This window comes from Phacochoerus africanus, chromosome 1, assembly GCF_016906955.1.
Source record: "Phacochoerus africanus isolate WHEZ1 chromosome 1, ROS_Pafr_v1, whole genome shotgun sequence".
Taxonomy (NCBI): Eukaryota; Metazoa; Chordata; class Mammalia; order Artiodactyla; family Suidae; genus Phacochoerus; species Phacochoerus africanus.
The window spans coordinates 205,314,731-205,458,909 of record NC_062544.1 but is presented as its reverse complement, the minus strand read 5'-3'; the positions used below and the strand labels follow the sequence as shown (position 1 = coordinate 205,458,909).

Sequence of the window (144,179 nt, the reverse complement as noted above, 5' to 3'; positions counted from 1 at the left end):
AGAATCTCTTCTCTATAAGGATCTCTTCTCTACAAGTTTTTTGAGGTGTTCCAGGGGCCCTCTAAAAACTCATAAAGGTAGTGTGAGGTCAAAAAGAATTCATTTAGAATTTAATTTGGAGATATTTGTCAAAATATCAAAAGCTTTAAACACTTGACTAAATAGGATCACAGATCATTATGAAATAATACTTAATTATGTATTTGACAAAGTGACAAAGTATTTCAAAGGGAAAGGTTATATAGTTGTTAACAAAACTTCACTATTTTAATATTGAGAAGATTCAGTTACCAAAGCCCTGATTAAAATGACATGATGCATGGGAAGTTATTTTGATAAGGTACAGAACTTCTGTTTTTCAGGCATATTACTTAATAGGTAAAGAACAACTTTTCACAATATTTTATCAGAAGCAGACCAATAATCCAGTATCTTTGTCTTTTCAGTAGATAGAAAAAAAATGAAGTTTTAGTTTTATGTGAGTACACCATTAATATTAAATCTTATTTTAAAAAGGCTTTTAATAACAGTTCAATTTTAGCCAATTGATTAGACAAGGTAAAATTTCCCACTCTCTTTTTTTTTCCTCTCTCTCTCTCTGTAGTATGACCTCTACTTCTCTGTTTATCTCTTTTCCATTCTGAAATAATCAGTTTTACTTTAGGACAAAATTGCTTTCTTTTCTGCTAACAAAAATGCATCTCCACATCTCATACCTTGTTTTAGTCAAAAACACAACCCACTTTCCTTGCACCCTTATTATTCTTGTAATTTACATATACAGTTGACTCATTATTTTTCAGTAAATATGTACCACAGTGCTACATGATCTGAGTTGGTTATTCCATTGAACCTCCTTCCTCTGTTTCAGTATATGTTTTTTTTTTTTCCCCTCTCTCCTGAGCTGACCAGCTTTCCCAATGAGAAACAGTCCATTCTCTGTGTATATTTTGTTTGTTTCTGGCTGTACCTGTGGCATGTGGAAGTTCCTGGGCAAGGGATTGAACCTGAGCCACTGTGGTGACAATGATGGTTCCTTTATTTCCCACTCCACAAGGGAACTCTCATTCTCTGTATATTTTAGGGAAGGGTGGATAGGATATAATTCTGAGTTTTAGGTTTGGTAGTGAGCTAAGGGAATGCATCTAGTCAGTATGTAGAGTTTCACTGTCTTTGCTAGGTGGTAGTCCCTCTTTTAGCTATGCCCAAGTGTCTGAGGCCAGAGTCCCTCTGGGTCAATGTCTTCGGAGAATAAACCCATTCTTCATCCTGGAGTGAGCTAAGAGTAGTTACCAGGATGCATAGGAGTGGGTAAAAAGAACTTGTTATAATGGCTTTAAACCAATCCTCCCACTTCAGGCTTCTTAAGACCCACCTTCCGAGAGCTACTTCTTGCCTATAACTTTTAAGCTTTTCTGAAATTGTGCTACATGAATTGCTTTGCACCTCGATTTTCCCTTGCCTAACTTGAATTCCAAATTTCTCTACTCTGCTAAGTCAGTTACCTATCATTGGATAATCAGTTTTCTAGTCCTTGTGTGTTGATGCCTTTTTTTCCTCTTTTACTATCACATAGTAGGATTTAAGAGAGATCAGAAGGAAATGCAGAGATCAGAAGGAAATGCATGTGTTCAATCCTCCAACATCCTGCATGTTTAAGTAGAAGTTACTAACCTACTTTAAGGATGGAGAAACTGAGGCTCAGAGAAGGATATTGACTTGCCCAGGGTCATATCATACAATCAGGCTAGAAATAAAGTCTCTAGTCCCCAAATGTTATTCTTTGTGAAGAAACCAAAAAGATATAAAGACAGGAGTAATGCAAATATTTAGTAGGGTGGTTTGGGGTGGGGGCATATATAAAAGGAGAGTGCTAATATGAGTGGTTTGAGAGGAAATTAAAAGAGGTGGTCAGGAAAAAAAGGAAAAGTATTCATTCCTGGATTTTCCTGCATCTTGCATTTCACTGTCTTCAAATTCCTTCAAGATATTCATTATCTCTAAGTATCCTTCCCTGTGTTTACCACTTTCCTATCTCAAACCAGACTCCTTACTGTTTCTGTCCTATACTCTATTCTTTCCCCAGATATACATTATTTTCAAAATGTGATTCTACCAAATTACCCATAATTTCAGATGCTTGCAATGACTTCCTTTTGCCCATGAGATAAAATCCAAATCCCCTCATTATTTCAGTAATCCAAGTTCCTACCATAGTGAAACATGGTAGGAAGAGATGGGAGCAACTTGGCAAAAGAAGGGACAATAAGAATTGGTGACAGGGAGGAAAAGTTTAAGACGACTCTAAAAGTGATAAGCTTAGGTGATGGGGCAAATTAGAACAAGTCAGAGATGCTGCTGAGCTTAATTTTGAATGTGGGAATGTTGAAATGGCAGTGTGAGAGCACATAGAATTGCGTAATAGACAGATGGAAATAGAGTGTGAAAGATGTAGCCATGCACCACAAGATCTCAGGACTGACAAGTTCTTGCATACTTCTCAGTACAATCCTGGAAAGAATGAGAGAATATGCTAGCTCCAGGGGTCACCAAACTACTTAAGCCCACCCAAATACCTCCACCCTAAACAGATTCCCTTTGATTTTATGATTCTTTAGAAAATCTTTATAAGATGGGGCTATTTGGTGGGTTTAAATAGGAGAGAAAAAAGAATAAGAGCAGATGGGTATATTGATATTTCTAATCTATAAAATGCTGTTTTGTTTTGGAACTGAAGCATATCTAAAACATAATTGCCTAATCCCTGCAGTGATACTGGTAACTCTAACTAGTTTCCTGTTAGTGCTACAAAGTATTACCATGAATTTAGTTCCTTAAAAAAAAACAAAAACAAATCTACTATCTTATAGTTCTGGAGGTTAGAAGTCTAAAATCATCCTCACTTGACTAAAGTCATGTGTCAGTAGAGCTGGTTCTTTCTGGAGGCTGTAGGGGAGAATACGTTCCTTTGCCTTTAGGAGCTTCTAAAAGTTGCCTGCATGCCTTGGCTCACGACACCTTCCTCCATCTTCCTTCACTTCAACTTATGGTTCTAACATTAAATTCCCTTTTTCTCACTTTGACCATCTTGCCTCCCTCCTATAAGGACCCATGTGATTACATTTGGCTTATCTGGATAATATAGGACAATCTTCTTATCTCAGTACTCTTGAATTTATCACATCTGAAAAGTTACTTCAGCCATGTAAAGTAACATATGATAGGTTCTGGAAATTAGCACATGGGCATTTTTGAGAAGTCATTTTCAGCTTATTATAATAACTTTCTGGTAACACTCAGGACCCTCAGTTCTTGTCAAGATATGGTCTATATGTATTGGTATCAATAAATGAATGAATGAATGAGTAAAAATCTGTTAATGATTTAACAAATACTTATTATTGGAACCATTATTTGCTAGGTCATGTTTTAAGCCATCTGCAAAGGAACCAATGCTTATTCTATAAACCTGACCCTGCATTCGTCCCAAAGCAAATTCTGTCATATTAAAATGGTAGCCAGGGAGTTCCCATCGTGGTGCAGTGGTTAACGAATCCGACTGGGAACCATGAGGTTGCGGGTTCGGTCCTTGCCCTTGCTCAGTGGGTTAACGATCCGGCGTTGCCGTGAGCTGTGGTGTAGGTTGCAGACACAACTCGGGATCCTGCGTTGCTGTGGCTCTGGCGTGGGCTGGCAGCTACAGCTCTGATTGGACCCCTAGCCTGGGAACCTCCATATGCCGCGGGAGTGGCCCAAAGAAATAGCAAAAAAGACAAAAAAAAAAATGGTAGCCAGTTCACTGATTATTTTGAAATTAAGACAAGAGAAAAGTCTTTTACATTGTTCTACTTATAAGTATTTAGATACAAGAAAGGTAAACAGAGCAACAACACAGGCACAGACAGTGCCCCACCTGAGCTGCTCCTGGCCAAAGGGATCATTTGGTGGCACTGAGGGAGATAATCTGAAAAAGCTGTCTGGAGCAGACCCTCTGGGTGAGCGCCTCTCCTGCTTGCCCCAGGCAGCTTGACTTCCACTGAAGGTCTCAGACTCATGTGTAGCTATGGGGCCCGTCCCCTGTGTGGGCCGTGAGTTTGATTTTAGTGGTGGGGCACTTGCCTTCCTTGTAGCCTGAGTGTCTGATCCTGATGTGACCTTGGGGATTGCCCCCATTGTGGGCTGTGAGCTTGACTCCAGTGGTGGAGCACTTGCCTTCCTTGTAGCCTGAGTGTCTGGTCCTGATGTGACCTTGGGGATTGCCCCCATTGTGGGCTGTGAGCTTGACTCCAGTGGTGGAGCACTTGCCTTCCTTGTAGCCTGAGTGTCTGGTCCTGATGTGACCTTGGGGATTTCCCCCATTGTGGGCCGTGAGCTTGACCCCAGTGGTGGGGCACTTGCCCTTCCTGTAGCCTGAGTGTCTGACCCTGATGTGGCCCTTGGGATTGTCCCCCTTGCAGGCTGTGGGTCTGTCACCTTTGTGGCCTGAAGACCTGCCCCTTTTGTGGCTTGTGCCTCCTGTGTTGACTGTTGGCTTGCCATTCTTATAGCCTGAGAATATGTCTTCCGGGGGGCCTGTGGTCCTGTTCCCAGAGTGGATTGTGAATGAGCCCACCCTGTAGGTAGTGGACCTACTACTTGTATGGGCCGTGGGTCTGTCCACCCTGGGGGAAGTGATCCTGCTACTCGGATGAGCTGTGGGGTTGTTTTGTGTGTGGCCTGCTGGTCTGCCCCTCGAATGAGCAGTTGGCCCATCTCCTGTTTGGGCTGAAGTCCTGCTCTAGGCCCTTGGATCCCAGTGGTGGCATGGCAGGGCCCTGAGCTCTTATGGACATGAGAACGTCCACTCCTTGGAGACTCCTTTTCCTCAGTTGACTGGTTTCTGGCTCGGTTTTGGCCACAAAGGTCACCAATGCAAGGAGAAGAACTCCCAATTTCCAAGAAGAGAGGAGGTTTGGCTGACTCTGTCACACTGTTTTGTAAGTTCTGTACACAGTGGCCCAAAACGCATGCCTCACAGTTGACCTTGTCGTGGGATCCAACCAAAGGCAACTCCAGGATCACTGGTATCTCTGAGACCTTCCTGATGCCGTTTCTGTAGAATCGCTCTAGAATACGCTGTACCAGGTTTGTCAGGATCCTCTCCGTACTCTGCGTGGAGAACTCAGGCTTCTCAAATTGAGACCGGGAACACCTCCGGCACCTCTGACCAAAGAGCCGCATACGCACCTGGCCCTGGGACTTCTGGTGCTCCAGATTCATGTGACATAGGACCTGTACTTGGGCAGAAGCCCAGCTTCGATGGCATGAGGAACAGTGAAACCTGCAGACACAAAGAAGATCATTGTGCCCTCAGCTGATTGCTGACCTGAGAGAAATGGGTCTGGCCTCGGGCTCTAAGAACCCTTTCAACTTGAAAAAGTACTTGTGATATTGACAATTTGACAAGAATGAGAGGGACTGCATTTCTAATAAGGCTTTTTCCTGTGACCCATTGAAATCCCCCTCATACATGGGTCCCAAGTCTGCTTCTTTGCCAGTAAAACATCTCTGGATGTCTCAGAGGGGAAAAAAAATTCTAATGCCATTTGCCAGTGGAATTTGGTCCTCACAAAGTCATAGGAGACTCATCAAGTACCTATTTTAAGGATATTTTATCATGTTATCCCATTTCATCTTTAAAGCACCCTTCTGAGGTAGGCATTATTAAGCCCAATATGCAGATAAGGAAACTGAGTCATAAAACAGTATACAACTTGCTTAAGAACACACAAAGTAAGTAGTAGAGCCATGTTTCCAAATCCAAGATATTATCTACCTACTATAGCACATCACATCTATTGAGTGACATGACTAGTTTTGTACCCAACTTAGAACCTGGAACCATAATACTTGGGTTGGAGACTCAAGTCCATAGTTCACATCAGGGAAACTTTGGAAAAAGCACTTCTCTTAAGCCTCAATTTTTATATCTACAAAAGGAAACATATCCAATGGTTATAGTGTCAACATTAAATGAGATAATATATGTGAAAACATTTTGTAAACTACAGAGTGCTTTTCAAAAGTTGGTTGATAGTTTTATAAAACTATGCTGCTAGATTGCTTTTTCCATCCCAGAATGACTATCAGGTCAATACATCTGAACAAGAGAAGCACCTGCCCATTTGGGAGAGTGCCAAACAGATAAAAAGACATCATGAGTCCCTCAAATAGCTGTGGCTAGTACAGAAAGAGACTTTTACATAGTTCACTGGGTTCCAAGCAGAACAGAATGACTGGTACATGTGCTCTGACCAATGGCTTGAAAGCTGTGTTCCATACAACCCCAGGAGCCTTGTTATAAACAATGGGTTCTGCAGCTAAAAATAATTATATGTAAATATATATGTTCTATAGTATGTAACATATTAACATTTATAAATGTGCTATATATATAGTACTATATGATGTAATATAATGTGCTACATTATATATATAACATTTTATATAATGAATATATAATGAATCTTCTCTCATAGAGAATATGTAATTCTATAGTATATATATAGTGCTATATAGTGTAATACAATGTGCTGTAATATTATATATTATATATAATATAACACATTATATATATATAAATATATATATAATATAACACATTATATATATATATATAAATATATATATAATGAATGCTTCCTCTTTCTCTCATAGAGCGAGAGAGAGCATTTATTGCCTTATGGGAATGGAGAAGAAGGAACACTTATTCTGCCTAGGAAGACCAGGGCACTTGAGTTGGTCCTTGAGGGATGAGTGGGGGGGCAGGCAGGGAGGAAAGGGCCTGCTGAACAGACAGAACATCATGGTCAAGGGTGTAAAGTCTGGAAATGTATGGCATGGCTAGTAACCCATAAGGAATGGAGCGGAGGACACCTGAGGCAGGATAGAGGCAAGCAGGGAAACAGGATAACAAGTGAGATGAAAAGTGAAGTGAAAGTCCCTGCTTGACATATAAAAAGAGAAGACTTGATTGTCTGGATCAGCAGTTACCACTCTTCTGACTTGGGCAAGGAAGCTAGTTCCTGCAACTTGGAGGCTCATTAGAAATGAAAGAAAGAGCCAGTCATTAAGGTAGGGGCATTACTTAAGAGATGCCAAAAACTAGGTTTTAATTTCTTTCTTGTAGCATCATTCCCTCCTATTATCCTCAGCAAAGTAATGTTCAAAGCCATTGCTTGGATTTAGTCCATCCTTGGGGCTTTAAAGGAAGGCACCACTCCCAGGCTGGTATGGAATAGGACTAGGCTCAGAGGGCTGCTGCAGCCTGGGGAAGCCAGTCAGGGCTTGCGGAGGAGATAGCAGAAGGCCCTAGAGAGGCGGTCTGAAACAAATGAGGTAGTGAGAGAATAGGAGGGCAGATTTATGGCATTTCCTGGAGACTTCCAAAAATACATAGGAAGGAGACCTAGTAAAAGAGGAAACTTCCAGCCGTTGAGCAAAATAGAGGTTTAGAATCCTAGCATTTCCATCCTAAAGAACACTGTGATTACAAAAGGGTGAAAAGCCTGGTAATGTGTATTCTTTTAACAAGCTCTCAAAAGAATCAGTCAATGCTTAGCTGATCCTCTTGGCTCAGAAAGGCCCGTGGCTTGATAGACTCTCACTCACCTGCCAAAAGCTCTCTGCTGGTATTGCTTCCACCCTAGAGCCATGGAGTTTGGCTGAAGGTTCCCATCCAATTTGAGGGTCCATCTGGCCCGGGGTTTCTCCTGCCAGATCAGTTCTTGAAATGTCTTCTCCCATGTCTCAACATCCGTGATCATTCTCTTGCTCTGAGCTTTGGAATCCATGTTGACTGAGTTAACTTTCGCTTTCCAGCAAGAAGAAGAACAGTTTCAGTTTCTCATCTGGACACACTCCAGTAACTTTTTTTCTTCACTTTAGTTTCAGACTGTTTTGAGTACACAGAGCAAGTTTTTGTTCTGAGGACAGGGGGCAGCAGGGATTTGCTAGTTTGTGAACAGATCTTGCCAAGGGATGTTTGAGTACAAAGCTGGTCTAACTGTAAGGTATTTTTATATTTTCTTTCTTTCTCTCTCCCTTTTTTCTTTTTTCTTTTTTTTTTTTCCCCACTAGGCAAAGCTCTATGCTCGGCACTGGGATAAGTTACATTGACTCAGAAGCAGTTCCTACCCCCTCCATGGATGCTCATGCCCTCGTGCAAACACTGGGAGTCAGTGCAGGGGAGGATGTGTCCAACGCTTCTCTTGTGCCCCTGATGAGTCCTCACCATGGCCCCTTGAAGAAGGGATTATTCCTGGTATTATTCAGGTGAGTGGCACAGAGAGCCAGGGTACATTGTTCAAAGTCATCCAGCTGGTAAGCAGTGGAAGCGAGGCTTAAACTCAGTCATGTGTGACTCCAGAACCTGCAACTTCTCCAGCCCTCTCCCTACCTGAGGAGAGCTCAGGTGTTTTAGGTTCAAGGTTGGCACTCTGGTGGCAGTGGGAGGAATCATCTTGAAATCATGACCTAGTTCAGTGAGATCATGTCCTAGTGAAGCAAGACACTAGACCGAAAGAAAGGATTATTTAACAGCACCTTTTGCTGTGTAAATTATCATCTAAAGGAGTCTATGAGCAGGTGTGGGAGCCTTTGGATGGCAAAATAGAGACAGTCCCCTTTCCTGAGATGAGGGATTGTGACCAGGTGACCTTTAAAGTAACTTCTAACTCAAAAGAGTCTGAGATTCCAAAAAAAAAAAAAAAAAGTATCATGAGTCCCTCAAATAGCTCTGGCTGATACGGAAAGAGACTCTTACGTAGTTCACTGGGTTCTAAGCTGAACAGAATGACTGCAACATGGGCTTTGGCCAGTGGCTTGAAAACTGTTCCATAGAACCTCAAGAGCTCTGTCACTCTGGAGATGAAATCCAAATGGGGGCGATAAGACAAGCAGGATGCTTATATCATTGGTGGCCTCACTATAGTTATCATGTCCTAGACAGGATGAGCCTAAGTCTTCTCGGGCTTCTTAGATTTTTAACATTCTCTGTCTGGAAGGTAGAAACCCCCTACCCACCCTACCCTCCTAGGATATTCTGTTCTGTTCAGATTTTCTTTGCTTTCATAATGTTACACATTGAGGGCGCTTATGTCTATGGATACAATATAGGAAATTCTTGTCTGCACAGGTAGTTATAGGAACTTGGAATGGGACTCATGGTTACTAGAACTGGAAATCCTTTAGGAATCAACTTGTTCTCTTTTCCTTCTGATTAGTATACATAAAAAAAATAGGAACACAGTGGAAAGAAGTCTCCTGCCCAAGGTCAAACACAAAATCATTGCCAATAGAGAGCCAGAACTGAGAGGTTCCACGTCCTATCTCTGAGCTCTGCTCAGCTGTCCCTACCACGCCAGGCCTTTTGCCCACTGGTGCTTTCCTACTTTCTTCTGGGTTTAAGAACTCAAGCCCATTCTTTTTATCCTGTATCTTTAGAGCATGCCCATGTTCCATGTCCCCTGACTTCTCAAATGGTCTTTTTTCCCCCCAAAACATAGCCTTGACTCATCCATTGCATTCCCTATTGTTTCCCTCTGCCTCTGCTTCATATATTTCCTTTGACACATACAGCTTCTCCAGGCCAGCCTGGTCCAATGGACAGAGGTTGGGGAGGCTCAGTGTATGAATTAAATTTTGAGGGTTAGAGGAAACCCACTACTTCCCTTTACCATCATGAAAAAAAAAAAAGAAAGAAAGAGAGAGAAGGAAATTACATCCCTTTTAAAATCCCAAGGACACTGTAAGCCACTTGTTTCTTTGTTCAAGGCAATGTGACTTCAGGATAATCAAGTCCTATAACTCAGTAGTTGGAAGAAACCTCAGATATCATCTTGTGATCTCCCCTTCCCTTGTCACTGATAATCAAGTTGTTGAAGTAACTTACCAAAGTCACACAGAGTGATGGTGGTGACCTTTAGGCTTTCATCAATGGTTGGTGCCTTATGATAGATTGCTTAAACAGTTTCTGAGGGATAATCAGAAAAGGAAAGGCTCCCCAAAGGAAACAAAGCACAGGTCATTTCTGAAAAAGGAAAATTTAGATTCTCAGCAGTCTCAAGCTGAACTGAATCTACAAGATCGTCTAATCAATCCTTGGCTGGCACATGATGTCACTTCCCTCTTCTTGTTCAACACAGACATTGCTAATCAATGATTGCACCTTTCTCTCTGGGTCTGAGCATAACTTCAGAATCTCTTTCATCAGTGATCTAGGCAGCCACTGCCAACTGATTGATAGATGACTTTTTTTTTTTTTTTTTGCCATTGCTGCAATAGTCCAACAAGTTGCAGAAAATAAAACCAAGATAAATATTTCATTTAACTAGCACTAAAGTCCAGTTTTTGTAATCTTAGGTATTTTCAGAATATCACATTATACATCACAAATAAGTCTAGCACAAAGTTTAACACAAAGAAATGTGTTATTCTTGGGGACATTTTAGGCTGGGGAAGAAAGGGGAGACATTAGTGATAGGGATTGAGGGGTGGGACTGAAAGAGTTGGTGGAGGCCCTGTGGTCTTAATCCATTTGATACTTTGTTTTAATAATTACTCTAGTTTGGGAGTGGATAGGGAGGGAGGGATTTCCTTGGTTAAAGGAGAGAAATAAGAAACAGGAAATGTAGTTAATGCTTAATGCAGCAATAATTTTGCTAACATTTAAATGTCTCTTTTTTGGAGAAGACTCTAATTTGAAAAGATACATGTACCCTAATGTTCATGGTAGCTCTATATGCAATAGCCAAGACATGGAAGCAACTTAAATGTTTATTGGCAGATAAATGGACAAAGATGTGGTGTGTATACACACACACAATGGAGTATTACTCAGTCATAAAAATGAATGAAATAATACCATTTGGAGCAACATGGATAGACCTAGAGATTATTGTGTTAAGTCAAAGACAAATATGATATCGCTTACATGTGGAATCTTAAAAAAAAAAAAAGATAACAAATTAACTTATTTACAAACCAGAAACAGAGGGAAAGAGGGGACAGAAATAAATTAGGAGTTTGGGATTAACAGATACACACCACTATAAATAAAATAGATAAACAACAAGGACATACTGTATAGCACAGGGAACTATGTTTTGTAATAACCTATAATGGGAAAGAATGAAAAATAATATATATATATGTCTGAATCACTTTGCTGTACACCTGAAACTAATACAATACTGTAAATCAACTATAGTTCTATACTCCAATTAAGTTTTTTGGATTTTAAAAAGGTACAAACTTCCAGTTATAAGAAATGAATTCTGGAGATCCCATTGTGGCTCAGTGTGTTAAGAATCTGACCTAGTGTCCATGAGTATGTAGGTTCAATCCCTGACCTTGCTCAGTGGGTTAGGTATCTAGTGTTGCTGCAAGCTGTGGTAGGGGTCCCAGGTGTGGCTTGGATACAGTGTTGCTGTGGCTGTGGTGTAGGTTGGCAGCTGCAGCCCCAGTTCAACCCATAGCCCAGAAACTGCCATATGCTGTAGGTGCAGCCCTAAAAAGAAAGAAAGAAAGAAGCTCCAAGATGTAATATATAGCATGGTGACAGTATCAACATATGCTAACGATATGGTTAACATTATAGTTAGGTAATGTTAACATAGTTAATGATATTGTATCATATATTGAAAGTTGCTAGAGTAGATCTTAAAAGTTATCACAGCAAGAAAAATAATTGTAAGTATAGTAGATATTGACTAAACTTATTGGGATACTCATTTTGCAATGTATATATATATCAAATCATTATGTTGTATATATAAAATTAATACAATGTTATATGTGACTTATATCTTACTAAAACTAGAAAAAAACCAGATAAACCACAAAGACCTACTGCATAACACAGGGAACTATATTCAGTATTTTGTAATAATGTAAAAAAAATCTCTTTGACTAGTTAGCATAAATACTGTAGGTATAGAGAGAAGATACAGAAAAAAAAAATTAAGGTGAGCAAAATGGGGGATAATGAGGCTGGATGAACCCTAACTTAAGGCCATTTCTCCTGCCTTAGTGCTTCAGAATAAGGAGAAGTGAATTCTGGACTAGAGGTCCCTCCTGTGTTGGTAATGCCAGACAAATATCTTTATCTCTTGGACCATAGGATGACCTCTTCAGTAAGTAGCAGAGCCAGGTTTCAAATTTATCTGATACCGCACTAAGTTCCATGAAATAATGGTCATGCCTAAAGGAAGAATGAGTTGCTAACAATAGACGAACAGGCAGAAGGCATGAGGAGCTATTTGGGGGAATCTGAGTGGTCTCCATGCTCTTCCTGTAAGGGTGGAGCTCTCTGAGCTGGAGCCTCTGGGTATGTCCTAGGAAGGACTGCTGCTCCTGTTAGGATGACTTCTCAGCACAAGGTCAGCCTGGAGGGAAAGAGAGGCCTTGAACTCACATCATCTTAGAATGTAATGGAAGGAGCTGGTTCTGCTTTTCATTATTGCCCCACCGCTGCACATGTGGACAGTCAGAAACACAACAGGGAACCAGCAAAGGTAAGGGAATGCTGAATCAGGCAGGTTCTGTAAAAAGATCAAATAACACCTTTATCAAATACATATAGCCTGCTAGTCCTTATTCTCAGTCAGGGCACCACCCAGCAAGGAAACAAATATGTAAAAGGGTACCTAGCTTTACTTTGTCCTGCCTCGTGCTTTTCTTAGCTTATCCTTTTAGTTAAGAGTATAGATTTGGAGCCAGCCTGCCCAGGATGAGTCCTAGTTTCACCATTTACACCTTGGTGGCCTCGGGCAAGTCACTTTAACTTCTCTGTGCTTCAGTTTCTCCATCAAAAAATAGAGATAGGAGTTCTCATCGTGGCTCAGCGGTTAACGAATCTGACTAGCATCCATGAGGATGCAGGTTCGATCCCTGGCCTCACTCAGTGTGTTAAGGATCCGGCATTGCCATGAGCTGTGGTAGGTGGCAGATGTGGCTCAGATCCTGCATTGCTGTGGCTGTGGCATAGGCTGGCAGCTGTAGCTCCCATTCGACCCCTAGCCTGGGAACCTCCATATGTTGTGGGTATGGCCCTAAAAAGACAAAAAAAAAAATTAGGGATAATAACACCACCTACCTTACAGGGCTGTTGTGAGGAATGAATGAGTTTAAAAACAGCTATTGCCACTTAGTAAGCAAATAGAGGTGTTTGCTACTTTTCTATTGTTGCTGTGTTGCATGTTTGTTTGTAAATTATCATAAAGTCTTTCTTAGACGTATTGAGGCTACAACAAAATTATATTTAAATAATTATGCATAGATAATAACTTATAAATAACTACATCTAAATAATTGTAATTTTATCTATCTGCAGTAGTACAGGATAAAAAAAATACCACAAATATGCTTCTAAACAAGGACTCTGAGAGCACAATCGTCACTTAAGAATCTAGACTGGGCAAAGATATATATTCCTATCATACCTTATTATCTATCCCCAACCCTACTCTGTTCTCTGTACCTCTCTGGACGTGACCAATGCTCCCCTAGGAATCATGCCCAGGCCCTGTCTGGAGAGTCGCCTCCCCTGTAAAAGGTGAAATAAGAGTTGAAAGAAGCAGAAAGTCCAGAGCCCACTGCTGCTCAGGCCCAGGGCCTGGTCTCCTGGGAACACCATTCCAGACAGCAAATATCACAGTCAAAGGATAGCAAAGTAAACCTTTTAGAAAGAACCAGAAACAATGTGTAAAATCAAAGAAACTGAAACAAAACCTGGTAAGTTTTCAAAGGGGCAGTTTGTATCAAGTTTCCTCTGAAAACCTGTTTGATGTCAGGCCTCCCATCAACCATCTGGGAAGCTGGGCTTTGCCTTGATAGACAAACATTTGCATCTCTTGGGATAGAAGGACCCTCTGTAAGCTTGAAGAAAGCTGAACGCCAGAGAGGAGGGTGACCAACCCCAGGCTGCCCAGCCTACACATAGAGCCTCAGCCCCCACTCCCCTCTTGCAACACCTTTTTTTCAACACAGCTGGTTTCAAAATCAGAGTCAGAACTATTTGGGCTCTGTTCCAGAGCTGTGGTGCAGATGCAATAAAGCAAGGGCTGCAGGTCCCCCCTCCACCCCCACTGCAGGCCAAGCAGGGAAACTAGGAGCAACAGCTACAACTACTCGCTGGCTTCTCTTTTATCCCTGACTTACTTTACCCACTTTCTCATTCCTGCTCCCAGGGACCACCCCACACATTAACTACCTGCACCAGGTTCTTGTCTCAGGCTGTGCTTTTGGAAGAATCCCAATCAAGACAAAGAGCAACTTAAGTTTTCCTCACTTCCTGTCTTGTGTAAAAAGACATTTTCCAGTTTGAAATGGAAGGAACTTAGAAGCCATCACTCCTCTTCTCGCAAGAAGAAAAATGCTGAACAAACGAAGAAGCAGTAATTCTTAGATTCATGAGTGAATTGAGGTCACAGGGCAAACCACTGCCCTGAAAACTGGAGGGACCGATGGATGGATACAGAGAATCACAGTTTGCTGCAGTCAAATGTTCGGAGGTAGAAGCCGTCGGGGGTACCAGTACCAGCAGGAACATTTTATGCTGTCACTGGCCAGCTTCTGGAAGCTCAGTGGACAAGCTTGAGAATTAAAAAACAAAACAAAAAAAACATGGGACTCAGTCTTAGTTGGGGGGTTTCCATTCTTTTGTGAGTTTTGCCTCCTGAAAAAAACTCACTTTGAAGACAGAGAAAAATCTTCCTGTGTTTCTGGCAGGGGGAGGAGAAAAATAACCATTTTTTAAAACATCCAGAACACTCCGTTCTTAAAATCTGCCTTTGAGAAAAATTATTTCACCGGAGCATAAGACATTTGGGTTTTACAAAAGCCTAATTGACCTGGGGGGTTGAAAATACCCAAGGCCAGCCCCTCTCCAGCCTTCACTGTGGGGACTGGGAACCACCACACCTTTTCCCACCTGTAACTTCTTTTCTGTCCAGTAATGAGGACAAAGCCCACCAAACTTGCAGTGCAAGAAAGCAGAGCTAGGGATATGCTTTGGGGGCAGGGCTACCCTTGTACTGCTTTCTGGGAGAGGAGCCAGGTCCCACACAGATCAAACTCATTCTCTACTCATCTCATAATATCTGGGGGAAGAATAAAGAATTCGGCTATCAAGATTTATAAATACACAGCTAAAACCATCAAGCCACCAAGCTGTGGAAAAGATTGTAAAGGTCCCCTAAGTCCCAATCTTTATATGCTTGGTTTGTAATGGTTAACATTTGAATAACAGGTAAAAATCCATTTACCATTTCTAGAATGACTCAGTGAGAAAAGCACTGGACCTAAAATCAGAAGGCAAGGGTATACATTCCACCTCCAATACTTAGAGAATTAGTTAAAGGTCTTTGAACCTTAATGTCTTCATTTATCAAAATAAAACAGTAATACCCATCCCATTAGACTTAATGCACTGATATGTGAGATAGATATGAACCATAACTACAAAATATCAGAGTATTATTTCAAAATATCAGAGAGAAATATTTGAAAAAAGAAAGAGTGTATACCAGAGGTTTGAAATAGTAGCACTTGGATGGAATAGAGCATTTGAATTAGATACTTAACAAGAAAGGAAGAGCTAAGGATCCACATATAGAAAGGAGAGAGCTATTTAAGACTAAGAACCTGGAAAGTGTCTGTGTCCGTATATTGTGGAGAAGAAAAGCAGAAGATAAAATGAATACATTTTATTTAAAATTTTTTTTAAGTTTTTCAGTACCTTTAATGAAATTTATTTAAGTATAGTTGATTTACAGTGTCATGCTAATTTCTGCTGTATAGCAAAGTGGCCCAGTAATACATATATACATTCTTTTATGTATATATATTTTCTTCCATCAAGTCCTATCCCAAGAGATTGGGGTATAGTTTCCTGTGCTGTATAGTAGGACCTCTAAAATGAATAAATTTTAGAGCACATTATCTCTTAGATACATTTATCCTCATATCTATGTTGTACCTACAATAGTTCAATGGCGTATGATTCTTAATAAGGAATGTTTCAGAACAGAGGAGCTTTGAAAAATACAGATGTCCAGGAACACCTCTGGAAATGCTGATTCCACATGTCTGGGGGTGGGGAGGGCCACATACTTTAATTTTTTTTTAATTAACTTTTTTTTTTTTTTTTAAGGGCCAGTCTATGGGTCAAATTGGAGCTGCAGCTGCCAGCCTACACCACAGCCACAGCAATGCCAGATCCAAGCCATGTCTGTGACATACACTGAAGCTCACAGCAACACCAGATCCTTAACCCACTGAGTGAGGCCAGGGATCAAACCCAAGTCTTCATGGATACTAGTCAGGTTTGTTACCTCTGACCCACAACAGGAACTCCAGGGAGACAATGTACTTTCAAAAATCTCCAAGAATATTACCAAAATACATTCCTGTATAAAAACCAGTACATTTAAAAATCTGAGGCTCAGGAAGCTTGAGCAAATTGTTAAGCTCTAACACATGAGTGATAGAGACAGGGGGTGGATCCAGGTGCTTTAAATCCCACTTGTGTGCTTTTTACCATCATATAGTTCTGGAAGGCAAGGCCAGCCTTCATTAGTCTAGTCATTATGGCTGAGTTGACCTGACACCAGAAAGCAGCTTGCTCTCTGGTGGATGGTAGGCCAAGGGACAGACCCAACTTGCTCTCTGGTGGATTGAGGCCAAGGGACAGACCCAGTCCTAATGTATGAATTTAATTAACAGCAGTGCATGTTGAAATCCAGGGAGGAGAGCTTCGAGAAGTGGAGGCAGATCATCCAGGGCCACGACAATGTGATGCTGGGAGATGCTGCACAGCTTGCTGATGTTCATGCCAATAAGCCAGAGTTGGCTCTTTACCTCTGCAGCTTCAGGCTGGCCATGAGACTGCAGCTGGGGCCTCAGTGAGATTCCCGTGGCCCCTCCTGACATCAGTGAGAATTTGAAACCTGTGCAAAATGCAGCCAAACCCCCAGGCCAGTAGTAGGAAACAAGCAGGCTCAAGTCACAGGCTCACCCAGGGGTGGTGGTAAGTGCATTAAAAGACTCTTGATCTTGACGTCAATGTGGTATTTTTGCAAAGATTCAAAATTGTGCCCCTAAAGGATAGTTCATGAGATTCATGCCAGAGCAGTTTTGCAATCTGACCTAGAGTCTTCCACTGAAGTTACTGATTTCTCCTGAGTTCATTCTGACAGGTCTTGTGACAGCCTGTTTTGTTTATCTCTCCATGGTGCACTCTTCATTCTCAGCCATAAGATTGAAGATTAGGTTTTTCCATTGTTGTTGGAGAAAAAGAGGTCAATTCTATCTCTCTCCCTGCCAACTCTTCAAAGATTTTTTCCCCCCTATTTCATTTTTTAAATTCCAGATACATTATAACCCTGCTTCAACAAGGAGGAGCCTGTCTAGCTTTGTGATCACCTTGAATTACTGGGTAGCAGTTGCATGTGTCAGGTCTGGAGAGAGAGATCAGTGAGGGCTACTGCTTCAGAACAGAAGCTGCTTTGTGCCCTACTTGCTCGGATGATAGAGAGCCTGGGAGATTATAGGTGATGAATGTTGCTTCAGGCATCAGCACTATTACACTATTTTCTCTCCCTGTTCTTCCTTTATAGCCTCACGATTTATAATGCTTTGTCATGTCCAATTTTGGTCGCAGCTTGATGGATGTCATAATGCCGTAAATACTCAGGTTTTACTTTGTGTGTGCGTTTTCTCCACTTTGTATTTATTATAATCCATGTCACCCAATAGCAGATTAATTTTTGATCTATTTTTTTTTTTGTTCTTGTTAAGCTCCTGAGGTTTGGGAAATGAATATTTAGAGTGCTGATATGTGGAACTGAGCTGAAAAATTATTCTGGCATAGATACTTAGGGAGCAAAAAATGAGATACTGTTCCAGGGAATTTGATAAACCTAAAGAGGATCAGATTAGGAGTGAGAGGGTCTGAATTTGAATTTAGGCTGTGCCAATAGCTGGTTGCCATGATCTGGACACACTGCTTCATCTTCCTGCCTCAGCTTCCCTTTCTGCATTATAAAGCACTGGACTACACCGTCTCTGAGTTCAGTGCCAGTGCTGGTGTTCTGTGGATGGATCAGGACTCTGAATCTACATAAAGGGATGTAAAAGAGTCCTCTCGTGTCCCATGCTGTTAAATTGTCCCAACGTCCCAATTGTGCAGTAGAGTAGTAAACTTGAATGCTGTCCTCCAGAAAGTCATACCTCCTGGTAGGCTTTTCCATCAGAGAAAACTGGGGAGTATGTAAGCTAAGGAGGAGCTCAAGAACAAATCTGCTGGAAGAGGTAAAAGATAGTACGTATGCATAAGTCAGTGTCTGACAAGAGAAAAGCGAGCTAAAGGGGGCTACTTACCTTAAGGAAAGAAAGATGCACTAGACAGATGGCTGCTTGGAATGACCAAGGATTTTTCATGTGTAAGAGTAAGCAATCCTCAAGCCAGTGAAACACATCATGGTCTGTATTCATTGGTCGCCTTCTGAAATGTTTCTGTTCTTCTCTGCATAATTTCCTTAAGTGCAAGTATAAGAGTAGTTTGAAGTATAATAAATCAAATCTGGGGATAAAACCCAGTAGGGGACACCCTGAGAGGCAAGATATATTCTCCTAGGACAAGTCAGCTTTGATGAAGAAATCCCATCTTAAATTTCAGACCCCTGCAACTTAAATTCACTTTCAACTCCATTTAAGTCACCTGATTCCAGGGCTATGTACTTGAACTTGTCATGTTCTCAATTATCCATCTTTTTCCTTCTCTTCCACTCTACATAGGTATTAAACTATGTCCACTGTCCACAAAATTCTAACCCTGACATATCACCAGCTTACCGTCAGGAGATGGCCTTACTTGACTCACAGGAAAAGTTGAAATTTTCGGATGAAAATATCCTCAATTTTCTGGCGCAGAAATTATAAACTCTCTTTTGTGTGCACCCATTCTTTTGTCCTTCACTGCTTCTTTGATAGCAGAGATGTCCTTCAACCTAAGTTAAGCAATGACTTCAGTCCTTCCCCCAAGTTGTGACATTTTAATCTTCCAATTCGGTATCTCTAATCTTCTTTTTGTCTACCAGTCCTTTCCACTCAGCATTTAAAGTGTTGAAGTCTTCTTTGTTTCAAAAACCCCCAATCTGGACCCCACATTCCCTGCCAGCCACCCCTGATCTCTTCCTTCCCCGTTGTAGCCACATTTCTCGGGTCGCTTACACTCACAGCCTCCACTTCCTTAGCTCCTACTTATTCCTCACCCCAATACATCTGACTTCTGTCCCTGACAACCCACTGAAAATGATCTCACGATGGTCTCCCTCAAACTCCTTGTTGCTAAATCCACTGGGTAATTCTCAGTTTTCACGTTACTTGATCTCTGTGCAGAAATTGGTACACTCTTGGTCTCTTTGAAACAATCTTCCTTTGACTTCTAAGACACCAAACAGTTCTGTTTGGTGGTGTTTGGTTTTTTCCCTCAACTTTTTGGCTACTTTATCAGTCTCCTTTGCAAATTCTTTTTTCTATGCCTATTAGTGTCCCTCAGATTTCTGCCTTCTTATCTCAAGCCACACTCTCCTCAGATTATCTCAGAAATTCCCATATGCAATTGCCTTTTATACTCTGATGCCCATCTACAATTCTAATCTCTCCCAAGTTTTATAACTTTGTATTTAGTTATCCCCTTAACTTTGATTTCCATAGCACTTTCAATGCATCTAGAATATAATTTATTATTTTATTTTCCAAACCTACTCCTTTGCCTTTGTGTTCTTATTCAGTCATCTTGCTGCTAGCACCAGCTGGAAGTCTAGATGCCAACCTGCCCCTCCCCCCCCCCGCCTGTCTTTTCCTGAACCCTGAACCAAACAAATCACCATACCTAGCCAACTCTTTTTCCTAAGTTAATATCTCTCGAATCCTCCATATCTTCTCCTACCATCCTAGTTAAGTCATCATTATCTCATTCCTTCTGGCCTCTTCAGTGCATTTTCTAAGCTACATCGAAAGTGATCTAAAACTCAGATCTCCCTATGCCAGTCTCTTGCAAATATCATTTCCTTACAGCTCTTAAGAAGAAGGCCAAACTCCTTGACTTGACCCCATAACTCTTTATAACCTGAACTCTGCTTGCCTTTTTAGGCCAGGGTTTCTTAGCCTCAGCACTGTTGACATTTTGGTTTACATAATTCTTTGTTGTGGGAGGCTATCCTATGCATTCTAGGATATTTAGCAGCATCCCTGGCCTCCATCCACTAGATGCTAGTCATACCACCTCCCCAGTTGTGATAACCAGGAATGTGTCCAGACATTGCCCAAGATCGCCTAGAGGGCAAAATCTATCCTGGTGGAGAACCATTGCTAGAAACTAATCTCTCACTACACCCTGAACCCTATAGGTTTGAACTTCTGGGCGTAATAGCTTTTTTTTTTTTTTTTTTCTTTCATTCCTCTAATGAACCATTTTTTTAAATGATTTTTAATTTTTCCATTATAGTTGGCCTATAGTATTCTGCCAATTTTCTACTATACAGCAGAGTGACCCAGTCACACATAAATATATACATTCTTTTCCTCACATTATCCTCCATCATGTTCCATCAGAAGTCACTAGATATAGTTCCCTTTGCTATACAGTAGGACTTCATTGCTTATCCATTCTAATGCAATAGTTTGCATCTATTAACCCCAGATTCCCAGTCCATACCACTCCCTCCCCCTCCCCCTTGGCAACCACAAATCTGTTCTCTAAGTCCATGAGTTTCTTTTCTGTGGAAAGATTCATTTGTGCCATGTATTAGATTCCAGATAAGTGATAACAGATGGTATTTGTCTTTCTTTTTCTGACTTACTTCACTTAGTATGAGAGTCTCTAGGTCCATCCATGTTGCCCATTTTTTAAATTTTTCTTATATTTGTAATAGCTTCATTGAGACATAATTCACATAACATACATTTTCCACAAAGCATACCATTTCAAAGGTTTTGAGTATATTCACAGAGCTCTATAAGCTTTGTCACAATCAATTTTAGAAAGGAAGCCTCATCCCATAGGCAGTCACTCCCCATTCCCCAAACCCTGGGCAGTCACCAGTCTATGTCTTTATGTAGTTGCCTTTTCTGTATATTTCATATAAATGGAATCCTGCAATTTATGGTCTTTTATGACTTAGCAAAATGTTTTTACTTATCATGATATTTTCAAGTTTCATCTATGTTGTCACATGTATCAGAATCTCATTCCATTTTATTGAACATTATTCTGCATGATGATATTGTTGAGATTTGCTCATATTTTGTAGATACTCTGCATTTTTTGCTCTTTTATTCAGACATTGTCCTGACCTTCATTGTATGATTCTTTCCTTACACAGTGCAACCCACACTCTCTACTCTAAGTTCTTGAAACAGTCAGGTTATGATGTGGCTTAGGCAGGCCATTCTGGAAACCATCTTGCTCTGACCTTTTATTATTAATTGGTTTTCTTCTCAGTGAAGACTTCCTCTATCCTCTTTCTCCATTCTGCCCCCTTTCCTTACCTCCTTTCTCATCCTTACAGCTCTGCTTGGTAAATTCAGAACTTTGGGATTGTTACATGGTGCTCTGTACATAATTTTATCAAAGCACTGCATTATTTACTGTCTGTTCTCTCATTTGTTGCACTAATTTAAGCCTTTTGAAGGCAAAGACAATGGTTTATTTTTAATACTTCCAGCACCTGGCATGTTGTCTGACACATGTTAAGCATTTTAATAAATTTTGGGGTGGAATGAATGAGAGAAAGAATGAATCACTGCTTTGATAACCTGCCTGGCATTGTGGTTTCCCTGGCTCTGGGCCTGGCTTAGTCCTGGTCAGGCTTCTCAGAGACGGAGTCCTGCATCTGCATGGGGTCTGGAAGTGTTGACAAGGATCTGCTGTTAGGCTTTCTGACAACCTGCCTGCATGGCTGACAGCTGCTTCGCCCCTGCTTTCACCTTCTATACACACAGCTATTTCTCCTGGATTCTTCATTAACCCATGTCATACTGACTTGCTGACCTCACTGCCATCTGCCTCTCCCACTCTTACTGTTCTCTTGTGATCTTTCACATTAGCCTGTCTCTTGAGTGGGCCAGGGGTTTAGCCCAGAGAAGGATTGAATGGACTATCTTGTTCAGGCAGTCGTACCCACTACTATGGAGGTTAGGGAATAACCATGGCTCTCTTGAACAGAAGACACCAAAACGTAACTTTTTTCTTACTGGTTGACTGATGTAGTGTGGAAAGGTGTGTTTTATGGTTTATGTTAGATTTATGTTGTTTCTTATATAACAAACGAAGCACTGTTCTAAGTGCTTTAGAAACATTAAAAAAAGAAATATTGATTTGTTCAGTCTTTGTAATGTTTATGAGGTAGCTCCCATTCTTATCTGTTTCACAGATGGAAATACAAAGAACTTAAATAATCTGTTCACTATCACACACTGATAAATGGCAGAGCCAGGGTTCAAAACCAGGTGCTCTGCTACTATATGATCTAGCAATCCCACTCTTGGGCATATATCTGGAGAATTCAAAAAGATACCTGCACCCCAACATTCATTAAAGCACTATTTACAGTAGCGAAGACATGGAAACAACCTAAATGTCCATTGACAAAGGAATGGCTAAAGAAGAGGTGATATATATGTATATAATACAATGGAATAGTGTTTAGCCATAAAAAGAACAAAATAATGCTATTTGCAACAACATGAATGGTCCTAGAGATTACCATACTAAATTAAGTAAATCGAACAGAGACAAATACCACATAATATCAGTTATATGTGGAATCTGAAAAAATGATACAAATTAACTTATTTACAAAACAGATATAGACTCACAGACTTCAAAAACAAACTTATGGTTACCAAAGGAGAAAAGTGGGGGGAGGGATAAATTAGGAGTTGGGGATGAAAAAATGCACCCACTATATATAAATACACAACACTATATAAAAAATAGTTTACTAACAAGAACCTGCTGTATAGCACAGGGAACTCTAGTCAATATTCCATAGTAATCTATAAGGGAAAAGTATCTGAAAAAGAATGGATGTATGTGTATGTATAACTGAATCACTTTGCTGTACATCTGAAACGAACACAACATTGTAATTCAGTTGTACTTCAATATAAAAAAAATAAAAATTAAATTAAAAAAAGAACAAAGCAAGACAAAACCAGGTCCTCTAGCACTGGAATTGCTCTGCTTCCTCTTTCACTCCTGGGCCTTTCTATGGCTGTCCCTCTGGCTAGAAGACTCCTTCATTCCTCTTCACCTGGCCAACTCCTACTGATTGCTTAAGATTTAGCTCAGATGTCTTTTTTTCTCTAGTAAGTAGTTTGACTGCTTCCTCAAGCCTGGGTTTGGCACCCACCCTGTGTGCTCCCTTAGCAGCTGATATTTCTCCTTTTACTTCACACAAATCTTTTTGCTTTGCTGTGATCTTTTCCATGAGCTCTTTGAGAGCAGGAACATTTTCTAGCTGGTATACCGCTATACATCCACATTCAGGAATGAAATACCTGGCAAATGGTAGGTGCTCAAAAATATTTCTTGTATCAATAAATGAATCCAGATGTCTATATTTAATGTCAAAATTTAGCATTATTTTATGAGGCCCTGCTAATAATGGTTCCTTGCTCCCCTCTCATTGATTCTGGATTGACAGTGTATGAAAGTAAAATAAAATGAAAATAATATCTAATGGACTTTCCCAAACTCTCTCTCTTCAAAATTTTATTAGATGCTTTTAATAAACTGAGTAATTAGTATATTAGACTTACATAACTAAATAAATCTTCATTGTTTAGACCATCTCTGGAACTTATCTCCAATGCTGAGATCATGCTAAAGGGAACATTAAAAATCTGAACATACTATGGGAGGCTCCTTACCACCCATTTCACCCTGTCGCCTGGGTAGCAGCTGTGTAGTGGGTCTAAGTCAATGAGTGAAACTGAATTGCCCTTCGGCAGTCACAGGAAGTTCCTGTGCCTGTTCTGAGTCAGTCAGCTTCCTCTCCTGCTGGCCATGTGGTCTGGAACTGCTGTGGCTACCCTGTCTCCCTGAGAAAGTTCAGTCAGCTCAGGAGTGGAGCTGACACTTCAGAGCAGAGGACAAAGATCAAAAGAAACTTGGTCCTTGACAACTCACTGGGCTGTGGCAACACACACACACACACACACACACACACACACACACACAACCCTTGTGGAGTTCACCTTATCTCAGTTAACTGAGCACACTGTTCCCCTTTATTGCCTGAAAATATTTGTCTTTATTTTTTTTTATCTTTATTTTTTTTTGTCTTTTTTTTTGTTGTTGTTGTTGTTGTCGTTGCTATTTCTTGGGCCGCTCCCACGGCATATGGAGGTTCCCAGGCTAGGGGTCTAATCGGAGCTGCAGCCACCGGCCTACGTCAGAGCCACAGCAACGCGAGATCCGAGCCACATTTGCAACCTACACCACAGCTCACGGCAACGCCGGATCGTTAACCCACTGAGCAAGGGCAGGGACCGAACCCGCAACCTCATGGTTCCTAGTCGGATTCGTCAACCACTGCGCCATGACGGGAACTCCCCGATTGCCTGAAAATATTTGAATCAGGTTTCCTGGTCCTTGTAACATAAAGGTATGCTGCTACCTGGAGCATGTCCAACCAAAGACCCATGAGCCAAGTGCCATGGAAACCTGAAGGTGGGGAGATGAGGCCAATGCTAACTCCCAGATCACACAAAAAACAAGGAAGGAAAGGAGCCCTGCAAAGAATGCCAAGAGCCAGATCATCACTGCCCCTGGACCTCTGTTTCCCCTTCCTAGGCTTTAGGAATGTAGAACTGGAAAGGAAAACTGTTTGTAAATCAAACCTTCTCCAGTCTCTCCTTGCATAGACTTAAATGTCTAAAAGGTCAATAAATAATTGTTGACAGATTCAGGCTCAACATCTGATATTGAGAAAGCATGGATTCTTGGAATCATGGCATCATCTTTCTACTAAATAAAATTGCTAGGGAAAGAAAGAAAGGATGTTTAATTTGTATTCTGAGAATGTTTAACCAAATAGATATTTCTTCTAATAACATAATATAGATTTATAAGGGAAGGCTTGTTTGACACAAAGAGTAATACCAATAAAATACAAACAACAGAAGCCTAGATACTAAGGGAAACCAAAGCAGGAGAGAGAAAGTTTTCAAAAATGTCTCCACTAATCCAGGGAAAAGAGGGAAGGGGGTGATCAATTAAAGAAAAATAAAGACATAGGCAACCACGTTAGAAGATCCTCTTTAGGTATTAAATAAAACCTGGAGGAAAAAGTGAAAATTGAGGAGAAACAATAAAAGGAAGAAAAGGAGAAACACGTCCTGAGTCAAAGACTAAGTTTCAGTTTGAAAGGATTTCATAAAGAGCAATCAAATTAATTAAGAGTCCTGTAATACTCTTAATTGATTGAGAGTAGGAGGAAATGGCTTACCTACAAAGAAACAAAAATTAGGTTGGCTTCAGATAATTTCTCATTAATATTAAATGCCAGAAGGAAAAGAAGCAATATTTTCAGTTTAAAGGGAAAATAGTCAAGGCTGAAAAAATCTATCTAGTCAAGTGTTTTTTTTCCACTTACAGGGGCAGGGAAAGATATTCTTAACAAGTAGGAGCTCAGATAGTATATACATCCGTTCTTTTTAAAATTGTGCCCTGAAAGATAAATAAAATAAAGATCTTAGGATGGGAATGTCTTTAATGCTTCAATATTAAATATAAATTTTGCTATTAGCATGTGACACTTTTTACTATATTTAGGATGATTCGTATTGTGACTATTTTGCATAGAGTTTTCATCACTAAAATGTGACTTCCACAAGGCAGAAAGTTGTGTGCTTATTTTGTTCATTCCTACATCCAATGACTAGAAAACTGTTTAGTGCATAGTTGGTGCTCAAGAAATGCTTGTTGGGAGTTCCCATTGTGGCTCAGTGGATTAAGGACCCAGTGTAGTCTCTGTGAGGATGCAGGTTTGATCCCTGGCCTCACTCAGTGGCTTGGGGGTCTGGTGTTGCCACAAGTTGTGGTATAGGTGGCAGATGTGGCTTAGATCTGGTGTTGCTCCGGCTGTGGCATAGGCCTGCAGCTGCAGCTCTGATTTGACCTCTGGCCTGGGAACCTCTGTATGCCTTGGGCGCAGCAGTAAAAGGGAAAAGAAAAAGAAAAAAGCTTGCTGGAGGAATGACTCAATTAACCAGATGTAGATGCTGAATCAAGTCAAATTCTTTTCTCCCACATGAATTTTCTTTTTTTTTTTTTAAATAATTAAATGTTCTGATTTGCATTCATGGACTTCAAAAGACTAAGCCATCCTTGCATTCCTGGAATAAACTCTTCTTATTGACCATATACTATTACCTAAATATAGAGCTGCATTTGATTTGCTAAGATGGATTTTTATAAATAAACTTACGTTAGCTGCTGTCATTGGTGTTCCCATTATGGCTCAGCAGTTAATGAATCTGACTAGGATCCGTTAAGATGTGGGTTCGGTCCTTGGCAGGCATTGCTATGAGCTGTGGTCTAGGTTGCACATGTGGCTCAGATCCAGTGTTGCTTTGGCTCTAGTGTAAGTCGGCAGCTGCAGCTCTAATTGGACCCCTAGCCTGGGAACTTCCATATGCTGTGGGTGTGGCCCTTAAAAAAAAACAACAAGATGTCGTTATTGTTTTATATATGTTTGTTGTAGGTCTTTTTGTTTTGTTTTGTTTTGTTTGTTTTTTGGCCTACCCTGAACCTATTCTCCTTGCTCTTAGAAAGAAAGAGGTTCAGACCATGAGGATCAGGTCAGGCTGACTCTACCTCTGCTTTAAGAGTGGACATATAATCCACTCTTAGCCAGCTGGAATATCAGATCTCCTGGCCACAATGAACAGTTCAGTGTTAGGCACTGGAGCCAAGCCAGACCAGTGAGACCCCTTCTCAAGACTTGTGCTGGAATTGTCAACAGAGAAATGCTCTTATTCTGCTGGAGTTCCAAGCTGATAGAATGTTAGCTTGACTGCTGGTAAACACCTTGCCACAGCCAGGTGGAAGTGTGCTTGGGAATGAAACCAGCAAAAAAGGGAAGCTGTTAAGTACTTGTTCTGGCATTCCAAAAGGCAGACTGCCATATTTTTTGCTAACATGAACATGAACAGAAGCTCCCCTTTTCCCTTAAATTGGTTAATACAGTTAATAACATTCATAAAATGGAATTGTCTGTATTTTAATTTTTTGTGCTCTTTTGATTAAGCTTTGGTGTCAGATCTATGTTGGCCTCATAACGAAATTTAGGAAATTTTTCATTCCATTTACACTCTAATGTTGGAAAGCTAATTACTCACACCTTGAAAATTAGACACTGGACCTAGGGAGGAATGAAAACGCAGTGTACCCTTGGAGTTCCCATCGTGGCACAGAGGAAACAAATCCGAATAGGAACCATGAAGTTTCAGGTTTGATCCCTGGCCTCAGTCAGTGGGTTAAGGATCCAGCATTGCCAAGAGCTGTGGTGTAACAGGTCGCAGACGTGGTTTGGATCTGGCGTTGCTGTGACTGTGGCATAGGCTGGCAGCTGTAGCTCTGATTCTACCCCTAGCCTGGGAACCTTTGTATGCCATGGATGAGGCCCTAAAAAGCAACAAAAGCAAAAAAAAGAAAAATACAGTGTACCCTTTATTACATGCCAAGCTGGGCTGAAGAACATAATGAGCTCTGTAGCCCAAATGGGGTCTCCCTGAACTGAACTTCCCAGTTTCTGAAAGGTACTAAGGAGCAAAGGCCTCTTCTACTGATACTCCTGTGCCCACATATATAAGATGAGAGGGCCAGAAAGCCCTATTGTAAGTCAGTTTTGGTTATTTGAACTTTCCTGAAGAATTATATATTTCACTTAGATTCTTCATGTAGTTATACATTTCTCATTCCTAGTACTTTATATTTTTATTTTCCCTCTTTCTTAGAAGCTCAAATTCCTAGGGACTTGATTATCTTCCTACGGAAGGAAGAATCACTTTCTTCATTTGTTGATTCTGTGTTTTATTATTAGCATTCTGTTATTCATATCTGCTTTTATTAATTATGCATAATTTATATATTTGACCTATTTTTTAAATTTTCTTTTGTACTGAGTTGAAAGTTGTGTTGTTATTTTTGGCCTTTTTTTTTTCTTTTTTTTAAGGGCCACACCCATGGCATATGGAGGTTCCTTGGCTAGGGGTTAAATCAGAGCTATAGCCACTGGCCTGTGCACAGCTACAGCAATGCCAGATCTGAGCCGTGTCTGTGACCCTACACCACAGCTCATGGCAATGCCAGATCCTTAACCCACTGAACAAGGCCACGGATCGAACCTTCATCCTCATGGATACAGGTCAGATTCGTTTCCATTGAGCCATGACTGGAACTCCCTATTTTTGGCCTTTTTAAATTAATAGTAAAAGCCATTTAAATCTATGATTAGTCCTTTAAGTACTTGTTAGCACCAACCTGTAGTTTTGCTAGGCACTGTTCTTATTTTTATTGATTTTCAGATGATCTCAGTGTATAGTTTTGACTTCATAAAAATTGTGGGATTTTTTTCTTGGTTTGGTTTGGTTTTTGTTTTGTTTTGTTTTTAATCTAACATTCATGTGGATCTAGTTTGATGGTGTAAGAGTCCCAGAATGTGGTTGGTAAGATTTTTACATTTTGAGAAATGTGTATTCATGATTCCCTTTATTACTAAATACATCACAATTTTCTTCTACTTCTATGGGCATATGAGAATATATTTTCTTTTTAAGGTAAAAATCATTAGGTTATCTAGTTACTAGTCTATCCTATTAATTATGTGATCAAACTCATTTATATCCTTTTTATGTTTTTCATCTATTTGGTCGATCAAATTCTGAGAAGAATGTTAAAAACCTTTAATTCTGTTTTTATCAAATTTTGTTTTTATTTCTAAGAGTTGTGCTCTATATCTCATTGTGTATTGTTTGGAGTACATGAAAGTGTATGATAAATATATAGTCTCAGTGTTTTTAATCAAATGGAAAATATTCTCTTTTTCCATTTTTACTCTTGGTGTCAAATTTTACTTTATCTGATATTAACATTGCCACTTTGGGGTGGGTTTTTTTTTGCATTTTCAGGACATATATTAAAATTTTTATTATGAAATATACAGAAAAAGATGCATAGAATATAGCTGTATGATGTAAAGAATTACTCATCTAACCACTACCCAGTTCAAGTAACTGAATGTAGAATATTGACAGGACTCTAAAAGCCAGCAGTTCTTCTTAGCCTTAACCTTGAAACATCACCATTATCCTGATTTGTGCAGGAATTGCCTCCTTTCTCTTCATATTTTAACCACCAAAGTGTATACTCTGTATTTTTACATTTAAATTTGTCTGTTTCTGTAATATACATAAATATTATTCAGTATAAATTTTTTTATATCTTCTTTTGCTCAATATTATGTTTTAAAGATTCATACATCTTGTTATGTGCAGCTATAGCTTTTCATTTTTATTGGTGATGCTGTATAGTATTCCATTGTATAAATACACAACAATTTACTTTTTCAGCATTATCTGACATTTAGTTTATTTCCAGTTTGGGCTATTTTATAATCCTGATGTGGACATTCTTGAAGAAGTTTCTTGTGCATGCATTTCCATTGGCTAGGTAACAATAAGTAGAATTGTTGGATCATGGTGAGTTTCTTCAAATTTAGTAGAGATTGCCTAAATTATACAAAGGGATTGTGCCTGTTTATAACTCCCATGCCTGTGAGTTTCTATTGTGTCACATTCTCACTGATAGGAGATACGGTTAGTCTTTTTAAGTATAATCATTCTGGTGAATGTGTAGTGATATCTTCCAATGATTTTAATTCTATTATCTCTGGGATTACTACTGAAAGTAGGTGCTTTTTCATACATTAATTTCCTATAAGATTTCATCTTTTGTGAATTGTTCGTTCAAAACTCTTCCTAAGCCTTAGATTGTCTATAATTTTCTTATTGATTGTTTTTTTAATTATATTTTTGTATATGAACCCCTTGAAAAAATTCTCTACTCTGTGGCTTGAGTTTTCACTTCTGAATGATATCTTTTGATAAATGTAATTTCTTCATTTTAATAGTCTCAAATTTTTCATTCTTTTATTTTATGATTAGTGCTTTTATGTCCTTTTAAAGAAAAAATATACCTTCCCTGAAGTATAAATAAATTTGGCTATTTTATCTAAGAAAATGTTTATTTGCCTTTCACACTTAGACCTAAAATCCTCTTGGTATTAATTTTTGCATATGTTGTAAGGTAGGGGATCAAGCTAATACCATCTGCAGAAAAAGCTGTCTCTCTGTAGCTCTGCACTGTCACCTATATCACCTATCAGACAGCCATATATACTGGAGGCTGCCTCTAGTATGTTCTAACATATGGGCTCTATATTCTATTCCATTGGTTTATGTTCCTTTGCTAATGTTATACTATTTTAATAACTGTAACCTTATAGGAAGTCTTCATATTTTACAGTATGTCTTCCTACCTTGGTTTCTTTTTTTGGCTATGCTTGGCTTTTCATATTTCTGTATAAATTTTATGATCAGCTTATCAAGCTCCAAACACACAATCCTTTGAGATTTTGATTGGAATTGTATTGCATATTTATATCAATTTGGAAGAAATGTATTTACAACATGTCTTCAGTCCATGAATATATAATATATCTCTCCTTTTAGTTTGGTCTTCCTTCATGTCTCGGCAGTTTTACACTGAACTGCAGCAAGGCCTTGAACATCTTTTGTTCACTTTGATCCTAGGTATTTCATATTGCAATGCTCCTATACGTGATATACTTTTAGAATTTTATTTTTTAACTGCTTATTGCAGGTATGTACAAATACATTTGATTTTTGTACATTGTGTATGACTATAGTCCCCCAAGAAGAGACTCAGAATGCTTTCTCTCAACTCTGTCCTCTTTCTGCCTGTTAAGATGATTGGAATTTTTACTCTGAGTTGTTAAAATATTTCAGTACTCTATTTAATAAACTTGATTTAAACTTAAAAATTAGATTTGTTGGGTTCATTGAAAATCAGTATTTTTCTTGTATATTTTATCCTCCTCAATCTGATGTTTTTTTTCTAATTACATTTTACTGTAGGAGGCATCTTTCCTCAAGTCCTTTTTAAACAGGTCCATGATTGCATACATTTTGGGTCCTTGCATTTCTTGATAGGAAAACCAAGGAATCACAGTCCAGTTCTCTGCCCTTTTAAGTAGCTTGTTCTCTTTTTTTAAAAAATTGAAATATGTGCTTATTCCTGGAAATTAACATTTTTATCAGAAAGTGCTCATTTGTATTATTTTTATTAATCATGTATATAATTCTGTGACTTTCAATACAAAAATGTTGGTCTTTTTTCACCTTCAGGAAACGTTTTTAATTTTTATTTTTTATTACTGTTTCTCCATCCTTTCTTTTTTTCTCCTCTGGAATTGCTTGTCTTTATATTGTGTGTCTCCTCCATTTCTCTCTAATTTTCACTAATAATTTTCATTGCTTTGTATTCTGGGTCATATTTTTAAGTCTATTTTTCAGATCAATAATTCAGTTTTCAGTACCTTCATACATTTTCACTCCTCCTATAGACTGTTTTAATTAAAGAAATCATTTTTTAAATTATTTTTCCTAATTTTTGAGAGTTTTCTTATTACCAGCTTTCTGTTTTATAATATCTTTTTGAATCTCATTGAAAATTTGTTTTGGAGAGTTCTCTTTCTTGCCTCTATTCTATTTAAACAGGCTCTACTTTATTTTTATTTCCCAATGTTATAGTTCTCCCTTTAGGTTTCTCATTCTCTCCAATTTCCAGTATTTCTTTCTCCTTCTCCTTCTTTCCCCCCACCCCACCCCGTTCCTCTTCTTCTTCTTCCCCTCCTCCTTCTACTTCTTCTTCCTCTTCCCTCCCCCCTCCTCTTCCTTCCTTCTTCCTCTTTTGCGTGTGTTTAGCTTTATTTCTTCTGAAGACAAGCCTACACCTGTCAGCACCATTAGCTAGTGTAGGCCACTTTGACTATTAAGATCAGGCTGTTGGGGTCTTGAAGGCATGAGATCCTTTCCAAGTAGATCAATAGCAAAGGATAGATAGACTAGGATTCTTGAATTTAGAAAGGGGAAAGGCCATTGGGTTCATGAACTTGTCCAGGTTCACAAGAGGAAAAAGGGGGCACTGAAAAGGAGCAGCGCCCATCAGCAGGGCTGGCATACCCAGGATAGCTGGTGCCAGCAGGGTCAGCTCCTTCTGGGGCTGTCGATAGCACAGTTACTGGAAGGCTGGCTCTTCCTGGGTTTTTACTCCTTACCCTCTGAGATGCCAGCCATTGCTCATTCCAAGTCAATCCCAGGTGGTTGCCAGAATCATCACCATGGAAACTGAGGCTTCATTCAGGCCAGTGAGACCTCTTCTAGGTTCCTAGTTTCCCTGGACCTTAGCCACAGGGTTTAGCATCTCAAAGCAGTACTGAGACAGGGAGCAAGTTAGAAACATACAGAGTATTTCATTTTTCCTCTGTATTTTCAGAAAACATACTCCATTATTTAAAAATTGAAGGTAAAAATAACTGTTTCTTTTTTAAAAGGGAACCCACGGCATGGTGTAATCATGGTGTGTGGGGCGTCAGAGACAAGATCCATAGCTTGAAGCCAGCCAGGCCTATGTTATTCCTCAGTGAAGCTGAGGTGATGGACCCAATGGGCCCAGGCCTCTTCCCAACAACGTTGTGAAAATCAAACACCATAAATATGTTAGATAAAAATCACCATGAAAATGCAAGTTAATGTTACTAGTAATATCAATAAGAATTGGAGTTATAATAAAAAAAGGAATGGACTGCCTCATATAGAAGTAAAACTCCCTGTCACTGGAAGCACACATGAGGAAGCCGCACAGCCCTCGCTTAGAGACATTTGGGGAAATGGATGCATCAGACATTAGCATCATTAATCCCTGAGACCCTTTTCAATTTTCTAAAGGTCTGCGATTCACCCAGCACTTGGAATATCGGCCTGGGAACCAAAATTTCCCTGAAGTTAAACTCAACTCCATAAATGTAAAATCAAGTAGAACCAAATATGTATTCCAAATGGGGTGAAGTATGGCCTTGATATGTGGCTAATGCGCACAGACTTCTCTCACTGATAACAGAAAAGAAATTACGGTGGGAATTCTCGAGTCAAATGACTAACTGCAGCCCATTTTCATCATCCTGACAGGCTGAGAGAGAGATGGATCCCAGGCTTAATTAGCAAAACCTGACACATTCTCTCTCGAGCCCTAGGCTCCAAGCCCACCTGCTCCTGCTGCCTACTAGACATAGAATTCTAAGTTTCTGGTCTGTGCCTACATGTGGAATAGATGGATGAGTTCATAGGCTACAAGTTATTAGGAATAACCATCCACCTATACTCAAACAAAACCTGAGCAAGAATCGCATCTCTGTCAGTTATCAGATACAAGATATTCTGAAAACTAATGAGCCTTGTTAAACTTCTACTGGAAAATGGCAGAAAGCCCCATCCTCATGAAACCAAGTACCACAATGCAAAATGAAAGGGAAAATCAAATCTGGCTGTTGAGGCTTTTGTTGATTTACTTGATTTGTTAATTCAACCAACACTTTTCAAGAATCTTTTATGTGCTGAGGCACTTGGCTCAGTATTGCAGAGGAGATCCAGAAATGAACTGGTGACATGTTCTGTCCCTAAGATATTTATAGTAATAGATGACAACAAACTATGACAAAGTAGAAAATAATTGTGATAATTAGAAGTAGAGATAGGTTAAGGGGCGAGTGGGACATGGGAAGTTTCTTTCTTATTGAGAGGTTCAGGGACCTCTTCCTGGCCAGTCAGTAATTGAGCTCAATTCTGAGGAATAGGAAGTAAACAGATGTGCCAGAAAGAAGATCAGCCAAGGCCCAAGTATGAGGAATGTCTATGGACAAGGAGATAATGCACTTATCAAGTGCTTACTGTATGCTAGGCACATGCAAAGCTCTTTAAAAAAATTATTTAACTAGATTGAGATAACTGAGGCACAGAGAAGTTAAGTAGCTTCTTTGAAGTCATACAGCTTGGAAGTAATATAACTGATACTGATGTAACATCTGGTGGTGGTTATGGGAGGGTATGTAAAAGCCACTTGTGATGGATCAAGAGGATACCGGATGCCAAGCTAGGAGGCTCTTGATATATTCTTCCCAGATGCTGTCAATGAAAAGATTCAATGCATCTATTATTGACAAAATTTTATGCTCATCACAGTGGTTTGGGAAGTCTTGAAAACCTAGACCTCTTTGGCACAGTGAAAATGGTCAACTGTTGTTACTTTCTTCACCACGTGTTTCTTAGCTCTGAATACAGCAGAGTCTGAGATGATCTAAAGAAAGTCTTGTAAGTTGGAACCACTTGACCCTGGCAAGCAGTAAGGAGCTTTGGGAAAACCTCTTCATGAGGTAGGCAACTGAGTCCCACCATTCATTCAGACTGAATAAGAAAGTCATACTGTGTAGAGAATAGGTAGACTAGAATAAGAGTCCACAAAGCTGGGGTCAGCAAACCAAATTCAGCTTGCTACCTGCTTTGTAAATAATGTCTTAGTGAGGCAAAGCCGCTCATCTATTCATGTATTGATACTTTCCTGCAATAATGGCAGTGCTGAGTAGCTGCTGCAGAGACTGTAGTATACAGACCCTAAAATTCCTGGCCATTTTACAGAAAAAGTGTGCCAATGTCTTAAACAGAAATATCAGAATTCTAGCATATTCACTTTGGAAGGCAGAATGGAGATCATTTAATCCATTTTCTTCTCCCCCTACCCGGACCACTGCCCTCCCCACCCCATCTCCACGCACAGATAATGAGGCTGAGCCCCACAAAGAGGAAGAGATTTACGTAAAATCTCAGAACTTTGGTAAGGGATTATGATTGGGTATCTAACCATTAGGCTCACATTTCTTCTACCACGCTAATCCTGAAAGACTAAAAGTAACTTCTAAACAATTACTCAGTGACTAGGTGCCCAGAACCATGCTCTCTCAGGGAGCTGAAGGGGATGTGGGCAGGAGAAGGTCTGGGGCCTTCCCACACTGTGGTCCAACCCAGGCGTGGTGATAGACCTTGTGCAGTGGAATTGTACCTCAGTACCCTCTGAAGTCAGCATATGAGGGGAAAATCAAATAGCACCAAATGTCTATTTATTTATTTATCACCACACCTAAAGCATGTGGAAGTTCTGGGCCATGGGATCCAACCCACGCCACACACAGCAGCTTCCTGAGCTGCTGCAGTGACAATGCTGGATCCTTAACCCACCGTGTCACAAGGGAGCTCCCAGATGTCCCTTTAAACTCCTTCTGGAAGGCCCCACAACAGAAACTGACGTAATGTCTCTCATCCAGTCCAACACCACTAGTTGGCCCTTGGTGCTGGAACCAATTTCTGCTTTTTGGTGATGCCTTGGCTGTAGGAGCTGGCTTATGTTCAGCAGCTGTCTAACTCAAGATGCCTCGCAACTCTGAGTGGCACACAGGGAACGAGAACATGATGAGGAAACCGCAGGATCTAACCTCCCTTCACACCTGCATTAGCCTTGGGCCTCTGCTTATGGAGTGGAAGGTCAGGAGGCACTCCTACATTATTCAAATTATTTTCTTGCTCTTCTTCCCCCTCTAGCTTCTGTAGTTGAATAACTAAGATGTGCCTCCACTAGATATTTGAAGGAATGAGAGGCAGTGTGTGATGAAGTTCTGTGTCTAGTAGAGATTGTCCATATCGGGGTGTGTATGTATGTGCCTATAAGGATTTGGATACAAAGGTGCAGACAGGTGAGAAAGTTTCCCAGATAGGAAAGTCTCTGTGGAAACAGCAAGACTTGATGTGGCTTTTGTATCAGAGATTTACAGAATTAGAATTTTGGAATTAGAATGTTGTTGGAGGGCCAAAGACTCCCAGACCATGCCCAGTGCAGTAATTGCAACTGTGGCATCTTGGATAGAGAGCCTCTGCCCAAATCCTCCTGGCGGTACACTTGCTATTTCCTGGGAGAGCCCACTTTGTGCTCAAATAACTTTAATTATGGAGATGCATTTTGAATATTAAGATGAACTTAGTTTCTAGTCCTATCTTCCAAAGCCACATAAGAATGAGCTTCTTCTCCTTTCTTCATGATGGTTCTTAGCGTACTTGTGCAAGTCAGTCAGATCCCTTTCCTGCCCTGTCTTCTGTCCTCCTGGTCATGGAGCAGCATGGATGGATGGAGTGAGAGTGTGTGTGTGTTTGTGTGTGTGTGCACGTGCACGCACATCTACATGCGTATTGGGATTTATACGGGAGAGAGGAGAGGAGAAAATCACAGCAGTTCTGAATTTAAACCCATGTCAAAACCATATGAAAGAGGGGATAGAAAAATAGGCAGGTGGAGTTCCTGTCATGGCTCAGTGGTTCACGAATCCAGCAAGGAACTATGACGTTGCAGGATCGATCCCCGGCCTCGCTCAGTGGGTTGATGATCCAGCATTGCTGTGAGCTGTGGAGTAGGTCGCAGACGCAGCTCAGATCTGGTGTTGCTGTGGCTGTGGTGTAGGCCGGTGGCTATAGCTCTGATTCGACCCCTAGCCTGGGCACCTCCATATGCCACAGGAGCGGCCCTAGAAAAGGCAAAAAGACAAAAAAAAAAAGAAAAAAAAGAAAAAGAAAGAAAGAAAAGAAAAGAAAAATAGGCAGGTCACACTGCCCCTGGCATTATGTGCCAAAATAAAAAGGTTGGGCTTGGAGTTCCTGTTATGGCTCAGTGGAAATGAATCTGACTGGCATCCATGAGGACACAGGTTTGATCCCTGGCCTTGCTCAGTGGGTTAAGGATCCGGCGTTGCCGTGAGCTGTGGTGTAGGTCACGGACGCAGCTCGGATCGTGTGTTGTGGTGGCTGTGGTGTAGGCCGGCGGCTACAGCTCCGATTTGACCCCTAGCCTCGGAACCTCCGTATGCTCCAGGTGCGGCCCTAAAAAGACAGAAAAAAAAATATTTGGGCTTTTAGATAGGAGAGTCACACAGCCTATGTTGCAGGAGAGACATTTGCAGGACCAAGAGAGGAAGGCTCATTAAGAAAATACAGTAGGAGTCCAATTGAAGAATGATGTTATCTGATCAAATCAGAGACATAAAAATGGAAAGACGAAGACACATTCAGGGAATATTCAGGAGAAAATTGAAGGCTTGGTGATGGATGTAGACTTTGTGGTGAGAAGGCCCAGGGATGACGCCAAGGGGTGATGGGACAGGCAGTAGATGGAACATCTCCAAAAGCCTGCCGCTACCAGAAATGTTCGTTCTGGGGCCTCAGAGCTCCCCATCCCCACCCCCACCCCCAGAGGAGTCTGTGCAGAGAGAGAAACGATACATTAACTGCTGGAGTTGGCAAGGAGTGAGGAATAGGAAACACTAATTACAGGCCAAGATAATTAGCCAGCAGGTCTGGGATCAGCTGCATGTAACCTCAGCTCATCTGCTCCTGCAAATGGCCAAGGGAGGATGCAAGGGGGAAAGTGTGGGCAGGACATTTTGCAAATGCTAAGGGAGCAGCTGAGCACAGACCTTGGTGACATGAGTTTGATGTGCTTGGCACTTCGGCTCTGTTTTCTGGAGCCCTTGGGGTGCCAAATGCACTGCAGCCAGCTGGCCAGTTGTCCAAACGTCACTTATGCCTCCAGGACACTAATTACTGGGCTCCCCTTCAGCCTTATAGCTACACTCCATTAGGGACTTGCTGGAGACACACACAGGAAATGGATTAGAGGCCATTAGATTGTCCAGGTTGAGAAAGGTCAGGTCTTGCCTCCTGAGAGAAAAGCCTCACTCCAGCTTTATGATACTGTGCTTGGAGGAGGAGAAAGATCTTAGGACCAGGAAAGAAGAATATGTTCCTGTCCCAGCCTAGCTCTATAGCCTTGAGCAAGCAAATTGTTTCACTTTGCACTGCAACTTGGAGCATATATAATCCCTAATTGAGAAGATAGGTGATATCAAAAACAGGGGTGTGTGTATCTCAAGAGCTAGTGCTACTGCTGTTGATGTTAATTGCTAACCTGAACACATAGGTGGTGGACTGGTAGTGAAGAAACCAAGGTGATAGTCCCCTTTCTGCTAGTATGCGTAGGACCTTGGGCAAGTCACTTCTTCTCTGTAGGCTTCAGTTTCTTCATCTGAAAACTGAACAGATTGGTCTAGCTCATTGATTCTCCACCAGAAATATATACTAGAATTGCCAATGGAGTTACTTGTTTTTATCATGGTTGATTTACAAGGTTGCATTAATTTCTCCTGCATAGCAAAGTGATTCAGTTATACATATACATTCTTTTTTATATTCTTTTCCATTATGGTTTATCACAGGATATCAAATACATGGAGCATCTTAAAAAATGCAGGTGCCCACACCCCACCCCGATATGTTGAAGTAGATTCTCAGGGGATATGAAAATCTCACATTCATTGAAAACTATTGCAGTGGACAGTCAGGCCCCACCTGCCTCCCACCTCTGCCTTCCTGCTCCCCCCACACCTGGAACGACTTCATCCTCATCCTCAGGATGAGCTTCCCCACCGCTTCTAGGCACTGATCCTATCCTTAGGGTGATGCTGAACAGGCTTTAACCTGCTGTGTTAGTCCCACCTGTGAGCTTCAGTCTTCTATAGATATGGCCTCACCTTATTCATGAGGGAGCTGCATTGCTGGGCTTGTCCAGCACTGATTGTCAGGGCATTGTCTTGCTTTGCAGAATCTGGCATCCCATCCCCCAACTCCAGGCTAATGGGAGGAGACCTGATGGCTGAAAGTTTCCTTTGCTCTGGACCACCTGCTGGGATCATTGCAATATTCCTGGCTTTTGGACCCCTCCTGTGGTCATGCCATGCCATGTCTCCCTCTGCCTCACAGAGAACCCCACTCCCATCCATGATACATGTTGGACCCTGTGATGTGGCTTCCATCCCAGGACCACATGTAACCTGTGGCCCAACAAGCAGGTAGCATTTTCTGCCTGTAGCCTGCCTTAGGCCTATGGCTTCATTCCTTCCCTATTTCACCCTGATTTCTGCTCTGTCCAGCTGCAGCCTCGACCATTTTAACAGACCCCATCCCATCATGTGTTTTCTGTGGTTTCTGATATTCCTGCCAGCTGAAAAGTCAGAATCCGGGTGGTTGCTTTGGACTTCATGAAAAGCACTGGTCTCTCTGGGGCTGGGTTTGTTCATCTTCAACACAGGAGTGCCAACATCTGCCTTGTAGAAGCACTATCTCCTCCCCATCTATTAACTGAACTAAGTCCTACTCATCCTCAGGCCTTATACCTTAGATGTTGCTTCATAAAGCTGGTATCCCTTACCACCTTTATGTGCTCTGATTGCACTCTTCATGTGCTCTGATTGCAATCTGCTTTTCCTTCTGAACTCCTTAAAGCCATGTAGTTGTTGATAGTCAGGTTAAAGCCTCTCTGCCCTACTAGATCATAGGTCTGTGAGAACAGACTGCCTTGCACACCAGCATTAACCCCACCCACCACCCCACCATGCCTGGCACATAGGAGACAGGAGAGGATGTATAAGATTGACAGATGAGACACATGTGTCTGTCACAGAGCAGGTGCTCAGTGAACACTGTCCCCTCCTCCCTGCTCCTAGAGAACATCATGGAGCCAATTCCAGGATGTGAGCCCCCATGCAGCACCAGGGAGCATTGGGCCAGGGCTGAGCTTGTCCTTGAGGTGTGTGTTGGCCTTCCTCTGGGTCCTGTGCAATTTGCCACCCTGGCAGGGGCCGCAAGCAACCAGAAGTCTGGTGAGAATGATATCAGTAGTTATCAATTCCACCTGAGGACCTTTTTAAAAACACCCGTGACTACACCCAATCCATAGAGACTTTAATTCATCTGGAATGTGGCCTGGGCTTTGGTATTGTCCAGTAGAGGTGATCCCCATATGCAGCCATGGATGAGAACAGTTGATCAGGTTTCATCACCATTTTTCAGATATGGAGGTGAAGGAAAAGGAATTAGCTCAAGAATGTACAGTAGCTATGGCAGAGCTGGACAGAGCTAGAATTTAGAAGAGCCACCTTTCCCCCAGGGCTCCTCTTACTGCACCAAGTAACAAATTGAAATCCCTTTTATCAACGGCAGAGTCAGCTTTCCCGACATCAGGCAAGGCTGGGGGCAGAGAGCTTGTTTTTTCCACCCTGGAAAAACTGTTATTAAAAGCCTGTTTATGCAAGAAGGATATAATTAAATGTGAATGAGTCTAATTCCTTTATCGCAATGAATATTAATTAAAGGTAAACACAACATCAATATTCATTTAGAGGAAGATGGAGACTGAAAAGCAGACTGCTCATACCAGGGTTGTCAGTCACATCAGAAAGTAGCAGGATGACAGGACCCCCAGTAGCAAAATGCTGCTCTATTTTCCTCATATCTTCTCAGATTTAGAAATTAGCCAAAATGCAAATCTGTTGTCAGGTTGGGCTCCGTGACCAGGCACATCTGCAAGGGGACAGGTCTGCCCCAGGGCACAGCTCTCAGAAAGTTTTAAGCTGTAAAGACTCTTCTTTATGTGGGGTTAGCATGCTGGAAAGGCAACTGGTCTGCTCTGCCCTCTTTGAGGGGGAGGAGCCAAACAGACCAGATGTGTTGTTCTGGACTCTGAGCACTGGGAGAATGGCAAAAGCACATCATTTCCCAAGGGAGAATTCCCAAGGCTGTGGCAGGTCCTCAGGTCTTACGAATTAGACAATTCAGGGCGATTTTGAAAATGCAGATTGCCAGGCCTCTTCCTGGTCTACAGAATCAAAATCCTTTCGAACTGAGGCTTGGGAATAAGCATTTTAACAAACTTTTGTGTTAATTCTTTTTCTTTTTCTTTTTATGGCCACACCCTGGGGCATATGGAGGTTCCCAAGCTAGGGGTCAAATTGGAGCTGTAGCCGCTGGCCTACGCCACAGCCACAGCAACGCCAGATCTGTGCCTTGTCTGTGACTTACACCACAGCTCACAGCAACTCTAGATCCTTAACCCACTGAGCAAGGCTAGGGATCAAATCTGCATCCTCATGGATACTAGTCAGATTTGTTTCCACTGAGCCACAATGGAAACTCCTTTTGTGTTAATTCTGATTATTAGCCAAGCTGAAGATCTTTCTTTTCCCAGGTCAGTTAGTATCTTAAATTATTTCATTCATTCATTCATCTGATAAATACTTATTAATCATTAGGCACTGCGCTAGCTGTGGGTGAAGACAGAGACCCGTACTCTGCTTCCTAGTTCCTTCTGGTCTAGCAAGAAAAATTACACATTAGAAATATAATTATAACACACAGTGACAATGGCTGTCACAAAAGGAGAAATCAATAGTATAGAGGCACAGAGGCAGGGGAACTCAGCTCTGAATGGGGAGCCCAGGAAGGCTTCATGGAGAACATTAACAGAGCACTCATGAGTAACCAGTCCTCAAACAGCCATGGTGTGGAGCCTTGGAGACACAGCTGGAGAAGGAATTTAAGTGGAAGACAGAGAGTGATGTTTGTGGAGGTTGATGAGTACTAGATTGTTAAGAGTGAATGCCACACAAAGGCATTTGGATTTCATCATGTCAAAGGGGAAAAGAGATTCAGGAGAGTGACCTACACATTGGTGGGTTATGGTAGGAAGGTATTCAGTCACTGCAGGCTTAAATGCCTCTTCAGAGCCTTAGGATCAAAAAAGCATTTGGAGCATTTTAAAAAGAAATGCCAAATAGGAGGTTAACTATCTGTTTAGGAGCCAAGACACCAAGTGTTTACTAGGAGTTGAGAGAAAGAAGACATATCTTCTAGAGAAGTTGGGTATGTCCTGAATTGGCAGGGAGGAGAGAGGAGGTATTTCAGGCTGGGCAAGGCTTGGCACTGGGAACAGAAGCAGTGTTCAGCAAGGGCACTAACCACTGTCATCGAGCAAGAAGGATTTTTTTGTTTTTTTTTTTTCTTTCTTTTTAGGGATGCACCCATGGCATATGGAAATTCCCAGGCTAGGGGTCCAATTGGAGTTACAGCTGCCAGCCTATGCCTCAGCCACAGCAACACAGGATCCATAACCCACTGAGCGAGGCCAGGGATTGAACCTGCAACCTCATTGTTCCTAGTCGAATTCATTTCTGCTGAGCCATGATGGGAACTCCCAAGAAGGTCCTGATAGGCTTTTTTATCTATGGCTGTGGGAAAGCTCCTAAAAAGGGGGTCACATTTGGCTACGAAGGTGCAAACAGAGTCGCAGTATGGGTGCTGGCTCTGACGACCAGGTGGGGGTGAGCTTTGTAGTACTCATTACTGGCCCCGTATGGTACATTTAGAAGAGGATAAACACATTCTCTTCTTTCTGAGACTGGTCTGATAGAATCAGAGTTCCTCAGCTCTGGCAAGGCTGATAGAGCTCCTGCATACCAATGCTTACAGCTCCAAGAATATCTGAGGGTGCAAGGAGCTGCCCACAATCACTCTGCCATCTAATCCCACCTGAAGTGTGACCTCTTTCCTAGAAGTGCCCTCCTCTATCCCTTGGTTAGCAAACTCAACTGCCCACTGGAATAACCTGGGGAGTTTCAAAGATTGTCAATGCCTGGATCCCTCCCCCAGCAACCCTGACTTAATGTGGAGTGGGGTCTGGGTGTTAAGTTATGAAAACTACCCGGGTGACTCTAATGTGTAGCAAAGTTTGAGATTCACAACTCCATTCTTACTCTTAGTTAAACCAATAGGCATTATATGGAAGTAAGGAGTTATTTAGTAAGTGAGGTGTTAGCTAAGAATGCTATTCCTATTTTGACAGAGGATCCTTTTTTTTCTTTTATAGATACCTTGCTGATTTTCCCTTCAAACTCCAAAAGTGATCCACATTCATTACTGCAGTCCAAACAACACATTTTTCTACAGTCTCAAACTGTATTATGCCTATATTTCCCCCTGTTTATAACAACAAAAATGGTAACCTCCTCTTCCTCACATCATATGTAGGAATCGTCTTGGACTTGGGCTCTAACATAATACTGATTTATTTTTTATTGTGGTTTAATTGAAAATTTCTCCTGCAACAATTTTCTCTAATACGTATGTTTTTTATTTTGCTGAAATTCCTGTAGTAAGAGTTGTTGAATAGACTGTACATTCTAAAATGCTTTTATTTTGACCTCACATTTTCATGATAATTTGGGTCATTATAGAATTCTAGGCTCAAAATCATGTCCTCTCCTAACATTCAAGATATCAGTCCATTATCTCTTGTAGTTCTTATTGACAACCAGAGCTTGCTCTTTATCTATTCTACCTTCTTTGTAGATAATTTTCACTTTTGTTTTTTTCTGAAGCTTTTAGATTGTTTTTTTCCCTTTATTTTTCCAAATCTTACTAGGGTGTGGCTAAGATTGAATTTTTGTTTGTTTGTTTATTCTGCTCAGAAGCTGGTGTACTTCTTTCAATCTGAAAACATCTTTCTCCAGTACTGGAGTATTTTTTTTTCTATTATAGTTCCAATTTTCTTTCATTTGTTTTGTCTAGGCTCTCCATCTTCAACTCATTGCACAGATATGTGACTTTTGACTCTAGCCTCCATGTATCTTAACTTACTCTATGTTTTGTCTCTTGTTCCTTCTGTTCTAAAAACTGGGAGAATTGCTCAGCTCCATCTTACAACACTCATTTTCTCTTTAGTTATGTCCAATGTGACCACCTGATTTGTTCACTTTTTCTTTTCAGCAAATATTGTTTATCATTTTTGAAATCTCTAAATTGGTGCTTTTTCATAACATCTTGTTCTTGTTGCATAAATGTAAATATTAAATGTGTTTTTCCATTTTTACCTATTCCACTTCTCTTTTCCTAGGGTGTTAATTTTTCTGTTTGTCGAGCTTTGTTCCTTTCTTATGCAATGTCTGCTTTCCTTAAATCTTTGGCAGTTCTTAGTAAAATGCTCAGCTTTTATTAGAGGTTGCCTTTAAAGCCACCTGTGAGTGATTTTTCTTTCTGACCAAAATCTAACTCTGGCCCTTTGGTGGAAGGGTGGGATGTGCTGTTGGCAATGAATTATGCCTGCGGCCAGACTCCTGAATGTGGGAGCTCCCAGTTGCTCCTGGATGTCACAGGCACTGCCCTTCCCTGCAGTCCCAGAACTCAGAGGCCCCATCCTGACTTAATGGCACTCACCTATGCAGCTTGCTGTTGGCTTACTGAAGGGAGGAGGTGAGGGTAGATAGCACTAGCAGTGGGTCTTGAGACTGTCTAGACCTGAAGAAGTAGTCTGCTGATGCTTATATAAAAAGGAAGTGTGTCCCTCTATGAATTTCATTAGAACTGGTCTCACAGACAGATGAAGAATATCTAGAGCCAGCCAAAGCTTAACTCTAAGTCAAAAGAACCATAAACACTTCACTATATTTCTTCTGCTTATTCTAGGAATATAGCTATATCTTTAAATAGATATCTATCTAGAGATATATAGATATATATAGATATCTATCCAGATATCTATATTTAGGTATAGACTATATCTATAGATACATAAATAGTCATAGGATACATATTCGAATATGTACATAAAGTGTTTTACATAAGACTTACAAAATAGTCATAGGATATATATTCAAATATGTACATAAAATCTTTTACATAAGCTCTCATTCAACAAATGAGAGCTACTGTAAAGAAGCATCATCAGCATAATGTATTACTGCCACTAAAAGTCATATACTCTCTGCTTATTTTCTCTGTCTCTATTCTTTCTTTAAAATCAGATTTTTTGAGTTGGAGTTGGTCTCAGAAGCCATTTACTTCCACCCTTTCATTTTCACTTTTTTAAAGGTTAATAGATACATTAACATTTTAATTTTAAGGTTAATTAAAACATATTCATTATAGAAAATATGGAAAGTAGAGAAAAAGTAAAATAATTTAAAGGAAAAAGTTTAGCCGTAAGCCTATCACAATTAATATCAGCTCCATAATTTGTGAGCTGTGGCCCAGGGAGCAGCAATGGTTGGCCAACAATTTACCAGCCAACAAGTCACCAGCTGAGTGTCCCCCATACCAGTCCTTGATCCTTTTCTCCAAGACAGGAAAACTTTGCTTTATTCTGTTGATTAGGGGAAAATATATAACTGACTAGAAGCCAGGGCAGAGTTACTGTCTCGAACAAGAAGCCCGGATGGACCCTCAGTTCTGCATGCCCAGGCCCTCTTTCCTGTCTGTGATCACATTGGTCATGGCAAGGTCTATCTCTTGAATTCCATGGCCTCTTGGAGCTGAAGAAATCATTCTGCTCTTTGCTTGTCTTAAACCATTAGTGTGGCAGGTGTGGAGGTCATGCTGAGACCAGTCTGGTGGAGAGGAATGGAGAGAGCTATGGGGACTGTGTGATTACTGCCCCATAGCACCAGGAAAACTCCTCTAAGAAGCTTCAGTGTCACCTCCAACTTGAAGTCCTCCTTCCTCTGCTCAGCAACTGGTCAGTCCCAGCTCTGTGCCCCTTAGAAGTTAGTACATTTCTCCCTATAGCATTTATAGAGTATTTGTTTATTTATAAGTCTGTGTCACCTGATGGATTATGAATTTCCTTAAGGCAAGGATCCAACACCTAGTGCAATTCCAGGCTCATAGCAAGGGATCAAAATAAAAGTTTGCTGAATGAATGAAAGAATGAATGTTTGAATGAATAAAGTTCACTGAGGAGCTTTACCAAATAGTTCAGCAGCATTTGATTGATGTACAAGGACTGCCTAAAAACAAATAAGACAGCTTCTCCTACCATATTAAATATAATAACAATAGTGACCATATCTAAACCATTTCACTAGCCTTTCTTCCATTAACATAGACATTTATCCCCTGACTTACCCCAGAGTCAAGGGTGGAAAATGTGTGTGGTGTGTACTCTAACACCACAATTATTGCCTGAATGTATTCTGCAGAATCCTAGAAGCGTGCTCATCTAGGTTTCTGAACTTCTCCAGTATCAGGGATATAACTGCCCTCCAGTTCATCCTACCTCAAAATCAGGAAAACAGTATTTTGAAAGGAAGTATCCTAGGAGATAGAATTGAATTTAAAACTAAAGGTTTAGGAGATCCTGTCTTGGCTCAGTGGTTAACGAACCAAACTAGTATCTATGAGAACGAGAGTTCAATCCCTGGCCTTGCTCAGTGGGTTAAAGATCCTGCATTGCCATAAGCTGTTGGATCCTGCATTGCTGTGGCTGTGGTGTAGGCCGGCAGCTGCAGCCTCGATTCGACCCCTCGCCTGGGAATCTCCATATGCTGCAGGTGCAGCCCTAAAAAGAAAACAAACAAACAAACAAACTAAAGGTTTAGATTTGAAGCCCAGGTCTACTGGCCGTGGGGTTCATCTCTTTATAACTCTAAGCCTCATTATCTTGAAAATAAGAAGAATAATAACTGCCAGAGCAGGGTGGCTGGCTGCAGATACAAAATGTGAAAATGAATGTAAAAGTATTTTGTGAACAGTACAGCTGGGTATATATTGAAGGGGGGAAAGGAAGAGAGGATGGGGGTTAGTAGGGACAGGAATATCTGTCTTAAAAAAGAAGATTTTTTTCCAAAGAGGAGGAAATCATTGAGGCCATGGAATGTCATGTTACAGGGGACGGGAATGCCTTGCTTACAGTTACATGCAGAATAGGGAATAGTCTCATAACGACTGATGTCTTGTCCTTCCTGCCTCCTTCCTCCCACCTTGCTGATCTTGTCTGTAAGAACACGGGCTCCGAGCCTCACTGCTTGGATTTGGTTCTAATTCTACCACTGACTGAATTCTGCAAAGTACCTCCCTTCTCTATCCATCACGTTCTGCCTCTTTGAAATCCGAGTAATCATGATATCTCCGTGTAGGGTCCTCTCGTCCCTGTGAACCAATTTTATTTCCACAGTCTGTCATTACAGCTTCCTTGTAATTACTCTCAACTCCCTTGCTGCTCTTTCTCCTCTGCATGCTGTCCTCCCTTTGCAAAATCACACCCCAATGAACCATAACTCTCCTTACATGTTCTGCCTATCCTTCTGCTGCTGAGTGGAGCCTGAGAAAAGTTCAGGACCACACCGGCTGCCTTGCTTGAGATGCAGGACCAAGGACCCCAGGTGTGCCCACAAGACTACCCAGCTACTGTATTGTATTCTCTCTGACCACCCACCCTCCCACCCTATTAGAAACAACTTCCCAATTTTTCTCTCCTCAATCTGCCTTTGCCTGTACCCTCAGGTAATGGCCTTCATTATCACATCACTGAGAAAGTAGAAGCAATCAAAAGAGCACTTCCATGGACTCCCACAAATCTATCCATAAACCTGCCAGCATCTTCAAACAAGTGTTGTACCTTCCATTCTGTTACTAAGATCAATTGTCCACCTCCTATCGAAAGCTATTACAGTTGAATTGTGCCCTCTAAAAATTTATATTGAAATCTTAACCCCCAGTGCCTCAGAATGTGGCCTTATTTGGAAATAGGGTCATGGCAGTTGTAATTAGTTCAAATGAGTTCATACTGGAGTAGGGTGCACCTCTGACTCAATACCACTGGTGTTCTTAACACAAAGGAGAAATTTGTTCACAGATACACACAGCAAGAATGCCAAGTGAACAAGAAGGTAAGACCAGAGTGATGTGGTCTTACAAACCAAGAAATGACGGAGATTTCCAGCAAACCACCAGAAGCTAAGGAAGAGGTCAGGAGCAGATTCTCCCTCATGGATCTCAGAAGGAACCAACCCTGCTGACATCTTAACCTTGGGCTGCTAGTCTCCAGGACTGTGAGAAAATTAATTTCCAGTGTTAAAGCCATACACCTTGTGGTGTGTGTTAGGGAAGCCCTAGAGAATGTGCAACAAAAGTCAACCCTTCAGTCACCCAGTGTGACTAGATTCTACCCCATTTAAACTAACCAGAGACATTGGATCAGCAGTACCCCTCTCTTTCTCCTGTAGTAGTAGCTTTTTCGTCTCTACTGTGTCATTCTCATTGCTCCACACAGGCTATTATGTGCCCATCTCAAAAAAAGTATTGTTTCTAGTTTCCCTTAACCCCGCTTTCCCTGCCTTCCACCCCCTCTCTTTTCTGCAACATTTTGCAGCAAAAATTCTAATGTTGATACTGTCCTAATTCTTCTCCTCCTATTTTTGTCTTAAACATATTCAAACTAGGCTCTCACGCCCTTTGCTCCACATAAAGTGGTCTTGTCAAGGTCAGTGAAGACTTCCACATGGCTACACCCACTGGCCAAGCCTCATCTTACTCCTCTCTGAGTCAGCAGTGACACGGACACATCAGATCATTGCTGCCCCCCACCACCCCACCCCAGGAGACACTTCCCTTGGCTTCTGGAGCTACTGGCTCTTGGCTTAGTCCTTCCTTTCTGCCTGTTCCTGCTCATTCTCCCTTGGTGGTTCCTCATCATCTCAGACTCAGGATGTAAGAGACCCTAGAGGTCTTCCTCTCTGTCTACTTACAATATACATCCCCTCGGTTAGGACAACCAAGCTCAAGGCGTCATTACTGTCTATGTGCCGAAGACTCCTAAATGTATACTTTCAGCTGAGCCACTCCCCTGAACTCCAGACTCACAGAGCCAACTGCCTACTCCAGTAGACACTACAAATGTAACATGTCCCACACTGGACTCCTGATCTTCCTCCAAGAGCCTGCATTGTCATTTTTCTCCATCTCGGCAGAGGGCAACTCATTCTTCCAGGGGCTCAGGCCAAAACCTAGTATGTGTTGTTTTTTTTTTTAATTTATTTCCTTTTAATTTTTATTTAAAATTTGTTTTTTTAATTTCTCCAATACATTTTTTTCCCTACCGTACAGCATGGTGACCCAGTTACACATACATGTATACATTCCTTTTTCTCACATATACATTTTTTTTTTCTTTTTTTGTTGTTGTTGCTATTTCTTGGGCCGCTCCCACGGCATATGGAGGTTCCCAGGCTAGGGGTCGAATCGGAGCTGTAGCCACCGGCCTACGCCAGAGCCACAGCAACGCGGGATCCGAGCCGCGTCTGCAACCTACACCACAGCTCACGGCAACGCCGGATCGTTAACCCACTGAGCAAGGGCAGGGACCCAACCCGCAACCTCATGGTTCCTAGTCGGATTCGTTAACCACTGCGCCACGATGGGAACTCCCACATATACATTTTTAATTCCTCACTTTCTCTAGTGCCACAGATCCAAGAAGTCCTGCTGACTCTACATGTAATACATGTCTGGAATCTAAACCTTTCTCATCCCCTGTGCTGAGCTTTCATCATCTCTTACCAAGATTGTTGCAACAGCCACCTAACTGGTCTCACTACTTCTCCCCTGTACCCTACATTCTATTCGCAATCCATCAGTCTTAGAAAGGTCTTGTAAAAAATGGGTCACTTTAGGTCAAGTCCTCTCATGGCTTCCTACTTGATTAGAGAGAAAGCCAGGCCCTTACAGTGGCTTCCTGCGCTCTTCATGACCTCTCTCCACCCTCTCTGACCTCATCCCTCTTCCTCCACTCCAGCCATGGGGGTCCTTGCTGGTCCCAGAGCATCCAGGTTGCTCTCACTTCAGGGTCTTTGCACTGGAACATTGGTCCCCGAGCTAAGTACATGGATAACTTCATTCCCATCTCCATAGCCATTTAAATGTCACTTTCTCAGTGAATTCTACCTGGACCAACTATAAAATTGTAATCCTTCTTCTCAAATCCCCTTTCCTTCCGCTGCCCCATCACTTCCTAATATGCAGTGTAATTTACTTATTCATTATTGTTATCATGTATTTTCTGTCTCCCTGTACCCAGAATATAAGCTCTAGAGGGCAGGAATTTTTGTTTTGTTTTGTTTCTTTATAGATGTATCTATTAAGTACTCAACTATTTGTTGAATAAGCGAATGAGTGTACATGAAGGAATGAATTTAAAGTGTTTAGAATACTGTCTGGCACAAAATAGTACTTAATAATTATTAGCCATCATAAATGTTACCTCCTAGCATTCAAGTCAGATTTTGCAGCAGGAGAATCTGGAAACTTGCCTGGCAGAGTGCCCCTTGAAGGAAAGACATTGGGTGGGTGGGTGGGTAGGGGGAACTTGCCAGTTAATGAAGCTTATCCAAGGCTCATTTATTTCTAGTTGGCTTTGCATGGGCTGTTTTGTTTTTCCTCTAACTGCTCTCTTGTACCAGCCTTGGATGGATCCCTTGGACCTACCCTGGAAGGGCCCTGCTAGAATCACTGCTCTGAGCTTCTCAGGAGAACCTCATGCCCAATTTAGCTAGCAGGTAACAACAATTAATAACCTCAAAGAAATCTCAGCCTATTTCTGCTGTTCCCTCATTTTTCAGGATTTTTCAGTCTTTAACAGGATATAGGAGAATTATGTCCAAACCCAAGAGCTGGTAATATTATGTGCCCAGGCATGACACATATGATTCTCCTGTCATAGCCTGTCATGACATTTTGGTGACCAGAAGTGAATGCAAATGCTTTGTTGATTTGTTTATTTGTTCTTATGGAAGCTTTGTAAAAGAATTGATTGCACGTGACCTAGGTTTTATAGGCCCACCCTGGCTGTATTTTTTTGTGTGTGTCTTTTTAGGGCTGCACCTTGACAGGAATGGTCCCAGGCTAGGGGTCGAATCAGGCTGTAGCCACCAGCCTATGTCACACCCACAGCAACGTGGGATCTGAGATGCATCTGTGACCTACACCACAGCTCATGGCAATGCCAGATCTTTAGCCCACTAAGTGAGGCCAGTGATTGAACATGCATCCTCATGGATACTGGTCAGATTTGTTTCCACTGAGCCGCAAGAGGAACTCCTATAATTTTTAAAATAGAATGTAAGAAGCAAGGGTAGATGCATGGAGAGCAATTAGGAGGCTATTTTAATAATCCTGGAGAGAGATGCTGAGAGCTCAGATCACACCCATAGCAGTAGAAGTAAGAAATGGTTGGATTCTAGATATGTTGTAAAAGCAGAGTCTACAGGATTTCGAGCCTGACTGGATCTGTGGCATGAAATAAAAAGAGGAGTCAAAAAGATAGCATGGTTTAGGGGCTGAGCCCCTGAAAAGATGGGAGCCTTTATGGTGCTTCCCATGACCCACAAGACATTCTCAGTGTTGAAAAAATGGAATGAGGGTGGGTGGAAGACAGTTGCATCATAAGTAAACTGTTTTGTCTGTTTGGTACACAAGCATTGCACATATGTCTTCTTTAAAGCAGGCAGGCAACTGTTCTTCAGTTTTTCTTAGAAACAAGAGAAGGGTTTGTTCTTAGAATTCTTAATAATCAATCCCTTCTTTCCCTGATTCCACCTCCACCCCCCAGCCCCAGCCAGGAAAGTTTGTTTTCTGAATAATTCAGTCAGAACAGAATAACTCAAGTCTAACATATTTTTTAATTAAAATGCAACTTTCACATCCACACACTAACATCCCTTCCTGAGTCAGCTCAGACCCTCAACATGTAGACCTCGTCTGAAAGCCTCAGTGTTGATTTAAAGCCCACCCAGTAAGAGGGGTGGGTATTCAAATGTCTGAGAGGGCTAATGGGGAGAGAGAGGGCCTATACTTTACATTTCTAAGCACTTGGGATGAAAAGGAGCCCCCTTTTCTGGTCCAGTGTCCTCTGGGCTTTTGGACCTCTGCGCTGCACAGTGCTGCCCTTTCCACTGATAGCATCTCACCCAGACAGAGGCTGACCTGGAGGAAAGGCCTTGTTGAGGACAAAAGAGGAAAAGAATAGAAATGGGAATCAAGAATCTCCCAGCTCCCCATTGCTAACATTAAATTTCTTTGTATATGTAGCCTATGGTTTGGGAATTTAGGACCACATGAAGCTGTAAGATCAAACTGAAACCTTCAACTGGCTGTTTTAGGAATCATTTTGCCTGGGAGGCTCAGGGCACTATTGGTAGGGATGCATATGATACAAAAGCATGGCTGTTGCCAGTGCCCACAACACCCAAAATGGGTTTAATTATGGCCAGGAGGGAGCCTGGGTCTCTACCCTTGGACCCCAAAAGAGGCTGCCTTCAGCTGTGGGCCTCAGGGCCAGTGCTGTGCCTTGCTCAGAAGGAGTTGCTTTCAAGAGTTTTCCAGTGATACACTTGTCTAAATCAAGGTGCAGTCAAGGCTACTTCATCAATAATGTCACCCTCATCCCCATCCATTTGCCTTCTTAAAGTAGCAAAAGAAGTAGTATTACAGCTTCAAGCTGAGAATGTTTATAACCTGGGGAGGTCCACCAGAGCAAATCTAGCAAAAAGAACTCGTAAATTATGTATGTGGAGTCTTTAAAAATGTTAGGGGCAGCTGTCTTAGGATATACAGACCAAGGCCCAGGTGATCTCCAAACAGAGCCAGGAAATGCAGAAGAAGGGTGACCTGAGTGCTGGGGAAAGCTGTCATTTTCTTGGAGTGTCACTGGAACTGGACAGTCACATGCCAGGAGAGACATATTAACTTGTAAAAATGCTCCCCAGTGAAAAGAGAATAGACATTTGCTACCAGGAAATCTAGTGGGAGATGGACACTTGAACACATGAGATGGGAATGAGTTACTCTGATCAGGTAGCAGATTTTCAGTGCAGGGAAAGAGCCTCAGACAGAGTCTAGAGCTTTTGATTCCAGTCTTGGGGCTGACTGGCTGCCACTGAGTCTTTGTGATGTGGACAAGTCACCTTCTGTCTCTAAACCTCATTTTCCTTTTCTGTGAAATGGACAGATAATCCTTATGGCCTCTTCAGGTAATAATTCTGTTCAGTTCAGTAGTAGCCTGAGATCACTCTGACATCAGAGTAGAGGCTGGACTGGAAGAATATTGCCTGGAGGCTGGAAGATGAGTTATCATTTGAATTATCAGTTATCATTTCCTAAGAAAGACATGGTAATGGTGTGAGCAACACGCTTGTATCAGCTAGGTACTGCTGAGTAACAAGTCACCCTAATATTTACCATCTTTTTTTTTTTTTTTTAATCTACATCTCATCTGGAGGTTCTGCTGATCTGGGCTAATTCACATGTCTGTGGCTGGTCAGCTGGCAGGTTGGCTGGAGACTCTCTGGTCAGCTCTTCTACATGCATCTGTTACCTCTCTCCCATAGCCTCGTTCAAACATGCTCTCATGGCAGTGACAGAAGTCCAAGAGATAAATCCAGAACTTTTTAAAGCCTCTGCTTGCTTCAAGTTTGCTACTATTCCCTTTTCCAAAGTAAGTAATTGTACTGGCTGAGCCGAAATGCCATATGAAAAACACAGCCAAAGGGCACAGATACAGGGAGGCATGAAAATTGATCCTATCGATCTTCTACAGAGGTGGGCTAAGGATAGGAAACATAAACAAGAAGCACTGGGGAGAAAGGCAGAGGGTGGCTTTGATCAGCTATGACCTCAACACATCTCAAAAACTTGGACTAGATGAGGGGTTTTGAGTGAAGGAAAGGCTGTGTCAGGTCATTTGGAGTTTGTCCTTGAGTAGGTCAGGTTGTCCCAACCCTGAGTGACCAGGAAACAAGATGGGACCTGAAAACTACCTGGGACAGAGTCAATACAGGGACTCATATGGAAGATGCCAGACCAGCTGGGGCTTCATGGGAGGAGGTGGGTGCAAAGGACACATATTCCCCAGGATGGGAATTCAGAGTTCCCTGCTCCAGATTCTTCTGAGCAAAACCTTATTCTCCAAAAATATGTCTCATTTTGTAATCTTATCCTTGTCTTGTTTATTTCCTTTCATCTTTTAACAAAGTTCTTTCCCGATGCCATGCTGAATTAATTGTGCTTAAAAAATAAAAATAAAAGGTGGGGAAGGGTGTGAAGTCGGGCCTCCAGCACAGATGTGGTGAGGGCAGTGGAGACAGAGAAACCCTGTGGAGACATGAGTCTCGGGATGTCAGGGTGCTGTCCCAGCCAGTATCATCCTGTCTACATTTACCACAAGATCACACTTGTCTGCTCAAGACTTAGTGTTTTGTTTGAATAATGGAGGCCCCAGTTCCATGCCTTTATCTTCTAGGAGAAAGCTTACAAAGAAAGAATGAGAATGGCCATGGCCAGCCCTGTTGCAGTTTCCCACCGGGTAGGACTGAGGTCCGTCAACTCTACTCCGAGGTCACTTCCCCATATATGTGATGTGTGTAACCCTGAGTCTGCATCTCTGGCCACACAGGTCACAAAACTATTCAAACAAACACAGAAGATTGTAGGTCCCCAGAGCACTTTGTAGTTAACAGAAGGCATTCAGATATGTTTTCTGGTTTGATTCTCAATCAAACCAGACTGGACTGTCGGGTTCATCAGGACAGAGAAAGCATGTGTGTCTAATTCATTGTATCCACAGTTTTTGGAACAGGGAATGGCACATAACAGGGTCTCAAAGCATACTTGCCAAATAGATGAATCCCATGAGGCCAAAAAAGGAATCATTATCCCCATTATATATTTGAGTCCCAGAGACTCACTGTTAAGAAATGGCAGCACCAGGACCAGACAGAAACTCCCACCCCAAGGTCATTGCTAGTTATTCTGACCTATGATGCTTCTAGGTCACTAGCCTCAGGAAGCAAAGAACTGTAGCAGCTGTACAGTGCACAGAAAAGCAGATGGCAGTTTTCTAGCACAGAGAAATACATACGGAGAAAACTCAGGACCAAGATGTGGCTGCGTAGCTGGCAGTAAGCTCCATGTCCTCCCTGGGCAGCCCAGGTGCCTTTGCAGCAGGCAGGCACTGGCTGGAAACATAAGCAGCTCTTCAGCCTCCCCTGGTGCAGAGCTTGAGAATGCAGCCTTTCTGCAGGGCTGAAGGACCCACAGGAAACCCAGATCCAAACACATCACAGTTATATCTAACTGATCCTTTATGGTCCACGATTTAGATATTAGACCTGGTAAGATCGGGGACTTGACCACTCCTGCTACTTCATCTCTGGGGGAAATAACCAAGAGTTTAGTCTAACCACAAATTAGAAAGCTGATGTGCCTAGCTGACCACCTAGATTGAATATATGAGGTTTTTCAGGCTGAGAGGAACTCTGAGTGGTCCACAGCCTGGGTTCCTAGACACAAGGTCTGAGAAGCTGCTGAAATAACATGTATCATGAGTGTTCTGAAGGACAGGTCCAAGGCTTCCATCACCGGGAGTCTCTGATTCAATCCAGCCATTGAGGATCTGGAATTACTTCCTCAGCCCCCCAACTGCCCAGTGATGCTGCAAGAGCCAGGGATGGGACATAGGTTCCCTGCAAGGCAGCCCAGCCACTTCCAGTGATCAAGGCCTGCCCCCCAGAGAGTGAGGGGTAGGCAGGTTGTCCCATGAGGACCTGAACAAAACATCTTCCTCCACGTGTCCAGCATATGTGGTCAGAGCCAGAGCTGTAGCATAGCAATGCCCAGACAGCTTCCAAAGTGTATCAGCAGAATCAAAGGAGCTGCCTTTCAAATAGTATATTTAAAGACAGATATGACTAGTTCTCCCAAAGTGAGGTTTTTTTTAAATGAGAATTTCTGATCACATTTCTCAGAAGAGCCCCTTATTCAGAGTCCAGGTCTGGAGCTGGTGGCATCCATCAGCCCCAAATTCTAGTGAAGGCCCAGAGCGAGGTTTCAGTAAGGGAGGGCAAGCCTGCCTTCTGCAAGTCTGTGCAGAAAGAGGTCCTCTCCTGCCATCTGGTGGCTAACACTGTTAATGCATCTTTCACACATGCATTTGTATAAAGTTCATGTCTTTCTGATCTTTTCAAGGATTTCAGAACTGAACTGAGTTCAAACTGTCCACCTTTACTTACATCAAGTTGCGGCCCAGGGATTGTAGAAGCCACACAGCTTATCAGTGACAGAGCCAAGATTGAGGCTTAGGCCTTCACGTTCTCCTTCCAGCATGCTTTCCCACTCTGTTTCAGCTTACTGCTCTACCCTTTTCCTAGGACAGAAACTTTATATCTGGGACCAAAATCTGGGCCAACTGTCCTCGTCCACGCATCCATAGCAACCTGCACTTCCTCTGTAGCAGCATTCTTTACCCAGGTTATCACCACTTTTTTTTTTTTTTCTGCCTTTCACTCAATGGGAGACCTTTGAGAACAGAAACTGCACCTTCTGAACCCATGGCCCAGCCTGGAGCCTAGCGTGCACGAACCGAGGAGAGAAGTTGCCTGTCACCCAGGTGAGCAGCACAGCCTGCATAGGGCCAGGATCATGCTTGTCACGCCTGTAACCATGACCACTGTCTTCCTGTACCGAGCTGTGGAGCTTCCGTGCTCCTGGAGTCCTAGAGAGAGAACAGGTATGGTTTCTCCCATGCAGGGATCTGGTCATGTAGGAGGGCGGCCAGGACAACTGAGTGGGGAGTCTTACACACGGGGGCCCTAAGGGGAAAGAGGGAACATGGTGAATCTGTTAAGGTCAGGGCAGTTTCAGAGAAGAATGTTCAAGGCAGTTTCTGAAACTTGAAGATGAATTTGGAGAACCTTGATGGAGGGCATTCGGGCAACGGGAACAGCCAAAGCCAGAGTAAGAGCAAGCAGGCATGTTACGCATATACTTGGAGTGCAGAGAATATTTGAGAGCTGTCGGGAGAAGAAGCCTAACCCAAGAGCTCCACAAAGACCAGATGACAAAAGCCTTCAGTGCCAGAATGTGGGAGCTTAGCCTCCATTTCCAGGGGCAAAATCCCTGTGTAGAACTTTAAGGAGGAAAACAACAAGACAGGGGCTAGACAGCAGTGGGGTCAATGAATCAGGAAACATTAGATTAGAGAGTGTAGCCTGGAGTTCCCTGTTGGCCTAGTGGCTAAAGATTTGCTGTTGTCATTGCTGTGGCTTGGGTTCCATCCCTGGCCCGGGAATTTCCGCATGCCTCAGGCTCAGCCGAAACAAATAAATTAAAAACAAAGAGTGTGGCCCAGGGAAGTCTGTAGAGCTGTTGTTCTCAAGCTTCAGTGTGCTCGGGAATCCCCCCAGAAGAAATACCTGGAATTCAGATTACCAGGTACCCTCCAAAGAGTCTGATTCTGCAGGTCTGGGCTAAGGGCCAGAAATCTGCACTTTCAGCAAAAAGCAAACCCTTTGAGTGCTACTCATACAATGGCTCAAGGGCATGCTTGAGAAACCCCTGGAGGAGAATTGGAGGAAGAGAAAGCTGAGGAAGGAGGACAACCTCTAGGGAATAGGAAGTGACAGATGAGACTCCTCCTCGCAGGGGTCACAGCAGGGAAAACAGAGGGAAGATGGAAGGGGAAGGGAGAAGGAGTGCCTAAAAAACTGAAGGAAGACTGTTTTACAAAGGAAAGAGTAGTTCCCCCAAACAAACTCATCCAGAAGTTTAAATTTGGTGTGAACAGAGAATGGGTTGATTGGGTTCGGGCAACTACATGGTCTTTAACAACTCTCTCCAGCAGTGGTTTATGGAAGAGTGGGGACAAAAGTCAGAAAACAGAGGGTAGGAAGTCATCAGGGAAGAGAAATACGGACACTCAGGAGATTTTACTCCCTCCAGGAGCTTGACTGGGAAAGAAAATGAGAAAGGGGATGGAGGCTGGATGGGAAGGGGAAGATGGTGCTGAAAGGGTGCTCTGGAGGAGGAGTGGTGGACTTGAGGTTATCCATGTGGGATCCCAGGGGGTTGCAGAATTCCAGCCTACCAGCTCTTCCTCCACCCCTTTCTAAATGTATGAAGGCAAGGAGGAGTGGTTATGGTTGCTGAGACAGCTTAGTCTATATCCTGCTTTGTACATTTTTTTGAAGTCACTCATTTGCAAAGCTTGATGTTTTAACCATAACCGGAAACCAGTATTTTGCGTTCTATTTCAAATCTGATTATAGTGATTTCATCACATCATGTTTACAAATCTTCCTGACACCTGGGAAATATTTTCAAGACTGAAGAATTCTAAAATTCCCCTCCACCAAGACTCCGATTGAGTTGGTTTTGGGGGTGGTGAGGGATGCTGTCCATGAGTTTAGAAGCCACTGAACTGGTTAAGACATCTTTGGAGTGTCTGTTTCCCATCCTGAACTACTGAGGAGACACAAAACATTCTTCCCTATGCTTTATAAGCATTCAGAACCATTAGAGTGTGCCTTTGGGGAGTATGATAAACTACGTGCACAAAACTATGTCCAATTATGGTCTACCAATGGCAGTTGTTGGTGTTGCATAATGTTGGAAGACGTGCTTAGATTTACAAACGCCTGTTCTTAAAAAAGTTGTTTTCAATATAAATCTAATGACTATGTATCTATTCTTTCTAATCTTTTCAAATGACTAGTTTTTATGAGTCATATATCTATGTGCAGTGATGGTATGGATGTTATAAAGAGAGATTAATAAGGGAGGAAGAAGGGGTTAGGAACTAACTCATCATGGCCAAAGAACACAGCACAAATGAACAAATCATTTATCGTCTTTATCCTTTAGGTTTGGTTTTGTCAATGGTCATGTCTCTTTGAGCTATAGTTTATATATTATTAAATTCACCCACTGTAAGTGTATACTTTAATGATTTTTAGCAAATGTATAGGACTGTGCAACCATCAGCACAGTTTTAGAACTCTGCTGTCACCCCACCAAGTTCTCCCACACCTGTTGGAAGCCTTACAGCCCAAGTAAACCTCTGATCTGCTGTATCTAATGTTCTCCCTTTTCTAGAAATTTCGCGTAAATGGAAACACAAAACGTCTTTCACGTTTGTCATCTTTCACTTAAAGTTCACGGGGATCATCTTTGTTGACATGTACACGTAGTTCTTTCTTTTAGTTGTTACATATCAATATAGGATCCTTTTCTTTTTTTTTTTTTTTTTTCCTGGAGCTGTAGCCTCTGGTCTATGCCACAGCCACAGCAATGCAGGATCCACACCGCGTCTGCAAACTACACCATAGCTCATAGCAATGCTGGATCCTTAACCCACTGAGTGAGGCCAGGAATCGAACCTGCGTCCTCATGGATACTACTCAGATTTGTTTCCGATGACCCATGATGGGAACTCCCCTACAATCCATTTTTAATTCATTTTTGTATATCACGTGAAGTAAGGGTGTGAGTGTATGTATGTGTATATTTCTGCTTATGGATATTTACTCACTACCACTATCTAAAAAAAGCTATCTTTTCCCATCAAATTGCCTTGGCACCTCATTTGGAAATCACTTGACCAAAAATGTGTAAGTTTATTTCTGGACTCTCTCTGGGTGGGATTCCATTGATCTACATGTCTATCCTTGTAGGAGGGGTAAGGCATCCATCTGTGAAAACATTGTTTCGGTTGTGTATACTAGGTCACTGTGCAAAATATTTCTTACTGAGGATTGTGGTAAAAATATCTTTTGAAAAATGTTTATCTGGGCATTACCAGATAATATTCACAATAAGACACAAAAGAAGGTCCTAGAATGCTCTCTTAGGACTCATCAGGGTGGTAGGGCAAAGTGCAGCCTCACATTTTACAGAAGGGGAGACTGAGGCCAAGGGGAAGGAGTAACTTAACTCACAGTAATGCCAAAATGCACTCCTACATGGCTTTCCTGGAAGCTGCATCTTCCTGATGCACCTCCCTGTTCTTAAGCAACTCCGTTATCTGTTTCTAACTGCCCCTGCGCCACTGAGGCTGTGCTGGCGGCAGCTGGTAGAGCCCACGTGGGAACACAGCTGGGCAGGAGTCCCAGAGGCAGCAGGAGTCCTATCTCCCTCCTTCCTTGACCTCCCCTTTGAAACTCACTGGAAACAGTCTCCCCAGACTCTGCGATGCTTGTGGGGCGGCCCCAGATGACTGTTCCCTGTGCTTCTGCCCCTCCCTTTTCAGGGATAGTGGAGTTGGCTTTTCTTCAGGAACTCTTCTCTTAATGGAAAAAAGAAAGCCACCCCATCGACGTCAAGTGACTCTTACACAACTGCGGCAACTCCGAGAATCGTGTAAATAACCCCAGAACATATGGATTGAATTTCCTCGACTTATCCAGGAATGTAATAAGTTACGGCCATGGAGGAAGGCTGCCACTCGGCCCTGGCATTCAGAACACTTGAAAGAGTGGTCTCCCCACTCCAGGGACCCCTTAGCCTGGAGCACTCCCGTCCATCTCAAGTTCCAAGGGCTCCTGCCCTCAGCAAGGCACAGCCTGGGCTGGGTCATGGTGGCAGCATCCCAGGCAGCCCCCGGCCCTGCCTTCCTTCAGAGGAAGACTGTGCTTCTAACCACACAAACTGGGCAGAATGTCTGCACATTAGTTCATTCATTCATCCAACATTCCACCAGTATTTATTGAGCATGGGGGTGGGGGTGGGTGGGGAGGAACAGCAAAGTGAACAAAAAGGCATGGTCCTGTTTTCATGTCCAGTGAAAGAACTTTCTAGCACTCCCAAGTTATCGAAGCTTTTGAATAGGGGCGAGTTCCCAGCAGAGGCTGACAGAGACTCAAGCATCAGATGAAGAATGGGTGGCTGACCTCTGCGATTCCTCCCATGCCCAAGGTTTGATGAGGTTCGCAGTCCCTGGGACGCTGCTCCAGCTCCCTTCCCACCTGTGCAGGTGGCTTCGGATGGCACAGCTTTGGGCTGAAGGGCATGGGGAGTCCCTGGAGAAGCAACAGTGCTTCCAGGAAAAGCAGAAACCCATTTCTCCTGATGAAAAAAACCCTTTCCATTCTTATTTTGTTTTATATTCTGTCTTCTCTGTCTCCTCAGAAGAGATCTGAGAACTTTCTTCTGAGTGAGGAGGAACTTGGAAGAGTAAAACACAAACACAAACATAAAAGTTCTGGATGAGGAGTTCCTGTCATGGCTCAGTGGTAACAACCCAACTAGTATCCATCAGGTTGTGGGTTTGATCCCTGGCCTCACTCAGTGGGTTAAGGATCTGGCGTTGCTGTGAGCTGTGGTGTATGTTGCAGATGCAGCTCAGATCTGGTGTGGCTGTGGCTGGCAGCTGTAGCTCCAATTCGACTCCTAGCTGGGAACCTCCATATGCCATAGACGTGGCCCTAAAAAAAAAAAGTTAAATTAAAAATGAAAGGAAATAGTGGATGCCAAGTACCTGCCCAGTCATAAATACTCTGAAAATGCGGGATTCTTGCCCCTTTGCCCCTTCCTTTCCTGCAGATCAGAGCTCAGTCTTAGAGCTCCTCCTCCTTTCCTCCTTCAATCCATGTCCCCAAGCCCCTCCCCATTCATTCCCCGCCCCCCTCCTCATCCCACTCTCCATCTGTCTCCCCATACCCACCGTCTCCTTCACCCCTCCCCCTCCCCATTCCCATCACCTGTTCCTGGAGCAAGGACACAGCCTTTAATAGCAACTTGGGAAGTTCTCCACCTGCTTGATAAGAAGGAGAGCTGAGGAGTTCCCGTCGCGGCTCAGTGGTTAATGAATCTGATTAGGAACGGTGAGGTTGTGGGTTCGATCCTGGCCTCACTCAGTGGGTTAAAGAACCGGTGTTGCGGTGAGCTGTGGTGTAGGTTGCAGACGCAGCTCGGATCCTGTGTTGGTGTGGCTCTGATTAGATCCCTAGCCTGGGAACCTCTGTATGCCACAGGTGCAGCCCTAGAAAAGATGAAAAGACAAAAAAAAAAAGAAGCAGCAGATGTGAATACTCAGATCCTTTTGCATTGATTCCCTAAGACAGTGGTTTTCACACTTTGGGTGCATGGGAATTACCTAAGGAGCTTGTTAAAACACAGATTCCTGGGCCCTGGCACTGGAGCTCTCATTCATTAGTCCTGGTGTAGGACTTCAGAGAATGTGGGCCTCCAGCAAATCCTCAGGTGATGCTTCTGCGAACATGGGTTCTCGGTAACCTGAGGCGAACTACAGGCCCCATGTTCCAGAGGGAAAGCAGTCTTGCCAGGGAGCTTGGCTCTGAGAGCTGGAGCCAAAGAAAAGAAATGTGTGCAGGCCCAGAGGGAGTGTCGCCAATGGGAGGAGGTGGGATGGGAGATCAGAGCAGTGACCACCCCACAAGAGAAGAGACTCTCCAGCGTGTCCTCTTTTTTCTCTCCCCCCCACCCCCCAGAAGACTCCAGAGCCAGGTGAGGACCGGCCCAGGCTGAAGTGCCGACAGCCAGGGCAGAGGGAGGAGAAGAGAGCGCTGGGGAAAATAGCCAAAGCCCAGGACACACAAGCTAGGAGGGGAGCAGTACTAAGTCCATTCCAGGCTGGTTTGTTTCCAGCTTGATCCTCGTGGTTGGGGGACTAGTAAGTGGGAGCTTGCCTGTGGCTGTTTGTCAGCACCCTTGTGCTCTAGTGGAAAGTGAGGTGGGAGAAGAAGAATAGCTAAGTTATATTAAGTATTTAAGGAAGTATATTTTTATCTCCACAAAGTAGGCATTATCCCCCTTCACACGTGTTTACTAGTCCCCAGTAAAGAGGTACCCAGCCTGGGCTCTTTCCACCGCCTCCTGACCTCCCGAGTTCTGCAGCCTCCACAAGTGGTGAGACTTTGACCAAATTGATTTTTCTGAATCCTAGTGTCTCTGCTAGTTTTTTGGGTTTTGTTTTTCTAAAGTCAATATTGGGTGCTCCCAACAGGATTTTGAGGCACAAATAATACACAGAGGCAAAACTATGAGGTGAAATGCAGGTTGCTGTGCTGTGTACATTTCAGCCAACTACCGAAAGGTTAATATTAGTGACTCTGGCCTCCGGCCTCTGTCATTCTCAGGACTAGCCACTTAGAGATCTTACATTTAGTTCTGGGCACCAGTGAGTTAACATTTCATCCTGTTTTAAATAAAACCATTACTCACCAGTGTAACCGATGTTTTATTATTACCAACTCCAAAACCATTTCACCATGGAGCCAGAGTTTCAAAAGAATTTAATTGAAGACCAAAACATGCCCAGTAGCAATGCCTGTTTCATAAATAATTTCTGTTCCAAATTCTAACTTGGTGCAGCTTTTTTGGTATATTTCATGTGTCTGATATACTATGTTTTTGTTGAATCCCTGTGCAGAATCTTAAAACATTCAGAAAAATGACAACAAAAAGAAGGCTCCTTTTTATTTTTATAATACCAAATGATAGGCATACCACTCATGTTGTTTCACCATAGATGAAGATGCTCAGGCTCTTAGAGCTGAGTCCATCCATCCAGGTAGTGTGGGTAGACACTTAATGTTCTAGGTTTTGTCCATGCTCCCACCACAGAAGGTTTAGAAAAAGGGAATGCCACACAACTCAACAGCATCAGCAGTGCTCTGTTTTCATGAGCATATACCCTGTCTCTAAGAAATGCCCCTTTAGAACCAAGACCCATCCCAACCCCCAGCTGCCCATTTTATAAAGCCGTTTCTCAGGCTCTGGGTATGACTTTGGGTGGCCTTGACCAACCAGCTGTGTTGTGGAGTTTTGTTGGTTGTATTCCCTTTAAGCATGTCTCTGGGGAGTTGTGTGGTTTCACAGGGCTCTAAGAGTTTCCTGTTAAGATGGTTGTTCTGGAAAGAGTCTGGGGTGACTCTCAAGTGACTTAATTTTTTTCTCAGCAATATTAGCATGAGGCATTTCCTGGAGTGTATACTCACAGGCCCTCTATCTTCCTGATGGACAGTGGAATGTCGTAATTAAGATTAGAGACCCCAGAGTCATGTGAATGTCACTTTTCCACTTGCTGTGTTGAATAATTTTCTGGGCCTTAGTCTCCAAATCTGTGTAATGCAATAATAGTAATAATGCTTAACTCGGAAGGTTGTTGGAGTATATAGTAAGTGCTTAATATATGGGAACTGTCATTTTAATTATGCCTTTCTTTGCCTAAAATTATATAGACTCTTCCGCTTCCTTGAAAATATATATATATATATTTTTTTTTTTTTAGGGCCACACCTGTGGCGTTTGAAGGTTCCCAGGCTAGGGCCTACACCACAGCCACAGCAACGTAGGATCTGAACTGCATGGGTGACCTACACCACAGCTCACGGCAGTGCCGGATCCTTAACTCCTGGAGCGAGGCCAGGGATCAAACCCGCATCCTCACAAATACTCATCGGGTTCGTTACCTCTGAGCCACCATGGGAACTCTGAAAAATATCTTTTTAAAACAAGGGCAAATTAATGACTTTTGCACACGTATAAAGTTTTCTCAAATTGATCACCAGGAAACCCACATTGAAAGAAATTTTAAAGTAAATCCTTAAGATAGAAGGAAAATAATACCAAATAGAAATATGGATCTACATAAAGAAATGAAGAGCCCCAGACATGGCTCAGATCTGGTGTTGCTGTGGCTGTGGTGTAGGCCGGCGCCTATAGCTCCAAGTCAACCCCTAGCCCTGGAACTTCCATGTGCCACAGGAGCAGTCCTGAAAAACAAAAAAAGAAAAAAGAAAAAGATTAAGACATTTATGTTCATATTCTCCACTTCTCTGAATTATAATACTTCAGTCAATCTTATACTATATATAAAACTCAGCTTCCATATGGATCATAGACTAAATGTAAGTCTAAAACTAAAAACTCTAGAAGGAAAAACAGGAAAAAGTACTGTGACCTTGGTGTTATGGATTAAATGTTCACATCCTCCAAAATTCATATGTTGAAGCCCTATCCCCCAATATGATAATATTTGGAGGCAGAGCTTTTGGGAAATAACTAAGCTTAGATGAGATAATGAGGAAGGGGCCCTATGATGAGATTAGTGTCCTTGTTAAAATAGATACTCTCTCCTTCTCCAGTGTGAGAACACAAGAAAGCAATCTACAATCTACACTTTTCTAAAGGGCTTTCATCTTGAAATCTGCTGGCATCTTGCATTTGGACTTCCCAGTCTTCAAAACCGTGAAAAATAAACATCTGTGTTTAGACTACCCCAGTTTATGATACTTTATTATTATGGATGCTTGGGTTAAGGTAATATTTTTTGACACAACACCAAAATCATGATCTGTACAAGAAAAAATTGATAAACTATATTTTATAAAATTAAAAACTTTTCAAAAGACATTAAGATAATGAAAAGACAAATCATGGACTAGGAGAAAATATTTGCAAATCATTTATCTGATAATGGACTTGTAGGTATATTGGATGCACATATAAATAACTCAATAATTAGAAAAAACAAAATTTTTAAATAGGCAAAAGATTTGAACACTTTACCAAAAATGATACATGGATAACAAACACTTAAAATGCTCAAAATTATTAATCATTAGGAGAATGAAAATTAAAATCCATTGAGATACTTCTATATATATATGAGAAGAGCTGAAATTTTTAAAGATTGACCTTACTAAGTACTGGCACAGATGTGGCACAGCTGGAATGTTCATTCACTGTTGGTGGGAATGTAAAATGTTTGGTAGTGTCTTAAAATTTTAGACACACATCTATCATATGATCCATCCATTCCACACCTAGAGATGAACCCAAGAAAAATGAAAGCATATTTCTGAACAAACTTTTTAAGTCTTGTCCTGAAGGCCACTTTTTGTATATACCTTTCATGACCCTATCATATAAATAATAATTACTATTGGTCAAGTCTCCACAAAGGGCCAGGAACTTTGCAAGTGTTTTATAAACATTACCAAGGATTCAGAGAACTCTATCTTATCACTTGTGGTAGAACATGATGGAGGATAATGTGAAAAAAAGAATGTATATGGATGTATAGCTGGGTCACTTTGCTGTGCAGCAGAAATTGACAGAACATTGTAAATCAACTAAAATACATACATACATACATACATAACCAAGGATTAATCGTTAGTCTTATAGATACCCAGATACATGAAAATTTTACAGTTTTCTCCAGAGAAGGTCAACAACTAGATTCTCAAAGGCGTTACTCATTTAAAAAAATTTAAGATCAACTACGTCCTTGAAACAGTATGTATGGGAAGTGCTATCGTTACTCTCATCTTATGGGGAGTAAACAAAACCAAACAACTCAGGCCCACAGAGTTGTCATGGTTTACCCAAATACCCCACTGTCCTGATGAATATAGCATTGAGCATCATGTTCTAGGGGCTCAGCTATTAGGGTTTGCAGGCATGTCTTCAGAAGAGTCCCTGTTATTCACCGTCAGATATGGGTAAAGACAGGCGGTTCTTAGAGCTGTGTACCCCCTCATCTTCAGCCCTTCACCTGGGAGCTGAAAATATTTTGAGGCCCACTCTTTTAAAACAATTGCCTGAAGGATAGCCAGCTTTCCTGAGATGCTTTTGTGTGTGTGTGTGTGTGTGAAATGTTTTTGGTTTTAATATCCTGCTTTTAAAACGTCTTTATGGTTCAGGTTTACTGTGTTGCAGCAACTGGAGTGTTTAAATTAGCCCTGTGGTTTGGCCAGAGAATGTTGATGGCCCCAAGGCCCATGTGCTTCAAATGCCTCTGGGCTTCAGCCAGTCTGTGCTCTGGGCTGGGTCTGGCCAGGAGGTCTTTTCAGCTCTTTTCTGAACTGCTTTAATTCCATTAAATTTTTCCTAGGCTGAGAATGGCTTGAGAATCAGGAAGCCTGAATACGTTAGGTATCATAATTCCAGGTTATCCTCCAGTCTCTCTTGTTTACAGCTCCCTTACTGCTATCAAATATGACTTTTAAAAAATTCTATTTGGGAGTTTCCATTGTGGCTCAGCAGTCAACCCGACTAGCATCCATGAGGACTTAGGTTCGATCCCTGGCCTTGCTCAATGGGTTAAGAATCCAGTGTTGCTGTGAGCTGTGGTGTAGGTCACAGATGTGGCTCGGATCCTGCGTTGCTGTGGCTGTGGCATGAGCCGGCAGTTACAGCTCTGATTTGACCCCTAGCCTGGGAACCTCCATTTGCCTTGGGTGCGGCCCTAAAAAGACAAAAGACAAAAAAAAAAATTCTATTTGATCATGTCATTCTCTGCTTAAAAATCTTTTCTGTCTCCCTGTGGCCCAAAAAATTCAGTAGTCCTTAAGCCTTTCAATATTCCAGATCTGAGATCGGGTCTGGGAGCTATGGCAGAAATTTGAATTTTTCAAGCTCCCCACATGATTCTGTGGTCCATGCAGAGTTGAGAATCCCTGGCCTCGTGGTAGATTTTGTACATTAGGGTGTAAGGAGCTGGTCAGGCATGCAAGTCTCCTTCCACCCTGAGCCTGCTCACCTTCCACCTTTCTTCCCCATCTCAGTAAATGGCAGCAACACCACCTTGAGTCAAAATTCTGGGAGTTATCTTTGCTGTCTCTCTCTCTCCCTCAATTCCTCACTCCCAATTTATGGCCAGATTCAGGCTTTTCCTCTTACAAAGTACATTTTGTCTTTGTCCTCTTGGCTCCATGCTTACTGCCACCACTCCCTCTGTCCAAGCATTCTCTCTCCTGATCTGGGCTTTAGTTCATTAAATAAATAAATTAGTTAATAAATAAAGTAATTAATAATATGTTATATTTTAATGAGGCATTGCTACAAAGTAAATGGAATCCAGATTGGATTCTTTATTATATCTTCACTACTATTTTGTTTTTTAATTCTGATTTTAAAATAAATTAAAACTAAAACATATTTATGGGTCCCAGGCCCTGTACCCATTTTACCTACTGGTCGGAATTACTGCAGCAACCTTATAGTTGGTCCCAACCTTCCTCTCCTCCAAATCCATTTCCTCAGAGTCATCTTTTATCATTCAAATCCCCTGCCTAAACAGTCCTGACTAGGCACTAAAAGTTTTGCTTGTTTTAAATGTGAATAAAGCCTCTCACCACATTCTTCACACAAGTAACTAGTTGTGTTTGATATATTTCCTTCCATACTGTTTTCAGTGATATATGGAAGATATATGCAAAATATCTATAATATGTATGAAATATGTATTGCTTGTTGAGCTTATTGCTTTTTCATTAAATCAATGGTATTCTCATGTAGGTATCATTCTTCAACCTGCCTTTTTCACTCAACAGCTAAGTCTTGGAGATAAATCCAGATCTTTCTCAGCCCTTCTTTTTTTTGTTTTTTTTTAAGGACTGCTCCCATGGCCTATGGGGGTTCCCAGGCTAGGAGTCCCATCGGAGTTGTAGCTGCAGGCCTACACCACAGCCACAGCAACTCAGGATCTGAGCCACGTCTTCAACCTATACCACAGCTCACAGCAATGCCAGATCCTTAACCCACTGAGCAAAGCCAGGGATCGAACCCACATCCTCATGGATCCTAGTCAAGTTCATTAATGTATCTTTCTCAGCCCTTCTAACTGATGCCCCATGTTTGTAGTATGACTATAGTATATTAAGTCATTACTTTACTGAGGCTTAGTTTTCACCTTGACAAATAATGCTGCAATGAACATGTTTGAACATGGATATTTCTCTAAGACAGATACCTTGAGCTAAGATTGTTGGTTTGTAGGATATACACAGTATTTTGTGAATACCCTCAGATTGTGTTCCAAGTGGCAGGACCACATTGTATTCCCATGTGCGTGGTATGAGTATGCTTATTTCTCCACAGTTTCACCAACACTAACCAGCTCCAACATCCCCCAAGAATTCTTTCTGAAAGGGCCTGGGAATGGTAGGCTTTTTAAGGTCTGAAAATGTCTTTATTTCAGTTTCACTTACATAATCCTTAGCTAGCATAGAATGATAGGTTAAAGGTAGTTTCCTTTTGCACATTTGGAAATCATCTATTTCCTTTGTTTCCGGGTGGCTGGTGAGACTATCTGAATGTTAATCTAATTTCATTCTTTCTCTTTGGTAATTTTTAAGATTGTAATTTTACCTTTAAAATGCTGAAATTTTGCTACGAGGAATCTAGGTCTAATTTTATATGTGGCTCTCACTGGGCCTTGGTAGATCATTTCAATCTGAGAATTCTTTTTTTTTTTTTTTGTCTTTTGGGGCCCCACCCTCAGCATACGGAGGTTCCCAAGCTATGGGGTCAAATCGGGGCTGTAGCCACTGGCCTACGCCAAAGCCACAGCAACGCCAGATCCAAGCGACATCTGCAGCCTATACCACAACTCACAGAAATGTGGAGCCTTAACCCACTGAGTGAGGCCAGGATTTGAACCTGTGTCCTCATGAGTACTAGTCAGATTCGTTTCCGCTGAGCCGCAAAGAGAACTCCAATCTGAGAATTCTTATCTTTATTCAGTTCTGAAAAAACTGAGACCAATATTTCATTAAAAATTGTTTCCCTTTCCTCTTCTTTATTCCATTTTTAATGAAAATTTTATCATATATATGTAGGACCTTTGGAATCTATATTTCCTTTTTTATTCTTTTCTCTTTTAAGTCCACACTAGCGGCATATGGTGGTTCCCCAGGCTAGGAGACCAGTCAGAGCTGTAGCTGCTGCCCTATGCCAAAGCCATAGCAACTTGGGATCTGAGCCATGTCTTTGACCTACACCCCAGCTCACAACAACACCAGATCCTTAACCCACTGAGCAAGGCCGGGGATTGAACCCACGTCCTAATGGATGCTAGTTGGGTTCGCTAACCACTGAGTCATAATAGGAACTCCTGAATCTATATCTCCTTTCGGTTTTTCATACTTCTGATCTCTCTATTTGGGGAAATTTCTCAGCTTGATTTTCTTTTTCTTTTTTGTCTTTTTTAGCTATTTCTTGGGCCGCTCCTGCGGCATATGAAGGTTCCCAGGCTAAGGGTTGAATCAGAGCTGTAGCCACCGGCCTAAGCCAGAGCCACAGCAACGCAGGATCCGAGCCGTGTCTGCAACCTACACTACAGCTCACAGCAACGCCGGATCATTAACCCACTGAGCAAGGGCAGGGACCGAACCCACAACCTCATGGTTCCTAGTCGGATTCGTTAACCACTGTGCCACTACGGGAACTCCATCAGCTTGATTTTCCAAATCATTAATTAGTTTTTCATTTGCAACCATTCAGCTATTTTTACTTACAATTGCATTCTAATTTCAATAATAATATTTATTAAATTATTAACAAATATAAAATTTTCATTTTAATTTCATTAATTATCTAATGGCTTATTTTTGCATTTCAATATGTTCTTGTTTCAAATCATTCTCCTCGTCCTGTTTTATAGGTAATATCCCCTCCTTTCGCTTTCTGGAGACAGCTTGTTTTTAAAATTCTCTATTTCCTTCCTTGAAATTCTTTTCTTATTGAGCTTATTATCCCTTTTTCATATTCAGACTTTGAAAAAACATTTATTCATTCTTGTTTGGCAACTTTTCTGTAGTGACGATTCTCACTCCTTCCCTCGTGACATCACGCTATAGCCTTGTTGGCCCCCAGCTTCCCAGCAGCACTGGGAAGACTTGCCACATGGTCAGGTTGGCTTCCCACTGTGGGAACCTCACTAAATATAGCTTCTCATCTATTGCCCTCCTATTACGGACCTTCCCACTTCCTCATCCACAGATAAGTCTTTTTCTTGATTCTGAGTGCAGCTGTTCACTTATTGATCTCATTTCTTTATCTTTATTACATAAACAGGGTATACAAATGAGGAATTTCCACATGTGTGGAAGTCCAGGTAGTGTAGTCCCTCACTGTGAAATCACCAGCTCTTCACTAGTTAGCTTTACTCATTCTGTTCAGCTTAGATACCACTTCACCATGACTTTGCTGACTACTTTGTACAGATTAAGCCCTTCTATTAGCCTTTCACATAGAACTTTGTTCTTTTCCTACATAGTACTCATCACAGTTTTAAGTTACAGATTCAGTTGTATGTGTACCTGTCCTGATGCTTTTTTAAAAAAAATTATGTAAACATTTGCATATTCAGTAAGTATTGTTTGAGCCAAAAGTACAAAGGATATTGTTCAGGCCCTCAAATTATTGTAATGAAAGAACAAGTAGACAAATATTTGCTCTAGGATTTGACACATGCAATTTAAAGTATAATTTAAGTGTAAGGATCAAAGGTAGTGTTTACTTCCATGTTTAATGTGGAAGGGTTTCCAGAGAAGATGACATTTAAGCATGATTATTGGATAAAAAAGAGAAAGTTCTATAGCAAATGAGGAAGAAAGTAGCATTTAAGACCAAGAGAAACAAGTTTCTAAGTGCATACAGATATAAGAAGCATGATAGAATCTGGAATATGCAACTAGTTTGGTTCTAGACATTAAAGTGTGTATGTGCAAGTGTGCTGGTTGTGGAGGAGAATATGGAGATGAAAGAGCATTCCCATATGAGCATACTGTGTCGGTCAAATAGGCTAAAATATCTGCAGTAACAAGCAATACCCAAAGCTCAGTGGCTTCACACAATAGTTTCTTTCACACTCGTGCAGAGTCTTCTGTGGATCCAAGCCATTCTCTAAGGCAGCTGTCCTCCACATGTTGGCTTGGCTCTGCAGGCTACTTCAATCTCATGGCAACTCATGTCAACATTAGACAGCAGGATTCAAATGCTATTATAGGATATTTTTATTTTATTCTCTAAGCAAAGGAAGGATCTGAAAGGTTTGACAAAGGGAAAGAATTAATGAGACTTGTATTTTTATAAGAGTGGTATTAAGGGCAGAGAAACCAATGAGAAGTTGTTGAAATGATCCAGTTGAGAACTAGTGAACCCTCCACTAATGTAGGGGCGGTGGCGAATGGAGGTTATGCATAATGATGGATTTGAAAGATACTTATATGTAAACAATGGGAGTTACTGATTGATGGCATATGAGGAGAAGTGGAAGAAATAAATCAGGGATAACACTCAAATATCTGGCTTGGATTTCTGAGTTGATGATGGTTCATGGATATAGTTCATGGATATGAGAGAATGAAGTCAAATAATTCTGCCCAGTGGAATCTTTAGATAGAGGTAAAAATAGGCATTTGATTTGTGGGTGAGGAGCTATGGGAAGTCATTTAAACTAAAGAAATAGATTTGCTAGTAATCAGTATGTAATAGTATTTGAAACCGTAGCAGTCGGGTGTGTGAGAAATATTCAGGAGGAATAGTTAAAATTGATCTTCTGAGCTTCATGGCTTCAGGAGAACCGTCAAGCCCCCCAAATCATATACCAAACTGTAAGAATATATGCCTATTTAAATGGCTTTTTTCTTTTTGGAAGAAATTTCATTCCGCAAATGTTTATTGAGGTCCTACTTTGTCTAAGTCAAAGGCATTATTTCTTAGTACTGGGAATAGAGCAGTAAACAAAAAAATACAAAAACCCTTGTCCACTTGGAGATCGTGTTACTCTAATGGGTAACAACAAGCCTGTAAATAATTTAAATAAATACCATCTTAGCTAGGGGTTAGTGCCATGAAGACAAATGAAATGAGATGTGAGGAGAGCAACTAGTGGTTGGAATAGAAGAGTGGAAAAGCCAGAAAGGACCTCACTGAGAAGGCAATATTTTTAGAAAGAATTAAAGGAGTGAGGGAGTGAATTATGTAGCTTTCCTGGGGATATTCCAGACAGAAGGAAGCTAGCTTTCCTTAGATTCTCGGTGATCCACCAGAAAGATGAAGAATCATTCCTCTTAAGTAAGGAGAGAGTCAAGAAACTGGTACGGAAAGAAGAATCCACAAAAGAATGCTGATGACTGGTTGTGGGATTCAGAAAAGATGTAAAGCCAAGAGGATTTGATAGACTGGAAATGGAGTGGTGTCTAAGGACTGGATGTCTTGATGCAGTTGAAGTCTAGGGTTATCGAAGGAGTGAAAGACAGAAAGATAGGAGATGGTTGTCAGAGAATGGGGTGTTACATGTTGAGATTTCAGAGGTGGACATGGCTATTCTTACAGTACATGGGTCATCATTGAGTGGAGGAGATCAAGGAACAAGAGCCTAGGTCACTCATGATATCAGGAGGAATTGATAAGGAGAGGTAAGCAGTGGTGCCACATGCCTAAGTTCTTAATGAAAGGAATCTGAGATGGGACCAAGAGATTGGAAAGGGACAGTAATAGACTAAGATCAGTAGAGTATTCCAGAATGATAGAAAAACAGGGGCATTTGGAAGGAAAGAGGAAAAGTAGCAGTCATCAAACAGCAGTAGGGAGTTAGGAAAGTGATGAACTTTCCTCCATGATCTGAATTCTGCCTCTCACATGGTCTGACCCCCACCATCCATTTGTTTCTTATGGCCTAATTAATCTTATCCTGTGGTTGTATAGTCTTGGTCCATGTGGTCTTAGCATCTGAGGAACTACTGGGGGAGGGGAGATCTAATAGGAGTTAATAGCAGTTATAATTGATATCAAATGGACTTAGGTGAGCAAAGGTAAGGGAGATGTGGATGGTATATTAGCTTTCTAGGGCTGCAATAACAAAATACCACAGGCTAAGTCACTTAAGTGGTAGAAATTTATTTTGTCACAGTTCTGGAGGCTAGAAGTCTAAGATCAAGGTGTTGGAGGTTGGGTTTCCTTTGAAACCCCCTGTATCCTGGGCTTGTAGATGGCCACTTTCTTACCGGGTTCCTACATGGTCTCCCTGCTGTATTGTCTGTGTCCTAATCTTTGCTTTTCATTACTGGATTAGGGCTACTCTAACAGTCCCATTTTAAATTAATCATCTCTTTAAAGCTCTTCAAATACAGTCATATGTTGAGATACTAGAGTTAAGATTTCAACATATAAATTTGGGGTGGGAGAGAATAATTTAGCCCATAACAGATGATCTATGTCTGAAGTACTTAAGAAACCCCAAACTTTTTCCTTACACTTCACCCCTCCTAAGAATGGCAGAACAGAAAAAAAGAAAATGTCCCCAGACCCATCTACTGCCTCATTTCTTGTTGTGTGAAGAAAATAAAATCTTTTAACACTAGTCAAGGTTTCTCTTATTACCTACCAAACAGAACTTTAGCTGACACATTTATTTATTTGTTTGTTTTTGTCTTTTTAGGGCCCCACCCAGGGCATATGGAGGTTCCCAGGATAGGGGCCTACACCACAGCCACAGCAACGCCAGATCTGAGGTGCATCTGCAGCCTGCACCATAGCTTACGGCAACGCTGTATCCTTAACCCACTGAGCGAGGCCAGGGATCAAACCTGCGTCCTCGTGGATACTAGTCAGATTCTTTTCCACTGAGCCACAATGGCAACCCCCTGACCCAGTATTTATTAATTCTGTGTGTTTGGTGCTTAAAATCAGCTTGACAGCACTGATGGTATGCACTCACGTTTGGGAGAACTTCTTTAAGAGAGCCTGCAGTAGTTTACTAGGTCTGCCATAACAAAGTACTACAGACTAGGTAGCTTAAAGAGCAGAAATGTATTTTCACACAGTTTAGGAGATTAGAAGTTCAAGATCAAGGTGCTGGTAGGTGTTTTAAAGAAGTTCATGATTGAGGTTGTTCTTTTGAGGCCTTTCTCCTTGACTCACAGATGGCCACCTTCTTGCTGTGTCCTCACATGGTCCAACCCCTCTATGTTGTCAGAGTCTTAATCTCCTCCTCTTATAAGGTCACCAGTCATATTGGATTAGGTCCCACCCTAATAACCTCCTTTTAACTTACCACATCTTTAAACGTCTTATCTCCGAATGGCCACATTCTGAGCTACTGGGGTTATGGCTTCGTATGAATTTTGGAGGTACACAAATCAGCCCATAATAGAGCTTAATAACTTATTTTTTGCATAAAAATTATTTTTCTCTTCCCTGAAATCATATAGTCACATGACAGCATGGCTCAGAGATGCTCAAAGTCCACAGGCAGGATCAGAGGTCTGCAGATGAGAGGAAAGAGCCGTGCAATTAGGGTCTGGAGTCCTGGGCTCTAGCTGTCAATTATCCTCTTGTGGGAGCACACAGTCTCTCTGAACCTCAGTGTCCTCATCTGCAAACACACGTGTGAGAATGTATATGAAAATACACATAAATATTACATATAATAATTTATATGAAAGTAGATAGCAGATACTAAGAATATTTTACCAAATCTCAGATGCACCATCTTATGTACCCAAAATGGCAAAATTGTGCCATGGGAGCTTTTAAAATTATAGATTCAGGAGCCCTACCCCTTTGAATTTGAATCTTCTGAGATGAAGCTCAGGCACTGATTTTTTTTACTTTCCAACATTATTCTAATGATTTGATAGATTCCAAAGTGTTTCCAGCATGCTGTCAGTCAATGTGTTGAATAACCCAAAATTTAATTCTAAGGTGTGATCTTTGGGGATATTTATCAGTTCCTAGATATTCTATAGGAAGCCTGGATTTCAGGCTTCACCGACAAAAACTCACTACTCAAATATTTTACATTTTCCAATGCATTCATGGAATTCCAGAAAGTCTCAGCTCAGGAGTTGCATATAATAAATATTTCGGTAGAACATGTAAACCAAGCCTGGTCCTAGTCATAGGAATGCCGTAGTATTTATTCTCTTAGTAGTTGCTTTCTGATCCCTTTCTCTGAATATCAATGAGGTGTTGGGCCCACATCTGTCATTTTATACTTCCATGATTCCAACTGACATACTGTTTGTTCCTTATATGCATATATTAACCTTTTCATCATTTAAAAATAACTAGTGGAATCTTCTTTAAAATTATCTTAAAATTCGAATCCTGAGTACTGTACTCTTATGACCACAGATAAAGCAAGTATCAAGATTAGATGCCTCCTTGGCCTCCCTGCCTCTCTTTGTGGTCATTAGCAATTCACCTCACCACCTCCACTGCAATAGCATTCCTTAGTCCTCACGCTCTCCATGATCTCAGTGGGGTCCAATCCCTTGATTTCATGATTTTAAAGTAGAGCAAACTGATGTCCCTCCTTCCCCTCCTCCAGCAGAGAAAGTAGGTGACTCGCCCAAGGTTAGCCTACCCATGTTGAGTTTATTCCTAGACCACTGTCTTTTCCATTCCTCCCACTCCCCATGATCTATTCATGACACCCCAGGACATTTTTGTCAAAAGGTCAGAACAGTATCACCAGTGTGGCCTGACATGATGGGAAACTGCCCTAAATCCCAGCTAGATCTGTCCTGAGCCACATAGTTAACCGTTTTCATGCAGATTCCATCTGAGCCTTGGCTGACTCCCAGGGAAGCACATATCGGATCTGCTGTATATTGGCAGAACTTTGGCTCAGAACATATTTCAAATGCCTCCCATTGAGCACTGGCAGCCTTAAAAAAAACATGGCCAGGAAATTATTCTGGGAGGCTCAGTTGCTCTATGACACTTGACAAAGGGAAGCTGATGGCTTTCCCTCCCGAGCTCTTCCCTCTGTGCCCAGAACAAACAACTGAATTTCACTGAATGTGCCCTAAATTAGGAGAGGGCCAGCTCAGCTGCAGCATTAACAGAGGGAATGTCTTTAGTGGGCAAGGCCCTCTGCATGGCGCAATGTGCATCTTGCCAAGTTCCTTCCCCTTTGGTTTTCAAACCTTTGTATATTCCAAGGGAAATGTAGTCCATGTGTTTCTGATTCATTTACACTTAAGTCATTAAAATGTTGTTGTGTGAGAGTTATTTGATGTCTGAGGAGCCTGTGAGTCTTCTTAATGTGACTTTGAAGAGGATTTTTTCCTTTCTGCTTAAGACAGAAAGCAGTACTTTGCTAAAACAGTACCTGGGTTCAAACATGGTCTCTCACCTCATGTACTTGTACTCACAGTATCAACCACAGCCTCTTAATAATGCCCAGCTTAGCAAAGTTGACCTTTAAGAGTGTTAAAATAGAGAAAATGGAGCAAGGAGAATTTCAAGGCACTGTTACCCAAAACATGCCAAAACAATGTCATCAGAGGGTGGGGAGTGCATGCATTTACCACCTTGGTTAGAATGTGTGGGAGCCCTCGCTTGGGTACACTGAACAGCTAAAACAGCACAAAGATAATCTTCTTTAAGTCTCCTAGCAACCTTCATTTTCTAGATGAGGAACCAGAATCAGCGATGTTAACTGTTGGGCCCAAAGTGCACAGCTAGCTTGTATAGAAAGGAAAGATTATAGCTCAATTCTATCTGTAGTTTAATACTCTTTTAAAAATGCCTCAAATTGAGTTGCTCTGTGAATAGGGTGTGTATTTGAAATGTCATGTGCACTATAACATGTTAGTGAGAATCAGTACAATATAGCAGCTAAGGGCTCAAATTCTTCCCAATCACTGTCCAACTGTACGACCTTAGATAAATTACTTAAATGCTTTGGGATGTTTCTGTAACTGGAAAATGGGGATAATACTACTACCCACCTATACAAAATATAAAGATGATTGAAAACGGGAGTTCCCTTCATGGCTCAGTGGTTAATGAACCCAACTAGGAACCATGAGGATGTGGGTTTGATCCCTGGCCTCGCTCAGTGGGCTAAGGATCTGATGTTGCCATGAGCTGTGGTGTAGGTTGCAGATACGTATGGCTCGGATCTGGCATTGCTGTTGCTGGGGTGTAGGCCAGCAGCTGTAGCTCTGATTTGACCCCTAGCCTGGGACCTTCCATATGCAGTGGATGAAACCCTAAAAAGCAGGAAAAAAAAAATAGATGATTGAAAGGAGCTAATACATTCCTAGACCAGACACAGAGTGCTCAGTAAATGTTAACCATTAACTGTGGTACTAGTAAGGAGTAATAAAGGCTGGATTATCTAGGCAAGTTTTATAACCTCTCTGAGCCTCAGTTTTCTCATTTGTAAGATGCAAATAATAGCATGGGCCTCTCAAAGTCTGTGACAGTAATTGAGATGACACGTGTACCTAGCCCTGTGCCTAACACAGAAAAGGTTCTCAGTAAAATCTATTTTTCACACCCAGACATCTCTCTCCCTATTCAGGACTGGTGGTCATTGTTGTGGAGAAAGGAATTTTCTTCTTATTCGGCTTGGCTTAGATCTGATGCTGCTTTCTCCACAAACCCTGGGTCTAGACATGTATACAGATCTAGGTCTTTCAACAGCCACAGGATGTGGGGCTTTCTGGGTGCAGACTGTATCAGGCCTCTGCACACTCTGAGTTGGTAAACAGCACAAGCTTTGCTTCTAATGGCAAAGAACAACTAGCCAACTACAGGACTGGCTGCTTCCTCACACACAGGGCCAGCAGTGGTTCACAGGAAAGCCTGTAGTTGTTTGCAGACAGACAAGCTTTGGGATTTGGATCTTTTTTCTTTCCTGGTGTAGGTATTAGAATTACTTTCTTGGGAGTGGTTTCTCAGGGGTACCCGAGATGCTGTCTCCTGGGCTTAAGTCCTAATTTCACCCCCAAATAAAACTTAACTCTCAAAAAAAAAATTACCTTCTTAGTTGATTATTCCTGTTTAATTGGTCTCCTTTTGCTGGTGTACTGAAGAAGAGCAGAAAACTATAGGCATTTGGCAGGGGAAACTGGGGAGAGATCAGACTGGTGGTGTTCCTCTCCACCCTCTACACACACACACACACACACACACACACACACGGTGATACCAATACCTATTTGAGTGCTCAGTTATTCTCTCTCAGTGTCTGGAAGCAACCACACAGGATGAAGGAGGGAATTGGAGGAGCAGATCTTTTAAGGAAGAAGACAGATTCTGTTTGTCAGGTTCCTCTGAGTGTGTGTAAGCCAGTCAGAGGAGAGAGAGAGAGAGAGAGAGAGAGGGAAAGGCAGAGAGAGAGAGAGAGGGGGAGAGGGGATCTGTTGCAGGCAGGGGAAGGCGTGACCTGAATGGAGAATGCCAGCCAATTCCAGAGACACACAGGGACCTCAGAACAAAGATAAGGCATCGCTGACACCACACCCGGGACGAGCTTGCAGACAAGTCAGGCCGGGGGGACCAGGCAGCCAGGAGCACCCAAGGCAGGAAAATGAGGTGAGTGGCAGAGCTGGAGGAGGCACTGGGGTCCTTTCCCAGGGACCAGGTGCCAAGTAGCCCTGGAGGGTCTGACCTTGAATCTGGGCAGACTCACCTGCCTGTCCAGCGGGTAGTACAGGGGCTTCTCATTAATCCTTGGGGCTCTGAGAAGGGAGACGGGCTGGGGCCTTCGCTGGGACTCCAGAGACATGCAACTTGAAACGGTAGACCGTGTGCAAATGCCGCCCGACGCCGCTGGAGCTCAGATTTCTCCCTCTGCCAGCATAGGGTGCTGTCTGCTGGCCAATGTGACTTTCCTCCTGTTGTCCACAAGGCTGAGTTTTTGTTTTCCTTCTTTGCAAAGACCATTGGTCTATCTCTTCCAACACTTTGTGAATTAGATATGTGTTTGTGTGTTTATTTGTTCTGACCGGAAAAGAAACCAGCTTCCCACAGCTCGGCTCTGTGGTTTCTTAAACCTTCAGAAGTTTCCTAGTTAAAAACCTCAATTTAGAAAACTAAAAATCTCTCCCCATTTTACAGTCCCCTATAAATTTCTGGATTTCTCAGTGAAATCAGAGGCCCCTGGTGTCATGGATCAGGCTATGAATTGGACCAAATAGCTCTTAAAGGGATATTACAAATTTAAAAAAGAAAAAAGGTCTTTGAAATTCTGAACGTAGGACTTTAAACTCTAATTGTTTCCAAGCTCTTTAACATTTCCTATTCTCAGCCTATATTTAGAGTTACTTCATGCTTGTTACCAGACACTCCTTTCAAGTTTTTCTCTCCAAGTGTCAAAACCCAACCACCTCCGTAATTACTTTTACTACTTGCAAGTGTTAATAGTGTTAAAAGTATAAAAAAGGAAAAAGAAAAACACCCTGCAGATGTGTTAAGTCCCTGAAACACCTCTTTTCCCATTAATTTTCTTCTCAATTGGGAAAGGGTTTCTATTTGTTTCTCTTCCACAAAGTCACCTAGCAACTTTTCAGGGTCTGGGGCCAAAGAGGGGCTTCACGCTGTGTTAACTCTTTGAACTCAGATTACCTGTGTTTCAAAGAGATAATTTGGTCTTGAAGGTTAATCCAATCATTCCCTTCCTTTTAAATCCATTGTAATTTTAAACCTGCCATCTAACTTCCTTTTCCTTTCTCCTAAAAGAGGTGAGATTTATGCCAGTCTGTGTGGAATGACAATTCCATTGATCTGTCCACTATTCAAACCTCACCCTGCCACCCAGGGCCCCAGCCATACCAAACTAGGGGGCAGATGATCAGTTCTGTATCTTTTTGTGCTCTTGGCTTAACCTAGAAGAACCCTGCTTCTTATTTCCCTTATTTCTAGAGGACCTGCTTGTTCCAGCTGGCTCAAACATCACCTCCTCTTCCCTGCCCTGAATCCTCAGAGTCAGCATCTTCTCTTTAGTGCTGTTTCTGTCCTTGGGAGCTACATCACTTAATATCTCCTTGTTGAAATGTCCACCTCCTTTTCCAAGCATGAACGTTCCCTAAGGAATAGGATCTATATCTTGTTCATCTTTGTACGCCTAGCGCCTAGTATAATGTTTGTTTCCTGTTAGGTATTCAATAAATTTCAGCTGAGTTGAACTCAGTTGTTCAATAGCAAAACTACTACTGCAGAATTGTCCCACTAGAAGTCTCTAAAAGGCCTTGCCTCCTGTAGACACAGTACTTCAGAGTTTGCAAAGCACTTCACAGGCACTGTTTCATCTGGTCTTCAGATTTTGGATGAGGTAAGGATTTAGGGAGAAGTGAGGATAAAAGAGTTAAGCAATTTCCCAAAAGCCACAATGATGATTCCAAAAAAGCCCAGACCCAAATTTGGATCTTTGGGCTCCAAGTTCCGGGTATTTTTCTGTCATATTCTGCCAGACTCTTAACAAAGTATTTATCCTATCCTATGCCAGCGGCTCTCAACCCGAGCTACCCATTAGAACCATCTATGGTGCTTTAAAAAATGCCAGTGACCAGGCCTCATTCCAGACTAATTAAACTAAAACCTGTTAGGGAGGGGCTTTGGTGTTAGTTTTTTTTTTTTTTTTAATTTTCACATAAAGCCATGGGTTTCTGAATTATTTTTCACAGGATTAATTGCTTTGGCCAGATGCCTGGGCATGATATGGGCATGGACCCAGCTTCTTCTGTGAGCTTTTGTTATTCCCTTCTTCTGTTGAAGCTCATTCACCATATGGCATTGGACATGACATGTCACCTCTTGGGGTGTCCTTTTCGTCATCTGTCAAAAAAGGGTGTTTCAAAGAGATCGACGCAGTCCTTTACAACTCCTCTACCCACAAACCATCTTGGTATAGCATTGGTTGAAATGAGGACTGAATGGAAAGTGCTACTCATTCCACAGCCATGGATATATGCCGGAATTTTTATGCATTCCTGAGAGCCTGCTCCTACAGTAGAGCTTATGAAATCCTGGCTTTATATATTGCTTTTGACATTTCAAGCAATTGTAACTAAACTTTTTGATTAGTCGAAGAATAGATAGCAGGTGTTGGAATTTGTACAGCCTGTGCCTGGTGGATAAGAAGCCAAAAACCTTCAGAGAGTGTGATGGGAAATGAAAGCCGCCACTTAACATTCTTTAATTTGCAGCCCCGAAAGCAAGTAAGCAAGCATATGCTCAGGCTTATTATGTGAAAAGAGAGTTTTGTTTCATATGTTTGAAACTGTTTTGAGATGCAAACAAAATAGAACAGGGAGCTTCCTCCCACGCAGGGAGCTTCCTCCCACGCTGACCAGTTGCCTACTACACGTGGCCCTAGGCCTCTAAGGATAGATGGGGGCTGTCAGCCTGGGCTAGCCCTTGACAGAACCAGCATGAGTAAGTTCAGAGTCTCCTCCATGAGGTCTGGAAAAGGTAGACATGGAGAAAGTCGACCTTTCAACCTTGCATAATCTGGGTGTTTCTATTTCAGGGAAGTCCAGTTTGGGAGCCAAAGCTCATTTCTAACCCTTGCTTTTTAGAAAGCAGCATGATGGAGTAATCATAGCTAATGTTTGCCTAGGGCTGGACAGTTAACAGAGAACTTATTTTCGATCCTCCTTTACTCTGATAGCTGCCCCAAGAAGATGTCATTATTATCACCACTTAATGAATGAGAAGAAACTGAGAAGGAGACTTTACATGACTTTCCCCAAGCTGGGTCAGATAAGTAAAGTCAAAATCTGCACTTGAATCCAGCTCTTCCAACCCAAGCCCAGTGCTCTCTCCACCCCAAGTGCAAATGAACCAGAATTCCCATCCCCAGTATCATCAACATATTTTCTCACTTGAAAGTGGGGCTGCCTGCGCCCTCAAGCCAGAGTTTCTAGACTCAGTGGTCGCACTAATTCAGGAGAGAGCTTGGACCTAGGCCTTCCCTTTTCTCTTCCGTAGAGGCCCTCCCTCCACAGATTGGCTTATAAAAATATTGACCCTGGCAATTGGATGGAAACACTGTTTCCTTAGTTGCATCTCACACGTTGCAATTGTAGGGCCCTTGGAAAAGTTTAAATACCTTTATTTTTTAAAATGAGAAAAATAACACAAGGTCCTTCTAGGTACATTTAAACATTTTATAGACACAAAAGTAAATTTTAAAAACACTTATCACTTCATAGATAACCAGTGTTAATACTCTGCTGATACCCTTCCAGACCTTTTTGCACTTATATTTATCTTTTATGTAAATATTATATGACAACTAGGTAATCTCATTGTACTTATATCATTGTGTTTACGCATTCAAAAATTCACATGTATGCCTACATATACATAAATGCATCCATTTACTGGGTGGGGTGGGACAGGTTGGGAAGAAACAATTTCTTGATTAGTCAAATTATACCTATTAATCTTAAAATGCAGGTATAATTTTTAGAACTTACCTTTTAGGCTATATAGGACCCTGGCCCCACTTTCATGCTTTCATTCATTCATTCATTCATTCACTTATTATCTGTTATATACCAAGTTCTGTATTAAATCCCTTACATACATCATCTCTAATGTTCATGTGAGCTCTGTAAACTAAAGATTATAATCTATATTTTATATTTGAGAAAACTGGAGCTCAGAAACTAATTACTCAAGATTTCACAGCCAGTAAGCAGAAGAATTGGGATTTGAACCCAATTACACCTATCTTCAAGGCTGTGCCTAAAGCACTGCAGAGTGATACATGCTGTAATTGGAAGCACATGCAGGGAGCTGGAATCTAGAGAGGAGAATACTCTGTGGCATCCTAAGAAACTTTGAGCTGGATGGTGGAAGATAAATAAGACAACCAGGTGAGGAACGAGCAAGGTGTGTGCAATGGGACTGAAGCCCAGATGGTTATGGCATGCTCCCAGAATGATATGCCAGAGCTTGGATGGTACTGAGATTAAGCTGGACAGGCAAATCAGCGCTAGATCAAAAAGGACTCATCAGCCATCCTGGTAGCAGATGCCTTACCCTGCAGGCACAGTGCAACAGCATGGACACATCTGCATTTGAGAAAGTCAAATTTGGTGGATGATTGCCGAATAGTATGAGCTGGGGCCCAGAGAGATCAGTTAGGATGCAATAGCAATAGTCCAGATAAGAATATTTAAAAGAACTGACTAAAGAGAAGCAGAGGGATTTCCAAAATACAGGAAAGAGGGTTTAGGGGAGAAGTTGGTGAGCCAGGTTTGAAATATTTGAGTTCAAGGTCCTTGAGTCTTGCAGGGAGAGCAATCTCTTAGATACCTTGGTGTGGTGTATATTTACCATTAGAATTTTGACAAGCCTTGGACATTCTGACTCATTGCATCAGCCACTTTGGGTGTGTTCTATAAGTTTTATTGATTTTCTCATGCCCCTTAGGCAACAACTCTTTTAACTGTCCATTATCTCTTATTCTGACAGCTGGAAATAAATTGTAGGTTTTGATTATTTTATAAGAATACTAAGAAGAAAATTTGTTTTGCTCTTTCCTACTTAGTTCAAAATGTTACAATTTCTTGTTTGTTTAAGTTACTGCAGGCTCCATTATTGAGTATAAGTTTTGTTTTGTTTTGTTTGCCTTTTTAGGGCTGCACCTGTGGCCTATGGAGGTTCCCAGGCTGCAGATGGAATTGGAGCTGCAGCTGCCAGGCTATGCCACAGCCACAGCAATGACAGATTCGAGCCTCATCTGCAGCCTACACCACAGCTCATGGCTACGCCTGATCCTTAACCCACTGAGTGAGGCCGGGGATCAAACCTGTGTCTTGATGGATGCTAGTCAGATTTGTTTCCGCTGAGCCACCGCAGGAACTCCCGGTATAAGTCTTATCTCAATATTAGCATGTTACTGTTAATTTCTTTTTTAGAAAAGTAAATTAAGAGTTTATGATCCTTTCTTTAAATTTTTATTAATGTTTATTTTACATTGGAGTGTGGTTGATTTACAGTCATGTGTTGGTTTCAGGTGTACAACAAAGTGATTCAGTTATATATATACATAAATCTATTCTTTTTCAGATTCTTTTTTTTTAAAGGCATTTTTTTTTTTCCCACTGTACAGCAAGGGGATCAAGTTATCCTTACATGTATACATTACAATTACATTTTTTTTCCCCACCCTTTGTTCCGTTGCAACATGAGTATCTAGACAAAGTTCTCAATGCTATTCAGCAGGATCTCCTTGTAAATCTATTCTAAGTTGTGTCTGATAAGCCCAAGCTCCCGATCCTTCCCACTCCCTCCCCCTCCCATCAGGCAGCCACAAGTCTCTTCTCCAAGTCCATGATTTTCTTTTCTGAGGAGATGTTCATTTGTGCTGGATATTAGATTCCAGTTATAAGTGAGATCATATGGTATTTGTCTTTGTCTTTCTGGCTCATTTCACTCAGGATGAGATTCTCTAGTTCCATCCATGTTGCTGCAAATGGCATTATGTCATTCTTTTTTATGGCTGAGGAGTATTCCATTGTGTATATATACCCCATCTTGCGAATCCAATCATCTGTTGATGGACATTTAGGTTGATTCCATGTCCTGGCTACTGTGAATAGTGCTGCAATGAACATGCGGGTGCATGTGTCTCTTTTAAGTAGAGTTTTGTCCGGATAGATGCCCAAGAGTGGGATTGCGGGGTCATATGGAAGTTCTATGTATAGATTTCTAAGGTATCTCCAAACTGTTCTCCATAGTGGCTGTACCAGTTTCCATTCCCACCAACAGTGCAGGAGGGTTCCCTTTTCTCCACAGCCCCTCCAGCACTTGTTATTTGTGGATTTCTTAATGATGGCCATTCTGACTGGTGTGAGGTGGTATCTTTTTCAGATTCTTTTCTCATAAGTTATTACAGAATATTGAATAGAATTTCCTGTGCTATGCAAGTAGGTACTTGTTGCTTAGCTATTTTATATGTAGTAGTTATGATTCTTAAATGAAGCTGAGGTGAAGAAATGATATCAACTTTTACCTAGTTATGAAATACACATTTTTTTTTCTTTTTAGGGTGCATCTGCAGCATATGGAGGTTCCAAGGCTACGGGTTGAATTGGAGCTGCAGCTGCTAGCCTACGCCATAGCCACAGCAATGCCAGATCCAAGCCAGGTCTGTAAACTACACCATAGCTTGTGGCAACACTAGATCCTTAACCCACTGAGTGAGGCCAGGGATTGAACCTGCAACCTCATGGTCCCTAGTCAGATTTGTTTCTGCTGCACCACGATGGGAACTCCATGAACTATACATTTTTAACAAAAAAAAAAAAAATGATAATGCATGAGAGACTCAAGTATGGTGTTTTTCTGGAGAAGTTTAATACTATTATCAAATTTTTTTTTTTTGGTCCTTTTAGGGCTGCACTCTCAACATATGGATGTTCCCAGGCTAGAGGTAGAATTAGAACTACAGCTGCTGGCCTACACGACAGCTACATCAATGCGGGATCCAAGCCACATCTACTACCTCCACTACAGCTCAGGACAATGCCGGATCCTTAACCCACTGAGAAAGGTCAGAGATCAAACCCACATCCTCATGAATGCTAGCCAGATTCGTTACCACCGAGCCATGGTGGAAACTCCCTCAAATCTTTGAAAGAGTACAACTAGAAAAAAACCTGAGAAATAAGGTTACCATCTTCCAGTATGATAGACCAAGGAAGCAAGGTCCATAAGGGAAAAGTAATTACAGCAGGTCATGGAAGAGATACACTGGGTACTTGGTCTCCTGTCTGTCAGTTTAGTTAAATGGTAAGGAGAAGTGTCTGTGAATGTAAGTAAATCATTCATGTCTTTCAGGTGGCTCCTTCTCTCTCATGCTCTGTGCTTCTCCTTGTTGAAAGCTTCGGCCCATGTCGTGGAGCTTAACAATATGTTTGGCCAGATCCAATCTCCTGGTTATCCAGACTCCTATCCAAGTGATTCAGAGGTAACATGGAATATTACTGTCCCAGAGGGATTTCGGATCAAGCTCTACTTCATGCACTTCAACTTGGAATCCTCCTACCTTTGTGAATACGACTATGTGAAGGTGAGACCCCTGATGTACCCTCACTGGGCCAGGTTTTCTACTGGAGAATCTTCTGGGACTTAGAGGAGCCTAGATGACATAGATGCTGTACTTACCACCAGGATGGCAGTCCAGTAAGGGAGACATTCAGTGTTATAACCTGCTGAATGAAGGTTGAGGGTAGTATGCTAGGTATAGGCTGAGTAGGCAGACCAGAAAAGACCTTGAGGGAAAAAGAAACTGGCAAAGTGTGATTCAGCCAAAGGCAGTCTTCCCTTTTCTTTTCTGTTCTCAAATTTTTCAGTGTTTTTCTCTTCTACATCACCTTTAATTCAACAACCAGAAAAGAGCAAAGACCCCAGAGTAAGTATTAATTAGAGTAAGCTACTATTATATCCAAGGCTGAAGCATTAGAAAGCACTGCCCAGTTTCCTAGGTAATGACCAAGTGTTTGGGAGGGTAGAGTATGCAGTAGTGGACAGCCGGAGGTGAGGTTGGAAGGTTGAATTGGGGTAAGATTCTCAAGGAACTTGGATGTGATAATAAGAGTTTGGATTTTATCAGCAAAGGGTATGGGCAAGGTAGGAGGTCACTACAGAGGTGGATGTAAAAAACAAATGAAAGAGGAGCAGGAAATGATTACAACATCAAAACAATATTTCCTGGATTTTAGGGAGGAACATACAATGGCATGGATGGGAAGCTGTTCTTTAAAAGTGGGGGTAAGAAAAGTTATAGTACTTTTAAGAGATCAAGCTTGTTAAGATTGTGTCTGGTTCAAAAAGATAGAGAGACCTAAGAACCTACTTTATAACCTCTGTCTGACTTCCTGGAAGAAGTTCTCATCAAACCACTCTAGAGTCAACTTCCTATATTTTTGGTATTAGTATAGCCTCATTTTTTCATAGATGGTATTTCAACAAGAGTTATTTGTGTTAACCAGAATGTTTGATCAACAGCAAAGAAGTGAGTTTACAAGGGATTTTTACACTTATAATCTCATTCAACCGTTAAAACAATCCTATGAGACAGGTACTACTAACTCATTTATGGGCAAAGAAATGAACCCAAGAAGGTGAAGCAACTCATCCAAAGCTACGTAGCTAGTAAGTGATCAAGATACCAAACCCACGTCTGGTGACCTTAAATCCCATGCTCTTTTGGCTGCACCAAACTGCTCAGAGGCTGTGCTCCACTGAGCCCCAGGATACTGCAGGGATTTACAAGACCACTGGGGCAGGTGAGGCCTGGTAATTGGGGCTCTGAGCCCCTAGCCTGATTAAATTTACTTTAAATGTTGGATATTGCTGATTATATATGTTGGGTATGCATCAAGTATCCCATTTAAAGCAAGGTTTCTATGACTAAAAACTTTGTGAAATTGGTGTTTCATGGCAGAGACTCTCAATTTCAGCACTATTGACATTTTGAACCAGATAATTATTTGCTAAGGAAAGTTTTTTGAGAATTATAGGATTTTTAGCAGCATCTCTGGCTTATAGTCATTTGATGCCAATAGCACCCCCCTTCCAGTTGTGACAACCAAAAATGTTTCCAGCAGTTATCAGTATCCCCAGAGGAGCAAAATCTCCCATTTGAGAACTTTTGCCTTAGCGATACTCCCCATCTTTGAATGTCCTGTGCTAGGAACTGTGAGGATTTAAGGACATAAAAGATCTAGTCACTTAAAAAGAGAGATGAGCCTAGAATAATAGCCATTTTAAGGTGGAAAAGAGCAATGACAATAAAAGATTGACAGATAAAAAGAATGAGAAGAGGCGGAACCGGTTACTCTAAGAGGATGATGTGGCTTGGTAGTCTAGATTGACATAGAGCTTTTATAAACTCACTAAAAATGAAGCCAACTTCTCAGACTCATGAGGATCAAGCAGGGAGTATTCACCCAAACCCTAAGTGTTCATCATCCTAAACTGGAATTTCTGACAAACATATCACTTATGTCTCTAGGAAGTAATCTGGCCTCTGACAGAACCAAACTCCAGGATCCAAGATGCATTATATATAGAAGACATTACATTAGCAGAACCCCCAGGCCATTCCCCTAGTTCATGCTGGCCATATAACCATGATACTTGCAAGCATCTGGGTTGGAGAGTGAACTTGGCAGAAGGAAAATGACCAAACATTGGCTTAATACACCAGTAAGTTGCATAGACTTATACAAGACTAGATGTGAACTTCCCAACTGCTTTTTCTCTACTTTCACACACGTCAACTATGTAGAAATTTTGCCAGTGGAAACATTTGCTTTGATTAGTAGCTGAGGCCTCAAGACCACAGAAATTATAGGTTTTTTTCTTCAGCTATGATAATGACTTATTCTCTTTATTCTCTCTCCCTGCAACCGAAGAATTGACTTTTAATTCATATGCAATCATTTCGCACAAGTTTCCCTCTTATTTAGACAAATTTGGCCCTGTTAGGACTCCTTTATCAAGATGATAAACACACAATAGAAAAATTAACTCATTCCTTTGCGAGGGCAGATTAAGGATGTGACAACAGCCACACCTTGCAGTTGGAAAAACAAATTAGTGTTTTTCAAAGGCAACAATAGAATCTGAAGACTTCTTCTGACCCTGAATTAAGGATACTGGAATACATTTCTACCTAAAGCTTGGCCTTTCTGGCTGGAGAATATTTTGGAAACAGATTGATGTTTTCTATCCAAGGTAGTGAGACACCTTCCTGAAAGCCCAAGGATATGGGCAGCATGGCCCTGGGATCTTGCCTGGGATTTAGGAAATGCCTGTTCTAGCCTCAGATTTGCCACTAACTCCCAAATGAACTGAACAAGACAATCTTTCAACACACCCTCTGCTCCAAATTCAGGCTTGTGACTTCTGAGCATAGCAAAGAAGCAGTCTGAATGAGGCAACACAGAGACTGAACTGCCTACCTAAAAAAGTGCTCTGTAGTCCTTGCTTCTCTGATTCAAACACACTTTTCCTGTTCCTTTAGAAGAAGAGGTATTTCTTTGCTTGGGCTTGCACTGCTTACTTCCTTCCAGAATGGCATCCGAGCTCTACCACTGGCCTTCCTGCAGAGGTTCCAACAGCCTTGGGACCTGAACAGACCTTCCTTCACAGGATGCTGCATCCTGGTGAGCTGATGACTAATGCTCATGTGGAGACAGGTCTTGTGCTCTCGCCCACACGTGCAGAGCAGAGTTCCCCTCCTGGACTCAAGAACTCACTTAATGTCAGGCTGCGGGGCCTTCTGGAGACCCACCTCGTCCCATGTTTGTTGTTATTTTTGCTTTTCAAATATTTTCTCCCCAGTGACATTTTCTTCTTACAAGTCCTCTAGTTTTCTGATGTAGAAAACATAATCAGGGCTGCTTGGGTTGAAGATGGCTAAGAAGCTCACTCTTCTAACTCATTCTTTTTGGGGCCCCTGAAAGTCCTACCTTGCAGGAATTAGAGCTTGAATGTTCCTTAAGTTCCCAATATAGGGGCAAGACTAGTACTCTAGCCTGTGGACTCCCAAACTCAGAAGCCTTCCATATACAGTTAAATTCTAATTGCATTCTCCCCCTAACCCTTTACTCCCAGAATACGTGGCTTTCCTGGCACTGGTGGAGAAGAAAGCTCCTCCCTTTTCATCTGAATAAAGCATGAGCGTGCCAGCCATGTCACTCTTGGAAAAGTCAACACCCCTCTCCAAACTTCTGTTTTATCATCTGTTCCATGAGGGGGTAAGATGAGATGATCCCTAATGTCCCTTAAATTCCAGAATTTTAATCCTCATTCTCCCTGCCAGAACTTTCCAGATGACCCCATCAACTCTCATTATTCTAGTTAGGATAATGCTAGAAAATGGTAATAATATGTTACAATGGCCACTTCTCAAAATTCCAGGGCCATAAGACTCCATTAAGAGAATACAGTCTGTCGGGAATGCCTTAGTGATGTGTCATTTAAAGAAAACTTACAAATATATCATGCTAGCGCTTTTTCCAAAGAACTTTGAATATCATTCATTTCCTTTTGATGGGATAATATCCCGTTTTGAGGTTTTTTCCACTCTGTGACTAAATTCCCCTGGCAGGCTTGGGAGTGTGTTTAAAGGACCCACCAGTTCATAAGAATCCTTTCGGCCCAGTCCCAGTCTACATGCTGGCCTTCCCACCCTGGTCCATCAGGGTGATGATGACAGAACTGCTGACACGGCATTATCAGTAGCTTGAGGAAGAGCAGGACCCCAAGTCTGTGGTCCGGATGCTCTCATTTTATGAAAATTCCTCTCCAGCCTGATTTCCCGCAGCCCTTGCTCTTCAAGGCACATGCACATCTGCACGACAGCATTTGCTTCCTTGGAATGTGGCTGCGATGTGTGGATTCCTGCAGTGCATAGACGAGACATACGAATCACAGCTGGTTAATGCTGCAGGCAAGGGCAGAGCACAGATGCTGGCCAGGGAATCAGGAGGCCTAAATTCTTTGTGCCATTCTCTACTAGGCTACTTTTGGAGAGGACTCTGTTTCCTCCTCTCTCAAATACAAGGAATTGAACCAGACAGTCTCTAAGGCCCACCTAACCCTGATATACTATGCAATCAAGACCTCAAGAATCATGGTTCCACTCCATGAACATCATGCTAAAGCCCAGGGAAGGGCAATTCATTGGCCAGGGTCACACTGGGACAAGAATTTATATCTGAAGACTCTCAGTCTTTCCTTCCTTTAAAAATATTAAGTGCCAGTAGAGTCCCATCTTATGGATGCTTAGGTTTTTATGTGTAATGTAATGTAAGTGTAATGTGAGGCCAATATCGTCTACAGTCAAACTTTCTCAGTCTCTTAATATAGTAGAGCCCTATCTTGTAGGATGTCCAGAAGAGGCTTTTTTTCCATAAATGCAACAAATTATAGTTCTTTTGGTTAAGCATCAGATGAGATGGTAGACTTGTGCTGAGTAAGGAGCTCCAGAGCTATGATTACCAAAAAAGGTACTCAGAAACCAGAACCACCAAGGGAAAAGCAGGTTCATACATTCTATTTTCAAGTTTACTTCAAGGCATCTGTTCATTGGAAAAAAAAAAGATAATGAAAACTTGCATTTGGTTTTTATCCTCCCTTTTCTATTTCTCTCATTGAATAGCTCAACTGGCATCTGATAAATGTTCATGTGATATAATGCCACTTTTCTCCTCTTAACCCCATATTTTTGACATATTCAACATTTCTTCCATTCTTTCCAGTTTAGCCCCTTAGTTATAAGTCTTATTTCTGTCACCTGGTTTATTGCAATAGCCTCCTAAATATCTTACCAGCTGTCAGTTTCTCCCGATCCAGCCTACCCTCTACATGTGTCCAGAGAGATCTTCTTAAACATTGTTTTAACTATGCCATGCTCAAAACCTTTCAGTGGCTCTCTGCTATCTATGGAATGAAGTCCAAGAATTCTATTGAAAACCTAACATAAGATGGACACTGCACCAAAGACGGGACCCATGAAGATGAGTAAGACAGCACACACCCTCCTGGAGCTCACAATTTCGTAGTGTGTTATGAGACAAGTATATAATTAATAAGGTAAAGCTGAACAGAGTAACACAGGGCTAGGAGGCAAGTATGTAAGTTGTAGGGTAGTCATCTCTGAGTGTTCAGGAAAGGCTTTAAGGGAAATAGTTGATGTTTGAGATGTCTTGAAGGGTAAATAGAAATTTAACAATGCAGTTCCCTAAGCTTCTCTATCTCACTAAGCACTGATTTTGTCATTGATACCAAAAAAAAAAAAAAAAAGACATTCTATGATACAGTACCTTCCTTGCAGGTTATGTGAAGGTTTAAGTGAAATGATGGCTGTGAGTGGAATCACTACTGCAAAAGGCAAACATTCTCAGTGGTTCGCAGATCAGGCTCTAGAGCCAGTCAGACTCGGAGTTGAATCCTGCTTCCACCTCTTATTGTAAAATAGGGTTAACAATATTGCCTATCCCCTGGGCGCATCGTGAATGCCAAGTGAAGTAAATGCTGTATTGATGTATGTCCAGTATCTATGTAATAGCTCAGTAAGTACTGTCATAATGATAATGATGGCAGGGATGTGAGTACTAAAGCACCTGCCAGTATCACTGGATGCTCAATGAGCATCTGTTTTCTTATCTGCTCTGACTCTGCCACAAACTGGCTTCCTATAACCTTGCTCATGTCACTCATCTTTTCAGACAGGTTATGGTAAAGTACTCTGGAAGGACTAATCAAATGCAGGAGGTTGTTTCTTCTTCTGTGAGTTCACTTTGTCATAATACAAGTTTATAGCACTTTCAGATCCATTGCCTCCTTCGATTCTCATGGATGAGGGAGAGCAGGGATGATGACACCTAACTTACAGGGAAGGATACTGAGCATCAAGGGCTTAGGTGCATTTGTCCAAGTCTTTATTAGCAAAGCCAGATCTCGACCCCGGGTCTTCTTACTCCCAAGCCTTGATTTTTTTTTTCTCTCCATTTGGCCCTTCTCATAAAAGATTTTGCATAACAAATCCTGCAAGGGATTTTGATGTGCTTCTTGGCTATAAAGTAAATTTATTAAAACTTAGTAAAACTGAAGAACCTTGAGGGTCCCTGTGTTGTCTAGATTCTGTTAAAGAACTTTCTCTTTTTTCCTGACTTAGAGAAAAAATATTTTACAAAAATAGTAGGAAATGGAGTCTGAGCTATAACAGATGGGAAAGCACTTGATTTATCTGTTTGTGGTACACAAGTCCTAATGGTGAACTCAAGGGCATTGCACTACATACGCTGTCAGCCTTGTGAGTTCTGGGTCTATGTCTGTGTTTATTTCCAGTGGTGATCACAGTCTTGGGGTAGAACAGGAAAAAGCACATATTTCTTGGTGGTAAGCATAAAGGAAAGGGCTCTGGTCTAGAAATCATCCACTGGCTCCTGCTGAGATATTGGGCAAGTCACCTGTCTGCTCTGGGCCTCAATTTCCCCATCTACCCAATGCAGAAATTGAACTGGCTGGCCTCTCCTAGCCCTTCAGTCCCAATGCTCTCTTCCCCAGGCCTCACTGGGTCAGTCTGCATCCTGCTGTGTAATTGAGAGATAAGTTCTTCCCATGGCCCTGTGCCAAGCCTGACTCTTCTGACCCCCAGCTCCTAATTTCTGTGCAGTGCTCTGTGTTTACTCGAACATGCCCTCGACCTTCAGCTACTGCTACATTCTCTGCTCCTTCTCTGGGAGTAGACAGGAGGCCTTGACCCTGAAAGAAAAGAGAAATGCGTAAATGTTTCTCATGAATTTTGATCATATTCTCTAGTGGAATTCTTCCACTCTAGAGGCACCATGTCCCCAAGTCAATTCTAGCCAATTCAGAAGAATCAGGAAGTGAAAATGAGCTTCAAAAAAAGTGTGACAAAAGCTTATTTTATGCAGGAAGCACAAACATCACAGGCTCTGGGACAATGGAAAACAAAAGGAGGGTTCCACTGCCAGGAGAATGTGGGCCAGTATGAGGCAAGAGTGTTCTGGGGAATAGGTGCCCCTGCTGTGCAAATCTGTGCACTTATGTGTACACAAGCTGCTTTCAGACACACCTTGGCAAAAAGCAGGGCTTGAATTTACTTTGGTGTGATCACAGAAGAAAAAGTATACAGAAGGGTGAGTAGTCATTTATTCAACAAATATGCATGGAATGCCTACATTTACTAGAGCCTGAGATATAATAGTAATTAAGACAGAAATGCCTGTCAACAGGGTGCTTACATTTCACTGGAGGGAACAGACAATAAACACTAAATACAATCACTAAGTTAATTGTATAGTGGTGGGCAAAGAAATGAAATAGAGCAGGGTAAAGAGGGACTTTGTAGGGGTAGGAGTTACTATTGAAGTATGTTAATCAAGATGGTCCTTGTTGAGAGGATGACACTTGAGCAAAGGCTTGACAAAGTTGAGAAGTCAGCCGTGTGGCTTTCTGGGGAAAAGCATATCAATCAGAGAGAACAACCAGTGCAAAGGCCCTAAGGTGGGAAAATGCCTAGTGTGTCCAAAGAACAGCAAGGATGGCAGTGTGGCTGGACCAAGAGGGACAGGGATAGGAGATGCAAAAAGAGGTAGGGGTGGGATCAGGGAAGGGGAGCCCAGTCACCAGGGGCCTGGGAAATAGGGTCCCTGCTAAAAGCTGACAGGCAGTGGTAGACTTTACAGCTGCTTTCCTGCCCATGTGACCTTTGACCTCCTGACTCTTTGAGGAGAGAATTAAAGTCCACCTAATACGTTTGTGAAAACTGAGGCTTAAGCCAGTGGTGTACTTTCCATGATCAACAATAGGGTCTGGACTGGGGCGGGCTGAGAGGGTGGAGAAGAGATAGAAATGAGGTAGCCTTCTATTTACGTCTCAAGATAGTCTAGACATTAGTAACCTCAAGTGCAGAGATAATAGTAAAATGATAAGAGTAGTTAGGAGGTGATGAGTTTTTATGTAATTTATTTCTTTTTAATATAATTTATTTAATTGTAAGTTTACGAAACTAAATTTTTCGCAGTGGCTGTATTTAACAACATCGGCACAAAAACCCCTGAAAAGTTAACAGCTGGCCCTTGTGAGCTCATACAAGCTAGCTTCTGGGCACCAGTGCCTGGGGAGGTTAAAGTGACATACGTGAGTGGCAGAGCAGGGACCAGAACAGAGGTCTTCCGGTCCCTATTCCAGCTCTATTGAAAGCTTTCCCTGGGAAGATTTGAGGATGTACATTCTGGCTGGGGCGAGGCAGGTCCATTGGTGGTGGCAGAGGAACACACCAGCTCACACATTCCTGGAAACTGCCTGGGACATTCCTGGAAACTGCCTGGCGACACTGGCCCAGTGGTGTGTCCCTTCTCCCCTCAGCACTTACTTAATCACTGCTTTCACTCCAGTCCTGACTGTGACTTACCTCGAGCCAGGCTGCCTCTACAGCAGAAGAACAAAACAAGGCTTTGTTTTTGCCTGTCCCCAGGCTATTCTCCTGTCCTGAGCAGTTTGGGGCTCAGCTTCCCGGTCCCAGAGGATATTTGCATGTGAATGGGCCTAGCTCTGAAGTCACAGAAAGGGTTGGGTGGAGAGTCTAAGCCATTCAGGGACCAATGAGAATAAATTCCTTCCCATCCACATTCCCAGATCCCCCTCTGCCCACCCCACCCCCTACCCTTGCAGCACTGGGATGCTGGGCACCGTCAGTTTCCCACCTGCGGGATGCCTGCTTCCCAAGCTCAAGGCCATCCCTCCCTGGCCAGCTCTTTCTTCTTCCTACTCTGCTGTCCCGGAGACCCTCTCCTTTTCTGCTCAGAGCGCTCCTAGTGAATGGGCAATCCTTCCTTGTAGCAGTGGGATTCCTGGACTCTAAGGACCTGCTGGCAATGTCTCAGGCCCTCACACTGTTATTGATGCCTAGCATTCACACGTACACAATGCATACCTTCCTAGGGGCTCACCCAGCTCTGGGAGGAGGTTTTTACTCTGATTAACAAAATGCATAATAACACTGTATTGGGATTGTTAGTATACCTGGGCCCTGATCCTGGCTCTGTCATTATCTGGCTGTTATCGACTTTCCACAAGTTACTTCATTTCTCTGAGCCTCAGTTTCCCTATCTAAGAAAGAGATAGATGCCTTTAATGGCCTTTTGTTCTCTGCCCTTCTTCGGTCCTATAATTCTAATTACTCAGCCAGGGTTGGAGGTCGGGACATCTGGATTTTGTCTCAGGTCTGCTACTCCTAGACTGTGTGACCTTGGGGACCCAAGTCACTTCTTAGGTCCAGGAATCACAGTGTCTTCCTGAAGAGCATTCCTACAAGACTGCCATCAGAAACAAATAAAATAAAGAAGGCAAAAATTCCCTGTCAACCAGAAATTCCACACAGAAGGGGGAATTATTTCTACTACCTCTACTACGATTATCATCATCATCATCATTACTTTATGGCCAGATTACTTGGTCCAGGACCAAAGCAACAACCTGCAGCCCCTCTCACATGTGGCCAACTTGAGTCTTAGACCCATCACCTGTGCTATTTTTACTTACACAGCTTTCAGGAGCTTCTGAAATGCAACACACATACACACACACACACACACGTCTCCTTTTTTCTTTTTTCAGTCTCAGGCATCTGGTACCTTTAATTTGCACCTTCTCATAATCTATAGCTGCAGTTTGGGCAGCTGAGTAAAGTAGCCGTATTGAGCTGTTAACCGCTGGTCCAGGCCCTGGAGGTGACGGACTTGCAGTGAGGGTGACCACAGGAGCACAGAGCACTCACTTGTGAATCAGGAGTCATGGGCCCAGTCACTAAACATTGGCTGAAAATCACATAGCTCGAGAAATCCTTTGAAACACAGGAGAATGATGGGATTCCTAGACCTAATACTATTCTCTCGTGGATGAAAGCTTTCAGAGATCCCTTACATTACTCTGGTCCTCTCATGTCACCCACTGCCCAGGACCATTAAGAGGCTTGTAAAGTACAGAGAGCCAAAGGGACCTTAGATGCCACCTGCCAATTGAGGTGGAGCTGCGAGGCCTCCCTGGGTCCCCTTCCTGCCCCAACAACCTGGTATCTGGGGGCCTCGTAATAAGGGATGTCTGTGTGTGTGGCTCCAGTGAAATTAGGAATGAAGGAGTAGAACCTGGAATCAAGAGGGTATCCAGGGACTGTTTCAATCTCTTAATTCCTCTTCAAACATGTGAAATTACCCATGTCCCACTTAGCTGGGAGTCTAGAAATGTGTCATCTCAGTTAGCTGAACCTCAGTGGCCCTATTTTTCTCACTGATTTATTGATTGCTGATATTATTGCAGGTACCATTCTAAATATTTTACATATATTAATTCATATCATGTTCACAAAGTCCTATGATTTATAAATACTATGATTTTCACCATGTTACAAATGAGAAAACCTTTATATAGAACATATTCATTTCCTAGGGCTGCTATAACAAATGACCATAACCTGAATGGTTGATAAGAGCAGTTTATTCTGTCACAGTTCTAGAGGCCAGAAGTCTGAAATCAAGGTGCTGGCAGGGCCATGCTTCCTTTGAAGGCTGTAGGAAAGAATCCTTCCTTGCCTCTTCTAGCTGCCTGGTGGCTGTTGGCCGTCCTTGGCATTCCTGGCTGTGGCAGCATATCTCCATCTTTGCGTCTGTCTTCATACTTCCCTCTGTGTGTGTCTCTGAGTCCAAGCTCCCTCTTCTTATGGACACCATAAGTCTTGGCTTAGGGTCCACCCTAATCCAGTATGAAGTCATCTTAACTTGATTAAATGGGCAAAGAACTATTTCCATGAAAGGTCAAGTCTAGTCCAAGGGTTAGGACCCGAGCATATCATTTTAGGGACTACAACTCAACCTACAACAGAGTTTAAATAATTTTCCCAACATCTACTAATTGGTGAAGACTCATAGGCAACTTCCATAAAGATGAAGTCCCACATGATCCAATCTCAGTAAAGGGTGACATCCAAAAAACAGAAAACTTATACAATTGAATGCAATTCACAAATTGATTCACTCTCTTGAGCACTAAAAAAGGACAGAGATATTCTTATCACAAACATTTTTGTTTTGTTTTGTCTTTTTGTCTTTTTTAGGGCCACACCTGAGGCATATGGAGGTTCCTGGGCTAGGGGTCGAATCAGAGTTGTAGCTGTGGGCCTACACCACAGCCACAGCAACACAGGATCCAAGCTGTGTCTTTGACCTATACCACAGCTCATGGCAACACTGGATCCCCAACCCACTGAGTGAGGCCAGGGATCGAACCTGCGTCCTCATGAATGCTAGTTGGGTTTACTAACCACTGAGCCACAATAGGAACTCCTTATCACAAACATTCTTAAATGTTCAGTCCCTCCCCTGTCTCTCCCTCTCCACTTCCTTCCCCAGAGTCTTCATGAATTTCACACTGAGGTTCTCTTCTGACTCCCCTCACCCATCCACTGACACCTGACTCTCTCTTGGATGTGACAATCACAAAAACTGTTCCTTGCCCAGAGACCCTCCCTGCCATGCACTGCCATATATGAATTTTAGCTATTCTGAGTTTCTTGATTGTCTTATCAGAATTTCATGTTTCACCATTTTGTTTGTATGGAATTAAAGCAAAGATTTACATCTCTTTTGTTGGGACCTGAGGGCTAGAAAATGATGAGAGCAGAAGGTGAGAGAGTGATGAAGAGTCCCTGTACATGACCATGAGGAAGGGAAGACTCGGGTGGTTATGAGAGATGGAGGGACTGGAAACCAACCCTGAACTTCCAGGCTGGCTCAGTTGCCCCCTCTTGTCTGCCCCTTTTGTTTTTTGACCTGAAATGACTGATTTTATGCCATTGGGTAGAAACTAGAGGGAAGTAGATGTGGGCCCAAATTTAAAAAAAAAAATTTTTTTCTTTTTTTCTCTTTAGGGCAGCACCTGCAGCATATGAAGTTTCCCAGGCAAGGGGTCTGATCAGAGCCACAGCTGCCGGCCTACACAGCCACAGCAACACCAGATCCAAGCCGCGTCTGCAGCCTATGCCACAGCTCAAGGCAATGCTGGATCCTCAACCCACTGAGCAAGGCCAGGGATCAAACCCGCAACCTCATGGTTCCTAGTCAGATTCGTTTCCACTGCACTGCAACAGGAACTCCTAAAATATTTTTAAAATATAAGAACAGGAAAAAGAATAACTACCTATCATCCTACTAGCCATTGTTAAGTTTGCTCTAGTTCCTTCTACTTTTTATTTTCAATGCATACTTTTAACATAGTTATAATTACACCGAATATATGATTTGTCCTGTTTTTTCACTTACTATAACCTACTCAGAATATTTCCCCGTCATCAAAAATTCTCCATTAATGTGGTAATTAATAGCTGCATAATTCAGCTAATGTTAGTGTCAACTGTTCCTCTAGAATTGGGTATTTACATTGTTTAGAGTTATCTATTAAGATATTTAAAAGCTATAAGTATCATTATTCATAAGGTTTTTCCACAATTGGAATATCTTTCCCTAGGTTATGTTCCCAGATATGGGGCCATGAAAAGGTGGTATGAGTTTTTCACAACGTTGTGGTAGAAAGATAAGGGGTTAGATGAGGTAACTTCCAAGACCCTAAAAACCCATGAGATTGTAGTTCTTATCATTTCATTTCACAAGTTCCGTTTCACTCTTTGTCCCAAATTACTTCCTTATTTTCCATGTTATACCTAGTACTGTGTAACAAAGCCCTCCAAAATTTAGTCGCTCAAACAATGTCCATTTTATTTGCTCATGATTTTGTGGTCAGGAGTTCATGCTAGGCTCGGCAGGATGGTCCTTTTACTGGATTTACCTGAGGTCATTTGTGTAGCTCTGATAGATATAAATCAGAACTCCATCAGGAAAGCAGAGCCTCTGTGAGTATTGTGAGATAATGGCTATTAGCGGGCATTTGAACTCATGTAATTACAGGAGCAGCTAGGACAGTAAAGATCCTGCTTCTCACAGACAGGGAGTTGGAGGACCACGGAAGGTTCACTTATCTGTTCTCCTGAGGCCCTGGCTTGGGTGAAAATGTCAGCATCTACAGGGGAGTCTGAGAACTCAAGGCTCTTGAAGAAGTCCAAGGAGGGCCCTGAACGGGGAGCTCATGGAGAGAATTCTAGGATAAGCTGTTGGCTCTGAGCAGCTACTGTGTCTGTGGGTCCACCTGCAAGCCTCTGGTGGGCCTGGGCCACTGTAGGTCATTAGTGCCAGTACCTGGAAAGAAGAGCTGGGTGCAGAGTAGAGCAGAGTGAAGACAGTTAGAACCTATTGGCACATCTGTATCTGTCCATCTCTGTATCTGATCATAAAACAACCCTCAGAGAGTAAAGACTTTTGCCTGCCAGACTCACTCAAGTTCCCTTTTGGCCAATACTAACCTGGAACTATATAGGGAAGGTAATTTGGAGAACGTGGTGCCCAGATTAATTGAATTGACAGAAGGGTGATCCAGCATGCTCTCGGAATGTCTTTCTATTTTTTTTTTTCTTTTTGTCTTTTTAGGGCTGCACCTGTGGCATATAGAGGTTCCCAGGCTAGGGGTCAAATCAGAACTGCAGCTGCCGGCCTATGCCACAGCCACGGCAACACCAGATCCGAGATGCCTCTGTGACCTACACCACAGCTCATGGCAACACCAGGTTCTTAACCCACTGAGCGAGGCCAGGAATTGAATCCACATCCTTGTGGTCACTAGTCGGATTCGTTTCCACTGTGTCACAATGGGAACTCCCTGAATGTCTGTCTAAATTAAATCTGAAAAGTTCTTCAAGGGCCTGGAGAAGATGTCAAAAGGACTCTAGGATGTCACCTGGGAACATTGACAAGCAAAGCCCTGAGGCATTTAGGCTTATAGGACAGCATTTTTTTTTAATGTATTAATTTTAATTGGGGTATAGTTGATATACAATATTATATAAGTTACATGCATACAACATAGTGATTCAAAATTTTTAGAGGTTAAACACCATTTATAACTATTGTAAAACATTGGCTCTATTCCTGTGCTATACAGTATATCCTGTTAGTTGATTTACTTTATACATAATAGTTTGCACCTCTTAATCCCTTAGCCCTATTTTGCCCCTCTCCCTTCCCCTTTCCCCACTGGTAACCACAAATTTCTTCTATGTATCCTGTGAGTTGTTTTCTTTTTTGTTATATGTACTAGCTTATTGTGCTTTTTTTTTTTTTTTAGATTCCACATATAAGTGAGATCACACAGTAGAGAACAGCCTTTTTTATTTGCATCATGTCTTGAAGGAGTATGTGTTACTGGCTATGGAATCAGGATGTTGCACTGTGAATCTGAAGCCACCACTCACTAGATAATGCCCTTGCTTGATTCATTTAAATCATCTGGGCTTCAAGTTTCTCACTGGGTAGCTGTCAGTGTGTTTGTTGAGCTCTGATGAGATACCTTTATGAACATGGGGGGCAGGAGGGCAGCCGTAGAGGTCCTTCCACAGAAAGTTGGCCATATTTTCTGCTACCCTGCCTTAGCTTTGCCTAGAGGTTTGTGCTCTTTCCAGTAAAGTAGGCTCTGGTTTCTTCTCCTTAGCTCTCTCTTCCCTGCTCCTGGCCTTCAGTAGAACCCCTTTCCTACCTCAGGTGGTGGTGGGAAGGGAGGGGAAGTTGATATTCCAAATGCCACCAGGACTTTGCTAATCCCTCTGCCTAGATGTGTTCCTACTAACCCCCAAGACTCTACCTACTATTTCTACTTGCTAAATCCTATTCACCTTTCAGCCCCCAGCCCAAAGAACATTCTCTTCTTCCTAAGTCTTTTCTGATTCCCTTCAGCTGGATGCAATATGTTCCCTCCTTTAAACTCCTGGAGCTTCCTAGCTTTCATTGCAATAACTATACTCTCATGATTCCCTAATACATACCCAGTTGTGTACCTATTCTCCTACTAAATTTCACATTCTCAGAGGCAGGAGACTTGCTTATTAAGAATATGCAACAAATAAATAATTTCTGGCATCCTCTATATTACAATCCAGACAGAATGTGGTATATAAATATTTTTTTGAGTTGAAAGAAAGCAAATTGAGGACATGCATCCATGTCTTGGTGCCCTAAGTTGCAATAGTCTGAAAGTACATGGCTGCCCATCATAAGAAATAGAAAAATGGAGAGTCAGTGATCCCCAGCCAGATGCTTCTCTATTATTATGAATTTTTTGTTTTCATTTGATAAGGAATTTTCTTCCATCATGTTAATATGATGACCCTAGAAATGGGACAGTCCAAACAGAAGCCAGGGCTCAATCCTCCCATCTGTCCTCAGAAGTCAGTGGTTTTTGTAGAATTTTATAGTCATAGCAGGGGCTGCAAATATTAAGTAGGGCCAGTGACCCCTCTGTTTAGGTTATGGCCAGAGCTGTCACTGAGCCACATCCTCTCTGGGAGACAGTCCATGCACCCGAGATAAAGTTTCAAGAGGCCCTTAAGCCAGAAAAGTTGTTTGGCAAAGTGCCTATGTCTTTTGCCATGCACTTTCTCAGTTGGTGGGTTCCTTTCTCCAGGGTCAGAACAGTTTCAAAAGCAAAACTAGTATCAGGAAAGGTTCCTGGTTATCTCTCTACTTTTAAGCAAGTCACGGCCTCTCTCTGGACCTGTTTCTTCTAGAAAAAAAGGGAGATTGAAATAGCTCTTAAAGATCCCTGCCTCTGGGCTCTGATATTCCAGGACTTTATTCTGAGCTGTAGGCTGAGTTCCCAGCCTTCAAAAGGTATGCTTCTGAAGGTACCATGGGTCTTGGCTGTTCTCTGGGCTCTAAGGTGATGATCTTTTATCTGCCATCACAATGGTCATTTATCGCAGACCTGCATTGGGTCTCTCCCTAATCCAAATTATCTCTGGTTGGTGTCACTTGAAACTGTCCATGTTAAAGAAGCCCAGAGACCTTGGGGATACCAAATTACAGAAAGAGGTTGCTGTGTCTGGAAGTGTTAATGCTCTTCATTAGTCATTGATTATATTATGGTTACAGACCACAAACAAGTTCAAGTTCATCAAGTTCTTTAGCAGGAAGCATACAATGTGTTGAGACTCCTGCTCAGCACCTTCTAGCTGGTTTATTTAATGTATGGATATGATGATTTGTTAGAATACTAGTATGTCAGAACTGGAAGAGAATGTAGAGCTTAGCTAGTTCAAACCCTTAGTTTACCAGTGATGACTGGGAGCTCCTGGGGTTAGCCACGTACCACTTTACAGTGGCGTCGGGAATAGGGCTCAGAGCCTCTTGCTGCCAGATCCATACACTTCACTGCAAAGCAGAGGTCCACCAAGATAGAGCACTCTAGTTCATGCAGTTATTCATAAAATAGTCTTGTCCCAAACTCTCCCTCTAAATCTATTTAGTCTTGTTTTTATTAAGCGCTAACAAGATCACCTTAACTGGTTTCTATTTTACAACATATTTCAGCTAATAAACTGACCTAAAAAGCATAAAATTAAAAACACATAAAAAAGACTTAAGAATTGCAAAAGCCTCATAGTCTGGAGACCTTCGGTGTAGAACAAGAAACAGTGCATAAGTCAATATCCCCAAGATAGTTGATGTTCATAACAATGTCCATGGCTCACCAGGAAGGGGTAGATGTTTTACCTTAGAAAGTAGGGATTTGTATAAAGCACTTTAAAAGGCGTTACACACACACACCACAAATTTTTTAAATTACGGTTACGTAAAACTTCAGCTACTTGGAAAACTCAGATCCTCAAAATAACAAACCATCTGTGGTGTTCAAGGAAGTGACATCTCAGCTGTGTGCAGATAGGCACATTCTACAGTAATAATAAGGCTGGCGTGCATTTGGCTAGTATCTGCAGGGAAGAGGAAAAAAATAGCAAAGCCATGATCTCATCTTCTGTTTACACTTCAATTCCCAAAGTTAGTGATTAATTGTCCTGTGTTTTGTTGCCAGGGCAAATTGTTTTTCTTTAAAACTCCTACTTATTTTAAATAAATAAATCATTAGTTTCAAAACAGAAGTGTCAAATGTCAAGATACTTCTGACATTTTAAGCTAATGAACAAAACAATGAATTCATTAGAAGCTGCTAGAGATAGGCAGTCTTTGAGAACTTTCCTTTAATGATTTTGAAAGGCGGCAGAAATCATTCTTGGTAAGAGATTTTTCTCATGCATCTTGGCTAAAATATCAATCTAGAGGTTGCAAATACAAACACAACCTTAAAAGGACCAGGGTAGGTGTAAATGATAGAGTAGGCCAAGTGTTGGCAGTCACATAAATATACCAACCAGCTACAGCACTGTGCTTCCCAAACCAAACTCACATGAAATCTGCTTTAGGCAACCAGTTTGGAATTTCTCCTTGGGTCTTTGAATTCACCCAGGGCCTCTGGCTCTTCCAAAGTAGAAAACTCTTTTAGCAAATAGACAATTTTTACATCTGAATATTAACACAAATGCAACTATTTCTAGGTGATTCCAGTAGTTTCTTTATTATGAAAACTATTAAATACAGTTCCGATTACATGTCTTTTCCTTATTCACAGAATTAAGAGTCACTTGTTATTAACGCCATTTGAGGTCAACCGTAATCTAGTTTCAAGCTATCCTTCCAAAATATCTTCTCCTACATTCCCCAAGGCTTCTCATTGTTCTCAGAATAGGTTTTGAACGTTTAGTTCTCGATGACAAATATTCATTGGGTAACATGCACTGAAGACATATCTGTAAAGAGAATGAAGTCTCCCTCTCCTGCTGCTTACATTCTAATAGGGATCTTTCACCTTCCCTCTGAATACATTCCCGCTGAAACATTTGTCATGCTGCATAATAGCTCTGTCTCTGTCTCTTTTCCTCCGTCTGAACACCACCCTCCTGTGCATAGCCCAATGTCTTTCTTATATCCCATCACCTCCTTCCCATGCTTTTCTCAGTGGCAGGCGCACACTGAATGCTCAATGAATAACTTTTATTATGTATAAAATTTCTTTTCCTAGAAACATAAGTTCCTCTTTTTTTTTTTGGTCTTTTTTTTTTTTTTAGGGCTGCATCCATGGTGTATGGAGGTTCCCAGGCTAGGGGTAGAATCAGAGCTGAAGCCACTGGCCCGTGCCACAGCCACAGCAACACAGGAGCCAAGTTGCATCTGCGACCTATACCACAGCTCATGGCAATCCCGGATCCTTAACCCACTGAGCAAGGCCAGGGATCGAACCTGCATCCTCATGGATGCTAGTCAGGTTTGTTAACCACTGAGCCATGACAGGAACTCCCATAAGTTCCCCTTGCATATAGAATCCAGCTGTGAGATTATCTAACTCTGGATTTGAACACTGAGTTATTTTTAACAAATAAGCCATTTTGTGGTCAACAGGAATGACAGATGTCATACTACTTCAGATGGACCTAAACAAAATGAATGAAACAGTGGCGGGATGGCCACATTGACTTAACCTGTAATGTGTCTTTCCTCAAAGCTCAGAATCTCTAAACCCCTTTCTTTGGGCTTTCCAGAATTCCTGGTCTGCTCGTGGGCAGCCCCTCTGTCTTTTCTTCTAGGGAAGCTGTTCATCTTATTCTCTTTTTCTTTAACCCCAAAGGTAGAAACTGAAGACCAGGTGCTGGCCACCTTCTGTGGCAAGGAGACCACGGACACAGAACAGACCCCTGGCCAGGAAGTGGTCTTCTCTCCGGGCTCCTTCATGTCCATCACTTTCCGGTCAGATTTCTCCAATGAGGAACGGTACACAGGCTTTGATGCCCACTACATGGCTGTGGGTAAGTTGGTTAAGTAGGTGGCTCATCCCTAGGTCTCCCTTTCTCTCTCAAGATTAAAAGTGCCCTGTGTTCTCTTCTTTAAAATGAACACCTGTGTTCTCACCACATAGATTCTGCCATTAATGTCTTACTGCATTTGCTCTGTCACATATCTTTTCATCTACCTATGATTTCTCCATCTCGCAATTCATCTTTTTGATGCATTTCAAAATAAATTTCAGACATGAGTACACTTCTTCATAAATACCTTAGCACACATATTGTTTATCTAGGATGCAATAGTTACTCACTTTTTTTCTTTTAATGTAAAATATACATTATTAAGTATGTTTGTTAAGTTTTGAAAAATTTACATTTGCATGTAACCCAAACCCCTAACAAGACATTGAACTGAACCATTAACCCTGAAAGTTCCTTCATGCTGCTTCCCAGCCACAGCCCACTCCCACCTCCCTTAGAGGCCACAACTGTCCTGACATTTTTTCCACTGTAGATTTTAGTTTTGCCTCTTCTAAAACTTGATATAAATGAACACACATAGAATGTATTTTGGAAGAGAGGATTCTTTTACTCAGCATAAAGTTTTTGATATGTATTTATGTTGTTGCAATGCGTTAGCAATTTCTTTTCCTGGCAGAGTAATTTTTCCATTGTATGAATACACTACAATCTGTTTATCCATTCTCCTATTGACAGACACCTGGGTTCTATCCATTTTTTGGCTCTTATTTATAAAATTTCTATGAACCTTCTTGTGAACTTGTTTTCACTTCTGTTGGGCAAATAGCTAGAACAGAATTGTTGAGTCATGGAGTCGGTATAAGGATAGTTCTATAAGAAATTATCAGACTTTTTCCAAAGTGTTTGCACCGTTTTGTATCCCTCCACTAATTTTTTGGCTGCTCTATATCCTCACCAACATTTGATGTTATCAATATAAAATTTTGTAATTATTCTGGGAGGTACCTAGTGGCACTTTACTGTGGTTTTAACTTGCATTTCCCTTGTGCCTAGTGATATTGAGCATCTTTTCATATGCTTCTTAGCCATTCTGGTATCTTCTGGGGCGAAATATATGTTCATTTTTTAAATTGGGTTGAGAACATATTTTTTTTTTATCTTTATATTTGCAATGCCTGGAATAGGGCTTGACTCATGTCAGGGATTTAGAAAGAGAGAGGTGATGTGAAGAAGAGGTTAAGAACCCAGGTTCCAGAGCCAGTCCACCTGGGTTTGAATGTTGACTCTACCACTTACTATCCGTGTGACTTGAAGTAGGTTCTTTATTGGCTCTAAGACTCAGCTTCATTATCTATAGCAACGGGATTGTAACAGTCCTGCTTGCTATTATCACATCTGTTAGAGAATAGTGGCACCACCAGGAATCTGGTTGCCTGGGTTTGAACTTGGCTCTCTGTGATCTGGGGTAGGTTACTTCATTTGTAAATGGAGATAATGGCTACTTGTGGGCTTTAGGTGAGGCTCAAATAAAGGACCTCCCAACACAGTGAGTGGTCCACACTGAGTGCACTGTAAATGTTGGCTGTTGTCTTCATCATCATGCAAGGATTGGTTGACTAAGAGGCTTTAACTGCCCTGCAGATGTGGACGAGTGCACAGAGCGGGAGGACGAGGAACTGTCCTGTGACCACTACTGCCACGACTACATCGGCGGCTACTACTGCTCCTGCCGCTTCGGCTACATCCTCCACACAGACAACAGGACATGCCGAGGTGGGGCCCAGTGATGCTTCTATGCATCACCCACCCTATGTGCCATATTTTCCAATAAGACTAGGGGAGGCTCAGAGGAAGGACAGCTATGCAGTAGGAACAATTTAAAATGAAATCTGAGAGCTGTGCCTCAGATATCACATGGATGAAGATGCTGAAATGCCCACCGGCCTGGAATTTGGGTTCAGATTCTCAGAGGACTGCATTTGAGAAGCCCTAACCTCTAGGCCATCTTTCTTCCTGAGCAGCAGGAATTTCTGCTCTTTAGTCCCAACTTCCTCTTCCACTATAGGTAACTGGTCATGTTAAGGGAAAACCCAGGTTTCCTGGTCTTGAGCCATGAACTAGGCCTCTTTGAGCCATAAGTCAGGCCTCAGCCATCAGCCCTTTTTCTCTGCTCTTCCATGGCCCCTCAAGTTCCTCTCTGATAAAGTGATGCCCAGTGCAAAGGAAGAAAGAGGGAGGAGAGAAGCAAAGACAGAGACAGCAAGAAAATGCCCCATTCCTCCTGGCTCCCTTTGCTGTCACCTCTCATCAGTGTGCCTTCTCTGCCCTTGTCTCCAGGCTGGGGTAGGGATGAAGAAATGGGAGGACTCAGCCACTTTCCATGCAGACCCCCCCCCCCCCCGATAGTGGGATGATAGCCACATAAGCAAATGGTAAAACGTAAAAGTGCTATAAAGGACGTGTGGACATGGCACCGTCAGACCTAAGTCTGCATAGCAAAGTGAGCAGGCACTTCCCAGAGGTGATGCCTTTGATGAAGATGAAAGAAAAAGGAAAAAGAGGGCACTCTAGATAGAGAGAACAGCTTCTGCAAACATTTGGAAACATGACAACACTTGGAAAGTTTGGGGAATTGCCAGTAGCTCAGGATACCTGCAGGGTAAGGACCTGTATTTTTAGAAAGATCACTGGAAGCTGAGTGAGGGATTATTGGAGGAAGGCAAGGCTGGAAATAAGAATTCTTTTCCCTCCCCCTTCAAAATCCTACTTTCTTCCAAACACAACCCTATAGGATCCATCAATATAAAGCTGATACTACAGGAGTTTTCTTAAAGAGGGTTATATTTTCTATGGTTTTCATTCAGTGTTGTCTACTATGTGCCCAGTATAGAGGGGCTAAAAATGAGCAATGTTTCTTAATCCTATTTTTCAATCTTACCTCTTCCCCCAGGAGCCTTTTAAACATTCTCTTCCTAATTGCCTCACCCATGAAATTTCAATAACATGGACATACTGTATATATGTTTCTGCCCTGTATGTCTCTCTCTGTATTATCATAAAAAGAGTAACAACTCCTCCTCCCAAAGAACCAATTTTGGCCCCCTTGGGAGCAGTGTCACCCCCATGAGAGTGCTTGGGGTAGAAGATGAAACCATGGGGATGCAGAGAGCACTCTAAACCTTGTTCTGCCACTCTAGCTGTGGGACTTCAGGTTAGTCACAATGCCTTTCTGGGACACAGTTTTCACATTTGCAAATGAGCAGGATAAACAAGGGCTTAGAAAGAACTGACATGCCAGATCCAGGATGAGTCAGCCCCAAGACACAGGCTCAGTGGCAGATAAAGAGGCTTCAGCAGGGCTAAGCCATGGCCAGGATCCGGGACACTGGGTCCTTGGCTGCAGCTGTGGAGGGGAATGGAGCAGAGGCCCTGAGCTCAGAGAACCTACAGCCTACTGGGGACAGGAAAATCCATTAACGGATATATTTCATAAGGCAAGTAGTGGTCCGCAGCATGAAAAGAAACAAAGCAAGGGTAGGGGCCAGAGAGGAAGGGGTATGTGAGGGTCCTGTATTAGATGAGGGATCAAGGAAAGCTTTGAGTAGAAACATAATGGAGTCCTTGGCCAAGGGATGAGCTGACCACTCCATCTCAGACCCCATCTGCCCCCCACCAATACCAAAGAGTCTGACAAGAAGGCCTATCACACTCATTGCCTTTAAGTCTTGACTCTGCAAATGACCAGGTGTGTGTTTTGGACAGTTCACTTCCCCTCACTGAACTTGAGTTTCCCCATCTGTAAAATGGGGATAGTGATTCCTTCCCCACTTGCCTCTCGGAACCCTGGGACTATCATATGGTAGCAGATAAGAAAGGGGTTGCTGTGGCCATGAGTCTGATGTGCCACTTTGCTCCGGTGTTTTCCCCACAGTGGAGTGCAGTGACAACCTCTTCACCCAGAGGACCGGTGTGATCACCAGCCCTGACTACCCCAGCCCTTACCCTAAGAGCTCCGAATGTCTCTACACCATTGAGCTAGAAGAGGGTTTCATGGTCAGCCTGCAGTTTGAGGATATTTTTGACATAGAGGACCATCCTGAGGTATCCTGCCCCTATGACTACATCAAGGTAAGACTACAGCAGGCATATGTCCTGGGAATGCTGGCACATATTGGCTGAATTGGGAAAATTGACATTCTTGACCCCTTACCTTCTCCTAGGATTGGGTGCTGAGCAGCTTGCTTCAAAAATATAAGTATTTAAATTCATGTCTGCCAGCTTAATCAGATCCAGTCTAGGGATCTTCCCTGATCCAAAACTAGCCCTTTGACCACCTGCAAAACCCCTCCTGTCATGTAACATAACATCATCATGAGGTAACACCAGGGTGCAGGTCATGGGGACCACCACACATCTCATTCCAGAATCTGCACTGTGAGCCTTATCTGGGCACATAACCTTTCAGGGCTTCACTTTCCCCTTCACCTCAGTAAGGATGACAAGATGAAGATGCATCCAGGACTTTCAAAGAAGCCTTCTCTACCTGTATCAAATGGGAGTTAAGGAGTGCTGGTTCTCCAAGCTGGAAGGAGAAAGAGTTAAAGTCAGAGGCAGGACTCAGGACTGGGAGCCAGGAAATCTGGACCAGCCCCTTCCCTTTTCTCCATCCCACTGCTTCTATCTGGGTCTAAACTCTGCATTTTTTCCTGGTCAGTGGTAAAGCTACCTAGGGGGTTTTTGGGCTTCTACCTTTGCTCTACACAGTCTCTTTTCTCATAGTATCAAGGGCAAACTTTATAAAAACCAGGTTACGTCGAGATTGTACTTGGAATAAACAAATTCCTCAACACAATGTGGCCCTTGCCTACCTTTCCAACCCCAAACCACAGCACTCCTTCTGTTCCAGCCCACTGGCTTCCTTCCTCTTCTTTTTCTTTTTCTTTTTCTTTTTTTTTTTTTTTTTTTTTTTGAGGGCCACACCTAGGGGATATGGAAGTTTCCAGGCTAGGGGTTGAATTGGAGCTGCAGCTGCTGGCCTACACCACAACCATAGCAATGTGGGATCTGAGCCACGTCTGCAACCTATACCACAGCTCATGGCAGCACTGAATCCTTAACCCACTGAGTGAGGCCAGGGATCAAACGCATATCCTTGTGGATACTAGTTGGGTTTGTTACCACTGAGCCACAATGGGAACTCCCCTTCCTCTTCTTGATACTTGCCAGGCTCTTCCCCACCTTTGGCCTTGATCTTTATATATGCTGTTTTCTCTGCCTGGGAAATAGTCTCCCCTCCTCTTCAAATGACAAGCTCCTACTCATCCTACATGTTTCAAATCCAATATCACCTCCTCAAAGAAGCCTTCTCTAATTACCTATATTAAGTTACTACCTATTATATTAATGATGAATTATGCAGACTACCTAGATTTTACTATATAAATCATAAACATATAGCATATATTTATATTATATACATATATTATCCTGATTATTTTTATAACACTTACCATGGACTGTGACTGTTTTGTTTATTATTTATTAGTCTGCCCAGAGTAGACTGCAGGGTCTTTGAGAACAGAGGCCTCCTCTATCCTATGTGCCTAGACAGGGCTCTGCCCCTTTCTGAGCCATAATATATTCATCTCAGAGCAGAGGATTATTAAGCTGCCTTGTCCATTTCCATCATAAATTATAAATGAGAGAGTAGAGACAGAACCCTTTGGTGAATGGTAATGCCTACTAAAAATGTAAGTGAGTGCCACAGGCTCACATGGAAGCATCCAGAAAACCCCAGCTGCAGAGTAGAGACAATCCCTGCAACAGCCACTGCCACTCAGATGTGACCCTGCTTTTTTTCTATTTTTCTCCTCAAGATTAAAGCTGGTCCAAAACTTCTTGGGCCCTTCTGTGGAGAGAAAGCCCCGGAACCCATCAATACCCAGAGCCACAGTGTCCAGATCCAGTTCCGCAGTGACAACTCAGGCGAGAACCGGGGCTGGAGGCTATTGTACAGGGCGACAGGTAATTGGCCTCTCCCTTCCTGGGTCACACTTGGTCTCCCTCCTGGGGCAGTAACTGGGGACTGAGGGAGTGGAGGCCTGGGGCTCTTCCAGGGATGTGGCAGGACTCCCAGGTCTGCCACTGGGTAGCTTGGGACCAAGGCAAATTCTCTCTCCTGAGTCAGTTTCCCATCTATATAATGGGAGCAAGGACAGCAAGGATGGTGGATTTGGACTAAACCTAAATTGCAAAACTGGCTGCACTTCAGAATCACATGAGGAGATTTAAAAAAAAACAACAAAAATATGTTTCTTGAATTGCACGCCTTCACACTTCTCTTCACTGGGCCTGGAGAGGACCCTCCCAGCTCCAGCCTTCTCCTAGTATGGGGCAGGAATCTGGGTGTGAGTCTGTAGCTCAAAATGTTTCATTATGGCAGCATGGCTCCTTGCGTTCCCCAGATTGACGAAGCCCGCAGGCCTCAACTCCCAGTACCTGAAAGCAGCCAGTCCTGGTCCAAACTCTGCTAGAGCCAGTTGACCCAAGGGGCCTGCAGTAACTCAAGGAAGAAGAGGGTAGACATCAGTGACAAGAGCATAGCTGGTATGATGAGTGAACTTCAGAGACTGATACCCAGGCCTTGCCTGCATCATAGCATTCAGTGCCTGCTTCTGGGCAGAGGTGTGAAGAGGATATTAACAAAGGAGGGTTTGTCCAGGAAATACTTCAGGGATAAGAATCCTATCCAGTTTAGCCTTTTGAAGAGGAGGCTCAGGGGCAGATAATCACAGCCTCTCTAACATTTTGAAAAATGGTCTTGGGAAGAAAGAGTGATTGGGGTCATTGAGAGTGACCCCCAAAGAGCAGACTGTGCCCAATGAGTAAAAATGACAAGGGTACAAATTTCAGTTGAATATGAAAACTCTGTGGCTTTAATCAGAGGAGTCTAGTATGAAAGGTAGGGGTCAGGAGGTACTGAGTTCCCTGTCCCTGCAGGAATACGCATAGATGTTGGAGGTCTGCCATGGAAGATGTTGTAACGAAAACATCAGGCAAAAGTTGCACACAATTGACATTTAGTATCTTTTCCAAACCTGAGTTTGATGAAATCATCTGGTCAACCACCTCATTTTGTAAATGAGGAAACACAGGTCCCGGCTAGAACTGACCTGCTCTGGATTCCAGAGTAGGCCTTCTTTGGGGCCTGGTAGGTCCAGACCCCCATACCCAATTGTGTGGTTTTTCCACCCCTACCAGGTCTTACATTCTAGGGAGTGGCTTCTTGTGACCAGACTTTGTTTTCTCACCTGCTCCTGTCATTGCTCCCCACCAGGGAATGAGTGCCCCAAGCTGCAGCCGCCTGTCCATGGGAAAATTGAGCCCTTGCAAGCCAAGTACTCCTTCAAAGACCAGGTGCTCATTAGCTGTGACACTGGCTACAAAGTGCTGAAGGTACAGAGCCTGGCAGGGGCATGGGGTTGGTGGGGTGGGCAGAGTAGTTCTCCAGAGCCTCCCAGGGCAGATGTGCTTCCAGAACCTGGCCTGGTCCCACCACAGTATTTCCTAGCTTCCCCATTAACCTCCAAAATGCACCAGATGTTCCAGTCTTCTGAAAATTCAAAGAGTGTGTCCCAGACTCTCAGTCCTGAGAGTGGCACAAAAGTCCAGAGCGTGGGCTGCTTGAATTTCAAAATATGAAATCCATTCAGCCTGACAGTTGGTAAAACAACCTTAACAAAGTTCATCAGGCTTTGGAGAGAAACTGGGACAGGAAGCAGAGGTTTAAGAGGTGGCAGTTGGACTCTGCTCACTTTCTGAAACAATCCTTCTCCTAGGTATCACCTGGTTAACTTAAAAACAAAAGCACCTCCCAGGCCCCAATTAAAGCAAAATCTCTGGAGTCAGGCCCAGCAGTTGCTTTTTCTGTTAATTTGCCTGGGTGAGTCTGATGTGAGCCAAGCTAGCAGACGCTGCTCTCAAGGAATGGTATCCAAGTGGGGTCCCACTGCAGCAGGACATCACTTGTTGGACATTCAGTCTTGGTCCCAAGGCCAGACCCGTGATTCAGAACTCTGGAGGTGGAGCCCAGTGATCTGTGCAGAAGCCCTCAGGGACACAGGGACACTGCTACTTAGTCAGGTTTGAAAGCCACTGCTCTGAAAAAGGAGTCATGGGTACAGGTTTCCCTTCAGAGACAGTTGCCCAACCCCCATCTGGCACACAGTGCTTGCTTCTCCCCAGAGCAGGCACAGGGATATGAATTCAGCGTCTCTCTTTCTGGTAGCTTCAAGCCCTCAGAGGCCCATGGCTGGGGAAGCTCAGCAGAGGACAGCCAGGTTTGGAGTTTGAGCTGATTTCACTGGGAAACAACCACCAACCCCCTCCACCCCTCCTTATTCCCACAACTTCTTCCTGTTTCTCCCTAGGATAATGTGGAGATGGATGTATTCCAGATCGAGTGTCTGAAAGATGGGATGTGGAGTAACAAGATTCCCACCTGCAAAAGTAAGAAAGCACAATTGGTTGATTATCAAGATCATGAGCTCCCCAGTAGTGGTGGGATCCAACCAGAGCCCACACAAGGGGAAAACCTGGCAAGTGTGCTCTGAGAGGGTTGGGGCAGAAATTCCACGGACACATCAGGGTTGGACAAAAGGCTATTAATATCTCTTTCAGCAATAAGATGTTAGGATTCCAAAAGAAACTTTTTGTGGGTCCCAGTTTACTTTCTAAATACTAATTTTACCTCTGCCTGCAGACAGGTTGCCAAATTTGCTAGAGGAATAGCTTGTCTCCAGGTCTGAAACTAGCCTTGATAATTGCTAATTTACGAAGCTATTTTGGCACCAGTGCCCAGAGCCGAGTGACCTTGCCCGTCTTTATGTGGCCATCAGCCACATCCACTAAGTCTCCTGGGACAGCTCCTGAGCTAGGGCTCTGTAGGAAGGGCTGTGGGGCCAGCACGGAGGACCTATGTGCAGCAGGGGATCTAGTGCTGTGCTGGTCCTTGGGACATAGAGTTCTTGCTTTGGCTGTGCTCCTAACCCACCCTGGGACCATGGACAAACTCCTTCACCTCAGCTCTAAATAAAGAGTCTGGACTCGCTTTAACATACTAGAATATATCCTAGTGGTTCTGGAATAATGTGATCCATGCAAATCACCTAGTGAGCTTTGTAAACATACAGAGCACCAGCCACCACCTCCTTCCTGCCTCGACCCAGATGATTTCAGTGCAAGGACCACAGTTTTAAAAAACTTATCTGTGGCAATGGTGATGTGAGGAAGTGATGATAGAAAGGGAAGGACAAGAGAGGGAGGGAGGGAAGGAGGATTTACCTGAGAATGGAGAGGTGAGAAGTCAAGCCCAGCCCCACTTCATGACCTCATGTAAACTTTGGAGTGCCATCCTCTTCCCTTCTCCTAAATGACTCAGTTCAGTAGGCAGGCCAGATCTACTCCCACTGCCCCAAGGGAACATTGCCAGGGTGGGGCTCCCTGGAGGCAAATTTTGGAGCAGTAAGTGTTTGTTTTTAATTTTCTTTTTTATTTGATGATGTGGCTGGAGTCAGAGCCCAGTTTGGGAAAGGGAGGCCTTTTATGGCTTCAACAAAAAGTCTCAACAGACATTCACTGGATGCCTGTGCAGAGGTCCACAGGGAATTCAGATGGAAAAGACAAGGTCCAGACATCGAAGAACTCAAATGCCAGCAGACGCATCTGCCCCCTCCTCCAGCACATGGCTGATGTGTAGGGCTCTGTGGAGTTCTCTGCAGGGCAAGGCAAGGGAGTGCTGTGACAGAGGAGGCAGAAGGTATGGGATGGAGAGGACATGACATTGCTTTGGAGACAGGAAGTTGTAGATTCAGATCCAGACTCTACCAGGTCACTGTCCCTAAGTGGTTGACTCACACTCTTCTGGCCTCAGTTTCCTGCATTCTTGATTGTTCTGAGGACTGAAATAATGTACACATCATACCTATGGAGCACCAGGAATAAGTAAAAGCTCAATAAAACTTATTTCTTTCCCCCACCCAACTCCCTATTAGGAAGAGGTTTGATTTCTCTCATTTGTATTTTTTGAAAATAGGAAACTTTGGTAATAATTTTTTTTCCCTGATGAAACACACATTTTTTTTTATTGTAACAGAAGTGTTGATAGAATAAGGTGCTAATGTATTTGATGGTACTATTTTATGTGACATATAGTACTATACAGAAGTATGCCTGTCATTTTGTACTAAAGAAAAGAGGAGGTTTTTTTCTCCCTAATATGACCTGGTTCTCCCAGTATAGCCTGGATCAGGACTATTAGAATCCCCAGAATTTCTGCTTGTTCACTGAGTAGGTATTTATTAAGCATCTCTGACCCAGGTATGTGCTGGATTCTAGGGGAAATGCAAAGATGAATAGGACTAAGAAGTTGAGAGTCCCCAGGGACTGTGGGGAAAGGGGTTGGGAACAGACAGGAAGCATGCATGTCCAGTATAGAAACTTGCACTGGAATGGGAAATGGGAATTACAAGTTGTGGTCCTGGCTCTGCCTCCACCTTGATGTAGTGACCCGAAACAAGTCCCACTCCACTCTGATGCCATCTGTCAAATGAGGGTTTGGACCAGATGAGTGCAAAGCCTGTTCTGGGGGCAGAATGTTATAATTGTCACGAGCCAGGATTTATGACTGTGCAAAATTCTCAGAATGGCACACATTCCACAGTCCCAAACTGTCCTTCATACTGGCTGTACCTATACTGTGCATTCTTAATCAATTCCGGTGGAGTGATTTCTATATTTCCTGCATGAACTGTTTCTGCTTGCCTTGCTAATTTTTCTCTTTCTCTTCCTTTTCTCTCTCCCTTCATCTCTCTGCTTCCTTTCTCTGTGCCTCCTGACCCGTCTTTAATCTTCACATGGTGGCAGAAACGGAAATGGATGTGGAGAGTGAACCTGAGGCAGAGCAAGTGGCAGAGTGAATGACGGGGACCCCACACAGTGCAGACATCCAGGAATGGATCACTCACAAGACCCCTGGGTCCTAGAGCTCCTCCAGCCCTCCCCACCTCGCCTACACTCCATTGCTCGTTTCAGTGCGGATTAGAATGGATGCTGAACAAGGCAACACAGTCTGAAGCGATTGAAACTGCCACATGTATAAGAACAATTCTCCTTTTGATGGTTCACCCATCGCTCAAACATTATGCTGGAAAATAATGAAAAGACAATTTTTTTAAGCACTTCTATGTGGACTATACCCTTCTCAAAGGAAAAATGGCTTTGGTTCTAGAGAAACATTTAATATACAATTGCATGGTCTTAGGTGGGCCAGGTCAAAGCGGGCCCTGGTTTCTAATCCAGTCCATACTTCAAGATTATATGGGCCAGAATGCCTGTGACTTTATCACTTTAATATTTTTACCCATTGCTACTTTCTTACCAATCACAAGTAGGTAAAACTATGACAACTCGTATCACACGGATGTCTTAGGAAAGCTAGACATAGTCTCATGCCCCAAAGTTTCTCTTCCATCTCTGCCTAACAGAGAGCTGAAATTCCATCATCAGAGATCTTTCCTCTAGGGCTTACAAATTTGCCTTTCTGAAAATTCCCTAATTCAAGTTTTTCAGGAGATAGGCATCACACTTGAAAGCAGCAGTCCTCAGCTCTGGTGCTATGGGATGTCCAGTGGATCATTAATAATGATAAAGAAAGGGCTGTGGAGACGGGGAGTCTCTGCTTTAGCCTGAAAAAAATCTGGGTGGACATATCAGAGAACTCCTGCATTACACTGTGTCTGCTCAGTCTCTTTGGTGATTAAATGGCTTCTTGATGAGGGCAGAATTCTGTAAAGTCAAACAATGAAAGGTCTGGAGACTGCAGGGCCATCCTAGGTCAAGGGTGCCCTTGAGAAGATGGGGCAACCACTAAAGATAAGCATCAATTGAATTAGTATTTTAAGGCTACCAAGTATAAAAGGTCTTATTCTCAGTAGATAGATGAGATTATAGTTTAAGATTTGATATGAACCCAAATAATTGCCATACTAGGCAACATAAGATACATGTATCAGAGAGAGACGAATAAAGCATCATGCAAGGAGAAAGGAGGAAGCAGCTCTATCCAATTAGAAGGATGAGAAAAAGCTTTCAGGAAGTGGCAGTGTTTGATCAAGGCCTGGAGGGTGGCCAGGGCATGAACCACAGGGTTTCCCTTATGTGGAAAACAGCAGCACGCTGAAGGGGCGGGGGTCAAGGGTAAGGCCGGGGTGGGGCGGGGCATCCCTGGGCCTGAGGCCAGGTGAGCTGATTGTGCATGATTCCTGAGGAAGCCCCTAGACTGTGTCAAAGCATCCTCAGGATGGCAGGTCAGGATTGCAGGTCTTGGGAGTTTCCTGATGGTCTAGTGTTTAAGACTTGGCACTTTCACTGTGGTGGCCCAGGTACAGTCTCTGGTCTGGGAACTGAGATCTTACATCAAGTCACTGCATGCTTCAGCCAAAGAAAGAAAGAAAAAGAGAGAAGGAAGGAAGGAAGGAAGGAAGGAAGGAAGAAAGGAAGGAAGGAAGGAAAGGAAGGAAAGGGAAGGAAAGAAGGAAGGAAGAAGGAAGGAAGGAAGGAAGGAAAGAAAAAAGAAGAAAGAAGAAGAAAGAAAGAAAGAAAGAAAGAAAAAGAAAGAAAGAAAGAAAGAAAGAAAGAAAGAAAGAAAGAAAGGGTGACAGTGGAGACAGGGTGTGGGTGGCACAATCTAGCTCAGAGAATGATGAAAAAAGGAGGGCAAATAAATGGGGAAAGGAAGAGCATTTTGATTTCAGAGTGTGGAAGAGGCCAGACACACTTTAGAGAAGAGGATGAGACCCTTCCTTAAGCAAAGAAGATAGACTGGAGGAAGCAGGGTCCGGATCTAGCATCTCGGATTGTGCCAGGCCGAGCTCAAAGGCCCCTCGAAAAGGAAAGTTGTCTCCAGGTTCCAGAGAGACGCGGCTCTTTGCCTGCCACTGCAGGCTTGGGGAGAAGGTGAAGCCTTCCCCACTCAACATACGCAAGCTGAAGTGACTCTCTCTTTTCCACTGTCACCCCCTCTGTCTAGTTGTAAGCCCAGCTTTATCAGTGGCAAAGTTATTTCCCTGGTGTGAAGTGGAAGCAGGCCCTCGGTCCAGACAATCTCTCTCCTCCAGTGCTGGCCAAGAATAGGCTCTCAATGCCCTGACCACTTAGCCATGACTAAGACTGACCCTGGAATCCCTCCACCTAGAATTAGGTATTAGGTCTTGAGGATAATTTGGGCAAAATAAACTGCTAGTCTGGAGTTAAGGGAGACAAGAGTAATACAAAGATTCAGCCACTGATCAATGGCATTTCCTAAAAAAGGAAGAAAAGTCTGCTTTGAAACTCAGCAGAAACATACATTTTAAATTGTTTATAGCTTTGGATAGTAAATATTATTGCCCCCTCTTGTCTTAGTCTGACCTACATGCTACTTTTGGGTGATCAGAACAAATGGAAATGATTTCTCCTGAGGGATTGAGGCCAGGAAACAACACTAACCAGTTCTCCTGGCTTTTGCCTTCTTTGTGGATAGGAGATGTCTACCTGGTAGGCATTTACTCCCATCCTTCATCCCTCTCTTCCACTCCAGAGGGCCTTGGAATCATTTCTGTTTCTAAGTTAGATTACTCTCTATTCAATCAAAAAGATGATTTAGAGTCCTAAAGTTAAAAATCACAATGGCTAAGTAGCCTCTCGGGGTAAATTGCCCCCACCTCTGTTTCCCAAGGAGAGCAGGTAAAATTCAGGAAGAGGGAACTCTGGCTTTAAAATATAGTCCTCTGAAATTATCAGAACATTGACAGCCAGTGTTCACCATTACATAGCTAAGATTAATTACAGGCTATTTTCTAAAAAGCAGATCCTTAAGAATCATCAGTCTGGTTTACTTAAAAGAACACTGAGTTTAAAGTCAAGTCTTATTCTCAACTCACGGTGTGACCTTAGACTAGTCAAGTCTCCTTCCTGGGCTCATCTGAAGGGAAAGATGATATTCTAGATTGCCTGACTTAAGGCTCTTTTGCACCTGTGGAGTTCTATGATTCCTGAGAATTTTCAATTCTGATAGAGGCTGTTTGACCTAAAATTAACATTACCTGAGAAATGTGCACCATCCCCTAATGAAGTCCCTTGAAGAAACCTTGACAGATTGGGTCTTCAGCCTATGACCTGGCTCCTGGCAGACTCTTTCTTGCAGCTTTCCTCAGACCTGGCTTGACTGGAAAGCTCTCCTAAGACCACCTGTGAGCAGTAGGCATCTTCGGTCTTGCCCTATAGCCACCCTCAACATCCAGCCACCAACAACTGGAGGAATTGAGCAGGTGAAGACTAAAAGTTGGTCCACTCTGGCCCTCCTCCTGCCTCTGTGTCTGCAAAGAGCCAGCAGGGTGGGGCTGTGTACTCTTGCAGGAGCTGGGTTTCTTTTGGTTTGTTTTGGGTTTTTTACACAAAGATCCGATGTGAGCACAATAACTGTTCTTACTCAGCATGTGGTCGGGGCTGGAAGCACTGAAGATTCTTTGGTTCGTGTCAGCCAGAGTTTTCTCACTGAGCCATGGGCTTCATGCTTGGGCAGAAGAGGATAAGAGGATTGCACAATAGAACTGAGAGTCAAGGAGAGGGCCCTGGTGGGAAAAAGACTGGGATCTGCTTGAATCTCAGTAGACCTGCTCCTGCCCTGGAATTGACACCAGGCCAGGTGAGTTGACCACACAGTAGTACTATAATAGATGGGAGAGACCCCAGCTGCAGGGTCACCATTGCTCTCTGGAGTTGTGTGCAGTGTATAACCTGCACAGCCATATGAGACAGACCCACCCCAAGAAGGTGGCCTTAAGAAGAAGAGGAAGAGGTAATTGAGGGGTCTCACTCTCTTCTCTCTCAGTTGCGGACTGTGGCACTCCGGCAAAGCTGGAAAATGGGATGGTCACCTTTTCTACCAGGAACAACCTTACCACATACAAATCTGAAATCATATACTCCTGCCAGCAGCCCTACTACAAGATGCTGCACAGTACCACAGGTGAGCCCTCCATGCTGAACCAGCCCGCTTCTGCCTCACACACTCTGGGTCTCAGGGTTAGGCAGGGGGTTGAAATGCCAGTCCATTGGCCACAGTTTGGGAGGAACTAGGGAAAAGAAATACTTGGTGACATGCCTCCCCTCACCCTGCCTCAGACTTGCATCTAAAAATTTAGGCTGCATGGCAGTCCTGTACCCACACAGACACACTCACAGACTCTAGCAGAGAAGGAACTTTTAAGGAGATGTAAAGGCCAATCAGTTCTGCCTCTGCCACAGACTAGCACTAAGAAAGTTCTGATTGCTCCAGGTCCTCCCTTCAGAATGGGAGTCATGATAGAGCTCACGGAGCTACTATAAGCCTCATGAGATGGGGATATGACTGTGGTTTATGAAAGGTTTGGTTAAGTGGGGAGGGGGAGGCAGGGCAAGTGGGTCCCAGTGAGCTGTGTGACTAACCACGAGAAGTGGCTTCCAGGGGCTAGGTGGCGCCCAACAGGCAGGAGTCAGGTTGCTCGGAGCCTTGGATACTGTACTAAAGATCGTGCTGTTTATTTCTGAGGCCAGTGGGGAGCTATTGATGATTTTGAACAGAAAAGGGACAAGGTCAGATTCCCATTTTAGAAAGATGCTTCAAGTGGCAGAGAGTCCTGACTGGGAGAGAATGGCATCAGACAGACTGTTTGGAAGACTTGCAATGATCCACAGCAGAGGAGTTAAGAACCCAATCTATTTTCCATGTGCTGTAAATCAACCATGTTTGTCCTTTCTTCAACCTTTTCTCCCTTTCCCAGGTGTATATACGTGTTCTGCCCAAGGAGTCTGGATGAATGAAGTCCTGGGGAAAAGCCAGCCCACCTGCCTGCCAGGTACCTCACCTTCAAGTTCTCTGCCTCAAGGTCTCCCATGAAAGGCCCTCTGGCCACAGGTGCTCTGGCTGTTAATGGCATAAGGGGTGGAGGGCACAATGCTTTGATTATTTTTAAAGAGATCTCTCCAGGAGGTCAAAGGTCAGAAAAGCCCAGCATCACACTTTCTCAAACCAAACAGCCTCTAAGTTCAGCCTGTTTTCTCGTACCAGGAATCTTCCTGCCTCCTCTCTCTCAGCAGTTCTACTCCCTCCCCTCAGGTTTTTCATCCCACAAGTTGGTATTTGCACCTGCTGTGCACCAGGAAACGTGATAAAGTGAGCAACCCATCCGCGAGTACTCCCTGTGTTACAGAGGATATGAAAATCATACAAATACCAAATGACCATAGGACAGAGCAATGAGTTCTTCCAAAGAGAAATGTGTTCCAGTCTTAGTGCTGGGCATCTCCTGAGCTTGCCTACTGACCCCACTTTAAAATGAAAAGAGAATTTTTTGGTAATAGGAAGTGCCCCTGTGCATACTGATTTGGAGGATAGTTTACAGATGTTTACATTAGCATTCAAAGTATAGTTGATTCATATCACAGTCATACTCTATACATATATTCAAATTGATTGGTAAAATTATAGCCCAAAATATACACTATAAGGTTAAATCAATAACCCACAATAAATAAATTTAATATTTACAACATAGAAATTTACACTTACAAAAGAAATAAGAATAGCAGTGACTGAAAGAAGCAATCATTCAAGATGGCACTGGGAAGGAGTTTCTGTCGTGGCGCAGCAGAAACGAATCTGACTAGGAACCATGAGGTTGCAGGTTTGATCCCTGGCCTTGCTCAGTGGCTTAAGGATCTGGCGTTGCCATGAGCTGTAGTGTAGGTGCATTTGATCAAACAGCAAGAGCTTTGCAGTATGGTTAAGTGTTGCTGACATTCATATTTTACCGAATAAGAGTACTGGGTAAACTGAGATAGTGTATTATTTGAATAGCATATCTTAGTAACCATCAATGTTCACTCAGTAGGCTTCTAACATTAGAATTAGACATTCAAATGGAAAGGCTATGGACCAGTCTACTATTATCTTTAAGAACTGAAGTAAGTGTTAACATTTGGGCATCAGCTTTGGCCATTACAGGTGCTATGCCATCCAAGAGAAAGAAGAAGTCCCTGCATGTGGTTGTCTGGGAGTAGAGGGATGAGGACTAGTTAGGGAGACTTCATTTAGGAGGGTTTTATGTCTAAGAAAGAACTCAAAAAAAAAAAAAAACTCACAAGGAGCTGGAACAGGGGACAGGTCAACCTACCCACACTCTGCTGATGGCCATCATCTCAGTTAGGCTTAGGCAGGAGCACACTCAACAGCCACAGCTGATGAAGCCTCAGAAAATATGAGGAATAGTGGAGCTCTGGCAAACCGAAGGTCAAAATCCCATTTCGCTAAAATACTATGTGGGCCAAAGAAAACAGCAGTGCAGGTGGATTCCATCCTGGGCAGCCATGTTATAACCTCTGGAAGGAGACAAGGTACTGAGCTGGGAGTCAGGGGCCTGGGTCCTAGACTGGGGGAGTTCTTTTCCTGATTATAATCATTGGTAAGTAATCTTACCTCTCTGGGGTTAGGGTTTCATACCTCAGAAGTGAGAAAGCAGGACCAGGGGATCCGTGATGTTCTATGACGCTTAATGTTCATCATCCTCTAGATTTATACAAAGCATCTTGAATATAATGAGTCATGAAATTCTTTTAACACCTGGTATTGAGCAGAACACAGTCTATCATTGGACTAGGCCAGAGAATTCTCAATTCTCTCCTCCGAAAACATCAAGATTAAACCCAATGGAAAGCCAGAATGGAGAAAGCCATTTGATCTGGCATCAACATATCCACTTTTCCAAGGCAACTGTTAAGCAACTATTATTTGCTCCTTATTTCACACGTGAGAAAACTAAACATCAGGGAGGTGTCATGATTCATCCAAGGATGGAGACAGAGCTGGAAGGTAAACTCATGACTTTTGATGTCAGCACAAGCAATGCTGAGCTCTTCTTGACTCTGCCATCCCGATGAAGCCAGAATTCTAGAATATCACATTTTTGGTTTTAGGGCCCTCCTTTCATACCTGCAGTCTTCTAGAGCCCAAATCTGACTTCAGCACAGCTGAAGCTCTAGTATTTCAAGGTGATTCCATTGTTCCAGGAAAGACCGGATGGAGAATGGTGGCAGCTTTAAAGAATGGCTCCGTTTCCATGAGCATTCTCAAAGGCTTATTGTATCATTCAGCCTCTTAAAAGGACAAGATCCTATCAAAAAGAAAAACAGACTTTAGTGGAAAAAATGAAGCTAGAGTCAGAAGAAAGGGTTCTGTTGCTGGCTTTGCCACTAATGATTTTGAGTTTGTCACATGCCTTCTCTGAAGCCTCACTTTCTTCATCTAAATTGGCTGTTCTCCAAGCTTCCCCAGCTCTGACATCCTGTGACCTAGGGAATGCCACTGGCCCCTTGGTTGGAAAAAGGCACCATTCAGCACTGGCTTTGTTGTGACCATGGACTGAACCATAGGCATGGCCCTCACCAGCACTAAATGAGTTGTTGTACAGGGCCGGTCACAGGCCTGCGTTGAGGTGTTGCTTTGTAAGCTGCTGCTTATAAATGGGAGTCTGGCTTTCAACTCTGAAAGGCCAGGCCACAGACAACTAGCAAACATCAGCTCACATCTGGCCTGGGGTGAACAGCAGGGTGCCTCAAGATCACGTAAGAAGCATTTGGCATCAGGAAGAAGAGCATCTGAAAAGCATTAAGTTGCTGAAAGCCTGACCTCTCAAAGTTGCCAAGGAAAACGCAAATATTCCTTCGTCTTTAAAGTATTGTGAAAGGATCCAGGGCCTAGGAGTGTAGCCTGGCAATTTGCAACCAGGAGGAGGCCCTCACTCACACAGGGCTTAAGCCCCCAGACCTAAGCACCCTGCTGGGAGGGGCTCTTGAGAGCCCGTTCTTAGCCGCTGGTGGGAGGGGGCTGGTACTGAAGACCCTCTGCTCGTGGGCCAAAGGCGTTTGGCTGCAGGAGGCTGGTGGTGCATGTGCATGCTCAGGGTACAAGTCGGTGGAACGAAGTTTGATCGGCCCTTTCTTCTTCCTCTGAAGAAGGTACTACTGGTTCCTGGGTGCAATGATGGGTGGCTCAGAGCAGAGCCCATGCATCATTGCTTGTAGATTATGCCACCTTTCCCTAACCTTGGGAGCTCTGGGCAGCCCTTCAGAGTATGTGTCCTTTAGACCAGAGAAGAAAAGGTTAGAGGGCCCAGGACAGTGGTCTTCAAATGTAATGAGGCATTGTGGGATATGGGAAGAGACATAGATCTTAGAATCTAGTTAAGCCCCTGCTACTCAAAACTTAATAGCCATGGGACCTTGGGCTAGTCATTTAACCTCTGGAGAGTGTTACCCATAAAATGGGGGTGACCAGGGCAAAAGAAATAAAAATCAAAGGAATTTGGCATTTAAAGGATCATTGAAGATTGCCTTGACCAAATGTCTCATTTAATAGATCAAATAGTGAAATCCAGAGAAGGAAATTTACTTACCCAGAGTCACACAGGACAGAGGAGAGAAAAGCCACATCAAGGCCTTCCATGTCTCAGCTCCCAGTCCAGTGTTTACTGTGACCTGCTAGACAATCTTTAAATCTCCTTCCATCTCTCAAAGCTGTTGACCTGCGGTTTTCTGAAGTTTTCTAAGTACCCACAGCATGGACCACTTCTGGGTTCTGAGATGCCTCTCTAGGGAAGAAAGGCGAAAACTGACCATGGCTAGAGATAGGCCTGGCTAAAGATGGTCCAGGCCATGAGTGATTGGTTCAGGATGGTAAAGGCCCACATACAAAATGGTCCATACATGGCCCTGGCTACAAAAGGGTCAGAGGACCAATAGGCCAGACTAGAAAGCCTTAGGCCAAAGGTGACCCATTCCAAGCTTTCCCAGGCTAGCAGGACCCCCAATGTAAAGTAGGGGTCCATGGTGGCATAATCTACAGTGGGTGAGATGTGAATTTCTCCCAGAGGCTCTTTTCACCTGGCTGACCTGACCAGTCTCTCACTCTTGTCCCCGCTCCTCCCTCTCCTTACAGTGTGTGGTCAGCCCTCCCGCTCCCTGCCGAACCTGGTCAAGCGGATCATCGGAGGCCGGAACGCTGAGCCCGGCCTCTTCCCGTGGCAGGCCCTGATCGTGGTGGAGGACACGTCGAGGGTGCCCAACGACAAGTGGTTTGGGAGCGGGGCCCTGCTCTCTGAGTCCTGGATCCTCACGGCAGCCCATGTGCTGCGCTCACAGCGCAGAGACAACACGGTGACGCCAGTCTCCAAGGAGCATGTCACCGTCTACCTGGGCCTGCATGACGTGCGTGACAAATCCGGGGCCGTTAACAGCTCGGCTGCCCGAGTGGTGCTCCACCCTGACTTTGACATCCAGAACTACAACCACGACATCGCTCTGGTGCAGCTGCAGGAGCCGGTGCCCCTGGGGCCGCACGTCATGCCCGTCTGCCTGCCGAGGCCTGAGCCCGAAGGCCCGGCGCCCCACATGCTGGGGCTGGTAGCTGGCTGGGGCATCTCCAATCCTAATGTGACAGTGGATGAGATCATCAGCAGCGGCACGCGGACCTTGTCAGATGTCCTGCAGTACGTCAAGTTACCTGTGGTGCCACATGCCGAGTGCAAGACCAGCTACGAGTCCCGGTCAGGCAACTACAGCGTCACAGAGAACATGTTCTGTGCCGGCTACTATGAGGGCGGCAAGGACACATGCCTAGGAGACAGCGGCGGGGCCTTCGTCATCCTCGACGACCAGAGCCAACGCTGGGTGGCTCAAGGCCTGGTGTCCTGGGGGGGCCCTGAAGAATGTGGCAGCAAGCAGGTGTACGGGGTCTACACCAAAGTCTCCAACTACGTGGACTGGGTGTGGGAGCAGATGGGCTCCCCTCCAGGCCTGGGGGAGCTCCAGGTGGAGCGGTGAGCCCTGACTTCCTTGGCCTCCAGCCCGCCAAGCCCCTGCAAGGCTGCATCGTACACTCCTGAGGATGGCATACTCCATGTTACTCATGAGACCAAATGGGATGGAACACGCTGCTTCCACCCTCCCAAGACAACCCCCGGGAGGCAGCAGAGTGGTATGGGAAAAAGGATCTATTCAGGAGACCTGGGTCCCTGGCCCTGGGCTGGTCCCTTCCCCTCCTGGGGCCTCACTCTCCCAGGAGCACAGCAACTCTTGGCCAACTCCCACTCCTCTCCTGGAGTGCCTACCCCAGGGGCCTCCTTCACTCCTTGTCATTTGTCAAACCCATTGGTCCTACTATTGGTGTAACTGAGCTTACTGTTAGAAACTGTTTTCTAACCTAGAGCTGAGTCCATGTATTTTTCCCAATTCTACCCTCTGGGTACTTTCTAAGACCCTTTTTCTAGCAGAAACCACTCAGGTGTGGGGAGACAGGGATTCCACCCCAGAGAACCCTCTCTCTGAGTGTGATGCCCTGCAGGACTTTTGTCCCTGGATTTTTCTTCCAAAAGTTTCTTGTGATCCAAGCTGTATCCCTTCGGAATTTAAAGGAACTTCAAATGACAAAGAGAAAGCTGGGAAGTTCTGTGTTGACTGAGGGGAGGAGAAGAGCAGTGACAGTCCCCCCGACTCTGTTAAATCCCTACCATCAACTGAGAATGCATCATTTGGATCCATATAACACTCTCAAATTCCAGCTGATAACATGGGGTGTCCTGACAAGCATGAAGCAACCTTCCAGCCTTGAAGTGTGACATCTGAATAGGCTCCCTGGGCCCTAGCCCCAGGTGGGGCTCAAATGGATTGTTTGGAGAAAGAGAAGTCTCACAGCTGCCCCTCTGTGCCTCTGGGAAGGGAAATGGAAGAAGGGCGAGCTCAGGACATTGGCGTGACCATGTTCCACCAGATTGCCCACCGGTGCCTGCAGCCTGAACTCCACAGGGAATCTACCCAGCATGGATGTTCAGAGGGATCCACTCCTCCAGTTTCCAGGAGCCAGAGTCAAGAAAAGCAGAGACTTGATGTTGAAAGGCAGTGAGAAGGGACGGAGAGCCCAGAGTACTGGGTTATAGCCCCAGCTCTGCCCCCAACTGGCTGTGTAACCTTTGACAAATGACTTTCCCTCTCTGGGCCTCAGTTTCCCCATCTGTAAAAGAAAGGCATCAGATCCCCCTCAGGGTCCTTCCAGGCCCAGTGTTCAGTGCTTCCATTGCTAGCAGCCTCTCCCTGGCGCTCACAGGGCTCATTGTCCTCCTCTCCCAGGCTCCCTCTCCTGGGGACTCTCCACCAGAGAAAGGCACCCAGAGAAGCCCTGAGAGGGATTCCAAGAGAGCAACTGGGAAGTGTCCATCTTGCCAGTTGGATCCTGAAAGCACACTCCTATGTCTCTCAACAGTGCATGTAGAGGATACTATATTTTGTATATTTTATATCACAAGCTTCACTCCTCTGTAAGGGGCCTCTTCACTCTGTTTCTCCTGTCAGGGGACTAAAGTGGAAATAAACCCTCTGTGGATAACCAACAGCCTTTGTTTGGGGGTTTGGTTATTGTTGATGTTTGTTTTGACTTTTTGAAGAAAATCTGGCCCCTCATTAAGCTAAAATCTCTCCCATTGCAGAAAACGTAGAATTTCTGTCACCTGGACATCATCCAAGAACGGATGGTGAGCGATGGAGTTGATTATGGACGTGTGTCCTCTTAGAGGCTGCCTATCCCATCACAGAAATGCCTGCTATTTAAATTTTTCAAAGAATTCCTCAAATAAACAGGCAAGGTCATATGCACCTAGGCCTCACACAGGCAAAGGGAGTTCAGCATCCTTAGAGGACTGGGGATTGCAGTATTATGGGAACTTGAGGAGGTGGGGTTTATACAGCTTTAGGGGATCTGGCTAGCTTTGCAGAGAGGTTACAAAGCATGCACTGGGAGATGGGAGAGAAGAGGCAGAGCTGACAAAGATGGGGCAGGAAAGTGTGCCCTGAGTGGAATTGGGGCAGAGGCATGAAGGGAGAGTAGATAGAGTCTTGAAGGTCATTTTGTGTTTGTGCTCTGTCCTATAACCAGTGATTCTCTAATTTGGGATATGTCAAAATCGCCTGGGATGCTTGTTAGAAATGCAGATATCTGGTTCTCATCCATGGGAAATTCGGAATCAGCAGCATGATGAGGGAGTGGGGGATGGTGCAGAGCTAGAGAGAGCAGTTGGGAAACTCCTAACCATTCTGGAAAGAGGTGGTGAAAACCCACCAGACCTAGGGCATGACAGTGTAGATGTGGGTAAGGGAGTTTGATAACATTTAAGTAGTACAAGCAGGGCTTGATGTTGAGGCATCAGGAACGCTATGGATATAGAGATGTGGAGTAACACAGGCTAATCTGTTAGTGAGGACTCCCCATGTGACTTGCTCATGTTTTGCCTTTGTTTGGGGTTTGAAATGAAATTATCATGCTTTTTTATACCATCAGGACTAAAAGAAACCTGCATTATGCCTTACACTTTAAGTGTAGCCAGTTTCAAAGATTATCATGTCTTGTGTTCCAATACATTTCAGATTTTTACTTTCCTCTAGGTATTTGGACTTTATGTTGGGATATATGGAGACACCGAGGTGTCATGAGGTTGCATGGAGAGCACATTGTGACACGGAGAGGAGAAGACACATACTCTCTGCTTCTCCTGGTGATTTTTTTTTTTTAACCAGTTTAGTGGCTGATTGAATACAAGGGTTGAAGAAAAGGAAGGCAACAAGGACATGGTCCTGCAGACATTAACAGACATCTGGAATAACAAAGGGGAGACAGTGGTGAAGGGTGGAGACCAGAGCTTGGTTTGCTGTATATGAGGAAGCAATCCAGCTGGAGACATAAAAGAAATTCAGAGGAGAGGGCAGATTAGAGACACTGCTCTGAAATTCATCAGGGTCTAAGTGGTCTGATGGCGTGGGAGGAGATGACTCTCTCTACTGGAAGTCTGCAGAAAAGAAAACAGGGCCCAGGACTGAACAAGGGAAACATCAGCAGGAAAGGCATAGAGAGAAGAAGAGAAACTCCAAGAAAGAGACAAAAAAGAGAAATCAGGAACACGGAAGAGAAGAGTTACAGAAGCCAAGCAGGGAAAGTATCAAGAGGGATGAAGTGATCAAGAGTGCAGATGACAGATGACCCAGGACAGGCCAGAGGACTCCTCCAGGCTGGACCTTCCTGGGCATAGGGACCCAGCCTCTACTGTCAGCTCTGAGAGAGGATCCAGGGAGGAGGCTCGTGTGCATCTGAAGTTCCTGACCCTCCTTCCCTGTTTCTTTGTCCTCCTTGTCATCCTCCACCTCCTCCTCCTCCACCTCCTCCTTCTTCGTTCCCCCTTCCCACCCCTCTCTCCCACACACCCTTCCCTCCTTTTCTCTCTTTCTCTCTCCAGGCTTCTCCTGGGTTTTTAGCTCTTTCCTGAGGCAAAACACAGCCCTTACATTCTCCTTTCTCTTTGGCTCATATGCTCAGTTCTCCAGGTTTTGCTTTCTTGAAACCTACAAATCTTTTACTCTGACCTCAGAGTCTGACTCTTCAAATAAGTCTGTATTTCCAGGCTTTGGCTTTTGCTTTGCTTTTTCAACAAGTCAACGCTGTTTCTAGTCTCATCTAAAACAATGAGTGCACCAGCTTTAATAGCGGGCAGCCAGAGGCAAGGAGTATTCCTAGTGATGAAGAATACATGAGATTAAATTTCACCATTAAATAATAAGTAAATATCACCTTTGAAGTTCCAGTTAAGGGCTCAGAACCATTGTATCTCCATCTATGATTATGGATCGATTAAATATCCAAATGTTCACTTTATTTCCAAGTTTTTACAGAGCATGGCACTTTCTTCTTTCGAGTTCATCTCCAAAGGACAGGAAAAAGTGTGAACACTGTCAACTCCTCTTTGGAAGAGAGGAGAGGAGAGACTGTGGAATGAATGAGAAGCAGGGAAAGTGGAAATCTGATTTTTAGGAAGAGAAGACTTGACCATGTTTGGAGACATAGACAAAGGAGATATGCAGGATAGAGGAGAGGGGTGCAAATCCTCAAAGCCAGGTACCCAAGATTTGGAAGTAAAAAGACCCAGAGCCCAAGGTTAGTTCTAAAGAGAAGAAAGTTTACAGAGGGGGCAGATGGAGAGGAGAAATGGTTGGGGAGTTCCCACTCAGTGGACTCTGAGTACCTGCTGGGAATGGGGCAGGGTATTGACTTGAGCAGCTGGCTGAGGGCATTGGAATGAGATTGCTGGGAGATGCTGCAGATCCAGGCAAGGTGGCAGCCCAGTCATCTATGGTTTCCCTCAGCCCTACTCAGCAGCATGGTGACAGCCACAAAGAAGGCAGATGATTGCTTGGATCCAGGGACTTGAGGTATGAGTGATACGGGAATCATGTAGGTAAGAGTTAGTGGTGCTGACCAGAGTGGGGAAAAGTCCTGAGATGGAAGTCAGGAGGCCTAGAGTTAGAGTCAATTCTCTCCTCTAGGCCTGTTTCTTTAGCTTCATTATGAGAGGGAGAGACTGGATGGTCTCCAAGAGCTATCCAGCTGTAAGTTCCAAGGTGTTTGTGTCTGTGAATCTAAGTCAGTAGAAACAAAATATGGAGCAGGCAGACACTTGTGAGGATCTTCAACCCCTCCACCCCCAGGCCCAAGGAAGGGCTTCTCCAGGGAGAAGAGATCCCTGTGGATAGAATGAAAATTGTTTATTTCAGGACCCTTCCATTTATCTGACAGAAATCAAACATAAACAGATTACAGGAGGAAAAAAAGAATAAAAAAGAGAGAAATAATTATAAGCTCACATAGTTGAAAAAGTTCATACCAGGTATGGTTAGATCAAGGGGCACAGACATTGAGATGACAATCTCTATCTTGCTTCATTTATCCTCTATCTCCACTTTTTTTTTTCCTGTTAGTGCCTCTTTCTTAGCAAACTTTCCATAAAGTGATCACTGGCAGATCTGTGCTTATAGTCAGCAGCTTAGCAACCCCAGCAGAGAAGGATCTTCAAGCAAAATTCCCAAGGCAGGTTTTCATTGACCTGACCAAGGTTATATTCTCATTCCTGAGCAATCACTGTGACCAGAGTTTAAAAGGCTTTCATTAGTCAGGTCCAGGTCACATTCCTAGAACCAGAGGTAAGATCATTGGAATTCAGGCTAATATGGACAAAGGATAAGGGAAGAGTGGACCTCAGAGAAAAATTAGGTGGCTGTTACTGAAAGAGGCAATGGATGCTGGGAGATCAAAAATAGCAGATGCTCCTAACAGAGGGTGATGAGCTAGTAGCTCTGGCAAAGGGTAAGATGGAGCCCAGAGTATGATCTGACTTTCCCTCCCTTGGCTGCAGTGTGTGGGACCCCCAGGTTCTCCAGGAATCTGTTGGCCAGGATCTTCAACGGACACCCGGCCCAGAAGGGCACCACCCCCTGGATTGCCATGCTGTCACATCCGAATGGGCAGCCCTTCTGTGGAGGATCCCTTCTAGGTAAGGAGAAGGTGGAATGGGTGGGGGGCCAGGATTAGAGGGTAGGGTGGAAGGAAAGGGACCTGACCCTCTTCCTGGAGACTGACAATATGTCTTCACTGAGAATCTTTGGCACTGGTAGCAAGATCCAGAAGTACAAGGTGGTAGAAAGAGCCCTTAGCTGGAGCCAGGAGGCATGTGTTCTGTTCTGGCGTTCCTTCAGTCACCACCTCCTGAGCCCTGGTCAGTCTCTGGTCAGTCTCTGGAAGACCTTTAAACATGGGTTGCAACACTTATGCAGCTCAAAGTCAGGCTGTGCCAGGCTGTGCTATGGGACCAGCGAGAAACAGAAAACCCACTCTGGAGGAGTCAGAGAAGGGAGATTTACAAAGGCCTTGAATGTCATGCTTGGGAATTTAGATTTTATCCTGAATGCTGCTGCAGGTTTTTGGGTTTTTGTTTTCTTTTTGACTGTGCCTGCAGCATGTTGAAGTTCCTGGGCCAGGGATCGAACCTGTGCCACAGCAGCAACCTGAGCCACAACAGTGACAACACTGGATCCTTAACTCATTGAGCCACAGGGGAACTCCACCTGCAAGTTTATAAACATGTTCTGGAAAGTTCTCTCCTGAGAGCCTGGATTGAAAGAAGGGTGAATCTGGAAGCCAAGAGTCCAGTGAGGTGGCTATTGCAACAGTGGGGAGGGAAGTCATTAGCCTCAGAATGAGAATCGGGATGGGGAATAGAAATGAGGCAGATTCAAAGCTATTGGTAAAATAGGACTGTCAGAATTTTGTAATGGACTGAATGTGGTTGAGAGTGGGAGTGAAGGCAAGAAAGAAATGGCTGATGGCTTTTCCTGCCACAGTTTGGTCCAGGTGATCTAAGGTCCAGCCCAGCTCTGACATCATAATAAAAATTAATAGCAATCTAGAGTCTGCTGACCCCATCAAAGACTAAGCAGGCATGGATGTGTCCACCTCCACCTGGGCAGCTCTGGGGTTACCCGCCCTGCCTGGCCCTGACCCACCCTCCTCTGGGATATACTCGGTGAGGACATTTCCCCCGGAGACTCCCCGAGGGCAGTCACTGAGCCGGGCAAGGGCTGCAGTCCGGACATCCCAGGATGCATGACATGGTAACCCGAATGGGGGATTGATCCTTGAATCTCCACCGAGACAAAGATGAGCAGTCTCACTTTATAGAGCTTCCTCAAGTGCACAGAGAGTGAGCAAATGTTGGGCGGGGGAAGAGCAGGGAGCAGGCAGCGGGGGCGGGGGTGGGGGGGTTGCTGAGAGTGAGAAGGGGTCAAGGGACAGAGGGGTTAGAAAGACAAAGATACATAGAAATCAAAAGAGAGACCTAGAAAATTAGAGGGAAGTGGAGAGAGATTAAGCAGAAAATAAAAGGAAACAAGTAGGAGTTCCCGTCGTGCTACAGCTGAAAGGAATCCAACTAGGAACCAAACAAGAGGATGAGAATAGGGCATAAGATGGGGGGAGAGGGGGGTGGAGGTGGGGGAGGAAAAATTGGGGGAGTGGGAGAGGAAGAGGGAGAGGGGGAGAATCCTGAAAGGTAGAAAAGCAGAGAGAACCCAGAAGAGAAGAAAGCTTCAGAAGAGAAGCAGAGAGAAGGGAGGAGTAGACAGGGAGAGGGGAAGGGGGCAAAGACATTTCTGATTTTGTTAGCATGGGAGTAAAAAGAGGGATTGTGTGCCCACGGTTTTAAGAGTTAGATTCATTTTCTGAAGCCTTGACTGTTTAAGTGTGATGACGTTCAGGGCTCATCTGCTTCTATTGCATGTGTATTCCTACTTCTCTACTTCAGCCAAGCTACAAGATCACACACACTTAGCCCTCCCACAGCTCTCCTCTCCTGGAGTCTCTCTCCTTCTGTTGTTAATTTTGTAGAAGGAGGAAAGGGTGGGAAAAGGCAGGAGAAGCAGAGAAGGAGCTGAGAAACAGAGGGACGTGCCCATTTAGTACCCGCCCGGAAGCCTGAGCAGAGGGGCTAGGGCTCAGGGACTCAGTGTTTGAAGAGCTGGGAGGAAAAGCTGTGTCCTTAGACTCACCATTGCACATCCTAGTTCAATCTAAGAGCTCTGTTCCAAAGCAGGCTCCCTAATCTGGGTAACTCGTCACACTTTATCCACCTGGAAAATTAGCCGACATATCCTGGCTGTGGAGAAAGATCAAAAATGCCATGGGGGGGGGGGGGAGTTCCTGCTATAGCACAGTGGGGTAATGACCTGGCTCTGATTAGTGGCATTGCTGGTTTGATCCATGGTGCATGGGTTAAGGATCCAGCTTTGCCACAGCCATGTCATAGGCGGCAGGTGCAGCTCTGATTCGATCCCTGGTCTGGAACTTCCATATCCTGTGGGTGTAGCCAAAAAAAAAAAAATATGTTGCCAGGGCAAAGAGGGTGGTGTGCTTGGACCTCTATCCTGAAGGCAGTAGCCAGAGCACAGAGGTGCTCCTGAGAAGGCCAAGTGGAGCCTGGGACCTGCTCCAGAAAGGAACTCTGCTCTGAACTCTGAGTTCTACCCTCATACCCAACCCGTCCTAAAGTGCTGGTACATTTCTTTTTGCTTGGCTCACCCCAGTATATCTCTGGGCTCCCCTGTTTATGAGTTTGTCCTCTGTTCCACCTTAAGGATAAACTCAAGGCTGACCCTATATTAAGCAAAGGACAAGAACCTGTCCATCAAGGGAAAAAACCAAGATAAAGGAGATGTGCTAAGTTGACCATCAGGAGACCGAGGGCCTGGCCCTGGCCCTGTCGCCAACCTTCAGGGTGGCCCAGACATCCCAGCTCTCCTCCCGGCCTCAGAATCCATATCTATAAAATGAGAGGTTTGGATCAGAACAATGGTTCTCATCCCTGGTGATGTAGAAGAATCTGGGGAACTTATTTATTTATTTATAATTTTGGGGGGCTGCATCTATGGCATGTTGATGTTTCCAGTCCAGGGGTCACACCTGTGCCATAGCAGTGACCCAAACCACTGCAGTGACAACACTGGATCCTTAACCCACTGTGCTACAAGGGAACTCCTCTGGGGAACTTTTAAAGTGTATTTGTACCTGGGTCTCACTTTCATAGCTTAGATGGTCAGCTTCAGGCTTAGGCCCTAGTTTGGGGGGGGGGGGGGCGGTGTTTGTTTTTAATTCCACAAATGATTCCAAATATGCACCCAAAGTTGAGAAGCACCATGTAGAACAGTGCTTTTCAAACTTTAATATGCATAGAGATGACTCGGAGAGCTTATTAAAATCCTCAGAGTTTACTACCAATCGCAGATTCTGATTCAGTAGACCTCAGGTGGGGCTTGAGAGTCTGCATTTCCAAGAAGCACCCAGGTGAGGCTGATGCTTGTCCAGGGACCACATCTTGAGTAACAAAGCCCTAGAGGGCAGCCAGTGGCACAAAGTATTTTGTGGGCACCCTGGGCTGTCTGGAGCTCACCAAACCCATGGGTTTAAGGGAGCCCTAAAATCATCTTTAAAACATTAAGTTTTGGAGTTCCCGTCGTGGCGCAGTGGTTAACGAATCCAACTAGGAACCATGAGGTTGCGGGTTCGGTCCCTGCCCTTGCTCAGTGGGTTAACGATCTGGTGTTGCCGTGAGCTGTGGTGTAGGTTGCAGACGCGGCTTGGATCCCGTGTTGCTGTGGCCCTGGCGTAGGCTGGTGGCTACAGCTCTGATTCAACCCCTAGCCTGGGAACCTCCATATGCCGCAGGAGCGGCCCAAGAAAGAGCAAAAAGACAAAAACAAACAAACAAACAAACAAAAACATTAAGTTTTGACCTGAGTTGTAAAGGACAGATGAAATCACAGATTCAGCTCCTCATCTTCAGGTTAGAATCATATGGGTTTCTGATGTGGAGCTGTGAAATGCAAGGGAGAGGGGTGCCAATGAATAGGAGTGGTCCGAAGGCCCTCAGCTCAAGGCAGTGGGAGGCAGGACAAGGCCAAGCCAGACAGTGATGTGTACAATTCTATTCTCAGGCTCCAAATGGATTGTGACTGCAGCTCACTGCCTCCACCAGTCACTGGGTTCAGAGGACCCGACTGTACATGTTTTGGACTTGCTCAGCCCCTCTGTCTTCAGAATCATCATGGGTGAGTGAAGGGCAAGCTGATTCCTGAAGCCAGCTGTGATTCTGGGGAGGGGGGTGACTACTGACCCAAGCATCAGAGCAGTTGCCTGAGATAAAGGATGAGCCGGGACTGGAGTCCAGGGACTTGCTTCTAAGCCCAAGACTGTGATTCTCAGGTGGTAGGACCATGAGCGAGTCATTGCACATGAGGCCTCAGTTTTTATAATAAAGCACCCCATCTGGATAATCTCCAAAGAGGCCTCAGGCTTCTATGAATCTGTGGTTTCAAGTGGATCAGACACAAACAATCCAAGCTTCCTCTCTCCTTTGTACAATCAAGACCACAAGCTGACTCAGTTCACTTCAGCATATATTTACATCCTGACACTATGCCAGGATCTAGAGGCCCGAGTTTCTGCACACAAGGACTTAGAGTCTAATAAAGGAATAAAACATGGGCACAGATACCTCTAATATAAAGGAAGAAGCAGTGAGTTCTATTAGAGGAACGAGTAAAGTGCCATGGGAATTCTTCTAACTAAATGAATTCTAACTCATGAATCTGAGAGTTTTCATGGAGGAGACAACACATGACCTAGGCAAGAAAGGGTATTTATATAGTTTGAACCATGTGGCAGTGGGCATTGAGATGAGTATTATAAGGCAATGGGATAAAATCATGCAGACAGACAGAGGTTGGAGACCATGAGAATATGTGGGGAAGGGCAGGTAGGATGGGATTGCTTGGAAAGGGTAAATGAAGGGCAGGAAAGGGGTTAAGGCTAGCAACATGGGCTGGATGGGACGGGGCTGACAGGGAACAAGGTATGATCTTGCCCTCCATGCTTCCATTGCCCTCATGCCTCCCATGCCTTCTCCTTGCCCAGGCAAGCACTGGAGGCGCCGTTCAGATGAGAATGAACAGAGCCTCACTGCCAAACAGATCTTCCTCCATCCCCAGTATAATCCCACCACGTTCGAGAATGATGTGGCTCTGGTGGAGCTGTCAGAGAGTCCGGTGCTAAATGACTTTGTGATGCCCATCTGTCTGCCCCAGGGGCCACCACAGCAAGGTACCCTTCCCCACCCATGATCCCACCTCTGCAGAGCACCTGGTGCCTCCACAGGGACCTCTTCTCCAGCATTGATTAGGCTCTGGTGCCAATTGAGCCAGCTGATGGTGTCTTCATGATTCCTCAGCTGCATCCTCTAAAACAGCTAGGTCAGAACTGGTTCCAAGGTGGCACAGGTAGGCTTGATCAGTACCACAAGCACTATATCCATCAGGATCCAGACAGGAACACAGAAACCAAAATAGTTATTATAACAGAGAGAATTTAATGTAGGGTATTGGAGGACTGGAGAAGTAGAGGGAAATGCTGAGATAATAGAGATAGCACTTGCAGGAAGAAACCACCACTCCTGGAGCTGGAGGAACAAAAGGAAGAAGTTGGGGTTATACAGCCAATAAGCTTGGACAGGGGCCCTGGAAAGCAGGAACTCGGACTCTGCAGAAGAGGCCTTGTGCTGGTGGTGCTAGGGAGAATAACGGGAACCAACCACCACTGCTGGGGTGAGGACCCACTGGTAGGGTGATGCCAATGGTAACGCCAAGCTTCCTGGAAGTGCCCTTTATTTTCAGGAATGCCCCCCACAAAGCAGATCTGCCATTTCAGACTCTCACCCGCAGCATCACAAAATAGAGTATAGAGGAATACGTTTGCAACTGAGGGCCAGGAGATTAATAACCAGAACTCTCAAATCCCATGCTGCCATTTCCTAGCAGGCCAACTTGAGAAAGTTGCTGAAGCTCAAGCCCCTTCCCTCTACACTGAGAATAATACCCCATAGATGGTTGTGATGTTTAAATGAAATGATAATCAAATATATTCAACAAAGAATAAGAATACAACCCAGTGCAGTTGGACTTCATTTCATCCTGTTCTAAATTCAGTGGTGCCATGTCACAGCTAACCTCCTTTCATTCAATGATGTTATATTAAAAGTGACTTAATGGAATCTGAGACGTATTCAGGGGAAGTCAGCCGACAGGAAAGGCACAGGTATGGTTCTGATCCATCAACTGGCATACACTTACCATGTACCACTTAACTTAAATCAATTAATTTATGTGCTACTTATAAAACCCTTGTGAGTTGGTATTCTAGTCCCATTTTCCAGAGGATAAAGCTGAGGCTCAGCAAGGTGAAGTGACTTACCCAGGATTCAGCATATGAGAAGTAGATCTTAAAGTTCTCGTCATGGCTTAGTCATTAATGAACCCAACTAGTATGCATGAGGATGCAAGTTTGATCCCTGGCCTTTCTCAGTAGGTTAAGGATCTGGCATTGCCATGAGCTGTGGTAAAGGTCGAAGACATGGCTCAGATCCCACATGGCTGTGGGGTAGGCCAGCGGCTACAGCTCTGTTTGGACCCCTAGGCTGGAAACCTCCATATGACCAATTTAAAGCCCAGTGCTGTTTTCAGTATCTAGTCTCTTTTTCAAAGGAAGAATTAGTGCCTATCAGTGATCAACCCACTTCCTCATCACCTTGAGATTTGCCAGCTTCATGGACTTCTAGAATATCAGAGTTGGGAGGGGTTTTACCAAGTCTTTTCTCTTCATTTTATGGATAGGGAAACTAAGGCTCAGAAGCAGAGGCAGCATAGCATATTATGGGGCTAGGCTGGACTTTGTATTTATTCACAGTTATTAATTGAGCAGTTACTATGTATCAGCACTACTGTAGGGGCATGGGGGATATATCACTCATTAAGATAGATGAGACTACTGCTGTCATGGAGCCTAGGTTCTAAGCTAGTTGAGAGTGGGAGAGAATAGACAAGTAAACAAATAAACCAGCTAATGTTATAGAAACAAATGCCCAAACCCCTGTTGCAGATAACCTACAACCCAGTGTTTTCCTTCCCAGAATGCTGCTGCTCTCTGAGAGGTCAAACCCAGCCCTTCCCCCACAGGCAGAGGATGATGGGGCTGCAAGATGCGACCCTTTGAAAACCCCATAGACAACCTCTCTGCTCTCACTGTGTCTTCTCTCATCTAGGAGCCATGGTCATCGTCAGTGGCTGGGGGAAGCAGTTCTTGCAAAGGTTCCCAGAGACCCTGATGGAGGTGAAGTTCAATTTATACCCTTCAGAGACTGACACCTCTACCCTGCATTAGACTTCCCTGCACCATAGTGCCCCTCAGGGGTTTGGAGGCTTGGGCAGAGGGCGGGTGATCATACCAGGAGCCCTGACTCAACTTCAAAGTTAAATGAGACTTTAAATCCCAACAAGCTTGATCTCTTCGTTCTACACGTCATAGGGCTCTAGTCTGTAAACATTGTTCAGTGTTTCTGTAGCTCATTAAAGGCTCAATTTATGGAAGTTCTTCCAGAAAACAGCAGGCTTACACCCCAAAAAGTGATCCACCTACACTCCATGAAGACTTATATAACAGTAACCGAGAATGGGTCAAGGAAGGGGCTTTAAAAGCTGCAGTCCTTGCAGCAATGAACTTGACTATTGCATTTGGAAGTTGACATTCTTGTCACTTCAGAAAAGAACAGTAAACCAGGAGTAAGGAGCCATGATTCCAAGTTTTGGCTTCTGGGAATCTGCTGGGTGATCTTAGGCCAGTGCAGTATCTCTAGGCCACAGTGCAGTATCTCAAGATGCGAAGTCAGGGGCAATGCTAGATGTCCTCCAAGAGCTGCTTGGCCTGGACATTACCAGGTCTGTGATGCCACAGCTAGTTTCTAAACTCCTCGGCATTCATTCTTTTAATGTACCTTGAAATTTTGGATTTGCAGCAACAATTCATCCCTTCAATCATTAACTCTCAAGTGCTTATTTTGTGTTTCCCGTGTACTAGACATTTTTTTAACTACTAGATATGTTGGAGGCGGGTGTGGGTGTTAAGAGGACAGAGATCTGGCCCTTGGCTTCCTTTGGTTTACAGTCAAGTGGGATAGACAGAAAGAAGTTAGTGTAATCAGTGGAATGAGGAAGGGGTACAGGATGCTCCGAAATGTGCAACAAGGCTCTGACCCTGCCGCAGGTGTTAAGAAGGCATATGCAATGGAATACTATTCAACCATAAAAAGAAGGAAAATAAAAAAGAACAAAATAATGCCATTTGCAGCAACATGGATGGAACTAGAGACTCTCATACTAAGTGAAGTAAGTCAGAAAGAAAAAGACAAATGCCATATGATCTCACTTATATTTTGAACCTAATATATAGCACAAATGAACCTTTCCACAAAAAAGAAAATCGTGGACATGGATAACAGACTTGTGGTTGCCAAGAGGGAGGGGAGGGAGTAGGAAGGACTGGGAATTTGGGGTTCATAGATGCAAACTATAGCCTTTGGAGTGGGTAAGCAATGGGATCCTGTTGTATAGCACTGGGAACTATGTCTGATCACTTGTGATAGAGCATGATAATGTGAGAAAAAAGAGTATATATATGTATGTGTGACTGGGTCACCTTGCTGTGCAGCAGGAAATTGACAGAACACTTAAATCAGCTATAATGGAAAACAATAAAAATCATTATAATCTAAAAAAAAAAAAGAAGAAGAAGAGCTTCCCAGAAATTGGCACTTAAATGATGCATAAGCAATGGATAGATATTAGTTGGGCACTCCACAGCTTGCTGAGGACATGTGCTCATGTCCCCCCTGCCTGACTTCCTCTATCCACTTCTCAGGGAAGGCCACAGCCCCAAAGGGATTGAATGCCCCTGGTGCCCTCCCAGCAAGAGCCAATAGTAGTTGTGCTTTCGAAGGATGTGACCCACTCAGTTCTTGGTTTGGCTGAATAAGACTCAAATGTTTCCTCTTTTTACTCTGGACATGTACTCCAACATTTACTCCCAGGCTGAATCAAGGACACTAATAATCAAAATACCTTCCCTTTATGTATCAGTGTATTACCTCAATTCAAAATAATATTTCCTGAGTACTGACTACTTCCCAAGCTATGTTAAGACAGAAATGGACCACATACAGACCAAGTATCTGGAGGTGCATGCTGTAGTAGGGGAGAATGTAAGTGATGCTTGCTGTCAGGTGGCCCATGCTAACCCCTATACCACCTGCTATTAATGCAGTGTTTGTAGTTTACAGAGCATCTGCTCCTTCATCTCCTTTTTGCATAATAACCCCATGTGATTAGTATACCAAATACTGTGACTCTCATTTTTCCAGTCAGAAGTTAGAGTCTCAGAGGTCTGAAAAAATAGTGATTAAGCCACATGCCCTAAATCCTACCACCAGTAATAGTAGGGGTGAGGAAAAGAAGACTGCCCATAGGTTTTATATATTCTGCTATCTTTGAAATAATGCATGTGCTAATAAGCAAGTATCATTATCTCTCTTTTACAGATGAGAAAACTGAGGCCCAGAGAGGGCAAATGACATGCACAGGGTCACACAGCAAGTTCATGACTAAGGCTGTCCCAGAACATGAATCTCCTGATTCTCCTTTTAGTGTTCCTTCACCTGTACCATAGGACAGTTTCTGAGGCCAGGTCTAAAGCACACTCAGGCTCATCCAGGAAGAGGATGGGGAGGAGTCAGCTCTAGGGGAGTCAGACAGAGCTGCACATCCAGGAGTGGAACTAACAATGGTCTTGTGTTCCAGATCGAAATCCCAATTGTTGATCACCGCATCTGCCAGGAGGCCTATGCCCCATTGAAGAAGAAAGTGACCCGAGATATGATCTGTGCTGGGGAGAAGGAAGGTAAGTGAAGAGGACGGCACACACCAGGGCACCAGCAGCCAGGGAGCGGGCGGATCCCAGCAGTGGAAGGGCTGGGGAGCTCAGAGCTGGTGGTCTGAGCAGAGGAGGAAGGGGAGGAGCGAAGCAGAGGTGGGGGAGGAAGGTCATAAGGAGAAGGATTCCACTGAAGGAGCTACATCAGAGAGAGGAGTGCTAAGTAAGGAATTTCCATAATTCCCTTCTCCCAGCCCAACTTTCCTCATATGAAATGAGTTGAACCTATTCTTTCTAAAATCTCAGCTCTGACAACCACTCAGAGCCCAGGTTTGAGTCCAGTGGTGTGCTGCGCCTCCTGGTGCCCAATCCTCTGAAGTGCAAGTCAGTTGTGGGGAGAAGGAGGTGCCCCTGGATTTGGGGCTAGGGAAGAAGACACTTTAACCTGCATCACTTCTTCCTCTAGGGGGGAAGGATGCCTGTGCAGGTGACTCTGGAGGTCCCATGGTGACCCTGGATAGAGAGAGTGGCCAGTGGTACCTGGTGGGCACAGTGTCCTGGGGTGTGGACTGTGGAAAGAAGGACCGCTATGGAGTGTATTCCTACATCTTCTACAACAAGGACTGGATCCAGAGGGTCACTGGGATGAGGAACTGAATTCAGCTCCTCACCACTCGCCTCACCTGTGCATGGTCAGTCAGCAGCAGAGGCTAATTATCTGATGCAAGAGGCCCCTCCCACTCACCCACCTCATGCAGCCTGTCTATTACTGGCCAGTAAAGCAGGTATCACAGTCCCCTTCTCACTCTCTTTAAAGAGGCAGAATAGCAGAGTGGTCAGAATCCAGGTTAGATCACTTACTAGCTTTGCAATGCTGGACAGGTGACTTCACCTCTTTGAGCCCGAGATTCTTCATCCATATTATAGAAATGGCATACCTTACCTACCTCATAAAAGTCTGATGGGGATCAAATTAATTAATATATACATAGCACTTAGCACAGTGCAGTCAAAAACTAATTGCTCAATAAATGTGACTTAGCAGAAGGCCAGTGTGTCTACCAGACCCATTACATTCTCTTACAAATCATGGCTGGGCCTTAGGGCTGATCACTGTGCACCCTTCCCCTCAACCTTGGCCATCTCCCTAATCTGACCCCAAATGCTCTATACTTCTTTGCTACCAGGCTTTCCCCAATTCCAATCCCCACCCTGCATTAAAAAGTAAAAAAGACAAAATTCTTAGTTTGTGGCATGTCACATAGTGATGCACTTATGACCAGAAGCTAGACCCCAAACTATGAGAATGCCTGAAGGAAGCAGGGGCAGGGAGTAGGGAGACTTGGAATAGTGAATTAGGATGTCAGACACCAAGTTCTAAACCAACTCTGCCCCCAGCTTCCTGTGACTCTGCACAAAGCTCTTCCCCTCATTTCAAAGGACCCTCCCAGCCCTGATAATCTAAGGTCAAACAAAGTCATTTCTCCCTGATGAGATGACTTAAGGCCAAAATAATCAAAAGGCAAAAACTTCATGAGGTTCAATAGAGCTTTTTTTAATTATTATTATTATTTTTATTTTTTTATTCTTAATATGGATTTTCTCTTTTTTTTTAATTTTTTATTACTCAAATGAATTTATCACATCTGTAGTTGTATAATGATCATAACAATCTGATTTCACAGGGTTTCCATCTCACAGCCCAGGCACATCCCCCCACCCCCCAAACTGTCTCCTCCAGAGACCATAAGTTTTTCAATGTCTGTGAGTCAGCATCTCTTCTGCAAAGAAGTTCCGTCTGTCCTTTTTTCAGATTCCACATGTCAGTGAAAGCATTGGATGTTGGTGTCTCATTGTATGGCTGACTTCACTTAGCATGATAGTTTCTAGGTCCATCCATGTTGCTAACAATGCTGGTATTTCGTTCTTTTTAATGGCTGAGTAATATTCCATTGTGTATATGTACCACCTCTTCTTGATCCACTCCTCTGTCGATGGACATTTAGGTTGTTTCCATGTCTTGGCTATTGTGAATAATGCTGCAATGAACATCAGAGTACATGTGTCTTTGGAGTCGTGGTTTTCTCTGGGTAGATGCCCAGGAGTGGGACTGCTGGGTCAAATGGTAGTTCTATGTTTAGTTTTCTGAGGCAAATCCATACTGCTTTCCACAGTGGTTGCACCAATTTACAATCCCACCAACAGTGTACTAGTGTTGCTTTTTCTCCACACCCTCTCCAGCACTTACTGTTTGTAGACTTTTGGATGATGGCCATTCTGGCTAGTGTA

General features: G+C 43.2%; 2 protein-coding genes across 4 annotated transcripts; one reads left to right on the top strand and one right to left on the bottom strand.

Annotated features, from left to right (window-relative positions):
- Positions 1-3,830: 3,830 nt before the first annotated feature.
- On the bottom strand, positions 3,831-7,846 carry RTP4 (receptor transporter protein 4). Its single transcript, XM_047788608.1, has 2 exons — positions 7,651-7,846; positions 3,831-5,320 (listed from the first exon to the last, which is right to left on the bottom strand). Exons 1-2 carry the CDS (start codon positions 7,830-7,832, stop codon positions 3,850-3,852), a joined length of 1,653 nt encoding a protein of 550 aa, XP_047644564.1. The 5' UTR covers positions 7,833-7,846; the 3' UTR covers positions 3,831-3,849.
- A 70,721-nt stretch (positions 7,847-78,567) lies between these two features.
- MASP1 (MBL associated serine protease 1) lies at positions 78,568-143,305 on the top strand. Of its 3 annotated transcripts, XM_047788605.1 has the most exons (16): positions 78,640-78,867; positions 86,128-86,359; positions 105,445-105,622; positions 107,225-107,356; positions 109,515-109,711; positions 111,460-111,607; positions 112,920-113,038; positions 114,013-114,091; positions 120,513-120,650; positions 121,444-121,518; positions 131,944-132,081; positions 136,073-136,186; positions 137,052-137,237; positions 139,231-139,298; positions 141,818-141,917; positions 142,357-143,305. In XM_047788605.1, exons 1-16 carry the CDS (start codon positions 78,863-78,865, stop codon positions 142,545-142,547), a joined length of 2,100 nt encoding a protein of 699 aa, XP_047644561.1. In that variant the 5' UTR covers positions 78,640-78,862; the 3' UTR covers positions 142,548-143,305. The 3 variants fall into 3 exon arrangements, with proteins under 3 accessions (XP_047644563.1, XP_047644561.1, XP_047644556.1); XM_047788600.1 differs by lacking the exons at positions 131,944-132,081; positions 136,073-136,186; positions 137,052-137,237; ... (1 more) ...; positions 141,818-141,917; positions 142,357-143,305 and adding an exon at positions 125,655-128,102 and having other exon boundaries at positions 78,654-78,867; XM_047788607.1 differs by lacking the exons at positions 120,513-120,650; positions 121,444-121,518; positions 131,944-132,081; ... (3 more) ...; positions 141,818-141,917; positions 142,357-143,305 and adding an exon at positions 116,507-116,993 and having other exon boundaries at positions 78,568-78,867.
- The last annotated feature ends 874 nt before the right edge of the window (positions 143,306-144,179 follow it).

Excerpts from the sequence above, each read along its gene's own strand:
- RTP4 (XM_047788608.1), bottom strand. The coding sequence starts at position 7,832 with ATGGATTCCAAAGCTCAGAGCAAGAGAATGATCACGGATGTTGAGACA. Across the intron at positions 5,321-7,650 it reads CAGCAGAGAGCTTTTGGCAG|GTTTCACTGTTCCTCATGCC; the intron begins GTGAGTGAGAGT and ends TTGTGTCTGCAG.
- MASP1 (XM_047788600.1), top strand. Across the intron at positions 109,712-111,459 it reads GCCCCTATGACTACATCAAG|ATTAAAGCTGGTCCAAAACT; the intron begins GTAAGACTACAG and ends TTTCTCCTCAAG. Across the intron at positions 113,039-114,012 it reads CTGGCTACAAAGTGCTGAAG|GATAATGTGGAGATGGATGT; the intron begins GTACAGAGCCTG and ends GTTTCTCCCTAG.